At 39.2% G+C, this 144,179-nt stretch overlaps 5 protein-coding genes across 7 annotated transcripts; 2 read left to right on the top strand and 3 right to left on the bottom strand.

Moving 5' to 3' along the window:
* Positions 1 to 33,796: 33,796 nt before the first annotated feature.
* dlx6a (distal-less homeobox 6a) lies at positions 33,797 to 39,737 on the top strand. Its single transcript, XM_088327874.1, has 3 exons — positions 33,797 to 34,205; positions 34,465 to 34,658; positions 37,126 to 39,737. The coding sequence occupies exons 1-3, from the start codon at positions 33,863 to 33,865 to the stop codon at positions 37,363 to 37,365; spliced, it is 777 nt and encodes a 258-aa protein (XP_088184000.1). The 5' UTR covers positions 33,797 to 33,862; the 3' UTR covers positions 37,366 to 39,737.
* Positions 39,738 to 42,640: 2,903 nt separating this feature from the next.
* On the bottom strand, positions 42,641 to 44,343 carry dlx5a (distal-less homeobox 5a). Its single transcript, XM_088327872.1, has 3 exons — positions 43,816 to 44,343; positions 43,558 to 43,742; positions 42,641 to 43,135 (listed from the first exon to the last, which is right to left on the bottom strand). Exons 1-3 carry the CDS (start codon positions 44,168 to 44,170, stop codon positions 42,812 to 42,814), a joined length of 864 nt encoding a protein of 287 aa, XP_088183998.1. The 5' UTR covers positions 44,171 to 44,343; the 3' UTR covers positions 42,641 to 42,811.
* Positions 44,344 to 47,275: 2,932 nt separating this feature from the next.
* ago2 (argonaute RISC catalytic component 2) lies at positions 47,276 to 66,046 on the top strand. 2 transcript variants are annotated; one of them, XM_088329543.1, is made up of 20 exons: positions 47,276 to 47,478; positions 48,400 to 48,447; positions 50,246 to 50,426; positions 50,503 to 50,623; positions 50,685 to 50,866; positions 51,014 to 51,150; positions 51,229 to 51,363; positions 51,475 to 51,562; positions 51,740 to 51,887; positions 51,967 to 52,086; positions 52,164 to 52,286; positions 52,377 to 52,510; positions 52,596 to 52,780; positions 52,854 to 53,013; positions 53,104 to 53,194; positions 53,267 to 53,461; positions 54,485 to 54,619; positions 54,698 to 54,799; positions 55,598 to 55,797; positions 56,354 to 66,046. In XM_088329543.1, the coding sequence occupies exons 1-20, from the start codon at positions 47,460 to 47,462 to the stop codon at positions 56,460 to 56,462; spliced, it is 2,613 nt and encodes an 870-aa protein (XP_088185669.1). In that variant the 5' UTR covers positions 47,276 to 47,459; the 3' UTR covers positions 56,463 to 66,046. The 2 variants fall into 2 exon arrangements, with proteins under 2 accessions (XP_088185669.1, XP_088185668.1); XM_088329542.1 differs by having other exon boundaries at positions 52,164 to 52,304.
* A 1,102-nt stretch (positions 66,047 to 67,148) lies between these two features.
* On the bottom strand, positions 67,149 to 119,375 carry pals2b (protein associated with LIN7 2, MAGUK p55 family member b). Of its 2 annotated transcripts, XM_088329539.1 has the most exons (13): positions 119,223 to 119,375; positions 88,769 to 89,000; positions 82,707 to 82,810; positions 81,254 to 81,406; positions 78,295 to 78,447; positions 77,093 to 77,320; positions 74,773 to 74,904; positions 73,246 to 73,342; positions 71,861 to 71,929; positions 71,641 to 71,802; positions 70,571 to 70,773; positions 69,373 to 69,501; positions 67,149 to 67,864 (listed from the first exon to the last, which is right to left on the bottom strand). In XM_088329539.1, exons 2-13 carry the CDS (start codon positions 88,899 to 88,901, stop codon positions 67,688 to 67,690), a joined length of 1,740 nt encoding a protein of 579 aa, XP_088185665.1. In that variant the 5' UTR covers positions 88,902 to 89,000; positions 119,223 to 119,375; the 3' UTR covers positions 67,149 to 67,687. The 2 variants fall into 2 exon arrangements, with proteins under 2 accessions (XP_088185665.1, XP_088185666.1); XM_088329540.1 differs by lacking the exon at positions 74,773 to 74,904.
* Positions 119,376 to 124,189: 4,814 nt separating this feature from the next.
* On the bottom strand, positions 124,190 to 128,656 carry npy (neuropeptide Y). The gene is made up of 4 exons (XM_088327871.1): positions 128,543 to 128,656; positions 127,370 to 127,557; positions 124,481 to 124,570; positions 124,190 to 124,404 (listed from the first exon to the last, which is right to left on the bottom strand). The coding sequence occupies exons 2-4, from the start codon at positions 127,555 to 127,557 to the stop codon at positions 124,383 to 124,385; spliced, it is 300 nt and encodes a 99-aa protein (XP_088183997.1). The 5' UTR covers positions 128,543 to 128,656; the 3' UTR covers positions 124,190 to 124,382.
* Positions 128,657 to 144,179: the final 15,523 nt, after the last annotated feature.

The following is a 144,179-nucleotide window of genomic DNA, read 5'->3' as shown; positions in this document are numbered from 1 at the left end:
GCCGACCTGTTCCTGAACCCGTTTCTGCTTTTGCTCCTCCGTCCCGGCCATCGACCTGTTTCCTAGCTGTCTACGACTACCCTCGCTCGACACGGAAGTGCCACTTCCGCGTTCCTGCCATCAGCTACCCGTAACCGACGATCATCGGATCGTGGAAGCAAGCACTGCTCTCTTTCCCAATAAAAACTGAGTAAAACGAACGCTATTGGGTCCTGTCTCCGTTCCTGGCTTGTGACAGGCTGACAGGTATGCATCGAACTGGGTCACTTGACAGCTGGAATTGCAAAAAAATATGTTTCCATACACTTTGCCAAAAATTCATTCTTGGAAACCTCTCAAAACTACCTCATCAGAGATAAGAACATTGTTTTTTATAGTAACGCACCTTCTGTGTTGTGATTTATCGGTAGACCCAAAAACTGGAATCAGAAAATGTAGAAAGGTGCTCAAAAGTGTGATATTTAATAATCAAGTCATCAACAAAGTAACATACGGTCCTTAACAGCAATACAATTGTCAGAACCATAAACAAAAACTCACAAATCCGGATTTGTGAGTTTTTGTTTATGACACTGGAGAAGGGTGATGGTAATATCGACGGTGTAATATGAATGTGGAAAATTACCCCGCAACGGGTGCTGTCCAAAATGTCCTTATGACGGGTCAGGCTAATTAGGGACAGGTGTGGGGGGATTGAACACACCTGTCTCAGTCACAAACGGATTAGGCGCGGTGGACCCTGACACTCTGACTCATTTGAATGCCATGTGATTTTTACGGAAATTGAAAAGACAGGAAGTGCGACGTTGTTCCTTTTTTACAAGTATTTCTTGTTATTGCATGGCCTCAAAGTCAAATAAAACTAAGGACAACCATTTGTAATGATTAATAGAGCATTTTAGTTGAAGAAATGGCTGTGAGCCAGCAAAACAAACTAGTCCTCCGTTCCCATTGCCGTTACATGAAAGTGTGCAATTACAGGCACATGGCAGGGCAGTTGTGAATTGCTCCGGCCGGCTTTCAAGGAAAGTTAAAAAGTCCTCAAATTGGCTTTTTAACAGAAAGAAGGCCAGATCGTCGTTATATGGAGATAAACGGGCCTCGTCCGATGACAAATGGTCCTGTGGCGGGACAGGACGGTTCAGCCAGCTGTTTGGCCCCCACGGCCGGCGTGATGGATGGTGTTGATGTTCTAAATCGTCCGGCAAACAAAAAAAGTACAGGACTTGTAATAGTATGGCTGCAGATCGCCTATGAAGATAGTCGCAAGCGGGGAGAGAGGGGTGGACTGCAGGGGAAAAGGACAAGTTCCCATGCTTGGTTTGAGAAAACTGACGCTGGTTTAAAAGGACAAATATGTTACCATATAGTGGGGAATATGTGCACAATATTAACGAATGAGAGCGTTTAGAAATCTTAATATATATGTGGACAATATACTCAACATTTAAGCTCCATTATTTATACTATACTATGATTATTTGATAGATTTAGCACTGTTATGCTTCCGATACTAGCATTGCACGTTTTCTTAAGCTTAGCAATTTTTAAAAGACAAGATTCCTCAATTAGGAACAAACAAACAAAAAATCCCACATTAGTTTGGCAAGTGCTAAATGCTAACTTGATTATCAATCCCTGTGCAACTATGGCTAAGTTTACAACTCTGGAAGTGATTTGTAAACTCTGAAAACACGAATTCAAATTATTTCTGATTTGAGGAAAACATAAAAGCCAGCAAGCGATTAGATGAGAATGTGAATTTTAACATAAATGTAAAGATTTACATGAATGTTAACAACACCCCCAAACGTTTGCAAGATGACAACTGATAAGGGCCACGTTTTCTACTGAAGTAGAGAAGCTAACAAGTACATCTATGGTGTCAGATTCTTATCACCAAAAACATTAAGGCTTTCTGAGTATTCACATCAATTTTGGCATTCCAGTCACCTAGCTTGAGGAGAATGACATCTTTCTTTGGTGCTTTGTCCATGATGTCTTGAAGTCCTCGTTTTTTTTTCATCCCTGTGTTTTAAGGTTTGTGCATTAGTTCGAAAGACTGGGATGTTGAACAGCAAGGCACTGAGGCATGTTGTGAAGATCCTGCTTAAGATTGAGCAACATTGTAATTCAGAGCCCTCACTGTTTTTCTACACTAAGCTGCAACCCAGAAACAAATGCTTCTTGAACCTGCTAGCTACGACAACCTGGTCCTGGCAAACCTTCTTGGCAACCACAAGAACTCCAAAACGTGACCATGGCAACACCAGGATATTTTCCACCACAGTCAGGTCGACTGCATTTAGATCCTACAGCGTTTTAAGAGTGGAATGAAGACGGCAAGCAACCACACATATAAAGGAGTTGACGTGGAAAGGGATCATGACCTGGTCATAATGAACTTCCCCATTCGCCTTCAGAAGATCAAGAAGCCACGGAACCCACGGTTCACGTTTGACCTTGAACTTGGTGGTGAGGGTTTCAATATCGTTGTCCAAAGCGAGCAAAGGAGCAAACTTCCTGCCAATATAGGCCTGGAAGCTCTCGACCACTTCAGAAGAGGGGTATGGACCAGAAATCATGGCCAATATAATTTAAACCATAGACGCACTTGCCAAACCTAAGCCCATCTGGAGAGACAACAACATAGCAATGAAATCCAAGATTAGACTCATGCAAGTGCTTGTTACTTCCATCTTCCTTTACGCTTGCTAGACAGGGATACCCACGGCAAAGCTGAAAAGGAAAATCCAAGCCTTGGTGATGCCATGCTGCAGGAAACTTCTAGGCTTCAGCTACTATCCCATTTGACAAACCAACCCATCAGAGAGCACATTAAACCCTACCAAGAACTATAAGCAACTGTGCGCAGACGGAAACTTGAGTGGCATAGTCACATTACAAGATCGTCAGGACTGACCAAGATTGTTCTCCAGGGCACAGTCCAGGGGGGGCCCACAACATTAGGGATTTGACTGTGGCCAACTTAACCACGACCCAAACTTAGGCCAGTAACAAAAGATAGAGTTGTCCTCAATAGTGCCCCAGGCGGTAAAGGTATCCATGAACCATGATTTACCAGTATTATTTATTGTATGCAATTACTCACAAAAATCACAATTTGTTTTCGATACGTGGTGTGCAAAAGGATTCTAGAACTGTTCAATTGGAAAGAAGAACAGTTTTATTTGAAAAAAGACGGTGGACTTAGGATTTAATTCAAAGTTGTTCCATTCAGTTTGCAAATTTACGATGCATTCCATTTTTTGTGTTGATTTTAACTGTAAATGAATCATTATGTCGATGTGATGAATGTGCTTATCTCTTCAATAAAAGATCGTTCAATACAAATCTGGATATATCTGATTCAGTTCAATCCAAAGGTGATATCTTTTCAAATAAGATTTCAAACCAGAGTGTTGTTTTCAGTTTCATATCGCTAGTCGATCTGACTGTTGGTTTTGTTGTTGCTTTAGCGAATGTTGAATGCTATCCTGATTTTGAGTTGCAAATATGTCCTTTTTAGTTTCTTAACGTGTTGCGGTCCAGTATTACGTTCTAAAACTGCAAAAAGTGTCGCCATAAAGGCTTAGCTCATCTTAACATAGGGGCCATGCCCAAATACCAAAAAATAAGGCAATGCAATCACATATCCCCATGTTTTCTAGGGACTGAAGTAGGCAGTCGGTGTGGATGCGAATTCAAACTCTTGTGTTTCTAGATCTTGGAAAAATACACAACAAAGTGACAGAATGTCCATATTGTCCCCAAAAAGAATCAAGTTTACCTAGGGTAACCCTCAACAAACATATATCCAAGAATTTGTTTGGAAACTGCACCGAAATGGGTTAACTTGGATTCAGAGTGACTTAAACAATGTATTTAAAATCAATTTTGGTTTATTTGACAGAATTAAACAAAAAAGAAAAATGATTCAGACAATGTACAAAGTCCATCAAGGATCTTAATCAGTAAAGCAGAAAGTTCATTGCTGGATCATTGCTGCACGAAACGACTGGAGTCTCACGCTAATTACAACAGGAGCTCCTTCATCATACTTGCAATTTGTTTCTGCAAGCTTTTGATCCGGTCGTGATTGTGGACCAAGTTTTCCACACACGCAAAAGGGTAAAAAACTGCCAGTAGACGTTTTTGCTGGATGCTTTCCATCTTTTGGAAGACTTCTTTTGTCTTGAGATCACATTACACAGAAAATAATCAACTGATGTGAATTTTGCAGCAGTCCGTAGGAATAATGAGAAATAATTTTGTTTTTAGTCTAGTGAAGTAGATAAACATATTCATAGCTTTTTCCTTTTTTTCTACATTTTTACTACGTTTTGTGTATTGTTACCAATGCAAAATCTATTTTGGCTTGGTCATTCTTGAAGGGGGATTACCACTAATGAGGCACCTTCTCAAAGTTTCTCATTTCCCTCATGTTGAGGTTTTTGAGTTTTTTCTTGCCCGCCTGTCAGTTTCAGATCAGGGAATGGTTGTCGTTGTGGCCTGTGCAGTCCTTTGAGACATTTTGTGATTAGGGGCCAAATGTGACTAGACTTAACACTTGCCCTCTGGTAGGCGCTAGAGGTACCCTCAAAAGTCGGACAAACCAACTTCGAGATCGCTTTTTCATCGCAACCCTAAACGAATGCATAAAACATACCTTGCGACAATTTGTTTTTTATCTTCTCTTTATGTTGTTGCTAAATGTAGTGTGAAAAAAACAATGTTCCATGAAACCTCGAAGAAAATGGATACAAAATATATGATAAATGTGATTTCACTTATTTTCATTGCACTATTATAATAATCTAGGGCAGTCTCTAAGCACTATATTGCAATTATTTTTCTTGACTATTTTTTCTGACGTCTTTTATCTTATGTTCTTTTAAACGTCTTTATTACATGTTATATCATGGAGTGCCATGTCTAATCTCGTTGCATACAATGTTTCATAACATTGATATAAATAACAATGGAGAGAATTCTATTATATTCTACTCTGAATCAAAATGTAACCCTTTGTAAAGCGCTTGGCAACATCTGGTTCGTTCAGATTTCTCAAACTGTTTTCAAATGGTGCCCTTCGTCAAAATCTAAAAAAGAATGTGACTATTACGAACAAAAAAAAACAATCTGTTGCTTTTCATTATTTTCAATTGTCGCTAAAACTAGCTTAGTATTTTAAACGTCTGTTTACAATATAATGTTGTCAACAAAACATAAAAATGTGAATTTTGCCATTAAAATAGTTGCATTCATTTTGAATGTCAGTGCTCCGTGTGTTTAAAGCATCTGCTTGTAGCTGGCAAACCCATTGCTTTTCATATCATAGGTTATCACCATGCTAACTGTTTTTACATTTTGTGTTTAAATTTGCACCTATAATTCTCTTCTGTGTTATCGGAATTTAATATTTTTTAAAGTTAAAATAAATGACTGACATTAAATCAAGCTCCTGCTAATATAGCTAAAAAAGGTAGCAAAAATTGAAGGCCAGATAGCTAGTTCCAAGGCTTTTTCGATAGACGGACAGACAAAGAGACAAACGGATCTCTAAGTACATAAATAAACACGAATAAACACATTTATGTATAAATGCATACATAAATAAATATGTAGAGAAATGGATACATCAATGCAATTTGATTTACAGACAAAAGAATGTTTGAATGACTCAATATTTTTATGCTCCCCCAAAAAATTAAAAAAAATAAAATATATATATATATTTACATTTCAATTTATGTTAATTAATAAACATTTGAACAAAACAATAGATAATAGCTCAAAAATAAATACATACATTTGTACCTATTCTTAGAATCCTTTAAATAACACGCGTTAAACTAATGGGCCGGGGGCCAAACGTGGCCTGCGAGAGCCTAAAATGTCTGAGTGTCTAAAACTTAACAAAGAAAAATTACACTTCCTACAATGCCTGTTGACTACAATACCCTCAAAGTAAATCTAAGTGCCACGACATGCCGGTATTTACTGATACTTTAAGTTCATTAGTGGCCAAAAAAATAGGTATATATATATATATATATATATATATATATATATATATATATATACATACAGTTTGTTTACAAATACATTTGCTCACCTTTGACAGGCAAGAGCACAAATGACAGGCAAAGTAAAGCAATCGTTATAGCAATTCTTCACCCAACCCAAAAAGTACGTGCACACTGCACACATAAACCAGTACACTGTAGCCACAGAACATAATAGCGAGGTAACCACAGCCGTTTTTCAACTGAGCATGCATGTAAATCTCCTTTATCTCAAGCTGGCCCTATCTCCAGATTCTTCCCGCACTGCTGCCTCTCCTCCTCTCAGATCTTTCATCCTCGCCATGATTTCACAGACCTCCACTTACGCCATTGTGCTGTGAAACACCAAAATGGCCTCGTCGCCTTTTCTCCCTCTAATAAGCATCTCCGCCTTTGATAATTACACGTTCAGACCGCCGCGTGAGTCGCTCGGCGGCTCAGGACGCCATCGACTCTGCCTGCCGAGGTGAGCGGATGCGATTGCTGAATGACAATCTTTTTTTTTCTTTGGGAGGCTGTGCACAATTGGTAGCGGAAAAACCTTCATTAAAGTCCAAGTAAGTCCTCACTCATTCTCTTTATTCAAGGACATCAGCGACAAAGCACATGTGACAAATGAGTCATTTATTGGACCCTACCAAGAACTGTTGGCAACAGTGCTCTGACAAAAACTGCAGTGGTGTGGTCACGTCACAAAATCATGAGGACTGGCCAAGATCATTCTCCAGGGGACAGTTCAAGGGGGCAGAAAGAGATGAAGACGGAAAAAGAACTGGGACAACAATATCAAGGAATGGACTAGTGCCAACTTCACCACCACCCAAGCCTAGGCCAGGATCCAAGAGGGCTGACCAGACAAAGGGCAGCCTTGGCGGAGTCCAACTCCCACTGGAAATTGATCCGACTTACTGCCAGCAATATAGACCAAACTCTGGCACCAATATGGATCTTGACTGTCTGGTACTACATATTCTTGAAGCACAAGGCTCCCTGAGGAACACTGCTGTGGTTTCCCCTTATGGTGCAGGACTCAGACTTAAAACTGATAACTATCCATCCACCCATTATCTACCACTCATCCGAGGTTGGGTCACGGGGGCTGCAGTATTAGCAGGGAAGCCCAGACCTCCCTCTCTCGCGTCACCTCCTTCCGTGAGACATTCTGCACTGATCTTCTTGAGATGCCCGAGCCATCACAGCTGGTTTCTGGTTTCGTCCACCTGTAGGACCCTTCTCTCCAGTACCCCAAATAAAATTGACCAGGACGGCTGAGGAGCGTGATTGCCCATTGTGCACCGGTTACTGTGTTTATGCAAAGTAGAGGGTTTTTCTATCGCCAACTCTAAGGATACTTTGGACTCAGTAGTTTCTGAAAAGTGCCGAAGAGCCAAACCTTTTAATCCAGTGACAATTGCTTGCCTAAAGCAATGTAGAACAGCTCCGTGTCCAGGAACAGCTGTTTCTTATTTGTCGTATTTTCTTTTAAAAAAGGAACATTTACACTTACGTGCTCTTGAATGTTAAGCGAGAAAGTCTACAACATAAAACCAGGGTCTTTCAGAGCCAAGGTCTAATTGTTATTTTTTCCACAAACATCATCCAGTTCTGCAAAGGCCTTAAATCGTAATCATTGCCGTTTCTCTCGACCAGACATGACATCATGCATGGCAACAGGTAGCCTGGTTTGTTCCACGGCTATTTAATCATGGATATCTCCAACATTTCGGCCGTCCTCCTGAAGAAGGTTTATTTGCGGGGCGGTCCGATAACCCGCAAAGAAAAGATGGCATTCGATGGACTTGGAGTAACGTCAACAAGGATCACCGAGAAGCAAAACATGTAAAACACATGAGCGTCGTTCCCTTCCCAGTTGGATGTTGTGGTGTCAGCCAGTTATACCGCTAATCCCAAACAGATTGGCCACAGAAGCAAAAAAAAAAAAAAAAAAGAAACCCTCAGCCGGGCCGTCTCCTTGGCGCTTGCTCGGTGGAAGAGCCATTAATCGGGCGCACATGGCGATAAGTTATGGAACGCATTACGGGCCTTGCGGTAAAGGCGGTCCACGGCTTTCTGCCATGACTATACGCTACACCGCATGTAGGGACAAACTCACTGATGAAAAAAGCCCTTTGCTACCAGATCGGGGTCAGAGACTTCCAAAAATGGAATGCATCAGATAGTCAGAGGTGGCAAGGGTAGCCAAAAATGTTACTCAAGACAAAGTACTGGTACTTCAGAATAATTGCACTCGAGTAGAAGTAAATAGGAGTCATCCAAATAATGACTTGAGTAAAAGTACAAAAGTAATTGACTAAAAGAAATACTCAATTATATGTAGCAACATCAATTCAATCGGATCAATAAATTATCAAAGTAAATCCAATCAACAATTGCATTTATTTTCAAATATCTATCTATCTATCTATCTATCTATCTATCTATCTATCTATCTATCTATCTATCTATCTATCTATCTATCTATCTATCTATCTATCTATCTATCTATCTATCTATCTATCTATCTATCTATCTATCTATCTATCTATCTATCTATCTATCTATCTATCTATCTATCTATCTATCTATCTATCTATCTATCTATCTATCTATCTATCTATCTATCTATCTATCTATCTATCTATCTATCTATCTATCTATCTATCTATCTATGGAAGCCACACACAAGATACACCAGAATTATAAAGCTGGGGTAACTCACCAATTACGTGCCCTGGCCATCATCAAAGGAGTTGAATGTCAGCAAAAATAGCTTTGTTACATCCAGGACAATCCGTAGAATTCAACTGTGTAAAATATATACTCCAAAACGCACAATTATGTCGATAGTTTAAAAAAATCTGCCTAAAAGCATGTCTGCTTCGTTGAAAGTTCTTTCTTGTAATACGTTCGTTTCGCTCCAAAACACCCCTTTAAAAATAAAGAGACTCATCAGATGACTTTTGGAATATCCGTTAGTCTCTGGCCTTTCGAATGACACCTCAGCCAATAGCAGGCTTGTTTTCACAGTTTACAGCCCCACAATACCCTATATGGGCCGGTTGGATAAAAGGGAGATTGCTTCCTGTAGTTCTAAATATCTTCAGGTAATACTGACCGATTCAAACGACGATTGAGATATTGATTGGCGAATGAAATTCCAAACATAATTTTATGCCATTCTCCAGGGTTTCAAATCAGAGCCGAAAAGAACGTGCGCAACGCAATTCGTGATTCATTTTTACGCACCTTTATTTCTCGCAAGTGTGCACGATTTTTGATCTGACTTCTGGAAAGGGGAGTCAAACAATTACAACGGTTTCCCAATATGTCAAAAATTGGCCAAAGTAAAATACACATTTACAAAAATGTTATTGCTGAAAACCAAATGGCCAAATGTGATCAAATTTGACAAAGTACCAGGTAAGGCTTCAAGCTATTGTCGCACCTGTTTTCCAGCTACGCTCATATGCAAGCATTCAATTGCAACAACAAATTTTAATTGGGAATAAAAATCTTCTATTTCTGTGATGTCTCAATGTTAGTAGTACTTGCAGTGGGGACAAAACGTTGAGAGTGTCCAAACGGTTTAAGAACAGTTATTAATGTACATTGGGTATGTCTTGGATTGGAATGTGGCGCCAATTTGACAGGAAACTTAAAAATGACTGATATTGACGCATATGCTGCGGAGGGGGTAAACCAGTGTATGCTGTAGATGCAAATGAGCCCGCTGTACACAATTTTTAACATTCTTTAACAGATGCACGGTTTAAAGATACAAGGCACTCCAATGCTCCTTTCATGACGTGGCTCGCAGTTATTACTAGTTCCTAGGACATATGTCACTGAGCAGTGTAGGTATGCCTAATTGGGGTTAGCTCAAAGAGGCCATCAAATTGAGGTGATATTTATTAGCTAGCGTTTTTGCTGTCAACACATTAGCATGTAAAACAGTTTCAACGCTTCCAGTCGGGAATTGCGACCACGCAGCTCTTCAAGATAATTTGCCTTCCACCTACATTCTCACGGATGAGTCTTATTTGCTGAAAAGAAGTGATGACCCCCACGGTGGAAAAGCAAAATATTTGGGTATTTTCAGTCGGTGGGGATGTTAGAAAACTGACAAGGGCCATACATTTTGAAGTTTTATGAAACGGATTCTGTTTTTAGATATTGGACACCTGAGGAGGCTAGGATCCGGTTAAAATTGGGCCGAATGGGCTTTTCCACAAAACAGCGCTCATTCCGCTTTTCTTAAAGGGACAGTGTTTTATATTTGTCCACTAGATGTTGCTGTCATGTGTGGTGCAAGTTAGTCCAGGGGAGACTACAAACTACAGAGACTGAAAGTGAGCAAAAAGCAGCCTTTTTCTTCCCATTTTACCAAATCGTTTTCAAAGAAAGTCAGAAAGAAGCAAAAAGGTTCTCTTTTAAAAATAAATTAAAAACTAGGAAAGAAGAAATAAGGAAAAAGAGGCAAAACGGGAATAAGATAGAGAAGTAGGGGAAAAGAAAGCAAAAAAGGAAAATGGAGAAAAAGAAAGAAAAAAGGAAAGAAAGAAAAGAAAGGGATTTAAAAAAGAAAGAAAAAATTGCATCTCCTTTTACTTTTTTCTTTTTCCACGCTTTTTTTCTTGAATTTAACTTTTATGTCTTTTTTTTCTTCTTCTTTCTTTGTCCTTTTTTTCCTTCGTAATTGTTTTTATTTTTTATTTTATTTTCTTATTTCTCTTCTCATTTAATTAATTAAGTAATTAAGTAATTAGGTGCGTTTTGGTCAATGAGCTTAGGGGAGAACATGTTGGAATTTCTTATCAGCGGTGTGGGCTCTCTCCCGTCTACTTTGATTCAATTTGTCAAACGGTCACAGAGATAACATAATTTAAATGACACTTGTAAAACGGGGGCACCGGCGCAACCATGGTAACAGAGAGGGTTAAAAGTCCTTTCAAGATGAAATGTTTGGTTTTGGTGTTGTATTTTATCAATCAAATTTCCCCCAAAAATGTGACTTATACTCCAGTGCGAAATATATGTTTTTTTCCTTCTTAATGATGCGATTTTTAATCCGAAGCGATTTAGAATCTGAAAGATGAAAAAAATTTTATGCATTAATCTGATTTTTTTATGATATGTTTATATTATTTTCCTTTAGATTTGATGTATTATCATCCTTTTTACATTTGTACGGAATGAATTTAATTTGTAGGCAACATACAGCCTTTTTCCCAAAAGTCACCTGAAAGTCAGCCCCAGTTCATTTCCATCTAATAATGGAGATACCTAGAAATCATTCTTAAGAAACAACGCTCTGATTTGTGACAGGATAAATCCTGGGTTAAGTCAAAGCAAACGTCCCTTGAACACGGAACAAATAAACAGCGACAGTCTGTCCATTTATGACCTCGGAAAGACGGTTTCTACGGTGTTTGTGGCCCCTTCGCCGGCCCCGCTTAAAACGTCAGCCATCCCGCCATCTTTGTTGATTTTGGAGGTCTCTGACATTTAATATTCAGCATCCGACCTGAGTGACGGACGATTTTGCCAAACCTTCTTTCAGCCGAAGGTGCCAGGAACAGAAAATAGAGTGGAACATCCTAAATTCGACATAATCGCTAGCTTACCTTAAACGGATGTCACTCAAATGGCAAGGAAATGTTTTTCAGGTAACATTTACAGCTTCGCTACAGTTTAGAATGACTTGTACTACACAGTTAAATAACCAGCGTCAATGGAACACTGAAAGAGTACATTTTAACACTGCCGCATGCTGCACGGATTCTCCACAGAGAAAAAGAAACAGAACACATGAGAAGGAAATAACTCAAATAAGAAATCAGAGTGAGAGAAACCCGGCCCGGCCTGACATTTTATGCCCAAACCCAGCCTGATTTTCGGGTTTTGTGCCCAAGATCTTCCCACCAGGGCAGGTGTCTGGAACCAATAGCTCGCGAGCCATATTTGGCTATTTTCATGAGTACATATGGCTCGGGGATCAAAATTGAACTTGTGCAATCTATTCATTCATTGATGCATGCAGCGCCGATTGACGCACATGCAAGACCGAGACTATAACGATAGAATGGGGAATAGGACACAATTTTAACTACCATTTACAGTCAAGGCGTGACACCACCAGACAGGTTTATATAGCGCTTTTTAAGTCACTGAAGACCTCCCAAAGCGCTTTACAGTGTACTTCACACTTACCCATTCACACACACTCACACTAAGCTATCGGTATAGCTTAGTCAGCAAGGCACCTACCTGCTTATCGGAGGCATTAGGGGTTCATTGTCTTGCCCAAGGACACATCCACATTTAACCTGGAGGAGGCCAGAATCAAACCTGTGATCTCTTTGTCCAAGGACGAGTGCTCTACTTTCTGAGTTGCACTATCGCAAGCCGGCAATGTCTTCAGGACTGGGCAGAGGGCAGCCAATGATTGTTTGGGCTGGGGCCTTCAAAAGAAAAGCTATTCTTGACACAATTTTGATTGTGTTTTCATGTGCGTTTTTAGCCCAATATAGAACTTTTGTCCCTCTTGTCATTTTTGAGACCTCCTTGGAAAGCAGTCCATCCAAGCTTCCACAGTTGTCGGCCGGGATGGAAATAAAACTCGATTTATGTAATAGGTTGCGGTGGTGACGGAGGTGCCAACAGCGCAAGTATGATTCCGCAGAGATTACGTTTTAAGAGCTTTTTAATGCTCATTAATACTTCAGGCTCCTGTGAGTTGGACTTCTGTCTACTTCTCTGCATGGCTGACAAGAAACTGTGCCAACATTACCAGACTACAACCGATTTTTTTTTCCTTTTCCTTTTTTTACACAACCTAACAAATTAGAACGTTAAAGAAGACTCGTTGGGACAAGACAGGCCCCAAAAAAAAAATCAACGTTATTTTATTATTATATTGTGCTCATGCTTAAGACATCAAATCAAATGTATCTGTAAAGCACTTTAAATGCAAATAAATTGGCGTTTAAAGTACATGCAGTGTACAATAACATGATCAAATTCCCACCTTTATCTCCATATGGTTATAGTTTAGAACACGGGTGGGCAAACTACGGCCCGCAGGCCTCATGTCGGAACCAGAAGGGTGCGTTGCGTTACTCACAAGTTTTATTAGAAGAAAGGGTTGCACCTACGATCCGGGGATTGCTGGACACGGGAAACAGGTCGCTCTGAGCGCGGAAGTGAACATTCCGTGGCGAGCGATGGCGGTGTCGGGAACGGAAAAACGGGTCAGTAGCCAGGAAAGGAGAGTAGATGTGGTCGAGGACAAAAGAGGTCGAAAGCCGGGACGGGAGAGTAGACGTGGTCAGGATCAAAAACGAGTCGAAGCCGGGGGACAGGCAGGGGCAAAAAACAGGTGGGTGTCAGGGTCGAAAAAGGCTTGCCTAATTTTAACTTACGGACAGACAAAAGGAGACAGATAGGACTGGGTTTGAATAGGAACAGGGAGCCAATCAAAGTCCGAGGCAGCTGGCACCAAAGGAGCGGGCACAGGTGATTCCCATCGGTAATCATGACATTATATGGCTTTTCATATCTGGTCCGCCAAATAGAAACGTTAGAAATACCCTGATATGATAGATGAAATGGTTAAAAAAAGTGCTAATGACAAAAATTGTGACCTGAAATTTGGGTTTTTGGTATCAAAGGTGTCACGTCTGGCACGGTTTCCGGAGTACATAAACGCGTTCCTTCTAACTATGTTTTGCTGGAGCGTTTGTTAGACTTGTTAACTTCTGTGAAACGTCTGTGAAACGTCTGTGGAACTTATGTGAGACTTATGTGAGACTTCTGTTAAAACCTGTTAAAACCTGTTAAATGCCTAGTTCTGTGAATCTGCCCATATTTGATCCTGTTTTGGTTTTTTGTCTGATCCGTTTGTTTTTGTACATTCTTTTCTTTTGAGTAATCCACTCCTGCGACCACCGATTCCCGGATCGATTGTGCGCCCTACTCCTCTTCCCCCAATAAATTGTGAGTACGTCTACGCGAATGGGTCCTTTCCTGTTTCCTGCTCCGCTCCGTGACAAAAGGGAAGTAAATGAGCTTTAAAATGATACCATAGTCAAAGCTTAACAAATTATTATGAAGATGCTGCCATTTGAATGAGGGTCTTTTTCTCATCAAAAACCTGAGAAAATAAGGTTTAAAGTTTTCTTTGCTTTTTTTGTTGTGATGTCATTCAAATGTGTTCACTGTTGAAGAGATACTCTAATCTTAAAGTTAGATTTAAAAAAAAGAATTTGCACACGTATAAAAAAAAAAATTAGGCGAGACTCAAAGACATTTTAGCACATAACATTTTAAAAGTCAGAACCCGAAAAAACGGTGGACCCAAACGCGTAACGTTTTCACACCAAGCTTTATTTTTCTGGAAGCAGGGCAGCCATGCGCAGGAACACAAAAGCCAGAGATTCGGTGATAGCAGGACGGCACCGACGGGATCGACACCAGATACACGAGGAGGACAGGACTGATACCGAATACAGGATGCAAGAGCAAGACACCGGACAGGACGGGATCGATATCGGATACACGAGCAAGATACCAGACAGGACAGGACAGACAGGATTACTAAATACTGGACAGATGGGATCGATACACGAGCAGTATACCGGACAGACGGGATCGATGCTGGATACTGGATACACGAGCTAGATACTGGACAGGACGGGACAGACAGGATCGATACCGGATGTACGAGCAGGATACCGGACAGAGTCAAAATGCTTGCCTTGCAAGTGCGGAGGTTCGTTGACGGACTGACATGGAGTGACTGGAGTACTCAGTTTAAATAGGAGGAGAGCCAACCAGGCAATAAGCAGCAGCTGGCACCAAACGAGCGGGCACAGGTGAGGGCAATGGGCAATCGTGACACTAAAATCGGAACTATTGGATTTTAAGCGCTGTTTTTGTTACCTTCCCTATGAATGTGTATTAAGAAAATTGTGTTTTCGCATGTCACATCTTTAAAAAAAATTGTACAGTGTACTAATCTGTGAAGCCCTTAGAGACTTATTGTTATTAAGGGCTATACAAATAAAAATGACTTGACTTGACTTGACTTAAAAATAATGAAAAATATTTTATTTTCAGGATTCTTCAAGTTTTTTCTCAGTTATCAGCATGTAGCTCAAAAAAAGAATGTTGCGACACATTTTGGCAGAGCGGCTCCCAGTTTGTCTTGTCCCCAGTGTCCATTCGTGTGACTTATCTCTAAAAAGAAACGTGTTTTTCCTACGGCATTTATGCAAGCATGTCAAACATCGGATGATTTAATCGTCTATCACTTTTAACAACATCTTAAAATGTATTGCGTCCGAGTTTAAAAACGGAGCAAGTCCTACGACACGACTTTAAAATGAGAAGAAGACGTTTAAAGCAGCGAGTTCTGACACATAATTGAAAGGAAGGCTGAGAAACGGCAAAGGGAAACGCTCGTTTGTTTTGGCTGCCGAGCTCTGCCTCGTACTGTGCGACAGCCCTGTAGACTTTGATGATGTACTCTGCAAAAAAAGGAAAAATGGTTTTGTGTGATCCGCAACTAGACATGTTCCCCCCCTAGCCCACCCTGACTTAAATAAAATGTTTCAAAAGTCATGAAAGGGGGGCGGTATAGGGAGACATTTCTGACTGGGACTCATAAACCATGTTTTATTTCAATTGGCCTTGCTCCCATTATTTGTTCACTTGGGCTTTGACTCAGTCAGGGGGAACGGGTTCTAGTACGTATGCAGGGTTGGGGTGTAACGGAAAACGTGTAACGGCATTATGAAATTATCATACAAAAAAAAACCAAAATTGACCTATGGCTAAGCCCCGCCCCATATAATCAACGGGACAAAGATTGAAGATTGTGTGAAGAGCGCTATGGCAAGTGTCACAGTAGGAGTCATTGATGCGCACTCGTGCCAATAAAATTCACATATTATCTCAAACTCATCTAAAGGCCTCAACTATGCAATGAAGGGTTATAGTCATGATTTCATTGTTGAGAAAGTCCATGAAAAGCTTCTTGCAAAAATCTACAGGACACAATGACATTAACGTATTAAACAACCTAGAGCAAGGGTGACCAACCCGGTCCTCGAGAGCCGCATGTCCTGCATGTGTTTGGAGTTTCTCTGCTCCAATACAAATGATTCCAATCAACTGGAACATTATCAAGCTCTCACAAAGCCTGCTAACAAACTGAAAATTGGCATCACCTTTGTCGGAGCAGAGAAACCTCCCAAACATGCAGGACATGCCGGCTCTCGAAGACCGGGTTGGCCACCACAGACCTAGAGAATCAGCTGTGTTCATGAACTGCAGGCTAAGAAATATGATTTACCTTCAAATAATGAACCTAGCCTGACATGACTCGTAAAATGGGCTTTGTCATTGCTTCTAGCTTTTAATCATCTAAACCTAGCTTCAATCTCTGTGTTAGTCTAGCTAGATTTCTTTCACTCACGTATGATTACCAAAATACAAAAAAAGAGCACACAAATGGCCACTGAACTCCGAGTAAACAAAGTGACGTTATGGAGAGAGGCAGTCAAGGGCCAACGTTAGCTAATGTCAGCCAAACTTTAGATATGCTAACGTTATAAAAAACTTGTTACTTTCTCTAGCAAAGTGTAGTCATCCTCATTTACTATATCTATGGGGAGTTGATACTACGGACGACCACAAAGCTTTATCCAAAGCAGACACTCGTCTGGATTTAAACGTGGATTTGGAAAGGGTAAAAAATGAACACCATCGCCGAGCTTCTCAGGCTAGATTTGCATGTACCCCTTGCAGGAAAAAAAACACACACACAAAAACTGACAAACTGCAATGCAATTCTATGGACGAGAGAACTCGAAATGTCCGAGGCTATTAGTTTTACGACGCACGCGGCTCGTCAGATTTGAGGGCGGGGCTTAGTCATAGGTTAATTGTATTCCGTTACAGTTAAAGAAGAAAAAGACACAATCGGATAACAGTTACATTTAATCAAAACAAGGATTACTTTGCAGAATTACAATTTTATTTAAAACGTTATTTACATATTCTGCACATGATGCGGGAACAAACAAATTGTCTCTATTTCAATTTCAATTACTGACACTCGAGAGACAGAATAGTCTTTATTGTCAATGATATCAACTTTGTGGAGCATTGTATTCAACAATGTTAAACATGGCACTCCAGGGTATACAAGTAATAAAGACAAGTTCTAATAATAGTGCGGAGAAAAAGTATAGTGCATTGTTACAATAATGCAATGAAGATAAGTGCAATAACATTTAGCAGCAGCAAAACAACAAAATGAGTCACAAGGTGCAGCACGGCGGCGCAGTGGTTAGCGCTTGTGCGGCACAGTTCATGTCATGGGAACCTGTCGTGGGTTCAGATCCGGCTCCAGACTTCCTGTGCGGAGTTTGTATGTTCTCCCCGTGCTTGCGTGGGTTTCCTCCGGGCACTCCGGTTTCCTCCCACGTTCCAAAAACATGCATTTCAGGTGGATTGGCCGGTCCAAATTGTCCCTAGGTGTAAATGAGCGAATGAGTTGTCTGTCCCTGTGTGCCCTGCGATTGGCTGGCGACCAGTTCAGGGTGTCCCCTGCCCACTGCCCGGAGATGGCTGGGATGGGCTCCAGCCCCCCCGCGACCCTAATGAGGATAAGCGGTACGGCTAATGAGATGAGATGAGATGAGTCACAAGGTTTATATTTTCACAGTTTTGTGCAATAGTACATATTTTCACAGTTTCATGAGCAGAAACAATGAAGAAAACAAAACAAAAAATAAGTCGCAACATATGTTTTCACAGTTTTTTGCCCTTGTTTAGGGTGGTGATGGCCCTGGGAAAGAAGCTGTCTGAGAGACATGAGGCAGGTGCGTGGTAGTAACATCTATTTTTGTTGCACAGAGTGTATAGATGGCCAACTCATACTCTGTGTTGCAGGTAAAAACAATTCTCTTTTTTCTGTATTTTACTTCAACTTTGTGAGACTGTTTACATGTGGACGTATGAGTGCACTAGTGATGCGTTCAGCTTAGGAAATGTAGAGAGTGAACACTTTGTGTGTTTTAAACAATATTGGGTTGTTATTATGCTCTTAATGTGACCTAAAACGGAGCATATCTTGACTGCCATGTAAAAGAGAAAGATTTCCTTTGCCTTGATAATCAATACTTCGAGGTTGAAATGTAAGCCCTTTTTTGTAGGACTACAAGCAACAAACCTACCTTGGTTTCCTCCAATTCTTTTTCAATGTTAAATTGTTCATTCGTCCTGAACAAAATGTAGTGATTTTATCGATATTGTCTCTTATTGGCATATTTGCTGTTGGAGTAATCCAAACGTAGTTCGAAAGTAATCAGGTTACATGACTGCAATATTATGAGATTCAGATGACGTTACTGATGACATTTTAACATGTAACTGTATAGGATGACATATTTAAAGTAAGCCATCCATCCCTGGCTATATTCGTGGAGGCAAGAGAGATGGAGATGGTGATGGAAGGATGAGAGAAAGAGGGTGGGCTGAAGTGCATCCGTGCAGGTGTGAGGCGTTGCCATGGCGTTCCATCAGGCCACTTCATCAGCCGCCATGATGCAAAAGCAAAAGGGTCTCCACGCCGCTCAGCTCCCACCCGGGGACACAGCAGAAGACAGACCGAGTGTATAAGATGAATGACAGGCGCCTTTGCTGCTAACGCAATACAGATGCTGTACAAGTGCCGCACTTGTAAAAGCGATTTCATGAATATATATATTACAGAAAAGAATATACACTCCGTGTCTGATGTGGATCGTAGCATGGGAATGGATATCCACAAAGCCCGAGTGGAAAGTGGATGGATGGCTGGACGGATGGATGGACAATCAGCCATTTTTGTTGAACATAAACCTGAATGTCCTATCTTCCTGCAATGTAGCATAGAAAACAACTTATAAGGCAAGGAATCCCAAGACCAAAGTTGTAGAAAAACAAATTCCAAATAGCTAACAAAGCTGCATGACATGGACAATTGAAAGACGGTAAAACGGAATCCAAACCAAAGTGAGCACAGGAGCGCCTCCTAGATTCGCCTTAACCAGCTCCAGATTTCATTTTTGGCTTCTTTAAGGATCATCAACTTTTTCCGTGTTTGCGCTTCGAATTCCAAATGCGGGTGACATTTTGTCCGTGTGGCGCTCACGCTGCTTTAGCGTGATTACGCCTCGGGCTGCTCTTGGTTTTCATGAATATCACCTGAGATTGCCACAAAAGCGGCCGCCGCACAAAAGCATGCCTGTCCCCGTCGTGCGTATTCAAGAGCGAGCCGCTCGCCGCCATTCTTAGCAACTGTTGCTACACGTAACATTATTCAATTGCACCTTACAAACACGAATGATCTGTGACCCTCTCCTCATTCACAGTTTAGGGGACCACTCCTGTGGAGTGTCTTGGGCAACGACTGCCTGGCAGTGCCCATTCTTTTTCAAGCTGTTGATTTGGGTAGGGGTTAGCACTCCCACAGGATACAGATAGTACTGGTTAGCAGTAACAGGAGAAGCCTCTTGATTTGACTCAGATACAGCACCTTTATCATCTGGTCACCCTTGTTTTCTATGTAAATAGTCCTCTTGCTCTACAGAGATTGCCCAGATCTTAACTTTGACTGGCAGCAGGGTGAGTGTGACAATACTTTTACTAGATCCTAAATCACTGGGGGAAAACTTTTTTGTTATGAAATTTAGAGTAACCCTGTTTTGTTCATTTTTGTATCGTATAATACGGATTTCATCACTTTATGTTTTAATTTTTTCCTGAAAAAATGTTGTGGCAATGACGTTAAGTTTTTTGCTTTTCTGACATATTAACGGCTCAAAGGATCTTCGTCTGCTAAAGTACGTTGCGTTCTACCCTTTAGGTACACTCTTACCTTGTGTTTGACTCTATTCCTTCCTCTAGTACATTCAGGCCCCCATTTTTCAGTTTTATCTTAATACTGTAACACGTTATTTAAAACTCAGTAACACCGGGCCTAGCGAGCCTAGCGAGCTGTAACGTAACAAAACGGTTCCTGATAATATATTCACATTTACCCCGCGTCCTGGTCTCGTAATGGGAGGAAGCGCGACGAGCCTTGCCCAATTTACGCTTCATTTTATTAACAAAATGGAGGAAAGGGGGAGAAAAAATATCAGGCATCTTGGCATGGGCGGCGGAAGGTTAATCCAAAACCCGTAGTGCATCGCACCCAAATTCCCCCCGCCAGTGAGGACAGGATAGAGACTCTCAGCATCAGTGGGGCACCTCCGCCAGGCCCCCAGGAGATGCTGTCATTATGCGTGTTTGCAATCATGGCGACTGAATAGCTCGCCTGCAAGTGAGGAAGAGGACTGTTGTGGGGGGAGGGAACGAATGTTTCTGCTTCGTCTTTGCAGCTTTCTGAAACCAAAGCGCTATCATTGCAATGTTGTGTTTACCGCAGCGGGAGGCAAACACCAAGTCGGGCGCGGAAACGCCAGACACGCTGAAATGAACAAAATACACGTATTAGGACCTTCAGTATTCTGTGCACACAAACGATGCAGAAAAGAGAAGCTCATTTGAATAGAAATGAAAGCAGAGCAGGGGAGCGTGTGCCTTCTCTTTTTTGGAGGTGCAAAAAAAAATATATATCCTGCAGAAGGCCCGAGACAAGTCGTGGAAGTCAGGATGTCAGTGTTAATTTTCTTCCTGTTGCTAAGGAGATTCTCTCTTGCACAAATAGATTCCCTCCCCCCGTAAACGATGGGGTTTTTTTCTCTCCTCTGTGGCGCAATCAGACATCCAGGAGCGTCGCGTGGCCCCAGAGACCCCGACAACATCTGGGGGGCTGTATTGTGTTGATTTTCATAAGGGGGGGAGAGGGTATAGATTTCTCCCTAGCGGAGGTGGATAGTAACGAGTTACATTTACTTTGTTAAATTTACTTGTGTAAGTTTTGGGACATTTTGTACTTGTCGGAGTAAATTTAAATCACTATACAATGGTACCGCTACTTACAAGTGTCTCTACATACAAAAGTTTCAGGTTACAAAGTACCAGAACGGGAAAATATTGCCTCTAGTTACAAAGGCGTTTAAGGATACAAAGTCCAAAATGCAGTACAGTACGCATTTTCATCCGCCGCTCCCAGGGTTCTAACTGCGTGAATCCTGGCATGCTCTTCGTGTCCCCTTCCTGCTTTGTAAAAGGTCTACTGTATGGTACTGCTACGAAGAGCTATCATTCACATTGGACCAAACAGAAGACTTGCAAAAAAGTGGACAAGGAGAAAAGAAGAAGAAGATAATTTTTCTGGCCATCAAAACAACGCAAGGGATAATAGAAAGTTATGAAAACACTCCATTGTGTAGGAGGAGTTTAGAGACGATAAGGAGGAGGACAGAGCAATCTTTCCATCAGCCCAAATGTCCAGCCCAAATGTCTTTACATTTGGGTGAAATTAGATTAGGGTCTCCAAATGTGAAAAGGAATCACCCATAAAAATTGTTGACAGGTCAGGTTTATTGCTCATTCTGACTGTCAAAAGCCGGCAAAAGCAGACGTCATTGGATCAGTTTTTTTAAGGAAAACAACACTGCTGAGGACCTGTAAACAAAAAGGCCAGTTAACAGGGAAATTCATAGGGTAATTATTTCCTTTATTGTTTGTTTTATTACATGATGTCCCTTATATTTTATGTTTGTTGTGCGGTAATCTAATTTTGATATGTATTTGTTTCATGTTCTGATGCTCTTTTATGATTTATTAAATAAATACATACCTTTGCAGGGGTTGGAACGGATTAGTGCATTCACATTCAAAAGGTGTCTCTACTTACAAATGTTTCAGGTTGCAAATCTACTTCTAGAACGAATTCAATTTGTAAGTAGAGGTACCACTGTACTTTTTACTTTTACTTAAGTAAATTTGTGAAGAAGAAACAGTACTCATACTCCACTACATTAGACTTCATTGAACCTGTTACTTAAGTAAGTACGCATATTCCTGCCTGGCGGCGCCCATCCCTCTCCTGGCCAATTTTACGGTAGGGGTTTTCTCTCCCACATGAAACAGATAGTACTGGTTTCCATGGTTACCGGTAGCAGGAAAAGCCTCCGGATCTGACTCAGGTACAGCGCCTTCATCAATTGGTCTCCATAGTTTTTGGTGTTAAGCGTCATCCTGCTTACAGGGATGATCATTTTTGTATTTATTTTTTATTTAACATGAAGTTGATTCAAAAAATAATAATAAACACAAGAAAATGGGAACAATTGAAGATTCATCTTTTATTGAACAGAATGTGAATATGAGCAAACATGAATAAAGTAAATCTGTCAGGAAAGACATATATCCATGAATAAACATCTGTCTATTTTTAAGGACAGACAAAAAAAGAATACATTAAAACCAAATCAACATTTGTATCCTTGTAAACCAAGAACAGGCTCTTTATTAGCAGTAAAACAGTTGATAAAATCAATATTAGGTGCATTTAATGGGGTACATTCCGTGGTCACTCGGAAAGTCTATAACAAAAGAAACTAAGAATTCTCAACAGTTTTAAATCAAACTGTTATAAAAACTGATGCTTGTACTTCGAACTCCATGCATTGAATTTCAAATAAGTTGATTAGGTTCTTTTTATATAGCTAAAAATCCATCCAACCATCCATTATCTGCACCGCTTATCCTCAATAGGGTCGCGGTTGTGCTGGAGCCCATCCCAGCCATCTTCGGGCAGTGGGCAGGGGACACCCTGAACTGGTTGCCAGCCAGTCGCAAGGCGCACAGAGAAAGACAACTCACTCACTCATACACACCTAGGCACAATTGAACCGGCTAATTAACCTGACATGCATGTTTTTGGAATGTGGGAGGAAACTGGAGTGCACGGAGGAAACCCACGCAAGCACGGGGAGAACATGCACATCCACACAGGAGGTTCGATCTCATGACCTCAGAACTGTGTCGCACATGCGCTAACCACTACGCCGCCGTGCTGCCCTATATTCAATTCTATTCAATTCTATTCTAATAGTATTTTTGTATCATAGTTTTTGTAGTATTTTTTCCTATTAGAATGAAGACAAAATAATATATTGAACCCTGTTTTTTTAATTTGAGATTTCGTTTCGTAGTAACTTTGGAATATTTTGACTCACAAATGGAAAATGGGGACAAAAAACATTATTGCTAGTACTATATCTATCATTTTATACATTTATATATTTGTCTTCATTATATTTTGAGCATTTTTGTTTGGCGAACCGCAGTTTGCCCAGCCCTGATCTGGGTGCTTAGCACCCCACAAAGCTCTCAACCTGAAATGGCCCCTGCGCGGGAGCCTTCCTGGAGCGGCCTGACACAAAATGACCGAGATTTCAGCGCCGAATCCTTTTAGCAGGACGTTGACACATGAACCGGTCGGGGTGAGAAAAGGAAAGGAGAAAAAACAAGAGCAGGAATGAGGCAGGGGGCGAGGAGGGGCGAGTGGACAACCAATTTGGGAGTAATGCAACTAAAAAGTGACAAGTGTAATTTCATCCATCTGGCCCCATGTGTAAAAAGCGCCGGCCTGAACATTCCCCCGTTCTCCCCCTCCCTGATTGATCTGAAACACCTATTATTAGCCACCAGTCTAATAGCACCAGGATGGCTCTGTGCTCTCCCAGGGGCCAAATCTCCGGTCATCGGCCCCCACACAGCTGTGGAGCCAACCTGGGGGGGGGGCAGGGTGGTAGAAGAAGAGGGGGCTGGAGCTGCCACCAGGGGGATGGAGGGTGTACCTGTAGAAGAAAAGGGAGAGAAAGCATGAACTGATGGTGAAAAAAGAAAGTTACTTTTCATTAAAAGCGGTTCAGGGTGTCCCATGCCCACTGCCCGAAGATAGCTGGGATGGGCTCCAGAACCCCCACGACCCTACTGAGGATAAGCAGTGTAGATAATGGATGGATGTTAATCAATCATTCAAACACTAATAAATTGATTCCGAATATGCATGAGATACACTTAAAGTGAAAGTGTGTGTATATTTTAGTGCCTCCTTTTGGTCAGATAACTTTATTTGTTAAAAAAGCAACAACACTATTGATTCAAATGATAAGTACTAATAATTGAACTATTTATACATGTATTTTTTTTAATTACTCATAAGTTGGGAGATTTGTGTTTATCAAACACATTAAGAGTCTCATCCGATTTTACTGTAGGCCATTTTTTACCTTAAAAAAACATTTTTTTTCTTTTATCTTAGTTTTTTTTCTGCCCTCTTTTTTATCGGTCTTTTACTTCTTCATTTTGTTTCATTCTTTTTTGTCTACTTTTTTTTTTTACTCTAAATTTTTTCTTTCTTTTGCTTTTTGTCTACTTAATTCTCTTCTTTTTAAAAGTAATAATGTAATAAAATCTCTAGATTTTTTTCTTCTTTGTTGTTTGTACCACTCATTTTTGGTTGGACTAACCTACCCAGTACAGCAACATTTAGTTGTCAAATTTTATACACTGTCCCTTTAACTTTCATATTAAGGCTAGGGCCTCAAACTATCCTCCGGAGAGCCGCAATTGGCAATTCCTTCTGAAATATTTTAGCCAGTATAAAAACATTTATTGTAATATTAGGCAAAAAGACATGAACTATCATACCGATTTATAAAAAATACTAAATGTTGTTTCTTTTACACCGTGGAATGCCCATCTAAGTCGACCTTATGTTTGTCCGGCATCCCTTCTTGGCAATAATAGTTTATAAACCTGCAACTTAGAGGAAGAATAATTCACTGTTCTGGTAGACACTATACGTTGCTGCCATCAATAGATGGGGGGAAAAAAACTGTATTTGAAATTGTGTACCTGTATCAGTATCGGTTAGATACCAGCCACAATTTAAGGTATCGAAACTTATGCAGGTGGTTATTGATTTTTTTTTTCACAATATTTCTGGGTTACAGAAAATGTACTTTTGCATCAAATTCGTGCAAAATATTATATTACTATATTGCAGAAGGATTTTATGGGGATTTATTTTAAATAAAAGTCCTTTTTCAAGGATACAACTTTCTGTACCTGTTATACCTACATATGCCATTGGACTTAATGACTATTCAAGAGTTAAATATCAGTATCAGTGTTATATTATCTGAAAAGAGAGTAAATTGAATAATATAATAATGAATAAATTGTATGATTAAAATAATGCAAGAGATAACAGTAATAAGATAATGATATCAGTAATACAAACAATAGAATTATATGATGATAACGATGCTCACACAAAAAACACAAAAAGAGAGTTAATTAGATAGATAGATAGGTATATCCAAAACATTTAAACAATAATAATTACGATTATAATACTAAAAGCGATAAATAAATATTGAAATGCAAATAACCAAAACACCTGAGAAAACAACCAATCGGAGAGTCCCAATTATAACAATGACATGCTCAGGATGCAGTGTTGCAAAATATAACATGAAAAGTTGATTTAATTTCTTGGATGAAGGATCTGCGGCGTTGTGGGAAAGGCCACACATTTGTTGATACATGGTTTTTTCATCATTTTGTTTTAGTCAAAATAAGAGATATTACCCATGACATGTAACTGTGTCTATGCTCGAAATTAAATTCGAATTTTATTAGAAGAAAAACTTCATTAATTGGATCAAGTTAAATAAATTCAGGGGAATTTATAAGAAGCTACTGTATAATTCAACATGGTTAGAGCATTTGAACGCCTGCAGCTTAATAAAACACACGAAAACTACAAAAAAAAAATATTCCTCCAAAATTATTGCAATTTAATTCCCTTGGAGCACGGTCTTCCAAAAATAATCCAACCTTTAATTGAATCATAAAATTCACACCTTTTTAAATGACTAAACCGCGATCATAAATCCGAGGTGCAAGAGCTAACACTGGCCCTTTTCCGGGTGTTTTTGGGCCCTTGCAAAAGGGGTCGCCAGTGGACTGTTAAAGGGCTCTTCACTCACTCTGATTGATTGTGGCCCCGGGTCGGGGGCCTAATGCATTTTCAAGGGCAATGATGACAATAATTGGCTAATTTCACTTCACCCAAATGGAAAAAGTCCTATAAAAAATTCAGCCACTCAACACTGACGGATCCTAGGTAGTGCCTATCAATGCTTTGCAGGCCACATCATAATTATTATGACATTACAAGGCTGCAGCTAGCTTGCCTGTACACGAAATCATTTGATGGTTTTGAAGGAAGGCTTGCTCGGTAATGAAATCTAATAACCGGCGAGGAAATGTGAAACCTGATCCGAGGGCAGTTTGGCGTAGGAGGAGACGGCTAGCTTGTAAACAAAGGAGCGCGCTATCGTTTGACAACATTGGGCCATGAGAACAAGAGCGTTTCTGCAGGTGTGACTCGCTTTCTCTTCCATTCTTTTCCTCCTCAATGCACATTCTTTAAGTCCTCTCCGTGAACTTGGGAGTAAGGGGTGGGCGAATCGACCCAAATATCGATATTATCCATACTGAGTTGGTAGTTAGGATATGACACACCTTTTACGACCAGAAAGCCCCAACTGAGGCTTGAATCGGGCATAGGTGTGTCCATTCGCCACACATTTGAGCTCAATTATCCTGCACTCTTTAAAAAGGACATTTTGTTATATTTCATTTTGTCTACCTTCATGTCAGGTTAGTGTATTTCCAGTTTCTTTCTTTGTTTCCCGCGTTATTCCATTTCGTGTTTCTAGTTTGGATTTTGTCAGGTTAGTTTTTGTTTCTGATTTCTTGTTTGGACATTTTCATTGCTTGTTTATTTGCTCCTTTGCTCCGGATTTGTTAATAAATTCTGTCCTGGTTTTTCAGCAGACAGTATTTCCAGTTCCTGCCTATCCCACGTGGGTCCATCACCACCAAAACTCAACAATGGTACTTGGATCCGATCGATGGTATTGTCTTAAGAGCGATACTGTCTTCCCATTTTCACTCTCACTATGATACATCCGAGACGTTTGGTATTATCTTAGCTTCAGGCAAACATATCATTTTCTTTCGTTACTTACAGTTATTAATTGCCTCGTGAATTTGTATCACATCCCGCAATCGGGTTTGGTTTTTGCTCTCTCTCTGCCTCTCGCTTGGCATTATTTGGACACTCACTTCCTGGCTTTAATGTCCACCACTTACCTGGTGTCACTTGTTGTGATTACTCTCCAAGCGCACCTCTTTTTTTACTACTTAAACCCTTTGTTTCCTCGGGTCGGTGCTAGTCCGTAACCTATATTGTCACCTTTTAAACTCTTTTGTCACGGCATTGTTTTTCCCAGTGTACCCAACCCAGTATAGCCCACCGACTTAGGAGACTTTGAAGAGGTTTTCCCCTTTTTATTATACCTATATCGATCTGAAATTAAAAATGTTTTAATTTATTATTCGTGTTATTGTCAGTAGTGCCATTATGGCATGGTGCTCCCTCACATCTTTCAGATTTAATTTCCCCCTATGTTCCGGTCCGGAACCTTCGCTCTGAAAATGCTGGTCTACCAGTGATCCCTGAGCCAAGAAGAGATATGCAGGTTCAAGGCATTCTCCATTCGGGCCCCGGTGCTATGGAATGCTCTTCCCCCTGAGATTCGATCCGCAATCTCAGTGGAAATGTTTAAATCTAGGCTTAAAACACACTTCTATTCTATAGCATATGAATAACCTATATTTTGTGTTGACAATATCTGTGTATTGTTTACCCTCATGTAGGTTTTAGATCAGGGAATGGTGTCATAATAGTCTGTAGTTTGCAATAGTCTTTGATCTGTGCAGCCCTTTGAGACTCTTTGTGATTAAGGGCTATACAAATAAACATGACTTGACTTGACTCTACCTGTCCATAAGCCATTTCATCAAATTGGTTTTGAATAGCTCAGAATAAAGCAAACCAAAGTAAAGTAAATCATGTCCCTTTTTAGAGCACTACATTTGATCATATGCATTAATAAACTCAATAAAATACAACTAGCTTAGAATGTATTTTTTTATTCAACTTAAAAATCTTGATGGATCAAATAAACACATGATAATTTCATGGAGTTGTCTTTATTGTCATCAATTCCAACGTTGTGAAATATTGTATCCAAAGTAATCGGACATGGCACTCCAGGATGAGCATTTAATAAAGACTTCGAAGAGGGAAAAAAGAGATAGTGATCAGAGACTGGTCTTAGTTATAATAATAATGCAATAGTATTTAGCAACAACAAGAAAATCCCCCAAATAAGTCACAAGATGTATATTTTCAGTTTTGCACACTTCTTTAGGGTGGTGATGGACAAAAAATATAGCAAGTAAAGAAAAATAAAGCCAGCTATTTGAATGTTGGGGACACTGGGGACAAGAGCAGCACCAAATTAACATGATTTTCATTATAGTATTTTCTTTTAAAACATTTTATACATATCATCATTATATTTTTAACATTTTGGTGTTTGGTGAACGCGATGAAAAAGCCAGACGGGCTGCATGTAGCCTTCAGGCCGTAGTTTTCCCACCCCTTATCAATGCAATTATTTTTACAAGCGGACTCATTAGTTAATGTTTTGGCTATTAGTAATTTATTTAGTCATTTATTTACAATAAATGTTATTGCAATTATTTTAATTGCATTGTTGTTGCAATGCACCATCCCATATTATTTTTTACAAGCACTACGCTGTATTTTTTTTTAGTTTGATCAAAGACAAAAGGCTAAGTCTTTATTAAAAGTTTTACCCTGGAGTGCCATGTCTAATATTTGTGCATAGAATGTTTCACAAAGTTGATACCAATAACAATAAGGACTATACTATTCTATTGTAAAGAAAAAATCCTCAGAAAGATAATGAAGGTAATTATTAATACATGTTTATAACATTGCTATGATGATATTACACAAGTCCTCCTATAATTACAATCAATGCATGGTTTCCAAGGTATTCTATATCAACGTCCTCGTTTTTTTCCCTCTGGTACCCTGAAAAGCTGCTCTAATTATTCACGTCGGCTAATAAGTGCATGTGAAGTAGGCCTGGGCCTTCGTGGAGGCCAAGGATGTTATTTGCAAGTGTAATTAAAAAAACCCGCATGTAGTGAGGGGGTCGATAGAATAAAGAGTATTTCCATGAAAAATAATCTTTGTTTACGACCTTTTGTTTAGCGGAGTTGGACTCATTTTATTCATTTCAGACAAATTTTGCCGCTTTCCAACGGGAACATGGAAATGTTGCTTCTACCCTCTATTTGGGCGTCCTGGCAACAGAGCAATTTTCTATCATCAGGGATAAACTGCTTCGAACAGTACATCCTGAAATAATAAAATAATAAAAAGAAAGAAGAAGAAAGCGTGATTGCTGCCTTTCTTGTTTGTTATCTGGCCGAAAAATCTTCTCCTTCATTGCGACCACTGTGCTGCAGAATAAAAAAATATCCTGGATGACATCGAGAGTACCCTACCTCAAATTTCTCAATGCTCCTTTTTTAATCACCGTTTCTGTTATAATTATTGTTTTCGATTATTAACACAATAAAATAATGCCCACGAGGAGCTGCAGCTTGGAGGCTTTTGTTTTCCTTGCACACCTGCACCATGGAAATGCAGCAATCGGGATTTGATCATTTTTTAATTAAATTGTCTTTATTGTCATTGATATCAACGTTCTGAAACATTGTATGCGACGAGATTGGACGTGGCATTCCAGGGTAAACATGTATTAAATACTTTAAAAAGAAAAGAGGAGAGGACTGTCTGAATATATAGACAAACGAATAGGGCTTAGAGACTGACCTAAGTCTTAATACTGAGGTAATTTTCGTTAATGAGAAATAATTGTGCATCATAATAATAGTGCAATAAGATTTAGCAGCAACAAAAACAAATATGTCACAAGTTATATATTTTCACAATTTTGTAAAATAGTATATACCATTGTGTTTTGACAGCTTCCTTTAAAAAAAGCCGCTAGATATGTTTTTGCAGTTTTGTGCGCTCGTTTAGGCTAGTGATGGCCCATTCACCAATTTATGTCTGTCAGTTAAGAGGACGTCAAACGTTGGCATTTGTGTGTCATTTTCGTGCGTAAAAGGCAAGGCGCTCCAGTTGCACGATAAATTTTCGTCGGTGTGATTTGACAAAAACGGTAAACGCATCAGAAAAAATATCATATTATCATTTTAAAAAATATATATCATTAATGCACATAGAAAACATTTTAATGTGCAGGCTGGGCTTAAAAATGTGATTTTCAAAAGCTGTTCATCATGCAATTTATAAAACAGACCACTTATATAAACAATCATTGATTGAGCTATGGGTCAATTATTTTGCGGTGATTTCCCCCCTCCCCCAACATGTGCAGTTAACATTTTTGCTCACATTCTGTTTTTTTTTAATTACAAAAATATATGCGTGTTTAAATTTTTAATAAATAGATGTTATATAACATACAATGATATTAAATGTATTTAATTTGTGAAACTAAAATACTAATCAGGAATGTAAATTTTAAAAGCGAGGCCTGTATTGCTTATACTACAAATTATAAATCTAGAAAAACAAACACATTTATCCTTTAAAACATTACAACAATAACAACTTCTTCTGGAAGGACATTACAATTTTGATCTCCAGTGTTCAAGAGCATAATACGTCATTTCTATATTGTTTTTTAAGGTTTTATCATTTTGTACATGTTTAATTTGTTTTACTTGCACTGAAAGGAGAAGCACTCTGATTTCGTTAAATTTGTATAATCACAATAAAGGCCATTCATTTATTAATTTATAATAGAAATAAATGAGCATCTTACCTTCAGCTCTGATATTTCTCATGTATCCCTGCAAGCGCTAAATTCACGCGAACGTTCCCGCCTGCAGCGGTTCCCTCCTGCTCTGCAGCCGCTGCAAAAATGAGGATCCTGCACCCCGGTTGTTGCACTTTTAAATCGCACAAAATAAATAACAACCGCGGTTGACGATAATAGCAAGGTAGCAAGTTCTTGTTAGGCGGAAAAGTGAAACTAAATGCCGCTTTTGAGACGCTCGTTCGTGATAAGAGGATAATTGAGGCGACAACTGCCTTGTAATTAGGGTATAATTTATGCTATATCCACTTTTATTCCTACCCTCCCAAAATAAAAGCCGGTCCACCGTCATTACATGAATTGTTCTAAATTTTATGGCTGCAATTTGAGGAAAGTGTGCCTGCTAATCAAATAGGTCTTTGCGGTACCTTTGGCTGAATGTAATTACAGTATTTTTGCGGCCCTTTATAATGCAACACGCCGCAGGAGGATTTTTTTCTTAATGCTACAAAATTAAATGTGATTTTACTGGAATATTCCGTTTTGTATACCGAAGAAGGGTGCAAAAACGGGACTCGGGGTATTGTACCGTTTTCTAATTGGTTAAAAAGTAGGTCAAGTGGTGGGAAAAATGCAAATGCTCTACTCTTGAAAACATGAATCATGAAAAGAAATATTCAGTAGCGGCTCATCTATTTCTCTAAAAACCTTTTGGCCAAAAATAACCCAATTTGGGTCAAGTATAAGGACTGATCTAGAACTTGGGTTAGTTTCCCCCAACCACATGACTTAAAAATATGCCACTTTGTTTGAAATCATGCGTATCATGTAGCACTTCTTAGAAATTAATTCATTCAAAAATGTTATTGAATGTAATAAAAGGCAAAATACATTGTAAAACAAATGTTTTTTTTTTGTTAAATACTCGTAGGTCGAGAAATGTACACTTGTTTTACCTAACATTAGCCTCAGGGAGATGACATAATTAGCAGCCACCTTGCTGCTACAAGTACCCCAAAACCTCAAAAAGGCCAGACAAAAAATAGAGGTAAAATGGTGCATTTCAGTCAGCTTGAGTCTCCTTAGTTTGTATCCTTCCTTGCGATTTTTAGTACCTGTTTTTACTTGCACTACACAGTACAGTGACATCAAGTGGACGAATATTACGCAGTAGCCCTTTAAAAAAGTGAAGTAATTACCCGAGAGGCTGTTCCTTTTATGTCATCCCCATAAATGGTTGTTTTTGACAAAAGAACTGAGCAAATAAAGTATTTTTACCATTTGAAGGCTAGGTGTGTTGTCTGAGATGTCTGTTAAAAGTGAAATATTTTCTCTATTTAGTATGTGTTGCAATGTTAAACGGAGTTCAAAGAGCCTTCAGGGTTTATTTTCAACTGTGCCTATATGTTTTTGTCTTACTTTCAGCAGAGCTGGTCACGTCGGAACAAATTAGGTTCGAGGAATGGGTACCGGGGGGAGTGCTGAAGACTGACGTCCTGCTTGTCACCACAGGTTTTTTTTTTTAAATTTGTGTTTCTACATGCCAATGAAGCATGAAAATGGTGAAAGTAAGAAAATACTTGCTTCAAGTAGAGTCCAAATGCTAAGAAATAGAAAATAAAAAGAGTTTATTGGAGCATGTCTAAGAAATTCACATACTGTACTAGCACACGCATCATGAATGAGCTGAATGAGGCCTGCAATGATAAAACAAGCTAGGAGAGGGTGGCAGAGAGTAACAAAGTTACAAATTCCGCACATCTACTTTAATTTAACTCTCTCCAAATGGTTTGTTTGTTAAGAAACATAAAAAATTAGTCATCTTGTTCAGAACAACTCTAAAAATATAATCATTTTGCTTGAAAAAAGATTTTTTGCTATTATGCCACCAAAAATGCGAACAAGTGACTTTTCCCCCCTCAACTCATATTAACTTATGTGATTAACCCCCTCCAAAACCAGGTTACCTAAAATCCTTTTAATTTCTATTTTCTGTGTGTTTCAGTTCCAGTAAGAATTTATTTTCTTTCACCATTGCAGCTAATACTGAAAGTCGAGCCTGTCCTGTCATATTTCTGGCATACGTTTTTATTCGATTTAGGGCTGAAAATGTCCATTTACCAGAAGAAGGGGACACTCACATTTTTTTCTTCATGTTTTCCCTGTGACACTTCTGTTACTTCCCCTTAGCCAATCATAGTTTGTAAAACCGGTGATGTTTCCCAAGGCCTGCTAGCAGGCGGTGGCTCTCCACCTCGGAATCTTATTCGCTAAACCAACAACTTTATCGGACATTGACGTTATAGGCCTTCAGAACTGATTGTGAAGGCCTCTGGGCAGATGTCTGACCCTGAAAACAACAAATGGCTGCAATATAATTGGTAAATGCTTGAATATGAAAGCACCTATCTGGAAGCAACATAACCAGAGCAAAACCAATGGAAATGAGCTGATTTACCATGTTTTGATATTGATTGAATAACTATAATTGACATCACATGGTTCAGATGTTTGAGGTTTTTTTAATCTGTGAAAAAAATGCATGTACGGATAAATACTGTAAAAGAAAAAAAAAACAAGACATTGTTATTCTTTCTGTTCACCCGGTACAGGTTCGCGGCCCAGCGGTTGCCGACCACTGCGCATCCGTGCGTGATGACGTCACAGAACCGCCGACCAATAACGACGCTCTACCCTTCAAAGCCAAACCATTTTTACTTGTAGCTTCTGCACGAGCGAGGCTGCAATTTTAACGGGGAAAAAATCTTGAATTTCTCGCGCACCGAGTGGGAATTTTCACGGAACCAGCGTGGATTAAAGTCGCTCACGGAGGGTTTTGGGGGTGGGTGGGAAATCGGTATTGCTGGTGGGGGGTGGGGGGGGGGGGTTGTAAGAAGGAGAGAGAGAGAGAGAGGAAGGCGATTGTTGAGGGAGAGGGGGGTGAGAGCCTCTCAAGGCAAAAAGGAAAATTCGATGATGACCATGACGACGATGGCTGCCGGTCTTGAGGCGCAAGACTCATCCAAGTCCGCTTTCATGGAGTTTGGCCAGCAGCAGCAGCAGCAACAGCAGCAGCAGTCCCATTCGCAGCAAAATTCGCCTTCCATGGCGGGGGGGGCCCACTACCCGCTCCACTGTCTCCATTCCGGGACGCATCATCATCACCACCACCAACCCGAAAACAACGCCTCCTACCCGACCGCTAACACCTACAACCGCTCCCTTGCCTACCCTTATGTGAGCCACCCGCACCACAGCCCTTATTTGTCCAGTTACCACAACAACACGGGGGGGCAGACGAGATTAGACAGCACAGGTAAGACCACTTTTTCTTCAAAAACTCGCACCCCCTCCATGCGTGCGTCAAACCCGCCTAATAATTCGATCAAATTCTATCCTTCTGCACCCCCCACCTCCATAAAAATGTGATCATCCGCGAATAGCACTCAAGCAGCGTTGAAAGTTGTAATTACCATGTAATTGACGTGTCATTACTGATATCAGAAAAAACGACATCGAAACCCCCACCCTCCTTCCGCAAAATTGAATGATAATTGCTTCTCTTTTTGTTGCAGAGCAGCAGAAAACGACGGTGATCGAAAACGGGGAGATTCGTTTTAACGGCAAAGGGAAAAAGATCCGCAAGCCCAGGACCATTTATTCCAGTTTGCAGCTGCAGGCGCTCAACCATCGATTCCAGCAAACCCAATACCTCGCTTTACCCGAGAGGGCCGAACTAGCCGCCTCGTTAGGACTCACGCAAACGCAGGTAAACCGATGCATTATCACTTTATACATCACTCGACACTGTGTGATTACACAGTTATTACAGTGAAATGACACAATGCATGACCCTGTTAGGTAAATACTTTGTATTATTCATTTTTTGTATTGCATTAGCACAACTTTCGCCCCAAACAAGCGCACAAAAGTATGAAAACATGTCTTGCAACTTTTGGGATTTTTTTGTTGCTGATAAATGTCATTGCACTTCTTTTCATTGCACTATTATTATTATTTGGGCCGGTCCATAGGCACCTTTTAGTAAATATGTTTTGCCTAGTTATCCTGACACTCTTTTAGCTTGTCATGTCTGATCTTGTTGCTCAAGATGTTTAACTGATGCCAAAAGAGACGATTTTAATTCTATTTTGCATGTATTAAATTGCAATAACTTTATTCATGGTAGGTTGATACTGTGTTATTATACACTAAGTGCATTGTAATAACACAATTCTTACCCCCTTGTGTTAAAATCTGATTCCAGAACAATTCATGCCCCTAATCGATTTTACTTTGTTAAGAACAATTTTTACATTGTGATAACTCCGTTCAGGCCCTGTCTAAGTAAATGGTTTGTTATTATACATTTATTACATTGTAATAACACATTTTCTGCCTTTTCTAGGTTAATACTGTGTTATCCTAAACAAGCATGCAAAGCTGTGAAAATATATCTCGAGACTTATTTGGGATTTTTGTTGCTGCTAAATATTATTGCGCTACTTTTGTTACGGTGCTATATTCTTTCTTTGCACTGTTTTTCATAACTTAGTCCAGTCTCTAAGCACTGTGTCTTGATCCTTTTGCTTATTTATTCTTAATTTCTTTTATTTTCTCCTTAAAGTCTTTCTTACATGTTTACGCTGAAATGTCATGTCTAATGTCGTAGCATACAATGTTTGAACCTCCTTGATATCAATGACAATAAAGACCATTTTAATTGTAGTTCTATAAGATATATATTAAGTTACAATAACATAATTAATCCGACCTTAAGGTTGTTATTATACATATATGTCATTCAAACAAATAAATTTACGCATTTGACTGCGTTACTATACATTTTGCAATATCACAATTCCTATCCCAGTAGGAAAAAAATCTGGTGTTAGAACAATTCATGCCACTCATAGGTTAAAACTTTGTTATTACAAATGTGTTGCATTGTAATAAAATAATTTCCCCTTGTAAGTTTATACTTTGTTATCACACATGTATTAAATTGAAATGCAATAACTGATGCGCCCTTTAGTTTCCTACTTTGTTATTATACATCTATATAACATTGTAAAAAAAACATAATCGACACCTCTCTATGTTTTATTATACGTATATTACAGCGCAATACCACAATACCTACCCCCATAGGTTTAAATCTGGTTCCAGAACAAGCCATGCCCCTTTCAGGTTAATGCTATTTATTGTACATTTTTTACTTTCATAACATAATTTCCATCTCTTGTAGGTTAACACTTTGTTATTATACATATTTAAAATTGCAAGATATATTCAAGGATGGGACTTATCATATTGATCGTCCGAAATTTCAACACATACTTTTGGGTTATTCCCCTTCAACACTAAGGATGAAATAGCGCAAAAGTACTAGAAAATATGAATGTATCAAAACCTAAAGAATAATACTTTTGATTAAGGAGGAATGAATGAGAAACTCAATAGGGAAATAATGTGAACAAGTGGTGGTAGTTTGGTTAAGGGAATGTTCTAAATGGACTAGCAAATGATTGTTATACTGATGTAAGATATAAATGATAAAAGAATTGCGTTATAAAGTCTCTCAGGTCTCTTTCTAGCTTTGGGCTTTACCTGGCATCCCTTTTTTTTCTTTTGTTCATTTTGAAGTGTTGTTTGTTGCAAAATGTTTAAAAAATAAATGAGAAAATACAAATTCAATAACACAGTTTAATATTTTGTTCTAATACATTTATTACATTGTAGTAGCATAATTTCCACCTCTGTAGGTATTAACTGTGTTATGTGTTCGGGCACGTTACTTTAAAATGTAATTAGTTAGAGTTACTCACTACTTCTTCCGAAAAAAACTAATCATTAACTTAATTACTCAATGGTGAAAGTAACTGTTTCCATTCATTTAAAAAAGAAGTTGTTGTATTTCAAATAATTTGAAATGTTCTAAGCAGTATTTGAGTCAGTTGAATCGTGAAGAACAGACATTAGTTGAGTTCTAGGACGTTGTGAAATTTATTGCACCTCACCAGCAACAAATGTACCCTACACTTGAAGTGAAACAAATATGAACACTAAATAATGTAATAAAAACAATGCAAAGTGAGTTCAGTAAATGAAATGCAGAAAATAAAATAATGGTAAAAATGGTGGGGGTGGGGGTACAAGATAAAAAAACAATAACAAAAGGAAAAAAATGAATATTCCAATAACACATTGCGATAACACAATTCCTCCCCCCGTAGGTGAAAATCTGGTTCCAGAATAAGCGCTCCAAGTTCAAGAAGCTCTTGAAGCAAGGAGGCAACCCACACGAGAGCGAAACCATGCCGGGATCTCTGAGCCTGTCCCCGCGTTCCCCATCCATCCCTCCCATATGGGACGTTACATCTTCGTCCAAAGGAGTAAACATGGCTGCGAACAGCTACATGCCAGGCTATTCTCACTGGTATTCATCCCCACACCAGGACTCAATGCAGAGATAGACCCTCTGCGAAGGACGGATCATAAAAAGGAACTGACTTTTTTAAGCATACTGCTGTCATCCGTGCACCCAATTATTGCCAGTGACATTTGAGCCAACTTGTGCACAAGACCTGACATGTGGACTGACATGTACACTCCTTTTTTGGGTTGCAAACATGGTGTCTGTAAATAGAATCACACTTTTTAATGTTCTGTCAGATCGAGTAAACCGTGACTCAAAACATGCTTTGTGTGCTTTTAAAATGGTAGATGGGCTAGGATCCTCCCAAAGCGCTTTACAATACACTTCACACCATTTACACACTCTTACACATATAGCAGAGACAGCCATGCAAGGCTGTCCGGGGCATTAGGGGTTAAGTGTCTTGCCCAAGGACACTTCAAATTTTAACTCAGAGAAGCCAAGAATCGAACCTACCACCTGCTGGTCACAAGACGAGCGCTCTACCTCTTCGAAAAAAATATCGGAACAATTCTCGCGCGTATTGGGCCAACATTGCATGCATAGAATGAAAAAGGGGCGCCGCGCGGATACAAAAGACGAGGAAAGGAACTTACCCTCCCCACATAGCGCACCTCCGAAGCCCTTCATTGCTCGCAGGTCATTCCACCCTCAATTATTGCAAGTATTGACAAAATGTTTTCTCGCTTCTCTTCGTCCTAATGCAAGGCCGTTAAATGGCAAGCTCCGCGGGATCGATGCCGAACAAAGCAACCAGCTGCAGCGGCGTTCAATATGAAGGAGATATTTGGGACAATTTGCTGGGTTTTTATCCAAGTCAGCCTTTTTCTCCCCCCGCTTTCTCATAAATGCAGACATAATTAGGGTAATTTTTGATGTAGCCCGCTGATTACAGCGTTTTTACCGTCAAAGATAATTACCTGTAATTTTCTACCACTTTAATACTAAAAGGCATCTTTATTTTGCTTTGGAGGTAGCGCAGATGGAACAAAAGAAGGGGAATTATTCGCTTATTCATATACAAATTGCCAAGAAGAGACAAGGCTGGGGATATTATCTAAAATGACGATTGAAAAGCCTCCAAGCAGCTGTCAGAGATGTCCCACTGGCGCATATTCAGGATACCTGCATGGGGGAGGGGGTGGAACTACAACTCCCGGCTCCCCACCTGCCACTCATCCGGGTCCTTTGTAAACCCCCAGAGATGCAAATATTAAATTTTCAACCAAGTCCACCAATAGCAAAAACAACTTCGCAATTTCAAAATACAACAATGCAATAGCTCGATAAAGGTTACTTAAATGATTTATGTCTATTTTAATAATTCTATTGCATGCCAAATAGCCAGCAAGCTGTAGCTAAATAATATGACATAATAGCTAATATGGCTAAATGGGTAGCTAGAAAATAGCTAGAGAGCTAGCTCAAAGGATAATTTAATAGTTACGTATATAGCTCATCAGAAAGCTCAGCACTTAAAAAGTAGCTAAATAATCAATTTGAGCTAGTTAAATATGTTGCCTGCTAAATAACCAGCAAGCTGTATCTAAATACTATAACGCAATATATATTATCTAAAGAGCCTGCTGACAAAATTGCTGGAGATGGCTCTCGGGATAATTCAATACTTGCATAGATAACTCATTAAATAGCATTATAGCTAAAAAGTAGCTGAAATATGTTTCATACAACCAGATAAATATCTTCCTTGCTAAATAACAATCAAGCTATAGCTTTGAATAATATAACACTACAGCTAAGGTAGCTAAATAGCTAGCTCGCAAAATGGCTTGAGAGCTAGATCAATGGCTAATTTAATAGTCACAGGTAGATATATTAAATACATGGCAAAAAATAGCTTGAGAGCTAGCTCAAACCATGACTTAATAACTAAGTAGATGGTTCGTCAGATAGATCAATAGCTGAAAATAAACTTCATTTATTTTGAGCTGGATAAAAGATACAGAACATGGATGCATTAGCTTGCTAAAGGCTACATAAATGATTTATGTATAGCTGGATAATTATATTGCTAAATAGCCAGCAAGGCACACTCAAAAAAATGATTCTTAGCCCTGGTAGCATCAGGTTTTATTATGTAGTCAAGTGCAACTAAAATGTACTAAACCAAATATTATCTGATCATAATAGTTAAAAACTCTTTTAAATTCAATGAAAACATAAAATAACCTCTATGTGATTAATGAATTTGGCTCTATCTAAATAATATAACTTAAAAGCTAATAAAGCCTAATAGCTGGGTAGTAAAATAGACATAAAACAAGTTCAAAGAATAATTTTATAGTTAGCTACATAGCTTCCCAGATAGCTAAAAATGAGATGCAGATTTTAATTGAGCTGGATAAGATAAATATTTTGCTTGCTAATCAGCCAGCAAGCTATAGCTAAATAACGTAACACTATAAGCCTAATAGCTAGCAGGCAAAATAGCTAGAGAACTGGCTAACTCAATGGCTAATTCTATACTTAGGTAGATCGCTCATTAGATAGCTCAATAGATAAAAATAAACGATTTACGTGAGTTTTTTTTGCATTACAAATAGCTTGCAAGCTATAGCTAATAAGGCTACAAAAAGCTAGCTTGCAAAACAGCTTGACCCTAGATAAATTGCTAATTCAGTAGCTAGCTAGAAATGGAAGCTAAATGGAAGGTTCAATGCTAATTTGACCGCCAGACAGACAGACAGACAGACAGACAGACAGACAGACAGACAGACAGACAGACAGACAGACAGACAGACAGACAGACAGACATATTATCTAAACACTTCTCTTACTATAGAAAAATGATGAGTCCCTTTTTCAATGTATTTATCATTTTAATGGCTTGTGGCTCTATAAAATAAATAATTCCATATAAAGAAGATATTACTATTTTATATTCTTTAATAATGTATATAATTACGTAGGTATTTTGTTTATTTATATTGTTGTTTTTGCGGAAAAAAATTAGTGGATCAGATGTCCAATGATGGTATAGTTGTATTAGTGTTCCTTTATCTAATTGATCTAGAAATATCTCACAATTCAAACCTGACGATACCAATTACAATGACAAAATATGAAGAATAAAAAACCGAAACTTACCTTGCTCTCGGATTTCCCCCAGCTAAAAGGAAGTGGCCGGCGTGTACAGTCTATGCCTCCGTAAGAAAATCCAGGTGGGAAAATGTTTGCACACCGCGGTAAGCTCTTATATATTGCCTGCAAAATTAGCTGTTATTACTGTCACTGTTTAGTGATGGCAAGCTCGGGAGAGAGGAAAAGAGGAGGGTAAAAAATGGCCCTCTGCAATCAAGACCCTGCGCATCTTTGCAAATTATAGGTAATTGTCAATGTCCAGATTATGATCATGGAGGGCCTAATCCTGCATGAAGAACAATTAATGCAAAGTGTTGCAGGTGGTGCTGTGCAGTAAAACTAACTGGCTAAATATTCTATATTTTTACTTGATTTGACGAGGGACAACAGCAGGGTTTGCTGTAAATGGGGGTCTATTTAATGACCCCCACTATTTTGTGTCTGCATTGCTGTGTGGAAACGTGTGGACATTTTAGGCAGGGGAATATAGAGTATCTTAAATATAGTTTTATTTGTATTATTAATGCAAACTACTGAAATCTGAGATGCGATTGAAACATTGTACATTATTGTGTTTTATTTTAAAGTGGCTAAATCTTGCATGGGCAGGTGCACACGCACACAAAAACAGATTCATAAATAAATGCTTGAGGGTCGTGCGCATGCTCACGGAATTCTATTATCTCCATTTGAAATGCTTAAATATGCACTGCAAGGGACAAGGTTTTTATGCAATATATTAAAATTTAAAACGATATTAAAGTAACAGTGTTCATTTCATTGAAAAAAAATCAGGGAAACCTTGTGTAAGTGAAATTCAACAGCAAGTGCGTAAAAAAGAAATTATTTCTAAATTACTGCTTGGGGGTCGTGCGCACGCTCGTGGAATTCTATTATCTTGATTTCAAATGCTTGAATATGCACTATAAAGGACAAGTTTTTTTATCATCTGTTTTAAATCAAAATGATAAAAAAATGGGATGGAATTAAAATACTGTACAGTACTCTTTTAAATCTTAAAAATCGGGTGAACCTTGTGTGGGAAAAATTTCAGCAGCAAGTGCACACACGAAAAGATTCATAATTACCTGTTTGAGGGTCGTGTGCATGCTCATAAAGGTCTCTCATCTCCTTTTTAAATGTTTAAATATGCACTGAAAGGGACAAGGTTTGTTTAGCAGTTTCACCGGTGGCTAGGGATTTAATGACATAGCGGAGAGGGTTTTGATTTTTTTAATACAAAATACTAAAATTTGGGATGAGATTAAAATATTGTACCGTACTATTTTTTATGTTAATATTTAGGCCAATCTTGCATGAATAAAATGCAACAGCAGTGCTGAAAAAAAAGATTCTTAACATACTCATGAAATTCTATTAAAAATGATTAAATGTGCACTGAACGGGGCAGTGTTTGTTTAGTGGTTTCACTGTAGGCTAGGAATGACACGGCAGGGATGGTCTTGATTATGTTTTTTTAAGCAAAATATAAAAATTTGGTTTTATGTTAAACTATTCGACAGTATTTCTTTTATTGTAATCAGATATTGCGTGTTCAAAATATAGCAACAAGTGCAAAAACACACACATAAAGAAACTGATTCTTAAATACATGCTTGAGAGTCGTGTGCAAGCCCATTTAACTCTAATATCTCTATTTCAAATGCTTAAATATGCACTGCAAGGGACAAGGTTTGTTTAGTGGTTTCACGGCAATGACACAGTGGAGAGGGTTTTGATCCTCTACCCGGAAAGTGGGCTTGTGCGGCCGGCAACGAAGGAGCTCTGGAGCCGGCCTACCCTCCACAGGAATGCGGAATTGTCTGACATCTCTGCGGTCTTCCCCACCGCCACCCACGGGCTTCCTTCCCCATGTAATTGTAGGGGACAAAAAGCGAGCACGCACCAAAAAAAAATCGTAAAAGATACTGTTCAGAAATATGTAAATAAAATCCTCAATTGTATATTCAGTGACAGATTCGTCTTCATGTAGTTTAAGGCATTGCAAATCCATAAAAATTGAAATAAACGCCAAGGCCCGCCAAGTGAAACATAATCTGAATAATTCATCGCGACTGCGGTTGTGATTCACAAGCATGTCATTTCAAAAGAAAAAAAATGTCACCCCGAGGCAATAATATAATTTTTGATGTCTGACATTGCATTGAATTTCCAGTACAAATCCGAAAATAGAATCGGAGCTTGCAGAATCCATTGAAACGTTTAATAGCCTTCCAAAAATGCAATAAATTACATGCACACATTTACACATTTTACACGGTTCTTCTATGACTTTCAAATACATTGCATATTCCCCTGAAATGTCAACACAAGTCCCATAGAAGTGTTTTAAGAAAAAAATACAAATGAACATGTTTTTTTTAATATAACGTCCCCGCTCCGAGAGCCAAAGAGTGCGGTATTGAGTTGGGGGTCTGCAGATGGGTGGCCACTGAAGTCCCAATTGCAGACGTATACCAAGACCCCGAGCTTTCCAAAAAGTTCGAAGCCGACGTGTTGGTGAGATTTTGCGGCTGCAGGTTGCTGTGCGGCCTGGAGGGCCCGTGCGGGTCCCAAACAGCGGGGGATTGCGGGGAGTTGCACGCCATTTGGTCGCTAGAGCTCGGGCTGTGCTCTGGGGGCAGCTCGCCATTTTTCATGATCTTCTTCATTTTGGATCGCCGGTTCTGGAACCAGATTTTCACCTGAGAAGTACAAAAATATAAGAGGGTTTGAGTCTAAGGTTAAATTAAGCGTGCGTAAATTGCACACAGAGTTATGCTCGGATTTTCTTTCTGCAAAAACTAAGATATACGAAAAAACGAGATAATTTCAATCAAAGATGAACTAGAGCGTGCGTAATTTACGCACACTATTATACGCACGATTTTTAAATGAGCAAAACCTAATTTATACAAGAAAGAATAATATGGTTTGAATCAAAGATTACGCCAAACGTGTGCAAAATACACACACAATCACGCAAGATTTTTCTTTGTTCAATAACTAAGACTTACGGAAAAAATGAATCAAAGATGTTCTCAAGCTTTTACGAAATAGACACACAATTATGCACAATTCTTTCCTTGTGGAAAACCTAAGATTATTTTTGTTTAATAAATCTCACCTGTGTTTGGGTGAGACCCAAAGAAGCAGCCAGTTCGGCTCTTTCGGGCAAGGCCAGGTACTGTGTGTTCTGGAAGCGCCTTTGCAGGGCGGCCAACTGGAAACTGGAGTAGATAGTCCGAGGTTTTCGCACTTTCTTCGGTTTCCCGTTCACCATCCGCACTTCAGGTTCGATAATCTCTTTTTCTGTGAACAATATTTCACCGTTATTTTCTGCACTCATCTAGATCCTTCCTTATAATGCACAAAAAAATCTTACCTTGTGGACTCGGCTGAGCTCTACTGTATGCATTCGCGTATTGGTGGTAAGTTGGGGTCGTATACGCGCTGTAGTCAGTGTAGGATTTGGTCGGGAAATTTCCAGCGGACGCAGCATTAACGGTTGGGTACTGGTACTGGTAAGCGTTGAGCGGCTTTCCATACGAGGTGGAAGTGGGAGAACAGTAGCCGTGAGTGACTCCCGCAGCCGGACTGTAGTAGCCAGAATCCGTGGCTGTGGACTCGGGCAAAGTAGGAGATTCCTGGGAGGGGTGCTGCATGGCGGAAAGCTGGAAAGAAGTCTGGAAATCTGCAGGCTTCACACTCGGGATTCTCCGGTCGAATACTCCAGTCATTATTGAGGAGGAAACTATTTAAATATAATTCAATGGCAACCGCGAAAAAGTAAACAATAAAAAACGAGGTTTTAAGTCCAAATTGGCGTGGAAACTAAACTGGCATTGCAGGAATGGTCTCAGGTCGTCGGGCTCTGGTGAAGACTGCAGCCTGGCGCGCAGCAAAGACTTGGTTAAATCCTAAACGCACTCTTACGCACTGCAGGGAGGATCTGGTTCCATTGGATAGGACGCACACACACATTGGAAGCGTCCCTATTGGAGGGGAACCACCCGGGACGTGGCTGCACTCGTGTGGAAGCAATTCGAGTGTTGGATATGTCTGTGATAAATCAACAACTTGTTACCGAAATTATTGAGACTCAAAATGAAATACAATGTCGCGGCTTGCAACAAAAACGAAGAGGCAATCGTGCGCAAACAATTACAACGTCAACGCTAATTCATCTTACACTATTAAACTTCTGTCAAGCAAGCTCTATAATTGAGCAAAAAACAATGCGTATTACTTAAAATTAACAAAACGATTTAAACAATTCAGTAAGCGTTGCCTTAAATACAGCAAAACGCTTAGTCCCACCGACTGGGATTGTTTGGTAAACAACGCCGACTAGTGTTTAGATTACTTAATTGCATAAGGGTTTAAAATCGACAATCCGGATATACGTCGCCGGGGGGTATGCAAACGTAGAGCACTTATTTAAAAATGCCATAAAAACCTTCATAAATTTGAATCTAAATTAAGCAACTTTGATTTTATGTTGATATAAAATTATTGGACTTTGTTATTTTGAAGGTTGGGTTAACATTATCTGCGTTTACATGCACGTTACGGGCTGCTGAGACCCGGAAATGCTTTTCCTTTCATAGTAAAAGCGCACCATTCGAGCGTCGCGGTATTTTTTTTAAATTGTTTTAATTTAAATTTTTACATTGAACGGGGCATCATTGCGAACAAAATTGACACGAGACCGCCAATCAACAATATGATGTTAACAACTTTAAAGGGAACCGAAAGTGCTGTAGACGTATGGAGGGAAAAAGCAGAAAATAAATCAAAAATTATATTTATGACATGTTTAACTCAACTCAACGGGGACACTCTTCAGCATATTATATATAACTTGCACATTAGAAATGTGGATTATATTTAAGGATTCAATCAAAATAATAAAGTCGTTGACAACATGATGAAAAGTGGGTTTAAAACAATTCCATCCATAAAATGAGACTTACTGCTCTTTCATCGTTCTTGTATTGTATGATGAGTCCAAATATAATATGATCTTTGTATAAGGTGGTAGGACAAGTGGAGATGACTGCAGTTGCCACATTTTAATTTCAACACAATATTCAAATACGTTATCTAAAGATAAGATATTAAGTTATTATATTTAAGTGTATTGTTCAATAATTGGCCAATATAAATATATTTAAATATATTGTGTCGAACTTCATCATTTGAATCAGCAAAATAGTTTCTACTGCTGAGCAAACATAAATAAACTAATTGTGATTTAATGAATAAAAACAATAAGGGCAAGTTTAACGATATGATCTAGAAAAAAAATATTGACTAGTATATTGACAATATATATATATATCTCATCTCATCTCATCTCATCAGCCGTACCGCTTATCCTCATTAGGGTCGCGGGGGGGCTGGAGCCCATCCCAGCCATCTCCGGGCAGTGGGCAGGGGACACATATATATATATATATATATATATATATATATATATATATATATATATATATATATATATATATATATATATATATATATATATATATATATATATATATATATATATATATATATATATATATATATATATATATATATATATATATATATATATTCCACTGCAATGTTGTGTAAACATTGTAAATAAAATGTGATAACGATCTAAATTGGGATAAAGCTTTTAGACAGCATGTACTGTTTTACTTCACAATTAAATATTTGTATATAGTATATTTTTACAGTGTATTTTTACTTGTAAATGTAAAATTTGTCAGTGATGATAATAAGATTGATAATAAAAGTTTGTTTTAGCTTTTGATTTATAGGCCTCAAAGCCATATAATTCAAGCAAAATATCCCTCCAAAATTTTAGAAAACAATGTTGATTTTATCAGCTATAAAATTACAGATTTCAAACCTGACATTTGTAATCAAGGGTAGGCCGCATAGGTTCAAATTCAAGCACAAATTCAAAGCCAAATTCATATTGTCCCCAGCACCATTCAAAGAAATATCCTTTGTGAATTATGTATTTTACAGAGCCACAAATATATGTTCCATTTACATACGTGATTTTTAATCTGGTGTAAGCTTTTACTAACCTACTCTTCTCGTCGGCTCCAGAGCAGGGGAATGTATAATAATATTCTGAAAAATAGTCTGTGTAATATAGTGTAATAATCTGTGAAGCCCTTTGAGACTCTTCGTGATTTAGGGCTATACAAATAAAAATGACTTGACTTGACTAAGACATACGGTTTTTAGATCTTGAGAAAAATGCAAAAGTATATATATATATTTTGGGCAAATATCTCTCCATACAAGTGTTGGGTTCAAATTAAATGTAGCTTCGATTTTGAGTTGCAGGAATTTCTTCCCATTACAATTGACCACTGAGAAATTTGACCTGGCCCATAATAAATGTTTATCATAACCCTTGCACTCAGTATTTTTGCAGTGCCAAAATAAATTCTTTAACGTTTAAGTATTTGCAAAAGTATTCTAATAAACACAATATCCAGTTTGTTAACTTAAAGATAAGATATTAAATTACTATATTTGTAGTTGGAAAAACGAAAATATTTGTGTCGACCTGGTTCATTTAAATCACCGAATTAGTCCCCGAAACAGAGCAGAGCAAACCAAAAAAACTCGGATTTTGATTTGATGCCTGACTATAGTTAGAGTAAATATCACTATATGAATCGGAAAAAAATATCAAATAATAAAATAAAAAAAACGATTCAAGTGAGAAATAGTCAACAAGTTGCACCAAAGAAGCAGGTCAGCGAAACCGGAAATCCCTAGAAGGGTATCCTCCGTGTCTCACCTAGCTCTTTTCCGTGCTAGCTTCTCACTCGGCTAGGGTTTTCTGAGTTGGGGGGATGGGGCCGTGACGACGATGATTTACTATGAATCTTTAGTAAATTTCCCAACTTGCATTCCCCTATTTTATTCCCTAATGCTTTTTACCCACGTAGGACATTTTGGAATCCCAAACGGAGTTTTTTACGCCCTCAATAGAGTTTAAAAGTCAGCAAAATGTATCCCACTGCTGGAGGTAAGTGGAGCGCGCTAGCATTAGCAACGGCTAACTTACAACAACCGGGAAATAGCTTAGTCGAAACACATTTTTGTCTCTTTCCCTTCTATTGAACAACAAATGAAATTTAAAGCTGTTTTATTCTGTATTTTGTTTTTTTTAAATGGTAGCTCGGCTCTGTTGGTTGCTTCGAGCCTCGCGTGCAACAACAAGCTGTTGTAAGGCAAGTTAGCTTCGAGGCTATCTCGCTACTTAAGACTTGGAATATTCGTAATGCTTCTTCGGTAATAATTGCAAAATATATTTTTATGTTTTTTTCCCTCTTGTGGCTCGAGTTAGCGTTTGCCAGACGGATTTTGATTATTGTGAAACACAGTTACACTTGGAGGAATATTTAGCGCGTGGTCTAATCTCATCGCTGATCTTAGCTGAGGTAAAGATGTAAATACGCTTATGTAGCATGTGTCTTACTTAGTAGCGCATGCAATTGTGATAAATTTGGAATTCGCACTCTTGATCACTTGGAATAATCTGTATTTGTGTGCAACTGTATCTAATACTCATTTGCATTATTACCCATCACACACTGTAAGTCTGTTTCTTTTCAAACGTGGGGAACATGTTTCCTATTTAGACGCATAAGTATTTACATTGGCATTTTATTTGAGATTGCTCCACTTCTAAGTTATTATCTCCAGAAGAATGGGTGGTTCCTTCTCTTCTTCAGATTAACAGCTTGTTTTTTCCCCTTCTGGCTTCTTCCTGATAACAGCACAATCTTTTGGGTATATTTACGATTAGGGGTTATATTTATGTAACATCCAATGAATAAATACAACATTGGTAATTAAAAATAAACTGGATTTACAAAGACATGGATATTGAAATGTTTATGGAATTATTTTAAGTATGCATAATAATTCATTTTCTCTTGTTTAGCTACAGAAATGTTTGAGGGACCGCGTTCCTCCGGGTCAGCCAGCTCGGGTAAGATCAATTCAATGTACATATATGAAAAATGTCAAGATGTTTTTACCCTAAATAGATCAAACTAACAGCTGTTTTAATGATCTGGTGATTGATCAATATTATTACTAATACTGTGATCATAGTGTGTATCAGATTCTCTTCCCGACAATGCAGAGAATGCACAACAAAGTCAAAACTTAATCACTTAAGGACTTGTCTGTAACATTTCAGAAGAAATTGCAAAATATTGCCCTTTTCCAAAGTCAAAGCATTAAGGTTACTGATACATACTGCTCAGACACTTGGATTGAAGCATCTTTAATAAGTATAAATTACACCAGGCTTTCCTATATCATCTAACATGTGTATTTTATGTTTTGCTGGTTTTATGTTTTGTTCTTGTAAGAAACTGAAGACTAGCTTTATGCAAACCAGTCAGACCGCACATTTGCCATCATAACTTTCCAGCATTTACAATTGAAATATTAAAAGTTCAACTCAGTTCAGCCTGCTGGGCTTCACTCATGTTGTTATTTAAGTAAAGTATTTTTTTAATTTGACCTATTCAATTTCTATGGGTGTGTCATGTCAAAATAGATGGCCTTAATTTTTGTGCCAACCTTCTCAAAGGTGTTTGTACCACGTGAGTCATAAGTGTTTTTAAGACTGCTAAAGAAGTAACAGGAATGGGACTGAAAGAAGTCGGTGATTGCTTAGAGCAGGGGTCGGGAACCTTTTTGACTCAAAGAGCCATAAAAGCAAAATATATTAATTTTATTTTGGGAAAGAGCCACACCATATATTATGAGACAAATTTACTAAATTGCTAAACCCGCGCCCCAGACAAAAGCTTAGTCTTCAGCACATTTATTTTTGATGATTTGATTAAAATTATGAAAAGAGAATAATGCCAGAGCCCGTGTCCCAAAATCAACAAACATACCACTTTAAACTTGTGTCTTTCTTGCAATTACTCAAGATCGGTTAAACTCATTTTGACCCTTTTTTTCCACACATATTGGTTTCAAAACCAGATGTAAGCAGTTATTTTGTAAAAACGTCACAACATTCTGCAAACAGGGAGCCTGATGTGCTTATCTATGGCGCAGACGGCGTAGGGCGAGAGATGGGAGGGAGTGCTTGCACTTTTTGCATAGCTCCACCCATCCCTCCCACTCACCCAATCAAAAAACTTTAAATTCTCTTCCGGTGTTTTGGCGTATTTACAGTGTGTTCTGTGGATTCATCATAAGGTATCTGAACACTGAAGACAGATAATATAGTGAGGTTTTATATAACGGATTCTTTAGCTATGTACAGCCAGAACGAGTTTTTTTTTTTTTTTTTTTTTTCGTGCAACACCTTGACTGTAAATTGTAGTGAAAAACGTGCCCTATATATACTGCCAAGCACAACAATGTTGTCAGCTTTGGTTTGGCTTTGTGAGTCTTTGAACAGGATTAATTGCTTACGTTTTGGACGAGATGTAGAAAATTTGCATGCAATCAAATTTGTCTCCGAGCCACAGGTACTCATAGAAAGAGCCATATATGGCTCGCGAGCCATAGGTTCCCGACCCCTGGCTTAGAGGCTTAATTGACCACAATGATGGCAACATTTAAAAAAGTGTCAACAGGGTACTTTTTCTCGTGTCTGTCTTGTCAGGGTGACACTATGTGACTGAGACAAATAAAATGTGATCATAATTTAGGGTTATGAAATGTTTTTCCTTTTTTTGTCATTGTCTTTTTACAAAAAAGAGTGGAAAAAGTGAGCACCCCTTAATATTTAAATACAATATTGATTTTAATTCCAGATCCGCCATCATCCCCTGTGCCAGAATATGTTTTCAAGCCACCCTCAAGGCCAGATTTTGGCACCATGGGCAGGACAATCAAGCTTCAGGCTAACTTCTTCGAGATGGAAATCCCCAAACTGGAAGTGTACCATTATGACATTGACATCAAGCCAGAGAAGTGCCCCAGGAGGGTGAATCGGTGTGTTCAAGATTAGCTAAATGGAAATTATGTAAAGATAATGAAGTTATAATTAGTTTTTCTTCACCCATGTTAGTGAAATAGTGGAGCACATGGTCCAGCACTTTAAAACCCAGATCTTTGGGGATCGGAAGCCGGTGTATGACGGCAGGAAGAACTTGTACACAGCCATGCCGTTGCCCATCGGCAGAGACAAGGTATGTCGTTTTTGAAGATGTCCAGGACATACGAGAATCCATTCTTTGGGTTTGTCTGCAGGTGGAGCTTGAGGTTACTATTCCAGGGGAGGGCAAGGACCGCAGCTTTAAAGTATCCATCAAATGGGTGTCGTGCGTTAGTCTGCAAGCTTTGCATGAGGCACTGGCAGGGCGGCTACCCAGCGTCCCCTTTGAAACCATCCAGGCCTTGGATGTGGTCATGAGGCACTTGCCCTCTATGAGGTACGCCTTAACATGTAAAATACATCTTTTGATTGCTCTCTGTCCTTTGTACAGTGGGGGAGCGAATTGTGTGCTTGATTGCCTATCTCATACGACTGTTGGTATCTATTAATTACCTGACTTTCTGTGGTAAAATTATTTCTTTAGGTATACTCCCGTGGGTCGTTCTTTCTTCACCCCCTCAGAAGGCTGTTCTAACCCGCTAGGTGGGGGCAGAGAAGTGTGGTTTGGCTTCCACCAATCCGTCAGGCCTTCTCTTTGGAAAATGATGCTGAATATTGATGGTAAATTTCCAACGTTGTTGTCTTTTTTTTTCCCTGACAGCAAGATCTGAATCTTTTTTTTGTTGTTGTTGTTGACAGTTTCAGCCACAGCGTTTTATAAAGCCCAACCTGTCATCGAGTTCATGTGTGAGGTCTTGGATTTCAAAAGCATTGAAGAACAGCAGAAGCCCTTAACAGACTCTCAAAGAGTTAAATTTACCAAAGAAATTAAAGGTAACTAATCTAATTATAAGGGTCCAGTTATTTTTGCAAATTTTCCAGCTGATTTTTTTTTAGTATCTATTTTTTTAAATGACAAATGTTTTACATGACTTTTCCTTGCAGGCCTGAAAGTGGAGATCACACATTGTGGACAAATGAAAAGGAAATACAGAGTGTGCAATGTGACCAGGAGACCAGCAAGCCATCAAACGTACAAATAATCTTGGATTTATTTTTAATCCTCTTTGAAATTGCATGCTTGCTTGAGTATTTGTCAGAAACCCAAAATAATCCTTGAAAAAGCCACAACGATCCTAGTCATTCCTAGATTTCATTGCCCAAACCTTTGAGGAACCTACTCATCATATTTTATTTTCTCAACGCTTAGGTTCCCCCTGCAGCAGGAGAACGGCCAAACTATCGAGTGCACCGTGGCTCAATACTTTAAGGATAAGTACAAGCTCATGCTGCGATACCCTCATTTGCCCTGCCTACAAGTAGGGCAGGAACAAAAACACACATACCTGCCTCTAGAAGTAAGCAAGCACTAAAATAAAAGTCAAAGTCTCCACCTGCTTTTTTCCCATTCAAACGTGGCCGCTGCTGTCATTACAGGTGTGTAACATAGTTGCGGGACAGCGCTGCATCAAAAAACTGACTGACAATCAGACCTCCACGATGATCCGTGCCACCGCTAGATCGGCACCCGACCGCCAGGATGAAATCAGTAAACTGGTGAGATATTTAAATGAAACAAATGACGTTTTTGTTGGTTTCTGTTGCACAACCTTGAATGATATACTCTCGTCCAGATGAGAAGTGCCAACTTCAACACCGACCCGTACGTCCGCGAATTCGGAGTGATGGTGCGGGATGAAATGACGGAAGTGAACGGTCGTGTCCTCCAAGCACCCTCCATTCTGTATGGAGGCAGGGTATGTCCATCAGCAGTTGTAAGTACTGATATCGTTTAAGGTGGCGTGACAGGAATACCGTGACGACGACGCTCTTTTTGTGGCTTGTAGAACAAGGCCATAGCAACGCCCATACAGGGTGTGTGGGACATGAGGAACAAGCAGTTCCACACTGGGATCGAAATCAAAGTATGGGCTATTGCTTGCTTTGCGCCTCAGAGGCAGTGCACTGAACTCTTACTCAAGTGAGTCTCGTCTATAGGTGACGTCTTATTGCTAATGGCTTAAAAGAGCTTGTTAAGAATGAAGAAAAAAATCATCCCGTTCCAGAGCGTTCACAGATCAGCTCAGGAAGATCTCCCGGGATGCGGGTATGCCTATTCAGGGCCAGCCGTGCTTCTGTAAGTACGCCCAGGGTGCCGATAGTGTGGAGCCCATGTTCAGACACCTCAAGTACACGTACCAGGGTCTCCAGCTGGTGGTAGTCATCCTACCTGGGAAGACGCCCGTCTACGGTAAGTGATCCAGTCGTGCTATTTTTGGTTCTTACATTTTAGTGTTGTAATATTCACCGCAATCGCGTTGTAGCTGAGGTGAAGCGCGTTGGAGACACAGTCCTCGGCATGGCCACTCAGTGCGTGCAGGTGAAGAATGTCCAGAAAACGACCCCGCAGACCCTCTCCAATCTTTGTCTGAAAATTAATGTCAAGCTGGGTGGCGTCAACAACATCCTGCTTCCTCAGGGACGGTGAGTGGAATAGAGTTTTTGTCTGGAAAAAGTCTTCACTTTATTGAGCTTAACCTTACCAATGTATGACTGCTTGAATATGCTTTTCAGGCCGTTGGTGTTTCAGCAGCCTGTCATCTTTCTTGGTGCTGATGTAACTCATCCTCCTGCAGGAGATGGAAAGAAGCCCTCAATAGCAGCTGTATGACACATCTCATATTATGCATCAGATCCATAACAGGATTGTCAATTGACCATAAATGCATTTGAACAGGTTGTGGGTAGCATGGACGCTCACCCCAGCCGGTATTGCGCCACTGTTCGGGTACAGCAACACCGTCAAGACATCATCCAGGACCTGGCCACAATGGTGAGAGAGCTTCTCATCCAGTTCTACAAGTCCACACGCTTCAAGCCCACCAGGATCATCTACTACCGTGACGGCATCTCTGAGGGCCAATTTAACCAGGTAATGATGCACACATTTTGTTTATGGCTCTTTATTTTTTGGGGGCACAGCATAAAAAAAGACATCAACGACAAGCCAATGAAAGAAAAGAAGAAAAACATAAGATAAACATGTTACCAAATGTAGTAGGCTGAAGCTTTTAGGTCACTACCCATATTCCATTTTTCCCTTGCAGGGAATACACATTTAAAATCATAAGAAAACTTAGAAAACCAAGAAATGGCATTTCAAACCTACAATTCTACCGCTAGCGACCCCTATAGCATATAATACCCAAAGGAACTCCTAATATATTAATCCCTTTAGCATATTTAACTAAATTAGTATTGTGTATTTATAAATTTTTCAAATTGTTCGGGGTCATAATCTAATTCGTTCCATAAATGAATAGCTTTTTGGGTAGACATTCCAGGGTCGTGCGAAAATATTGGACTTTATAGTTATGGATTCCCCTTAGATAATAAGTGTCTTGTGCTAAATCTCCATTGAATGGTTCATTTTCAGAGTCACTCTCCGCGACCGTCAAAACGCTTCGGGCCACCTCACCTTACATTTGCGGAAGCTCAGCTGCTTTTTATGTACTTGTCACAGCTCGTTTTTCAGCTTCTTCATTTTCTAACCACCGATTCATTAAACCTCAGTTCTTTCGCGGCAGCTCGACTTTCGTGTTCCTCAGCTTAGATGATGCCGTCCAGTTTAAAATGTGCTTCATATGTGTGCCTCTTTGCCATTTCCCGCATCATAACTACTCAAACGTGTTCTGCAATCAAAACACGCCCTTTGGTTAGTATACACGCCCACAATTCAAACTCTAACGTCGAATCCCAAACTTCTGTCCTCGGTCGCGTCCGCTCACATTTTAAAAGAAATCGGAGACTTTTTAGTGTGCCTTAATCACAATCCAAATAGCTTTCTTCTGTAATCAAAGTGTTTTTATATTTCTTTAATATGCATTTCCACAGACATGAGTCCTTTGGAAAAATCGGGTTTTAAAAAATGGCTTTAAATTCTGCACATCCATAGGTTCTTCAGCATGAACTTCTGGCAATCAGAGAGGCCTGCATCAAACTGGAGAAGGACTACCAGCCCGGCATTACTTTTGTCGTGGTCCAGAAAAGGCACCACACCAGACTGTTTTGTACAGACAGGAATGAAAGGGTCAGTAATGGCATAAGCTTTTCAAAGTTTAAGGAATCTTGAATAATACACAACAAATGTGTTGTTGCTTTTGTTCAGGTTGGAAAAAGTGGCAACATTCCCGCAGGCACCACAGTGGACACCAAAATCACTCATCCATCTGAATTTGATTTCTACCTTTGCAGTCACGCTGGAATACAGGTAAGATCTGATTTAAGTAATCACATTTTCTTTTTACAACTAAAATGACCATGCTGTGACAAAACAGATTTGAGAGGAACAAAACTATACAATGGTTAAAATTTATGGCAAATTATTTCTACTTTTGGTTGCTGCTATTCTAAAGGAAATGTCAATAATACTATTTATGCCTTTATTTTTTTGCATGAATGGAATGTTGGGAACTTATATATTCTTTATAGTTCATTACCATATATTTTACTTTCCACATTTGTGGTTAACGTTTAATCTAAAATGTATTTTTGGTTAAGAAAATACAATCTCAACACAGGTTTAATTACTAATATTTGTTGTCAGTGCTTGTATACAACAGCTCATTTGATCTAATCTAAAAAAATCTTCTTCTTTTTTTCCTTATTAAATTAATTTTTTAAAATGCCCCAAAATGCAGATTTGTCACCTTGAAACAACAGAGACGATGGTTAAGTGACAGTATTTTATTATTAATAAGTTTAATACCAACTTGTTCTAAAGGCCATATCCTAAGCCCTTTAAAATAAATTAAATTCTCCGAGGTTACAAAAACAGATCCACCCTTAAGGGTGTGAAAAAAAAAGAACAAAAACATGATGGGTCAATAGTGACAAAGATATAAATAGTTCATAATAGTCAACAACTAACAGTGTGCAATAATGGTATAAATAAGGAACTGGCATCATATGTTTTCTCTTTTGCAGGTGTCCAATGTTAAAAACGGAATTAACTTATCAATTACATCAATTGTCCAAATTGCATCCTGTTGTTTTTGCAAACGTGCAGGGTACCAGCAGGCCGTCTCACTACCACGTGCTCTGGGACGACAATCACTTCTCTTCGGACGAGCTGCAAGTGCTCACCTACCAGTTGTGCCACACGTACGTGCGCTGTACCCGCTCTGTCTCCATCCCGGCGCCGGCCTATTATGCCCACTTGGTGGCGTTCCGCGCCCGCTACCACCTGGTAGACAAAGAGCACGACAGGTGAGGGAACCCATTACGTTTTCACAAGAGTGACATTTGTTGTTCCAGATGTATGTCTTGGGATAATCTTAGCCTGGTTGTTAGGCTGGCCTGGAGCAGGCTAGATTTAGAGAACAAATGACCGGAGTAACTGAACCAAATTTCACCTGCTTTCATGCAACCCACACAAGGCTGAATTCAGACAAACTGAGAAACATATCCAGCCTTAATCCCTTGTGCAAGATCCCCAAGGTGTATGTGTCCGTGTTGCTTACTGCAGAATACTGAAAAAGCTGCATATTTTGTTGGTGTTGTTGTCATTAACATAAGATGCCAAATGACATTTTCTTTGCAACCCCTTTGTACAGTGTATCGTAAAATATTTCCTCCCCACCTTCCTCACCTTTTTAACCCCTGTTCCATTTTTTTATGCCTGTGTCGAGACGCCTCTCTTTTGGAAAAGCGTGTCTGGCGACAAAGGAATTAATTGCCGACTATTTTTACGATTGATTTTTGTCGACAGCGTTGGCTAATCGTTGCAACCTAATGGTAACTGGCGGGTTTTGTCACTTTTTAGCGCTGAGGGCAGCCACACGTCCGGTCAGAGCAACGGGCGGGACCAGCAAGCCTTGGCCAAAGCTGTTCAAATCCACCAAGACACATTGCGCACAATGTACTTTGCCTGAGACTGCTACTCGCCATCCACAGTGAGGAAACGCACCACCCCCTTGCTGCTTTTATTCTCTGAAAAACACCTGGCAGGTACCCAAGCATCGACTTTCTCCGAGTTGAACTCTGTACATGGGTTTTAAAATCTATATATTTGTATATCTAGTGTGAAAGAGTATGAAAGGTAATGGAATGTGGTGCTTTAACGGATAAGGACAAGCGCCTCAGCTCTCTCTAATTTTGCAACTCCTGTTTGAGGGGGCACTTTCATCTGTATTAGGAACGCACATTATCTCACAGCCAATCACAGCAAAGTGCACTGTCAAGCACGGGTACTTTAATCATCGAGCACTATGAAAACGATGAAAGTGCCATTGAGAAGAACACCTTTAATCATGTTTTTTTTTTTTTTTTTTAACGATGCGATCCAAATTTTTGTTTTCAGTATTTGTCCCAGATGACTGTTCAACGCCAAATACGGGATAATAATTTTTGAATCTTGATATCAACTCTTAAAGCAACACTTAAAATATCCCAGGGCTCTTAATACTTCCATAGATACATCGTTTTCTGTTGGGGGTTTTGGGGGGATCTTTTTCTCAGAACCCCAACGGCCGTACTGTTATGTTTTGGGACCGGTGCCCAAATCTTTTTCAAAATGTACTCTGAGCTGTGTTTGTTAATTTAAATCAGTCTGAAGAGCAGAACCACATTTTCTGTTCCTTTTTATAGAATTTTTTAAAATTCAGACCAACTTTCTTATGAATTTGCATGTAGCCAACTACTATTTCAGAATTAGACGTGTTTTTTAATACGCTTTAACTAGTACTTTGTTTGGTTCTATAAATATACAGTATATATACGTATACAGTGTGAATGAGTGGGAGCTGCAGTGTCTTTGTCAGTGTAGGTTATCCGTGAGGTGTTTTAATACTGTGGCCTGAAAGCTGCAATGTTTTAGAGGTCAATTTCCTAAAAAAAAGAAGTCTGTATTGCACACGAGCATTGTTTTTATGCAAATGACTTTAAGTCTTTTTATGAAATTGAGCTATATTTTGAATGAATTAACAGTGAAGACTGCCGAAAAAGACGTTTGTGAAAATCAATTGTGGAAAACCAACTAAACCACTGAAGAGTGCTTCTCCCGGTGCTTGAGCCTGGTGGGAGACCATACTAAAGTAACACTATTTGTGTGTAGAGTCAAATGCAAATATTCTCCTTTGCCTTTCAAGACTGGGAAGTCTGATGTCGTTCTAATGACATTTTTCTATTGTCCACTTTATCAAGTTTAATCTCTCGAATGTTTGTCTCAAATGGAGTGGATGTCGTCTGAACTTCGAACTATGCATCCTTTTTAACCCAGAGATTTAGTCGCTCCTCAATCCGGAGTTTTTATAGATGTATATAGCGCTTTTAGTCGGTTTTTTTAGTCGCGTGGTCCTTTGATATTTAGCCCATTTTCCAAAGCCCGACAATTGAGCCTGCTCTCAGCCAAATAAGATTACAAACACAATTCCAAAAGCACAAATAGAAGAAGAAAAAAAACTTATGCGAGATTTCTTTCACTGTTACCACCTCACTGGACAGGCTCGCATTTTTTGTGTGCAGTCGGAGTTAAAGGAAAACAACTGAGACTTATCCTTTTTAATTTTTGTAATTCTTTTTTTGCCATTTTACTAGCAGAAATCCGACTGACTGTGTTTGCGTGGCATTCAGAAGACCATGTACTTGATCTTTCCTGTTGATGTCAATATTGTACTTACTGGTGCTGGTTTCAAAGCATGTACATGAGGATGCACTTTTTGGTTAGCATAGCATCGATGTAAGCTCCAGTAGGTGCGTGTTTTGTGCGAGAGAGTTTCGGCCATATTGCGACACTGGTGTAATTGTATGGAAATGGCTTTGTGTTCTACCTCTTGTTACCTGTTCAAGTGTAATGGTAACATCACACTTCCGGCCATTTCTGCATAATTGCCCCCGCTGACAATTAAAATGGCATTGAATTTTATATTTCTGTGGGTCGAGGTTTTGTACGCATGATTTTTTTTTTTTTTTTTTTTTTTTTTTTTTATGGGCTTTAGCATCGAGCTGCATGACCAAATTCTTGAAGTGTGCCACTACTCGCATGCAGATTTTCATTGTATTGATTATCTCTATGCACCAGTAACAGGAAAGGTTTTTTTTTTTTTTTAATATCTTTTTGGACACCTTGATCTGAGCTGGATCTAAGTGAGATTTCCAATACCAGATAAGCTCTCATTTGGCTGTACAACAAATATTTGAAAATCAGCAGATACTATTACATATTGGTTATTATTGGTTGGGAGTCATTTTATGATCAGGTAGGTGTGGATCAATATTTACGGATTTATATTATTTTATGACTGACACCAATAGGAACTTAAGTTCTGTTTGTTATTATTTTATTTACTTCAGAAGTTCAGAATTTGGGCTAGTTTTTAAGGTGATATCGTTGTCCCATGTTCACACTGCTTCTGAGCAGATTTGGCACATTTGAGGAAAATAAAACTGGATTCCGCTAGAGTCCATTGGACTAAACGTTGTCCGTGTAAACACACTACCAGCATTTAACTCATTAACTACAATTGACAGCTATAGACGTCAGTTATTTTTTATCCTAACTGTTCTTGGGTTGAATACATGTCGGTCTTGAAGCCCGTGTGTCCAATAATTGTAGTGGTCAATTCTGTTTTCGGACACCGTAGCAATTTTTTTATTCAAATATCAGTCTAACTAATGACTTTTTTTTTTTTTTTTTTTTTTTTTTTTAACATTATGGAATCCATAAAAATGATCACCGATCCTTGTAAACAACCATGAAGTAAGTTCATTTTCACTGTAAAAACTTGGGTGAAAAGTGGACCGATGTGCTACTTTGATCGATTGGATCAAATTTTCCGGCTTGTTTTGGATGATTGGATGAAACGACTTTGTCTTAAATTTTGTTCATAAATATAACAACCCCCCTTAAAAAATCTGTATTTGTATTTTTGGGTGGTAAATTACATACATAACCTTTCTGAAATTCATTTGTAGTTAATCATATTTTTGTTTCTTTATTTTGCAGAAATATTTTGGCCAAATACACTTACAAAAAATGTTTCAAGACAACAATGTTTACGTTTAGTTTATTTTTTCAAAGGAATTGAGGCAACTTTTATGTGCGGTTGGGTTTTTCAATTGAAAACATTTGCCCAAGTTGTTTTAAATCCCCCAAATTTTGCGATAGGTTTTTGGCTCAAAATCCCCAGGAAGTGGGGTCAAATAAACCAAAGTAGCGGATCGGTCCTCGGGCCAAACTTAGATTATTTTTGACCCAACAGTCTTTCGAGTGCTTTTAAACCTTAAATTCCAGGATGAGAAAAAAAAACTAAATCAAAAGTTGACCTCAAATCCACAATTGTATCGGCACCTTTCTTACTAAAAATGACCGGGTAGTTTTTGGTTGGTCGTGTGAATAGTCTTTTTTTTTTTTTCCCAAAAGGGTTTGTACTTGTTTTGTCTCTTGATTTTTGACTTGACCTACTACTATACCAGCACCTTAGAACGCTTTTCCTTTAAATATATCACGTCCAAACTTGTTTTGGATGAAAACCAGAATGGGTTTTGTAGCTTTTTTTCTTTTACAGCATTTAGGATGGCGTGTATTCAAAAAGGAAGCTTCCCAAGCTTCAGAAAAAAGGAAAAAAGGTAGCCTAAGGGCTTCACGCATCCCCCACCCCTTACATTTTTTTTGTAAATATCCAACCAACAAACCAAAAAGAATAAGTTAAGCTAGCTTCTAATATACTTTACTTGCAATGGGCCAAATCCATTAGTACGTCTTTATTTCTAAAGTCATTTCTTAGACGAGTATTTCACAAATAAAGTGCTAGCACCCAAAATACAGGGTTCGAACGTTTGCCTGAAAATGCTTAAATTTCAATGTTGTGCTTTCAAGGATTGAAAGCTACTTCCATTTTTGTGCTTCTAAATGCTTAAAATTATTGCCATGTTTCTCAACAAGTCTGCTTAAAAACGATGCCGGCACTGCTCTATGCTCCTTTGCTTTGCCATTGCATTTCTTTCCCGTGATTAACTGCAGCTTGTATTAGTTTGTACAGCATTGTTCTGAGAAGCGCCATCACCCCCTACGGGACAGTTGTTAACTACACCCAATCAGGACACAATAAAATGTTCATTAGTGCAAGATCCAAAAGTCATATGTTTTTGAAAAATGCGCAAGCAAGATTCAAAATCACATATGTAAATGGCTCTGCAAAAAAGAATGTTTCTTTCTCCTAATGGTATTGGAGAAATGTAAAAAAATAAAGACTTTGACATTCTTTAAAAAGTCCTTCAATTTGGCCTTGAAAATTGTGTAAGAAGATAAAAGATGTCTTTAGTCTTCAATGGCACACAATTATTGGCCATTGAATATCTTTTGAGAACTGAAAAAGAATTGCTGTTTTGGAAGGGATCACGTTTCATTGCATTTATGGCAAGATTTTTACTTAAAATATAAACAAAATGTCCATCGCCTGAATAAATGGGGCATAGCTTTACAATTTCTTTCAACAGACTTATCTACATCTTATTTTAAACTGATTTACGTTTTTAATTTAAACGCACATATTCACCTTAGCCGGGACACTGTTGGGTGTCCTTTAACTTGGCGGGGCTAGCATAAGCTTAGGAAACGTCGTTTCGCCGTGGCGGCTCTTTTGCCGTTAGCGTTCAAGCTAGCAAAGCGAGTTTCTACTTATATAGATTAGGTCGAGCATGTCAAACTCAGTTAGGCCCGTGGGTCAGATCCAGACCTTCTGCTCTACGGTGGGCTAAATCGGTTAAAAAAAACCTGAATATTCAGTGTTCGTATGTTTGCTTGAAATCTTGAAAAATGCTTGAATTTTAATGTATCTTCCATAGATACGGCGCACCGGATTATAAGGCGCTACAAAGGGAACGTCGACAAAACAGTCAAACAGATTACCCCCTTAACATTCCGAAAGCTTGCAAAGAAGCAAATATGTGTCGTAGACACGTGCGGATGCGGTGTCCGTACGTTGTCACTCAAATGCGTCATTTGAAATATCATTCGGAAGGTTAAAGTCTTGGAATTCAAGAAATGCCAACCATTCCTTACTTTCTATTTTCTTTTTCGCTCGCAACTTTACTGTGCATATGACAATAAACACTTGGAATTGAGTTTAATTCACTCAACTCATCACAGCAACATCAAGATCGTTCTAAAACAAGATACCGGGAAAATATAAAGCCGCAGAGCTCACCTAAGTTCTCACGTTCAATAATGATACGCAATCATGGTCTTCTTACAACCGTGAGTGAAGTAAATCCAGGAGAGTAGAATATTTACAAATACAGACTAATGAAACATGTTTCTTTATGGCGTACTTTAGCAAGCTTGCTACGCCATTGCTAAACTCGGCCGATTGCAGGGTTTGTTTTGGCCATCTAGCCAATCCGAGGCTCTGAATAACTTCAGCCAATAGTGACCGATTTAAATGATGATTGACACATGGGTGAGGAAATGAAACGCCGGTGTATGTATATGCCAGCATACACCGCGGACTACTCCACGCTCGGGGTAAAATCGAGTCGGCGGCTGTTGAGTAAGTTGCGAGACCTTGCGAATTTAATATTGAGCCATATATAAGGCGCACTGTGTTATAAGGCGCATGGTCAGCTTTTGAAAAAAATTAAGACTTTTAGGTGCGCCTTTATAGTGCGGAAAATACGGTAATCTCGATTTACTCAAGATCTAAAAATGTCTTATAAATGCACATTCAAAATTAAAAAAGGCATATGTAATTGCAGATATAGCTGTGGTTCTGCAAAATACATGATTCACACCAGATTTCCTCTTAAAAGTACTAGGGAAAAAATGGGACAATGCCCTTGAAAGTGCTTAAAAATTGTTTGAATTTGGCCTTTAAAAGGGTGCACGAACTCTGAATATTTAGCGCTGTTTTTCGGTGATATGCTTTAGCATTTGGCCCTTATTTGTAGCCTACCCAACAAATTATGTTCACAAATGATAAGGCATCTTTTCGAAGCGCAACACATCTGTTCAGATTTTCATGTTCGGCATTAAATCTGTTAACAATTTGTTTATTTTAACAGTTGAGTAAATGCCGCTTTACACCTGAACCAACTCGGCACACTAAACAAACTCGAGTGAGAGCTATGAATAGGAATATGCTCGCCTCAATTGTCATACTGCTTTGCTATAAATATATACAGTACAAAACACTGTAAGGGTTTTATAAGTAAGTGGGGAATAACATCAGATCAACCTACTTGAGCTGAGAAAATACTGCACAATATTGTCAAACATGAAACCAGACAGAAAGTCAGGTCTTTAACACCTAAAATGCCCTCTAGTGGCAGGAAGGATTATTTGGTTTGTGTTCATTTAAATAAAAATGAAATCATAACGTCGGATAGAAATGAGCTAGAGAATTGCCTTTTTTCGACAGACTCGTACTAGCGGGGTCCGGATCAAGCCCCGGGCCATATTGTTGACATGCTTGGATGAGGTTGTTCCGTTCATTAGCTTTCTCCTCCTTTTTTAGCTAGCGCTAAAGCGCTTCTACCATGATTTCCTCGCTCCAGGTAACGATGAATGTAATTAATAGCTCCTTTGTGGTCAGTTTGTATAGTGTTGTTCTCAATTCTCGTTTCGACTCTCACTGCCAATGACTGTAATAGACGTCAAAGATCTGGTGAATGAGGGTGTGTAGGGAATTTTCGTGTTTCATGTTTGCCTTGGTGGGATTGTTTAGCTCTTTTTTTTTTTTTTTTTTTTTTTTTAGCGTTAGTCCTTTTGATTGTTAGCCTGTACTTTTCCCTGACTTGTATTCATTCCCATGCCACATTTCTCTTTTTTCCCTAAAACACCACAGCTTTATTTCTGGTCCAATCAAAACTTCTCAATTTGTCTTTCGATTCAACGCCTTTCCATTGTCCTACATTTACATAAAAGAAATAAAAAGCCAGTCTGGTTATCTTACCAGCTTAGTGTGGGAAATAACCTACCTCAGAGCATAGGGAGCTGCTAAATAATATATCAGCCCTGATATACAATAACAATAAACGACGATAAAATCCCAAACCACGCCGGATTATGAAGCAAATGCATTGAAAATACTAAGGGACCAAATGTCGAAGTTTTATCAGAGTCCGTAGATTTACACATGTATAAGTGTCCAAGTCAAGTCATTTTTATTTGTATAGCCCTAAATCACGAGGAGTCTCAAAGGGCTTGTTATTTTCTGCAATACATAAATGTGTAGAGATTTAGAAAGACTTGGGGCTCACATTGTAACTGTAATTACATTTTAAATAATTTTTATGCTAATTAAAAGTTAGTTTGGCCTGCGCTGGAACTAAATACAAATATCGATATTTTTGTGTAAAAGGAAATTCCTGCTTACATATACAACCCGATTACTTCTGAAGTGCTTGTAGATGCTTGAAGTTGTTGCCCTATTCCTCAACACGTCTGCTTAAAATGACGCAGACGCTGCAATTGATGTGACTAGTAAATAGAATTTACACAAACGTGCTAAGAAATGTGGGCCTTTTATAGTTTCTAGATATATATTGAAAAAAAAAGGAATGCATATAATAAGTTTTTGTTGTTTTTCAAAAAGATGAATCTATATAAAAATGAATTTCAGGTTATTTGATTATTGTGATCAGTGGATTCGCTGTTGCACCTTCAGTAAAAATCTAGGATTTTTATTATAAATGACTAGCAATTGTGGTTTTGTTTTTTCTCGACATTACTATATTTTCCCTAAACATATTCGTGCGCTAGTCTTACCAAACCAACAAGCAATGAAAGATATTTGTTTTTTTTTCTTGATCTCTTTGTGCTGCTTTTGCCGAATTTTAACACACAAAATGGAATCTTTGCCGCCAATCCGATCGGAGGCGATTTGCTCGTATTGGTGAGAAAAAAACAAAGGTGGTGTGCAAATCTATGCAGTGACTAAATAGCTCTTCAATCTTTTTACAAGTTTTTCCAAACTTCTACTATTCATCTGTTGCCCAAATGAGCAAAAACGGACTCTTTTAAACTAGTTAACACTAGTCAGTGATGATAATAATCTATTTTTTCTTTTCTTTATTGTAAAACCACATTCCAAAAACTCCATTCTGCAATAAAAATCCTTTTAGGTTTTCTAACCGCATCCCACAACCCATCAATCTGCCAGAAATTCACCAAGGTCCCATCTTCCCCCCCTAGCTTGGTCCGCCATTTTTTTTTTTATTTTTTTTTTTTTTGCCGAGACATCCTGGCCCGTAGATGCTGCGTATAGAACCATCAGTATTTGTGTTTTTTGCACTTGGGGAGCAAACACGGACGTCGAGTCGGCCGCCGATTACCGAAAGATCTAACGAGGTATTTTATGCTGTCACGAGGAATAACGATAACAGAAATGTCGATGTTTATATATACGGTAAATAGCGATCTATACATCCATTCATGAAGTACCTCATAAACCTGATATATGCTGCATTGACGTATTTCTTTAGTGTACTTCATCATGTCTGATCAAATTGTAAGACTTTCTTTTGGGAGGTTTGAATTCGACCGGCTGTGCCAAATTGATCACGGGGATGGTCTTTTATAAGACAGAAACATACCGAAATACAGAGAGCCCTTGCTATTTTGCTTCAGTTATCGCTGGTTCGCTCCTTTGCAGGGGGAGGGGGTGCGTCCTGTACCACTAAAGAATGTTTCAGACAACAGAGATTCAAGCCTATGGAAAAAATTCAAACATCAAACAAATCAGAATACTTACTGGGTTTCCATTTGTCCTCTCTCTCCCTCTTTTTATCTCAACATCGGCCAATTTGAAATATGTACTGGGTTTTAATTAGTTTTCTCCCTCTCTCTGTCATTAGGACTTTGATGAACTTGCGCCAAATCAAAAACATTGATTTTAAATGCATGCTGGGTTCCAATTTGTTTTCTCTCTCCCTCTCTCACTGTTTCTCTCTCTGTAAGTCGTCTCCAATAAAGGCCGCCAAACAAAAAAAGGTGCGACACTAATCCCGGTTAACCGCAAAAACCTTTGTAGAAGCACAAAGTCTGACTGTGCTACAATTTAAACCGGAGCTTTCCACCCAGATGACAAAGCGGCATATCCTTCAACTCTGTTTTTATTTCTACGATAGCCATAAAAACCCACCAAACCCAATCCTCCCGTCGCAGTCACTTCAATTCAAACCTCCCTTCATTTTTGGTCTGTTTTTGGCGTTCGCCCTTTTTTTTAAATAAAAAAAAACATGCCAAAAGTGAATTTTCAGTTATTCCCATTCTGGTGTGGGAGGACTATTGCAGATTTCCTTTGATCCCTAAGCTCTTTTTTGGGAGGGTATTGTAAACATTTCCTCTTTGGTTTTGTGTATTTTTTGGGGGGAGGGGGTCCATATTTCTGCTTACACAACACAATATTTGCTGTAAAACCCTGTTAGGACTCAATGTGAATATGTATCACTTCATGTAGTTTCTCTTTGGCTTGACTGTAAGTTACGTTTATTAATTAAAAATGTTTGAAAAAAAAGACTTTTCCTTGTTTTCTCTTTGCTATTGATGATTTCATCACTAGAAGATGGTAAGTGTTTAGTCTGTCGTTTCTCTTATCCAGTAATCTTTCTTTCGCTCTCCCCCGTTCTTTTTTTGTTTCCTTTGTTTTTCACTGACTTGGTCAGTCTTTCTCGCTGTGTCTATTTATTTCTCTCTTGCTTTTGTTCTGTCTTTTCCTTTTTCGTCCGCTAGCTTTCAGTCTGTCTTCATCACCCGTGAGCAAAGCAAGTTTTCGTTTGGGATCTTAGTATGCATATCTGTACATCTGTATATTTGTGTGTCTGTCCACCCAAGAAAAGTGGGCAAGCCTTTAGATATGACCACCATCTTTCGCAGAGAATCAGGTAAGTTAGATGTGAAAAATGCTCAAAAAAGCTGACTCTAGACTTGCTGTTGTGTTGAATCTGCATTTTTTTCCCAGAACCACATTGAACGGCAACGCCATCGCTTACAGGTAGTTAGGTAGGTTACCTTATATTTTAAAAAATGCTAAAAAATAAGCTGACTTATCACTTTGGCTTGTGTTGACTCTACATTCTCCCCACCCAGAAAGACACATTACTTGCTCAGGCCAGAACACGTTTGGTAACAATTTTTTCAAGCAATCAGGTGGGTCATTCAAGACATGCAAAGGCCACCACCACACCCCTCAATCCGAACTCTCTTCCGTTCTGTCATTGAATTATTCTTGCTCTAGTTTTGTCTTTCATTTTTTGTTTTTACTCGTTTTGTCCTCTTTGGGCTGTTTTTCTGTATCGGCTTGACTCTTCCCATTCTGTCTCATGTTCTTTTTTAGTTGTTTTTACCCTTCCTCTCGTTTGTTCTCTTGCAGGTTTTTTTTAATCATTCTTTCACCATTGTCCTCTGTCTTTCTGACCCTCTCCCTTTGTCTCTCGATCTTTTTTGGTGCATCTCTTCATTCTCTCGTTTTGTCTTTGTCTATGCTCTCCACCTTTGCTTTTTCCTTCAGTCTTTCTGTAAGTTTTCACTTTCTATCCAGCTGTCTTCTCCATTGTTAAATTTTCACGCACTTGTGGCGTTTGCATTCTAGTCCATGAACCAAATGCGGCCGAAACGAGTGTCAACATAATCATCTTTATTCACCTTTGATTTTGCAGATAAAAATGTAGAAACGCATCTTTTGACATTGCGTGAGTTATGAAAGCACGTTCAATAGGCAGAAGGTTTTCTACGATGTGGCACCGGGATTTAGAAACACATGTAAATAGTAACTACTTTAAATAAATAAAACAGACACATAGAACCAAAAGTTAATCTGCAGTTTTGTAGTATGGAAATTGTGCGAGTTTCACATATTATGGACACGTTGGCTTGAGGACAGTGTGAAGGTCGTACTCCAGACACAGGCAGGCAAGAGAAATCATCGGCGGCTAAAAACTAAAATCACGTCGGAGGAAAAACGGCGCAAAAATGAACAGTTCTGGACCCGCTGAACAAAGAACACAATCTACAACAAATGAATCAATGCCTCTTATAATCCGTCGCATCGTATAGAAAGATCTTTGATAAAAAGTTTCAAAATAAATAAGCGCTCTTTCCCTTTGAGTCAAAGTAGAAAACGTCGCGTGCAGGAACGGAGGCCGGTTATTTGCGATGGGCTCAGTAGACCCAGTTAACAGGGACCCACTGGGGTTGGGTGCAGAGATTTTCCACGGCGGCGTGTAAGGTGTCGAAAGCTTTGTCCAGGTTGTCGTTGGTGATGCTCAAATCGAAGTAGTGGCCGTAAGCTCTTTGGATGCGGGCGCTCTCATCCACCGTCTTCCTCAGGTCCACGTCCTGTTGAAAGGAGCACTGGAAACTTACTCATTTTCTCTCACAAACTATTAGACAAAAGATCCCACCTCTCAAATGTTTTTTTTCATAAATATTTTTCACATATAAGACACACTGGACTTTAAGTTACATTGAATTAAAAGCACGGTAAGAGCTACTGTTTTTAGACATACTTAGTGTAACGCCTGATCAGTTAAATTGTCAGTGGCCGGAAACGAACACAGAAACGTGACACCGGGCTTTGCGATTATGGTCAACGATGTTTTCCGACTGATCAATTACTGCACAAATACGATGTGCTATAACAATTGTATAAGTACTGGAATCTGTTTTATTTGAAATTGACCAATATTATTTGCTGTTTATTTTTAAACTTTCTCGTGCCAATTTTTCCCCATTTGATTTCTGGCCAATTTAGGGTTTTTAGTTGCACCTTAATGTCTGTGATATTGTTTAAATTTGACTAGAAATCACAAAGTTCAGACTGACTAATAGAATAAAAATGACAATTTTTGACCATATCACACAGCCCTATTTGAAAGTTAATAGGTGGCAAAATGTCATACAACACTAACTTTTTTTGTCTCATGCATTTCAAAAAAAAAAAACTTATAATAACCTGATAATAGTAGTAATATTAGAAATAGGTTTGAATAGGATCATGTTAACACTAAAACACCTGCTTTGTGTAAGGGATTTGAGTGATTTACATACAAGTTATAGGCTAATTTTAAAAGGAGTTCTGACATTACCTAGGTTGTAATTATTAGAGCTAAGGTTAAAATAGGCTCTGGTAACCACTAGAACATCTACTTTGTGTGATGGCACTGAGTTATATATAAGTATAGATTTTAAATGTAAAAAAAAAAGTTTAGTGCCTTCTAATGGTAAAGAAAAACCCAACCTTGATTTGAATACCAGGCAAAAATACATAAACTATCCATACAAATGTTAATTGTTAAATATTCATTGATAGATTTTTTTACATCCATGGTTGAATCCCTACCTAACGGTCACTGGCATCTTGCTGCTACGCTGTGCTTTTTTTTGCCCTAGTTTTCGGTCGCATAAGACAATACAGTGCGCCTAGTGGTCAAATATTACTCATGAGCTTTCAAGACACCGCTTATGCTCAGGATTTCTTACACAGGTAACAGATGAAATTTTCTAGAAAGTCATAATTAGGCTTTTCTGCCTGGCTATTTTCAGAAACAGTCTGCAGGCTATTAAGCTGTTGAGAAGCTACCAAGCCACCATGTTGGTGATCCTTATAATTTGTCTTTTGAATTTCTGTTCTGTTCATATTCCTTTCGCATTGAGTTTACAAGGAAACAAAATCATACGGTTAAATGATTTGTGAATCATGGCTAGCATAGTATTAACAAGGTGTTTTAAGGACTACCTATCAAACTGGTAGCGCTAATCGCTAAGACAATAAGAGTCCCGGGACCAGTACTAAAGCGCATTCCTAGCCACATAACAGACCTTCACAACCTCTTAGTTTGGTTTACCGTGAGCTGTTTGGTAGTCAGCCCAGCATCCACGACAGCTTTGTGCATGCCCTTCAGCGTATCGAAGTCCGGCGCGGCGATGAAAACCACGTACGGCATGAACTCCGCCGTTTTCAGAACCTTTAGAGCCTGCGAGGAAAATCAGAACGTGAATCGTTTTTCAAAAGAAAGCGTAGGGCTGCAACTTACCGCTAGTTTAATAGTCGACCAATCATCAGCAACGATATTTGACGGATATCCCTATTGTCGTTTTAGCTGATTGGATAAGTGTGCGGAGGGCAGAGCTACTGAAGCGGGCAGCCCTCTCGACTCTTCGTCTACTGGAGCGAGAGTTAAGGCTGTCGCGAATATTTTTGACGTTGGTCTTTTTTTTCTCACCACCTGTGTTTGACCCCTCTTGACTGAAATGTCGACGTGCAGCGACCAACACGCGGAAGCGGCAGACACCGGTCTTGTGCCTAAGTGACTCCACTTTCCATAAACGCAAATTACGATTGTCCTATGCTTCTAGTAGAACGATGGTAGCCTATAATGAAATCATTAAGACATATTCCTGCGAACGTCACCAACACTAGAAACTGTTATTTGAAATTGACCAATATTATTTGCTTTTTACATTTAAACTCTCGTGCCAATTTTTAAGCTTTTACAGCAAATTAATTTCTGTTATCGGTCGATCTTTAGTACATATACCGAAGAATTAGCTATGAGACGGTTCTGAAGGGGAAGGATGAAATAAGCTTCAGACACGTTACGTAACATTGTTTTCAACTTCTCGTTTTGTTTTTCTCGTGTTCTAAATAAAGTTCTCATGTATTTTCAATGCAATATCATCAAAACTGTATTGGTCTGATCATGACTTGAATCTTACCAAGCAGAGTCACTCTTTTTTTTTTTTTCCTCAACAGTCCAGTGCACTTTTTTAAATGTTTGTGTGTCACTTAGCTACTGCCATGATGGGAAACATTTCCTTTGCAAGTATTGTCGTATTTTCATTGGCTGGCTGCAGGCTAAAATTTTGATACGTGGTGTTGACACGGCCATTTCTTTAAATACGCTATTGTGCACATGCGATTCTCAGCAAAGACAAATGACGTAAAGAGGCCACAACATTTATCTGGTGATAATGGCAAGCAATGTAATTCAGTCTACTTTTTTTTTACTAAGCATATTTGTTGACTAGTTGTGATTCATTTACCTGCGGGTTAACGTCGAGGATGCAAGTCCGTCCGGCGGCCACCACCTCGTGGATGGACTCCATCTTGGTTCCGTACAAGTTGCCGTCGTACTCGCCGTGCTCCAGGAAGCGTCCTGCCCTCACGTCTGCCTCCATTTCCGTCCTGGAGGTGAAGTGGTACGAGTTTCCGTCCAGTTCCTCGTCGCGGGGACGCCGGGACGTATCTTGCAAGTCACAAATGTTTCAATGTCAGTCTTGGGAGTAGAGGTGAGATCTTAAGCCTGACCCAACCCAAAATCCGTTGCTAGAAGCTTACCATAATTTGGGTCGTGATCGGCCTAAACTGTCAGTCAATATGTTCAGGTTTAGTAGGGGCTTTTTTTTTTTTATCCACCCGTTATTGTTCTTTGGTTGGGCTGGAATTCTTTCATCTAATTGGGAATGTTTGTAACTAACTACAAAATATAACTTAATACAGTTACGGCGACACCATCTTAAGGACAGAGTACGAGGGTGTGTAATTTCTCCCTATTGATATACTCCATACCATATATAGATAAACATTTAAGCTTTATTTACAACTATGAAATAAGAGGGTTTGTTTACATGCACATATTTGGTTGTGTGTAGAAAGAGGGAGTGGCCTATACAGGAACAAACATATCAATAGTAATACTGTAGACACATTATGGTAAGAGTACTAAATTCTTGTCTTCGTATTTGTAAAATTATGTTTTCAATACCTGAAGAAAAAAATGGAGAAAAAACTTCTTTGAGCAATTTAAAGCCAAAACACAAAATGGATATGAAACATCTTGGCTAGGTTTTCGTTTGCAAGATGTCAAGCTTGCACGAACCAAGAATAGTGAAGGTATCACCACTACCACAGGTTCAGTGGAGACATTTTCTTCAATTTATTTTATTATGTTGCGGTTTTAGGGGGTTGGCTTTAATTTAAGTATTTATGGTCATTTGTAAGTCGTTGGTGACTTTCAGAGTAACACTCGATGTCTAGGTGTAAATCATCTGGGGTGTAATGCATTTCCTTTTTAAATGAAGTAACTAGTAACCGTAAATTTGATTTGATTTACACGGTATAGTGGTTCCGAAGCGGGTCGGCTGAAGGACCATAAGACGGTTCTTGAGACTCCTCCGGCCGACGCCCTGAGCGCCAATCAGAACCAGCGTCTTTCTCTGGAAGGGAGGTACTTTGGCCACTTCTTCGTAGATCTGCAGTTCGTGCCTGTCGAATTCTGTTTCAAGAACTTAGGTTATTGATGAGGACTTCAACCTGGTCAGAGAGAACCACACCTGCATTCTTGGCCGTCAGGTACATCATCTTTTTCTTCTTCTTCCCGGCGATTGTGCCACACAAGATGCCTGGTGGAAACAAAACCCCGTTACAGTAATCCCTCGCTGTTTCACAGATTTTCGGCATGCATGAGATTCTGCAGTTTGAATGGCTAAATGGCCCTGAAGATGGTAGGTATTGGTAAAATGCTTGAGATATATTAATTCCCTGCGGTGTCCCGGTTTACTTTTGTGCATCATTTTCTACATTCTAAATGGTTTAACAGTTGCCCCGCCCGCCGATGAAATTGCAGTCGGAGTTGTAAACGTACATAAAACGGCTTTAATGTACATTAGATTTGCGCAAACGTCCTTCAATTTGACCTTTCTCTAAAAGCCATCATGTCAACAAATTGCTCTGAACACACAAAAGCAGCGGGGGATTCTGGCACACTGGTAAGATGTAGTTCAATGGCTGAAAATCCAGAGACCATCGGCTGCCATCCCTATCATTGTGGGTAAGCCTCCCTCAGGTCCCCTTTCTCTCATGGTTAGTCTGTGCCTTGCCAGAATTGCAATTTATTGTCTGAAAAGTGCTTTACAAATCAATTGGTATTTCATTTTCTTCCCTGCAATAAACATGGGTTCACTCTTCTTGAACCTGCTCGTGCAATGTTTGGCCACTAGAGAGCAGGCTGGACCAGTTTTGTTCCTAAGCGAGGCTCAAGGACTCTACCAGATAGCTTGCATCACGAATCCAACAGAAAAATAAACAGCTTGGAAATGGCGACATGAGATGCATTTGTTAAATCGCATGTAAAATATATATTTTTCATAAACTCATTTGGGCAGCCGGCCAAATACCTTCTTGTGATTAAGCGCACTACAAATAAACTTGACATGACAATAGGAGATGAGTCTGAAGGAATGCCTTATCGGCTTGACATTTTTGAAGTTTACTATAATAACAGAAGAATGAAATTGTCAAATATTGATCGCAGTACAATATTTGCAAAAATGATGGATACATTCATTTTTGGGGGATGCAATGGTGTGCATTTTGAACGTCAACCGGTAGAATTCAATACTGTTTTTGTTTTGATATCAAAGTAGTTGAATTGGGACATTTCTAATTTGTTAGATGCCAGCTAATTTATTGATGATTATTATTTTTTGAAAATTGCACTTTTATACAATAATCCGTATCTTTTTTCTTTAACACTACGAGCCGTTAAATAATGCATCCTGTCTTTTTGAAAAATGAAAGATTATCCTTACAATTATCAAGGGGGTGTGATGTAAAACAATTAACTGTTAACGTAGCTGGTATATTTTACCATTGTGATTACGATCCCTCAATCTGAAACGAGATTTTGTTCTAAAAATGTCCGGCCAAACGTACTAACCTGATCCATCAAAATCCCGAGGGACAAAAGCTTTCCTCTTCTCCTCCAAGAACTGACTGGGTATCAACCCCGTGGCACCGCCCACCACGTGGCAAGCCTATAAGAGAGCATCAGTCATTATCAAACTAGGGCTGCAACCAACGATACTCTATGAATCGGATTTAAAACAACACCTATTTTAAAATGTGCTTGAGTCGCCCTCTGTTGGATTAGAGTGGTACTATATGTGGGGTTTTTAAGGGTTATTGTTCTATCTTCGTTATTATTATCCATTATCGGTCAGTTCATAATACGCTACAAAGCCTAGGAGCCGGGACACTTACTCTCAGCCAAAAGGCCAAGCTATGCCTCAGCAGCCCAACTACAGTACGACGGGTCAATGAAATTCATCCATCCATCTGTCCATTATCTGTACTGCTTATCCTCAGTAGGGTCGCGGGGGGGCTGGAGCCCATACTAGCTATCTTTGGGCAGTGGGCAGGGGACACCCTGGACTGGTTGCCAGCCAGTCGCAGGGCACACAGAGACAGGCAAGTTACACGCTCATTCACACCCAGGGACAATATGGACCGGCCAATCAACCTGACATGCATGTTTTAAGGCACGCTTATTTATAGTTATTAATGTGCTGAGTGATGGATCAATCAAGTGACAACCAATTGATGAGGTTAATTTATTGCACACTTAACTCATTCGGTGCCAGAAGCATTGTTCCGAAGTGTCAAAATGTAAACATATGTTTTTTTGTTTTTTAACTATTCTGAAGGCTTTGGCAGTGCTTATGAGTGTGAAGCTTCTGGGAATGATTTAAGTATGATAAATTACCACTAGATGGTAGGAGTGGTTTTGTTCAGATCTTCGTCAACGCATTTGGTGCCTTGTTTTGTTTCCTGTGTTCACTGATGACACTATTGCAGTGGGATAAGAAAAGCTAGGATATAAATAAAGACAGTTTAACGATTCCAAGCTCTAATATTTCTTTTAAAAAAAAAAAGACAAAGTCCCTTTATCATTGTTGGGGGAGAGAGGGAAAATGTTTCCTGCGCGATCGCCATGACGACTTGAATCATGTTCATGTCACCGGAAACATTGGGCATGAAAAGGTCTTGCAAGTAAAGGGCCTTTGTGTTTATGGTAAGCATTGTTTAGATAACATAGGTATCACAAATATTTTCAAAAAAAGCATCAAAGTGAAAGTTCTGCTTGAAATGCATCCTTTTACATAAACAGGTTATTATTTCTAAATTTTCAATGAAATTGGCAATGTTCAACTGTTCTTTGCTTAAAAAAAAAACCTAGAATCATCATTTTCTAATGGAAGGCGAGTGTTGTCATATGCCTAAATAGCTACAGAGCTAAATTTCCTCCAAACCTTCCAAAATTAGTCAAAATGGCAAAAATTGTCTGACACTTGCACCTCCTATTTGAGAAAAACGTCTGGCACTGAATGACTTAATTTATCAATTGGTTGTTGCAGCCCTATATTCCCAATTTTCTTCCAAGAACTGGAATGGACGTAAATCTCACCTGCCACCAGTTTGGGTCCTCCCTGTTGACAATCTGAAGGATGTCCCCTCGCTGGAAAGCCATGCCAGCCTCCCGGCAGGGGATCAGGTTGTCGCTGGCCGGGTCGTAGTCGAAGTAGGGCCGCACGTGGACCTGCGAGGGGGGTCGTTACAGACCAAAGTATGCTTTTCCCGTCGATTTGCATGTCAGCTTTCTGCTCGACTAACTTGTTTACATACAAAATTAGCAACAACAAAAAAAATCATCTTTGACGTCTATAACAGTCTTTGGTACTGCATTTTTTTAGTAGGGTCTCAGCCCTCCGTTTGAGTCCCCCACTTTGATACCAACAATAACGGGACATTCATTATTCGACCGCTAGATGTCAGTGTATTCTGTCATGCCACCGAAAACTGGTGCTAAAAGTGAGAAAACACAGTGAGTGACCACAAAGCAACATTTTCTTCTATTTTATGCATAGCCTTTTACTTGGAATTTATTTTAAGGTACCCGTAGCAGCAAGTTGACTGTAAAGTATGTCTTCTCTTACTGGGTGATACTCATGTTTTGTAAAAAAAGTATTCTCAAACTAAGTACTTTTCAAAAATGAAACTCATATCAGAGGTTTCCAAGCTTTTTTTAAGCGTCAAAGTGCAAAGGTAACCCGCTTTGATAGACATTTCTAAAATAGCAACTTAGCTACATGAGTTGCTAAATAGCTAAAAAGGTAGCTTGATAGTTGGCTAGAAATGTGTAAAAGGTAAAAATCTAAAAGGAAGCTAAATAGCTAGCTAAAAAAGTAAAAAAAGACAATAGTAGATAGCTATCTCTTTTTAGCTAGCTAGAAAGGAGGCCAAACTTTAGCTTGACAAATGGCAGATAAGTGTTATATAGTATGCAAATGGGGGAAGATAGCTAGCTAAAAAAATGCAAATCTTTGTTTCATTTATTTTATAAAACCCATAAATTAGAATTTAGTTTGTTGTATTTCCTGTAAAATAAATTAATAAAAAGATGAATAAATAATATGTTTAATACAAATAAATTATCAATGTACTATAATGATGTATACTGTACTTAAATAAATTGTATTATCCATGAAGCTCATCAACTGAAAATTATGGATTTGAATTTGGTTTATTGATTTATTTCCATATTTTTAACGTTCTGCATTTATAGATCTTGTGTGATCTTGGCCCAATCTCACCTATACCCTAGCTCTGGTGGCCTTCCAATAAAATGAGCTTTTGATGATCCCGGTCGAAGTTGTTTTGCACACATTACTTAAGCAACATAGTGAGCAGCAAATCCCAAAAATAGAGCTGGTAGATATTCAATTACAGTCCACATGCTGACAGCTGACTTATCTAGAAGGTTTCCATTTGCGGGAGTCTATTCAGGTCAGCAATTGTCTCAAATATTACAAAAGCTAAACAAACAAGTTTTGACCCGTTATCCATCTCTTGAGGTTGTGAAACGCTGTAAACAAAGTTGATTGTAGCATAATCCCACGTTTATTGCGATTAATTGGGACCAAAACACCCTGCGATAGCAGAAAATCCACAGAGTGACCCCTCCCGTTTGATATGCACTCTGCCAGGCCCCGCTTGCAGCAACAGTTGACCGGGGATAATGGATCGCGACCGCACGGGCGCTATTCATTTTAGGCAGAAAGAACCACCACACATGACAAATTTACTGTCTGGGTTTGACCAGTAGGGGGCACATGACAATGCCATAATGACAAGCCATCAGAGCAGGCGGGTTGGCGTCACTTCACCCACATTAAAAAAAAAAAAACTACATTTATTTCGCGCTCTATAGAGCCAGACTGCCAAGAAACATGGCAATAGCAAGAAAAATGGAAAGGGCTGCAATTCCCATGACTAGTCTAGTAAACCTGTCCTCTTGGATGCAAAAGTAGCATCATTTTTATGCAATTAAAAAAGATATCTTCATTTAAAAGCTTGGTCTATCGGGATACACTGCCAGGAAACTCGACAATGAAAATGCGTCCGTTTTAAGCACTTCACTCAAAATTCAAGCATTTTCCTGATCTTGAAAACACAACATTAAAATTCAAGGATTTCAAGAACCTGTATGAACCCTGAAAATGGAATTTGTCTTACATCTAAGTGCGATCAGAGCTTTCTTAATTTCTTTGACTAGCCGAGCAGCAATTAAACACCAAGACCGATCACCAGCGAGCCGCCATTTGCCAGTTGTGAGAACATTTGACCTACATAGCAAGCAGCCTGTTATTAATAAAGCTCACATTTTTCCTTTGAAAGATTTCCCAGGCACGAACATGTGTCACTCAGGCCGTCGGGGAGCGGAGTACCTGCGGCGGTGCGGGGGCATCCCGGTAGCTGGGTAGAATCTTCAGGGTGATGCCGCCGCTGCAGTCCTTTAGCATTTCCTGCAGCTCGGTGGGATTGTTGCCCACGTCTTTGCCGTTGACTTCCTTGATGATATCTCCGACGTGCAGAAGTCCTTGCCGGTCGATCATGCCGCCGTGGAGAATTCGGGCAATGACCAGCTCGTCTTTCTCCACCCGGAAAGTGACGCCCTGAGAAAGAGGCGCAAAAGTTCAGCTGGATCGGAGGCTTTCCGGAAAGCCAAAACCACCGGTCGGGACGAGGCCCACAGAACAATACGTTTCCAGGACGTGACCAGACTCTCCAGCTGTATGATAAAGATTTGAAACCCCAAAGTGTTCATATGGAATCAAAAGATTCATAATCTATCTGTGTGTAAAGTTCATGCGAGCAATTATTTTGAACATGAAATTTTGCCCACTGTCAACAATTATTATAATCAACCAATTAGATTACTTTACTTTGAAAAGAATCAACAGGAACTCACCCGTCACAGGACCCTGCCTCCCGGGACTGTGACCTCATCACACTTTAAAAGCAGAGGCCTGCCTAATTTTAGACAAATAAAAAGCTAGATGACTAAAAGCTAGTAGCAATCACAGAACTCATTTTACAAGTCACGTCAAGTTAGGTTAGTTGAAGGTAAATCACATTTTTAGCCTGCAGTTCATGAACAATGCTGATCCTGTAGCTTTTTGTTTAAGATGGTGATGACATTGTGTCCTGAAGATTTTTGCCTGTGGTTGAAACTTCATCAACAATCTCAACAATGAAATCATGAATACAAGCCTTCAATGCATGGTTCAGTCTATTTTGACGACTGAGATGTGATCCTTGTCAGAGAGTAAAGGTGGCGGGGTTTAGCCATAGGCCAATTGCATTCATTGTCGTCGTTCCTTGAGGATTAAAGGAAACTCCGGGTTAAGACCTCAGCGCGTTGTTCTGTACTTAGCGCGTATGCATAAAGCTGCAGGTTTTCCCCCCGTCTCCTGCACACTTGAAAAATTTTGCGACCGAGCGCCAGGACGATACAACGTGCTTGATCCTCGACACAATTGGCGCCGTGCCATCCCCTTCACACCCGACCCCAAAAGCCAAATGGTGATGCAGGTGTGGCGCCAGGAAGCCAAGGGCTTAACACTCTCAAGGGACGTTCTGGGCTTACCAGGGGCTCCCCGGCCTTCTTGCGGATGCCGATCATGCGCACGGCGTCCGCCTGCATCAGAGCGTTGTTCACTGCGGCGTCATTGGTCATCTCAGCGGGGGGCGGGACTTCGTAGCATTTGGAGGCTACCATGTCGTGGGCCTCCAGGAGAGACTGTGCGCAAAAAGAAGAGGACCTAAAATGTAAAATTTGATGCAACGGACAAAAACGGAATAAAAAGAGCAGATCACTTTGCATCATTATCATTGTTAACCATAACCTAGGAACATTCTGGCAGGCTGCTAGTGTTAATTTAGTCCCGCCAATGTCTCATGAACTTGTATTGAAAAAAACACAATCATCATTTTAAATAAATATAAATGTGAAGTTAATCAGATTAACTTTGAGATTTCTTGAAACGAGATGGAACATCAGCCTGGAGTTCAATATGTAGGACAAAAACAAATAATGCATTATAAAAAGGATCCAAATTTGGATTCATTTTAATAATATTCATGGCTCTAAAGCAGAATTCATTGTCTTTAATGCTAGAAGAAGCCAAATCCTATATTTTTCCTTTTACATTTGTTACGTGCAAAAAAGCTACTGTAAAAGTTTATTATTATATTTCAAACTTGATTGATTGTTGCACTGAAAAGTAAATATTTTTTGTTGTGTCGTGCATTCTGTAGAGTTTCTGTTTTTTTTTTACTTTTGTACCGTTAGTATAATCAACTTAAACGTTAGAATTAAGTAAACGTTCACTGTAGATTGAAACTATTAAGGGTGTTATTATATAGTAACAAAGTACATTTTTAAAATGAATTCATAAATCATTAAAAATAAACAACTCTGAAGAGCCGCTTGGGAGGCGAAAAGGCTGGGTCTCTAAAAAGAGCCAGAACTCCCGCCACTAACAAGTTGTGCATACAATAACCTCCTTTAAACCTCTGAAGAAGAAACGGCATCCTTGTCATATCGGCAAGCACAAAAGCAGCGGGACTGATAATACTGTAATTTACCAAATCCCCGCTAAGAGTATTACACTTCATTGAGTAATTTGTTGTGTTTACTCGTTGATATCATACCCTGACCTAGTACAGCCCATGCATTACAACAACACAAGTTATTTCTGGCGTAGTTAAATGACAATTACTTTGTTTTGCGGGTGTATCTCGTTTGCTACATCATTGCCTTTCATAACTAGTAGATTTATGATTCAGTAGTTTACCAGCGCACACATTCATCCTAGATCTAGCTTCTTCCTCAAAAAATGTGCCTAATCAATGACAAAAATCACCCCTATAGTGAGTAGAATAAAACCATGACTTATTTTAAGTAACAAACAAATTCCATATTTAGTAGAGCTATAAAAAAGGCCATCACTTTCTACCGATGTGGTGAGAATATTTTTTTAATGTATTGTGCTGATGTTGTGTGCGACACTAAATAGTTAATATAATCTCTTAGCCCTTCAGCAGCTTTTTTTTTTAATAAATATTTTTACAATATTTGTTTTGGGTAGTATGATAAGAAAATTATATCTCTGGGGACTGTGTGTTTATTCGACAAGCCATCATTTTAATCTGCAAAACCAATCATTAAATTGTTTCAAACAGAAGTATGGATTATGTGCTAATCTAGTAGATTATTTTGTGTGTCGTCTCGTCCAATCCCAGCACTGAGACGTATTGGCTGCAAACTTTTACCCATCACTAACCCTAGGAACTCCTCTCCCCAGGTTAACAAAAATTGACGTTCATACAACTAACGTCTCTGCGTCCCTACTTTGGCTCACAAATTGATAATTGTGCCTCATAGGTAAATCATTTAGCTAATTTTAAGTAATTTTTCTTCTTTTTACTATTTTCCCCATCAAAATAGAAACTGCAGTTATAAGGACTTGCAAAACATTTTACAGAATTTGTTGTGAAAAAAAAAATCTGTAATAGATTGTTTTCCACAACAAAATTACTTCAAATAAGTATTTTCTCTAGTTTATTACTAAATTGTAATCATTTTTCTTTATACATTCACCATGTAAAAAAGTTCAAAAACTGGAGTTTGAAAAAAAAATTGGTTTACAAGGTAAATAATCATCTCTTTTGCTAAAAATGATATAACAAAAATCAAAAGATAATATTACAGTAATAAAATAAAATAATTATAATAGTAATGAATGTATTATATTTTGACAGTGATTCACCAAAAAAAAGGGGAATGATCATTTTTTGCTGATAAATATGACGAAATAGTTAATATCAAAATATTATACAATCAGAAAATGAAAATAGAAGTTATGTTTGTATTATGTTATCAGTGACTTGCAGTATTACATAATTTTGCCTATTTTAAGCACTACTTTTCCTTTTTAAATTGTCTAGTGGTCAGGATTCCGTGCTTTTATGCCCGTGACCCGGTTTCGATTCCCATTGTATATAATGTTTTGCAATTAGCGCAATACCGTAAAACATTGTGTATAACGAGCACCCAAATTTGAGTTATTTTTTAGGTTTGAAAAAAAAATGCGTGCTATACATGAATAGATATGTTAATTCAGAAAATGAGATATATCTGCTAATGAAACCAGAGTTTTTATTTTTGACATATGTAGTAAAAGGTTTAAAATATTGTAAAAATATATATTAGAATTATGTATGCAACGAGATCAGAGATGGCATTCCAGGGTAACACATGCAATAAAGACTTTGAAGAGAAATGAACGAATAGGCCAAAAAAATAACAGTTACAATATATTGCATAGAAAACTGTTAGAGTAATAATAATAATAATGCAATGAAAAGTAGTGCATCGTAACAAAAGTGCAATAAAAATAAGTGTTCATATAATATTTATATATAATTCTTAAAATGTTAAATGAGTTACTGAACAAAATGCATATACTCTGCCATACAAACCTTCCACTGCAGTTTTGCGTTAACATCAAAGTGTGCATGTTGTTCATCTAGTAAGAGCTTACCTTAAAGTGGGGCTCCTGCAGGATCTGGGAGAGCTCGGCGGCGCTGTGGTCTCGGACTTTGAGGCTGCTGATGTCGCCTAAGATCTCTGTCACCAGTTCCATGTTGTTGTCCTGCACAGCCTCCAGTTTGGCTTCCTCTGATTGCTCCTGAGCCTAAAAGTGAAACGCGAGGCGTCTTGTTTTGCTTTGGTCAAAGAATGTCGCCTGGGAGGAGCCTCAGGCCTCGCCTATCTTCATATCACAGCTCTTTTGCAGTTTCATTACAGTGGTACCCAATGCTGGAGTGACTCATCAGGAAGAACAGGAGATTTCCAAAAGGGCTGGCTCATGTCAGGGTCGAGTTTAGGCTGGCTGGATGATAACATCCATCTATCTAACCTTACTCGTGCAGTCATCATCTAGTCAGCTATTTGGCCACATTAAGGGCAACCCCAACATCTTAGCAGAGGTGGTGAGTTTTACCTTAAATGTAAAAAAAATGTTCCCTCCCATGTTGGAAGTTGGTTTGACAAAGCTCTATTATTCTTTTCTATAGCAGTAAAATGAACAAAGGACAGTAAATGTTATGAGTCAGGTACAATGGAGCGCAGGTGGAGCCAATGGCGCCACCAGGGGGTGGCCAGAGGTGGTAAACCCCCCACCCCCTTTATCCTCAACATATTTAAAGTCAACAACACAGAATCCCCCAAAAAGCATCTTGACCAATCATAAGGGAAAAAGGGGTCTCAGAGGGAAGCAGCTGTTGAGTGGTGGGGAGCTGATTCCCTTTTTTCACTTCCAAGAGACTTTTGGTTCACCAACGACACAAGTCAGGGCTCAAATTTTTCACGAACCCGCCCTCATTTGCCTTTTGTTGCGGGGCTTGTTAAATACTGTATTCATAATGGCTAACCATATGGCAGTCGCAATTTTGAATGGTGACATGATCCGAAAAGATGTGACGTAAACAATCGGAGCAGAAGTTCGCTTTATTGAAAGTAACGCACCGCTTTTGACTGTCAGTAACCGTAATGCTGTTGTAACAGCTGAAAAAAACCCATTAGATGACCCCGTCACTGAAAGAAGAACACCATTCTGTAACAGTGTTATTTGTAATGCCTTTATTCCCAACGATGATGCCCGATATGGTGCCTGCATGCGGAAACTGGGACGAGCTGATGTTGGCGGTCTGGCCCTCTAGTAATAGCCTTTCTCTCGTATGTTGAGCAAGATTTTTGTCCCAAATAAATCTTGTACTAGGAAATTCTCGTATCTAGAATTGCTCGTATAAAGTGCTACGACTGCATTTAGCTTTTATTGCCCATTTTGGAAGAATCGATTCTTGACATCTATAACCGTGATTGGCACTGAACGCGTCAAGCCTTACACACTTTCAAGCATGTTTTTTCCCACTCACTGTTGCATTATCCTCTACCTGTTCTATATGTGTGTGTTTGTGATACTTCAAACTTACAATCGGGCTTTCCATAATGCCTCGTAGGAAGAGCAGGTCGATGTCTTTGGCGCCCCCACAGGCGGGGAGCTCGCCCAGATTATCCAGGACTTCTTGCGGGCCTCCTGAAAACATTTTGATAAGAAATGGTGCGAGTTAACAAACTAGCCCCATATCTGAGGCCAGATGTATGTTGTGATGGTGACTTATGCAATTTGCACAACTATCTGCTAATGCTAGGGCCAAGGCTGCTAGGTAATATTTGCTAATTCAAGTATCACAGCCACTACCGCTTTTGCAAAGACCCCTAGCTGCTAATGCTAGTGTCAAAGCTGCTAATTGCTGATCCCAGTATGGCAACCGCTAGCCGCAAATACTAGCGTCAAGACCACTAGCTGCAAATGCTAGCATCAAGGCTCTTAGTTTATACATGCTAATGAATGTATCAGAGCTCCTAGTTCCTAACGTGATCATTAGATAGATAGATAGATACTTTATTCATCCCCGAAGGGAAATTCACTTTTCCAGCAGCATCCCTAAGCTGAGAACAATCGAAAATAACTGAGAACAATCGAAAATAACACGGGAGCTGCTGGAGTGGCTGCCATTCGTGACGGCGCCGGAGAAACGATTCAATTTGAATCATGTACAAACAAACAAACAATTGAATCATGTACAAGAAACGATTCAATCTGAATCATGTACAAACAAACAAACAATTGAATCATGTACAACAAACAAACAAAGCTGCAACTGACAGTATAAAAGCTGCTAGTTACTTGTCGCTAATCCTGGTACGGCAGCTTCTAACGCTAGCAGCAATACACGATCAGCTTTCACTAGCCTCAAGTTAGTTAGCTTTTAGCCACAATACAAAAGCTGGACACTAACATTATCAGTCAGTGTTCTTAGCACAAAAGGCTTATGTTTAACCATACACATTTGAATACATTTTGAATTCAAAGAAAAAGTTCATAATACGCTGATGTGATCATTTATTTGAACACGTGTGACGTGCTGGTGTCCGCCAGTTACAGTATGTCACAAAAGTGAGAACAGCCCTCCCATTTCAAGCAGATTTTTTTTTCGTAAAGTTTAATTGAACAACAGTGAAGAAACATTGCTTTGACACAATGAAAGGTAGTTTGTATACAGCTTATATAGCAGTGTCAATTGATTTTTCCCTAAAAAGACTCAAACTATAGCCATGAGGAGCTAAATGCCGGGTAGCAAAAGTGAGTACACCCTTAAGTAAAATATCCTGAAGAACAAAATTTTGTGTGGTCACCATGATTACCGTATTTTTCGCACTATAAGGCACACCTAAAAGTCTTATTTTTTTTCAAAAGCTGACCATGCGCCTTATAATACAGTGCGCCTTATATATGGCTCAATATTAAATTCACAAGGTCTCGCAACTTACGCAACAACCGCCGACTCGATTTTCCCCCGAACGTGGAGTAGTCCGCGGTGTATGCTGGGATTTATATACCGGCGTTTCATTGGCTAACCAATGTGTCAATCATCATTTGAATCGATCGCTATTGGCTAAAGTTATTCGGAGCCTCGGATTGGCTAGAGGGCATAAACAAACCCTGCAATTGGCCGAAAAAGATGTGTCAATCATCCGTTACATCGATCGCTATTGGCTGAAGTTATTCGAAGCCTCGGATACGCTAGAGGGCCAAAACAAACCCTGCAATTGGCCGAAAAAGATGACTGAATAGCAAGCTTGCTAAAGTACGCCATAAAGAAACATCTTTCATTAGTCTGTATCTGTAGATATTTTACTCTCCTGGATTTACTTCACTCACGGTTGTAAGAAGACCATGATTGCGTATCATTATTGAACGTGAGAACTTAGGTGAGTTATGCGGCTTTATATTTTCCCGGTATCTTGTTTTAGAACGATCTTGATGTTGCTGTGATGAGTTGAGTGAATTAAACTCAATTCCAAGTGTTTATTGTCATATGCACAGTAAAGTTGCGAGCGAAAAAGAAAATAGAAAGTAAGGAATGGTTGGCATTTCTTGAATTCCAAGACTTTAACCTTCCGAATGATATTTGAAACGACGCATTTAAGTGACATCGTACGGACACCGCATCCGCACGTGTCTACGACACGTATTTGCTTCTTTGCAAGCTTTGGGAATGTTAAGGGGGTAATCAGTTTGACTGAATCATCCGACTGTTTTGTCGACGTTCCCATTGTAGCGCCTTATAATCCGGTGCACCTTATGTATGGAAGATATAGGACCAAAAACTATTTTTTGGGGGTGCGCCCTATAACCCGGTGCGCCCTATAGTGCGGAAAATACGGTATGCAGAACCATTTAAATCCTACTGGCCGTGGATTGCACCAGAGCCTCACAAATTGCCACTGGAATTCTCTTCCACTCCTCCATGACAACGTATTCCAGATCTTGTGCTTCTCCACCTCCGCTTGGGGATGCCACAAGGATGTTCTATTGGGTTTAGATCTGTAGACATGCTTGGCCTGTCCATCCCATTTAGAAAAGCCTCGGTCATCTTAGAGTATGTGGGGTCAATGACAAGCTGGAAAATTGCTCTGCGACCCAGTTTCTGGAGCTCGGGGATCCTTCTCTGCTTCAGTTTTTCACAGTACATGCTTAAATTCTTGTTTCCCTTCATGAAATGCAACTCCCCAACTCCAGTGCACTCATGCAGCCCCAAACTATGACATCACCAACATCAAGCTTGACTTGGGGCCGCCACACATGCTTCACACAATCTGAACCAGAAAAAATAATCCTTGTCTCATTCGACAAGTGGATAGCTCTTTCCAGTAAGAATTGGCCTTTATTTACATATTGGTAAGTCTTTTTATATTGTGTCAAAGTGATGTTTCTTCATTGATGTTCTCTTAAACATGACATCCCTGCAGAAATGTGATGGCTGTATCCAAGCGTGTCAAATATCGATTCCGAAACAAACCATGATGCCGACAGATAAGAGCATCGATAGGCGTTCCTTGTTGCTAGCTGTCTGTTTAGCCCCATAATTCCCGTTTACAAATGAACAGATTAGTAAAATCATTTTCTATAGGCTGTTAGCCTCTAAACCTTTGATTGACACCACTTTTGGCCAAAAGAGAGCTTTTTTTTAGCAGTCCACAATCCGCATTAGCCGGTATTGCTAAATTGTAGAACGCCTTATTTTCCTCCAAATTACTTTAGCTAATTGTGACTGATTCAAATAATGATTGACACATTGGTTAGCCAATGAAATTCTGAATAAATCGATAGGAGGATGTTCCTATCGTATTCAAAGTAGACCCAGAAATAAGTGTGCGTAACGTCACTTGTGATTCATTTTAACGCACTATGTTCACAGTCATGATAGAGATGCAGAAATTAATTAAAACATTTACAACTCTTTCACAATGTGTAAAAATTGTCGTCTCCAAACGGCCACTTTTGAAAAATCTTTGACACACATTTACAAAAATGTGTAGAGTACAACGTTTAGTTTTTCAGATGGTGAATAAATCTGACAAGGTACCAGGTAGGGCTTCAAGTTAATGTCTCAGCTGTTTTCCAGCTAAGATGCCCATGCTAAACTCCTCTGCAGGCATTTGATTGCAAAAATAAATTCAAGCGAGAATAAAAACCTTCTATTCCTGCGTGTTCCAACAATGTAGGTAGTACTTGCAGTGGGTACAAAACGTTGTGTGTTGCCTTTCAAAAGAGACCAAAAGTGTCCATGTTCTCAAGCATTCAATTGACTTTGGGTACGTCTTGGATTGGGATTTGAGGAAAATTAGACAGGAACGTTAAGGGGTAAGAAATAGCAACCCCAAAGCCCATTTAAGCCTATTACGGATTCTTAGGGTCTAGAGGACTTGTGCATACGTTCCGAAACCGAGTGTGGGAGGTAAATCCTCAAGTACAAAAACCCGCGTGACGCGGATTCAAAACTAGACCGGGCACGAATTGTCAGACGGCAGTTATGAATCATCGTCCTTAATCACTTAACCAGTAACGAGTAAACTATTTCCCAGAAAAGCCAACTATGCCATTTCAATATACAGTACCTGCTGATTTATTTGATGTCTTTTTTTAGTTTGTCCATGAAGTAGACTTTATTTGTGTCGCAAAAAAAAATACAACATTTTAATCCAGCAGTCTCAAATTCGTGACTTAGGGGCCAATTGCGGCCCATGGGGTGATAGTGTGAGGCCCCAGCCTTCATATAAAAGTCTAAAGGGACAGTGCCCCCTGGTGGGAAGAATAGAATTAATTGAATGAACAAACACCGATTCAAAAAAAGAAGCAAAAATACATGAATTATGAAATAAACGTCCAGGTTTTAAAATACTCATGGGTAGAGAAATTTGCATTTATTTTATATACCATTAGCCTCACTTAAATGGAGCAGACATCCTTATTCATCCCTTGTCCTTTTTCCTAATATTTTTTCTTTTTTTCTTTTTCCCCTTTTTCTCTTTATTTCCTTTTTTCTTTTTTTGCAAAAGACTGCACATAAAAAAAGAAAAAAAATTGTGGTTTCTTCACAAGTCCCCACAATAAAGTTACATCTAGTGGTCAAATAATATACACTGTACCTTTAATGTAAGTGCAGTCCACGCAAATGATGGATTCATTTGTTAAGTATTGATTTAGTTTCACATTAATTTATAATGTTTTTTATTTTTAGATATTTTGTGAAGCATCTTTTAAAAGATATTTAATAACAGTGTTTTTTTTTCTTTCCATATTAGAATTAGAATAGTCTTTACTGTCATTGATATCAACATTGTGAAACATTCTATGCAATGAGATTAGACATGGCACTCCTAGGTAAATGGTGTCATAGAAAGATTTTGAAAAGAAATAAGATTAAAAAATGTCCGGATTATTAGGCGGAAAAAAAAAATTACAACATAATGCTCGGAAAAACTGTCCCAAGTTATAATGAAGAAGAAAAGTGCATTGTAATAATAGTGCAATGAAAATAAGAGCAATAATACTTACAGCAGCAATTAAAAAACAACAACGACGTAATAATATATAATGACATGACGTGTATATTATATGTTTCTGTTATCCAACAATAAATAAATGTCTACTTTGCTATTTTTTACTTTTTTGAAACGTGACCAAAAATAAGGTATGACTGTAGTGGATTGCCTGAGGCAAATGGAGTTATTTTCTGACCCCCTTTTTTCAGTGTTCTGCTTTCATGACGTCTATATAAACACTGATTTTATTTTGGAGCCGTGATAAACAAGTCATTTCAATGCAAGCCACTAACACTAGCTCACATGCAAACCATATTTCCCCGCTCTGTGAATTTGGTTACACAAACTTTGAAACACGAGTATTGGAAACTAAAATCCGCCCACTTGACAGCGTATACCCTCTATGACCTTTTAACCGCTCTGTCACAGAAATGTTTGCACGTCTCGTCCTGTCCGCCATCTTGAATCGTGATTGCGCCTAACCCAGAAGAAACACGTTTTTTTCCCTTTTTTCTTCTAAAGTCAAACGTGCAAAACCCAACTCGTTTGTGTTTTGGACTATTATTCCTCAGTGTTTGGCATTTTGACTGTTATGCACTGTTTGCATCACGTATGTCACATTCCCATGACTAGTCTGATGTTCCTGTCATTTTGGATGTGACAGTAGGGGGCAGTAACAATTCACATAACTCCATCATGAGAACTGACGCCACCATCGACGTCATTTTTACTCATTTTTAAAATATTTATTTAAAAGCGTGGTCCATTGATTGACACGGCCAGGAAACACAGTAATGGAAATCATTAAGAATTTCCAAGCTCTTCACCCACAATTCAAGCTTTTTCCTGACCTTGAAAACACAACATTAAAATTGAAGGATTTCAATGACCCGTACAAACCCTGTTTTTTTATGCACAGTCCTTTCCGGTTCAAAATTTATTAATGTCTTCTCTCCTTATTTTGAGAGTTTACTCATCTTTAAACTTGTTAAATATTTATAGAAATTCTCTGCTTGAAAAAAAAAAAAAAGACGAATAACAACAAAGATGTGGCACTCATTGTGACAATATCCACAGAAACAGTAAACTAAGCTTTCCTCACCTCCCGATGAAAGCGCCTCCTGATTGGCCTGAATGACCCCCACGGGTACATCGGCCCCGGGCGGGGCTTCTGTGGCCCCTGTCGCCCCTTCCTCTACCCGCGCCGTGTTGGCGTCCTCCATGGCCGTGACCATCGCCTGCCCCCTGCTTCCTCCGACGTCCTACTTTGATAAGTATGTCAAATTGGTGAACCCTGGACTGGACGTCTCTCTTCTGGTTCAACTGCTCAGCCTCTGGATAGACCAAAAAGAGATGAGAAAAAGAGAAAATCAATTCTTGGCCGCCATCGACAATTTTGTATGTTTTTTTAGGGCTTGTTGGCGAAGACAATCTTTGTTCAACTTTGAGACCAGATATAGTGTTTGGACAAAGAATAAAAAGGACATTTATTACAAAGCTACAAAATAAAATAAAACAGGGTGCATTTCGGGTCAATTGTTTAGGAGAGCGTTCTCATTCCAAAAGGCAAGGAGTGCATTTCCCCTCAAAAGGCATCAACTGCATGACCACAGTTTTAATAAGAGGGGTGTGAATTGGCAATATGCAACAAGTAAAAACGGGAAGGTATAGGAACTCAGATTACCAGGCAAAAATAACAAGTCCACGTACAAGAGATTAAAACTGCACACAGCTCAATCTTCAAAATTGTATGATAAGGCTAAAGCAGGGGTCGGGAACCTTTTTGACTCAAAGAGCCATAAAAGCAAAAAATATTAATTTTATTTTGGGAAAGAGCCACACCATATATTATGAGACAAATTTACTAAATTGCTAAACAGACAAAAAGCTAAGTCTTCAGCACATTTATTTTTGATGATTTGATAAAAATTATGAAAAGAGAATAATGCCAGAGCCCCTGTCCCAAATTCAACAAACATACCACTTTAAACTTGTCTCTTTCTTGCAATGACTCAAGATCGGTTAAACTCCTTTTGACCCTTTTTTTCATACATATTGGTTTCAAAACCAGATGCAAGCATTTATTTTGTAAAAACGTCACAACATTCTGAGAATAGGGAGCCTTATGTGCTTACCTTTGGCGAGAGATGGGAGGGAATGCTTGTACTTTTTGCATAGCTCCACCCATCCCTCCCACTCACCCAATCAAATGACTAAGTTCTCTTCCGGTGTTTTGGCGTATTTACAGTTCTGTGGATTCATCATAAAGTATCTGAACACTGAACACAGATTATATAGTAACTTTTAAATAAAGGATTCTTTAGCGTTGTACAGCCAAAACGAGATTTTTTTCCCCCTTTTTTTGTGTGACACCTTGACTGTAAATTGTAGTGAAAAACGTGCCCTATTTATACTGCGAAGTGTTACCCTCGTGTTTAGCTTTGGTTTGGCTTTACGTGTACTTGGATAGGATAGACAACTCCGGTTTTGAACAAGATGGAGAAATTTTGCATGCAATCAAATTGGTCTCTGAGCCACAGATACTCATAGAAAGAGCCATATATGGCTCGCGAGCCATAGGTTCCCGACCCCTGGGCTAAAGAATACATTCTGACGAATACAGAAAGTAAATATTTCATTAAAATATGTGGATAAATATAATGTGCATTCATAACTAAATTAAAAATGTAATTATCAAAGTAACGATTAAATAATAAAACCAATATGGCGATAGTGAAAACCTATTTAGTGACCAATTTTAATCATCTAAGAGGCTGCAACAATTAGTTGCACAAAAATCAATAATAGAAATAGTTGACCATAATTCCATTGTCGACAGACATGTTTTTCCCAACAGTGAGGCATCTCTCCATGAATATAATCACCGCTGAGATTCACTCATGTGCAATAGCGTCTCTGTCTTGAGCGGTATCATGAACATAAAGAAATGTCGGCAACAATATCAAGTACGTATGCGAAATATTCTAATGTTTTGGAACTTTTTTTGCCTGGATACAGCCAATAAAAAAATTTAAATAAAAAAGTACATGCAATGCAGACCTTGTGTAGCATGGCAGTATCTCGTTGACGCAGGAACATTTAAAAAGCTGTAGGACCGTTGAATAAAAGAGTGACTCGCCTCAGTAAGATTCATGTAACGTTTAAGCCAATAAAGTTTTGATGACATGCATTGTGAAATTTAAACGCATATACAATCGTTAAAAACAAAAAAACATCAGATGTTAGAACCATAAGATTTTAAAGTGCTGAGAAATGTAAGTTCTTTTGTTATAGACTTTGCAGTTGACCACTCCTTTCTTTTAATTTTGTCTTTCTTCGCGAAAAGCTATGCTAAGAAGTGATGGAAAATAATGTGTTTTTTTGGGTACATGCTAACAAGTCATGATAACAACTACATGCTAACAGGTAGATGCTAATTACATACCAGAGACCAACCCCAACTCTTACAATTGCCACGGGAATGATCTAATTTTATTTACCGTTTTACTGCTGCTAATGAGTCTCTTTTTGGTTTAAAGGGACAAAAAACATCATTATTGATTTTTATCTATTAGTTTCCTGCCCCTACCACCCTAGTGGTTAAGGGAATCAACCACTCAACCAACCAATATGTCTCTATTGATTAAGCACTGTGACCAATTGGTTTTAGATTTGTATTTTCATTTTTGCATGATTTAGCAGTATGTTCAATAAAAAGATGTATTTTTCACTGTTCCTATTTTTCTTGTGTTTAATATCATTTTTCACATAAGGTAATGCTAAATCTAAGAAAAAAATAATCATTATTTCACTATTCGGGAACTAGTCGCCTATTGAAATAGTTAGCTGCAACAATACTTTTTTTTTTTTCAACCTGAACCAGGTAAGTTGTAATTGAGTGCATGTGGAATTTGGGTTCCATTACACAAAAGAAAAATCGCCGTGCAATAAATTTTAGAGGTAGCTCAATTGCTGAGAAGTTTGGTATTTTCTATCAGTTTTCTTAAATGGGAGTTCTCGAGATGCTGGGATAAGCCACAGATGTGTTAAGTTTATATCTCGAACAATTATTACCCACAAGTCATTGCTCAGCTAGATCAATCAATCTAATTCAACTAGTATAATTTCCCTTGACCTACTTTTGAAGACAAGGCCAGCAGACCTTCCTTGTACTCCAAGAAGTGATTGACATTAAAAGATCAGCATCAGGTAAATATTCAGTACATTCAAACATTTCTCACTTACATAATCAGTGTTCTCGTTTGCCCGCGTCCCTGCGTCCTAGACGCATCATTTTTGCTGGGGACGCATTGTCTCAAATCAACGTGCGTCCCAGGGACGCAACTTTTTTGACACAAAATTGTCATTATTACCCGATTACTTATTTTTAACAAATATTTACCGCCCTTCGAACTTTTCGTCGGGCAGATCCGCCATTGTTGTTTTGGTCTTGCGGTTCGAGTTTTCGTCTGCACGCCGATCTCGGCGCTTCGAGATCACGTCATTGTTGTGGTGGGTGTCGTCGAGGGAAGGTGAAAATCAACACAAAATTGGTCATTTCTTCAGTGTCAGTAATAAGTCGAAACATAATGCAGAAAGTGATAACAACAGCAATAATTCCGGGACGAAAAAACGGCGGAGAAATTCATAACTGTCAACCTGTACGTTTTTGCCGTACAAAGTACGTTTATTATGCATTTTAAAATGTGTACGACGTACAAGAAAATCCGTACGGAAAAACGCAAATTTGTCAAATATGGGTCCATCCGGTATACACCGACTATCACGAAACGGCAAATCAATCAAGTCAAACCAGTTCGAGTTGTGTAGTGAAAGGAAGTCAGTTTTTTTTTTTTAGAGAACCGTCTTTTTTGGCTCAACTCATTAAAGAGAGCCGGCTCTCAAAAGGCCTTACTTGCTTTGATGATTGATATTACGAATTATGTTGTATAAAGAAGTTAAGAAAAAAAGGAAGTATAAAAGTAGAAAATGAAAAAAAAGACAGGTTTGTGGTTATCCCTTTTATCGGTATATTACCAACAATAATTTGATGCAGAAAATGAATTAATAAATTGAATAAGAAAATGTATTATTCGACTTAATTATATTTGCATGTATTTTTTCCTTCTACGGTGAACGTCCAAGCTACTTCATTTTTGAACCTTTTTTATAATAAACCTCATTCATGTCGAGCAACTCAGTATCTCACAACAAAATGTTAATTAACAATATATATGATATAACGAAACATGTACAACATATCATGTTAAACTACATAAATAAACACGTTTGAAGAAAATATGGTGTAAGATCATTTTATAAGGGAAAATACAACATTTTGTAAGGGCATGGAGCCGTGGAGGCTGACAGGTATGGAAATTCTTTGAAAGGCAAGGAAAACACATGTGTTCAAGCAAACGATTCGACAAAAGAAAATAAGCATAAGAATACTCCTAGCAAGAAAAGGACTTTTCTGCCAAAATGGACTAAATTTTATTCCTGGTTACGCTATGAGCAGGATGATAATGGATTGGACCTTGAGAAGGCATTACAACTGTGTCGGGACAGCAAACCACGAAGAATATATGAACTGAAAGATCTGAAGTGATAACTGCTTTGTATTACCAATTAACTGATGATTAAAACTGAATGAAAATATGGATTAATATAATTATTTCAGCAATATTATTTTGTATAATGTACAATATTGTTGTGAACTGAAAAATCTTGAAGTGATAACTGATTTGTATTACCAATAAACTGTGATGGTTAAAACTGAATGAATAAATAGATTTTTATTATATATTTGTCACCGATTTACAATTTCAACCTTGATAACACTAAATTTTGGGGACCCATAGATCTCTGTTGGGACCCATAGATTTTTGAGCATGCGAGTCCCCGGGATCCATCACTTTTCAGAGGTAAAATGAACACTGCATAATCTTCCTGATCACAGCTTGCACAAAATACATTTGTCACACCATGATACTGTTTGATCTTACATCTGCATGAATAGTCAAGGAACAGGCGAGACTTTCTAAATCAAGTCAAGTCATGTTTAAATCAACGTTCATCCATATTGCAGGCGGCCTTCCCATGAACAACATGGTTTCAACTACCGTAAATTCCGGACTATAGAGCGCACCTGATAATAAGCCGCACCCATCACATTTTAAGGGGAAAAACGATTTTGTCCATACACAAGCCGCACCCGTATATAAGCCGCATGCACCACATCAACAAACGTAACACAAACACAAAATTAATCCAAGCCAAACTTCAAGTCCCACGATTGAAACTACATTTTTGCTTTGAACAAATGTATTGACACTAATAGCAGCAAACACACAATGTGAGATTTGAACAACCCTTCTCGACAATCTTAACAGCAATCAAGCATATTCACAATTTCGTTATATAACATCTTTGTTAGTGTCAATAGATCCGTCCAGGCCAAAGTCGATTGTTTTTTGGTCTGAACAAATCCACCGACACCAACAGCAGCAAAACAAACACGACAATCTCAACAGCAAACAAGCATATTCACAATTTTGTTATATCTGACAAAATGACGTTTTAACATTTTTTCCTGACATTTTCAACATCAGTTAAACAATTTCAGAGTTATTATCTTTTAACAGTAGTTAACCAACGTGTAAAGGGCAATACTATTGTGCAAGGGCATAGCTCTGCCATCCCACCCTCCCAAGCAGCATCCTCCAGTCCTCTGTGTGGGTCCTAAATGTCCTTCACTGAAGCACACAGTATAAAAATCACGGCCCCCAAATGAACGTAAAATGATATAGGTACTGGTATAGGGTGCCCATTGATAGTAATCCAAGGAAAAAAAATTGTATATTTCCAAAGGTAAAGGTGGGAAAAATATATATCCATTATTGTCCGCCGTGTCCACAAAAACTCACCTTTACCGGTCCTGAATTCCCATCAGCCCGCGTTTGCTCTGCCCCTCTTTTTTAATTGGCCCGTTCAGAATAAGTGTCTCAAATAAATACAAACAAATAAATTACAAATAAATACAGTTGCAAATACATATTAGACATATTTACAAAGAAAGACAGTACACCGAGAGAGTTTTCAAAGCTTTAATAATAATAATAATAATAATGCAACTTTCATCCTAAACCGTGCCTTTGGCAGGTAGCCTTGCGCTACTAACAACACGCTCGCATACTAGCAAACGAGCCTGTAAAGAAAACACATACCGTGTTTGGAGGAATGAACATGACGGAATTGTGAATGTGCTTGGCTGTTAAGATGGTTGTTCAAACCTCACATTGTGTTTGCTGTTAAACGTCATATTGAAATATAAAATTGTGAATGTGCTTGATTGCTGTTGAGATTGTCAAGAGGGGTTGTTCAGACCTCGCAGTGTTTTCTGTTATTAGTGTCAATAAAGTTGTTCAAACCAAAAAATGGCGTGAAACAATCCTCTTCTTCCTACTTATAACAGACGCCATCTAACAGATGCCATCTAAATTAACTTTCTCAGTTTTGGAAAGAAACTTTGTCATGTTGATGACATCCCATCCTCCCTCATCCCAATTCACGCCAGCATTACGCTCACATGGAACACTATACGTGTAGAAGCTCTGTTTCCATCTATATCCGACTGCTCAATTGCTTTTAGCTTGAAAGCGTCGCCATGTGCTTTTCTAAATGCAATTTGTACGATGAGGGTATGTTTACGCTCAGAAGTTGCAGTCTTCTCGGCGCATACATTCCACCTGTCGAAATCTTACCTTATATACTCGAGCGCCGCTGGCTGCCTTAAAAAAAATTACATAAATTGGCTACATCACTGAATAAGCCGCAGGGTTGAAAATTTGGGGAAAAAAGTAGCGGCTTATAGTCCGGAATTTACGGTAGATCAAAAAAAGAAGTGTATCTAAAAGAAATATCATCATTTTGGAATAAAGCAAGAATTTCAATTCGAGATCCCCAAAATTGACTGACTAAACTTGAAAAATATTTTCAAGCATGGCGTTTGCAAAAAAGGAGCAAGGACGACAAACAGCAACACAAAAAGTCAAGGAAAATGAGTTCAAAGAAGAACTTGATGAATTGTTTGAGGTTGCTCATGCGAATGCTCTCAACATTATGACAATTCCAGAAGACAAAGAGTTTTGTTGGCCCATAGAGCAAAGGGAAGAAAGGGGAGTGTTTCTTCACAGTAAGGATCTACGTGAAGGCCTGAATCAAGGCACCTCTTGCTGCAGGTGCCCCTCGCACTGATTTGCAGCTTTTAAAGTCTTTGGTTGAATATTCAAACATAAATGCTGCAATATCTAAGGCTGCCCTTCAGAAATTTTCCAATCACCTGTGGTGTCTAACACCAGAAACGGTTACACTCGCTTTGTTTGACAATCAAGAGCAGGGGTCGGGAACCTTTTTGACTCAAAGAGCCATAAAAGCAAAAAATATTAATTTTATTTTGGGAAAGAGCCACACCATATATTATGAGACAAATTTACTAAATTGCTAAACCCGCGCCCCAGACAAAAGCTTAGTCTTCAGCACATTTATTTTTGATGATTTGATAAAAATTATGAAAAGAGAATAATGCCAGAGCCCCTGTCCCAAATTCAACAAACAGACCACTTTAAACTTGTCTCTTTCTTGCAATGACTCAAGATTGGTTAAACTCCTTTTGACCCTTTTTTATCATACATATTGGTTTCAAAACCAGATGCAAGCATTTATTTTGTAAAAACGTCACAACATTCTGAGAATAGGGAGCCTTATGTGCTTACCTTTGGCGAGAGATGGGAAGGAGTGCTTGTACTTTTTGCATAGCTCCACCCATCCCTCCCACTCACCCAATCAAATGACTAAGTTCTCTTCCGGTGTTTTGGCGTATTTACAGTTCTGTGGATTCATCATAAGGTATCTGAACACAGATTACATAGTGAACTTTTATATAAAGGATTCTTTAGCGTTGTACAGCTAAAACGAGTTTTTTTTCCCCCATATTTTTGTGTGACACCTTGACTGTAAATTGTAGTGAAAAACGTGCCATATATATACTGCGAAGTAATCAGTTATCAGTAAGTTTCGGTTTGGCTTTGCGTGTAACTTAATAGGATAGACAAATTCAAGTTTTGGACAAGATGGAGACATTTTGCATGCAATCAAATCTGTCTCTGAGCCACAGATACTCGTAGAAAGAGCCATATATGGCTCGCGAGCCATAGGTTCCCGACCCCTGATCAAGAGCATCAACGAAACTCCTGGTGGTTGCAAAGAAAAATAAGGACAACATAGATGAAATTTTTGAACAGGATTTTCAAAAGAGGATATTTGTAGATTTAGACAATGCTACTAGCAAAAGTCTAGAAGACTTTGTATCCTCTCAATCCAGCACTTTCTTAAAAATCATTAACCTTCCTGTTGGCTATCCTGATATTGAACCACAGGAATGTGAATCAAGTGATGATTTCAAACAAGCTTTGGAAACTGTTCAGGCAGTCAGTGTGGTCCATAATATTGCAGAACGAGGTGTGGCGCGGATTCAGGAATACTGTGGTCACATCACTAAAGATGAAACTGATCTGCAGCATCTGCTGCAAATTGCTGAAAAACACCGCAAAACTTTTCCTGACAGCTGTAAAGAGACTCTAATAAAGGACTTTTTTTAAAGGAGTTTTTCTTATTGTTTGTATTACGTACCTAAGCCATCATTATTTTGTGTGTGTAACCGGCTTAATGGGCGCTAATCCAAATTTATACAGTGATTGAGCGACCTGTAAATATCAACTTACATGACTGAAACTTCTGCTGTGTAGTTTTTGGTGGAAGTGGAACATTTTTGTGGGGTAAGATAAAAAAATACATGAAATAAGAAAATATTGGTCATATAAGCTCAACCCTAGCCATGACTCTAGCTAAAAATCTCTCATAGTGTCCAACCCCAAAACTGGATCATAGATTAGAGGTAACACTTTTTATTTATGCAAGTTAATGAGTGAATGTTACAATAAGAGTAATAAATAGTAGTAGCAGTAGTGTTAATAAGCGAGCAGGAATGGTGGGTTTGAATTCATACTTGAATACCTTTCTTGCACTGATGGACATGCTGCAGTAGCACATAGAAAATGTTATATTACACTAATTACAGAAATGTCACATATACAACTTTAAAAGAGCGTGGATTATTTTTGTGTGTGCAATGTTTACCTTTAATAGTGCACAAATGTTCTTACATTTCTTAAAGAGTTCATAATTGATCTTTTTTCGAATATTATTTATGTGGGCAGCACTGTGGTGCAGTGGTCACAGTTCTGAGGCAATGTTCTCCTCATGCTTGCGTGGGTTTGCATCAGACGTTCCGGTTTCCTCCCAGATTTCAAAAACATGCATGTCAGGTTAATTGGCGGGTTCAAATTGTCCCCATGAATGAGCGAGTTGTCTGTCTCTGTATACCCTGTGACTGGCTGGCAACCAGTTGAGAGTGTCCCCTGCCCACTGCCTGAAGATAGCTGGGATGGGCTCTAGCACCCTCGCGACCCTACTGCGGATAAGGAGTGAAGATAATGGATGGATATTATTTATTTAGAGGTACATAGTTTAGTGTGGACTATTTTAGTTTGCAATGTTTACTTTTCTATGGCGGATTTGGATAGATCCTGTATCACCTTTCTTGCACTGATGAATATGCTGCAGTAAATGAAATGATCTGCATTTATAGAGCGCTTTTCAAGTCAAGACTTCCAAAAGCGCTTTACATTGTGCCTTACATTTCCCAATGGCTGCTTATTGGGAGTATTAGGGGTTCAGGGTCTTACCCAAGGACACTTCAACATGTAACACGGAGGAGCCGGGATTCGAACTGCGATCTCTTGATCCCAAGACAAGCGCTCTACCTCCCGAGCCACTGCCGCCCCAGTAGCACATAGTCCATTTTATATTACACTGATTGCAGACATGTCATATTTATATCCTTTAAAGTATGTGGATTAGTTTTAGTGTGCAATGTTTACCTTTTTATAGTCTGCCCAAATTGTTGTTGTTTACTTTGTTTGGTGTGGGTTATTTTAAATGCATACATATTAGCTTTTATACTGTGCAAATATTCTTGATATTTTTAAAGAGTTCATCATTTCCTTTTTTCAAATTTTATTTATGTTAGAAGTTGACTTTGTTTGGTTATGAAGACATATCAAAATAAATCATTGGAATGTTATTTTGTGATGTGTTATTTGGAAAATTGTTTAGATGACTATTTTAATCTCGTGCAGTGGGTGTTTTCTCCCGGATTGGTTTCAATATGGTTGAGTGTTAACAAAAACAAAACTAGCATAGAAAATGTACTGGGAAAAAAAAAACAAAAAAAACAAAAAAACGAAAATCGCATTGAAATCTCAATTATTATTATTTTTATTTATTTTTTCAAAATCGTGCAGTCCTAATGAAAAGGACGAAGTTTTATTTTTAACCCCAAAAAGTTTCTGGCTATGACAAAAAAAAAAATAATAATTTTGTATCTGTAAAACTAACTTTAAAAGCTAGAAACGTAAAATGAATCAAAAATATTTAACATTGTTTTACTGAGGTAACAATTTGTACCTGCAAAAAAATTTACTTATAAAACAATAATTGTACTGTAAAGAATAGATTACTTTTGTTTTTTTATTTTTATATTATTATTGTCTTAACAAAATAATAAAATGGTTTCTCTGCAGGAAATGATTTATACTTAAAATAAATGTGTAGTCTGTCTATATAGCACATACACTTATTTCAATTTGTTAAATTATTGATGCACAAAAAAATATTGAGTTGTGTCTTAATTACTAAATTTTATGAGTCACAAATATACTTCTACTTCTGCTAAAAATATTTTGTTAGTGTACCAAAAATCTATATGTTAAATCCCCTTTCATTTGATAGAATTAGTGTGTATATGTAAAAATGAAAGTTGTAAAAGTTCTATGCTGTAAATATATTTATTTTTATGTGACAGTAAGGATATGAAAAATTTATAATAATCTCACTCAACTGGTTTGGCTAACTAAAATTGTTTATCTTGAGCAGAGTTCTTAACATGCCATACTTATCTTGCTGTATCCAACCAAGTAGTCAAGCTAGTTTCGAGGTAGGGGCCTACTGAGCTCAGTGTGTGACAGGTGAGGGCTAAAAAGGGGGTAAAAGAATCAGTGGATTCTACAAACACGTTTAATAGATAGAATAGAATATAGAAATAGAATAGAATTACATCAGTGACGTGCACAAAATGACTGCTCCCCCTGAGATCGCTGATTTGTGACATGTTCTTTTAGAAGGTGTTTACCATTAAATCTACACTTTGTCTATTATTCTTTATTTGTGGCCTCCCAAAAATTAGACTTGAGCTGATCTGCTAGGTTGCTGTGACTTGTCCTTGCTTTGGTGTATTATGATCTAAAAGCACTCGTGCACATGTTATCCAGTGTGAACCTGTTGAGATCATTGAGTCTTACGTAGTCACAAGCGGCCAGGTCACTCCCAGCGTGGGTAGGCGGCCAAGACAGTATAAGACTAGGCACAGTTTTAGATAACTTCTTCCATGTCATGATGAAAAAAGGCTCCACAGCTGTGTATACAAACTTTAAGGCATCCAGTAAACCAAAGGTCTCGTACTCACACCCCGGGGGCCAATTGCCGCCCCCAGGATGATACTTTGAGGCCCCCGCCTTTGAATGAAAGTTAAAGGGACATTGTGTATCATTTCCCCTCTAGACTTCGCTGTGTTGTCGTGCCATCAAAAACGAGCGCTGAAAGAACAACGCAAGGAGACAAAATACAGACACTCAAAGAGACCAAAACGCACCTCATTACTTTTGAAAAGAATAAGAAATTAAAAAGGAAAAAAATTATATAAACAAAAGAAAAAGGGACAAAAAAAGGAAATAGAAAATATTTTTGAAAAGACAAAAAGTAAACAAGATGATAAAGAAAAATCTAAGAAAAAAGTTTGCATTTTTGTTGTTGTCACGTTTTTTCACTTAATACCCTTCTTTTCTTTCATTCCTTTTTTCTTGCTTCTCAATTTCTTTTATGCTTTATTTTCCCTTACTTTTCTTTTTATTCCCGTTTTCATTTTTTGCCTCTTTTTCTTACTTCTTCCCTATTTTTTATACCTTTAAAAAAGGCTGGGTAAAAAATGTGAAGAAAGCGTTTTGCTCACTTTCATTCAGTTTGTAGTCTTTCTTAGACTAATTTTTGGTTGCACTGCACATGCTGCGACATATTGTGGACAAATATAAAACACTGTCCCTTTAAGAAGAACCAAAAGTTTTGATCAGCACCATTTTTGCAGAAAAGCCCCTTTGGCCCAACCTCATCCGGACCCTAGCTTCAGCAGCCCCCAACTCAATTGAGTTGGAAACCCCTGCAGTAAACGATTAAGAGACAATATGAAATCTCCTGATTATTTCCACTATAGCATGCATTGAAGATAAAAGAACAAGGCTGAGTGAAGAGGACCCTTTTATTCGTTTCTATCGAATAGGAGAAAACATCCGCTTCAGATGTAAAATTTGCTGTTCAAACAGCCTCGCTAGGTGCTTTCGAAACGGGGAAAGCCACAAATGTCAGTTCTTGTTCCTTATGTCCCGTATGGACGCAGCTGTGCACCCAGCAGGGCCACGGGCTTTAATCCGGCCCCTCCCCCAACCCCAGCCTTGGATTTTAATCCGGCCACAAAAGCACGCGATTACAAATCTCTCTCTGCCTCATTCGAACAGCGTTTCAACCGTTTCTCTTCCCCCTTCAAAGTGAGAAAATACAGCAGTCATCTCTTATTTTTTGTGGTTGTGTTCTTAAAAAGTCCCGCTATGGTCCAAACCCGCAAAGTAGAAACGTTTATCTTTTTTTTTAAATATCAGAGACAAATAATATACAGTAAACGAAAAGAGTCATTTTACAAATTGTAACCCCAGGTCATCGCTTTCATCTGAGGTTAGTGAGACTCAGCAAGGGTAGATTAAGAGAGTTGTTACATCGCCTAGCTGTAGCAGTAGGCCAGACCTACAGCCTTGCTATTGCTTTCTTTACCGATGCCGCCTCAGTCTCTTTCCGAACCCGATAACAATCCATGGAGCTCTTGGTTGTGATCAGCGTTCCTTTGCGCTTTTCTGACTTTTCTCAGCGTCCGATTTCATTGATGAATTTTTTTTCAGTGTAACAAGCGGCTAAGATATTACCTGCCGCTTTGCTTCGCAGTTCCTTTCAGTGGCCACATTGTTGTTTGACTGACAGCATAAACCAGCTTATCATAGTCGCGCACACAGACAGTCACGCCCACTCATCACACAAAGCCTACCCTAACCTGCGCCTGCCGTAGCATATACCAAGTACTCTCTGCTGCACAACACGACACACAATATGTTAATATCAATGACACTAAAAGACAATTCAATTCAAAATATGCAAAGTATCAAAACCGCAATACAGCGAGGAATTACTGCATTTAAACTTTGCCCCGTCAAAAATTGATGCAAGGTGGAGTGAGCCCGTGTACAGTTTGTACACGATATTCATGGCCAAGTTCAATCACTTTTTAAAGGACTTTCCAAGCCAATTTACCAATTTCTCAAGTACCATTAGAAAGAAATTGTGTGTATTTTGCAGGGTTACAAATACATCTGCGATTTACATATGCCATGTTTAATCTTGCGTGTGCATTTTTAAAGACATGATTTTTAGAACATGAATAAATCGCAAATATAGCAGTTTTTTGAGAAATATTTCTCCCCATAGATTTGTCAGATTAAATGATAGTAATGAGTAGCTTACATTTTCAATTGAAATAAGTTTTTCCCATTAGAATTTCGCACTGGGAAACGCTACCTTCCTTCATTTTTCGTGCGGCCCATAATAAGAAATTTCCATATTTGATAAGTAATCATTGAGTATTACACATTTCAAAGTGTAGCAAGCTCCTGTCCTCTGGGGTAGGACCCGTCAAAGGAAAATGCCGTACAAACTAATGAGACTGCCGTTAATCCCGAGCCGCTGGAGCAGGGGTGTCAAACTCATTTAACTCAGGGGCCACACTATAGAACAAACGTTCTCTCAAGGGCCAGACTAGTAGATTGTAGAACGAGAAAGAGAAGAAGAAAGAGAAAAAGAGAGAAAGAGAACATGAGAAACAAAAGAGATCAAAAGAGAAATAGTGAGAGGGGGGGAAGAAAGAGAAGGCCAGAAAAGAGAAGCAGAGATAGGGAGAAAGAAAGAAGGGGAAAGCAAGAGAGAGAGAAAGAAAAAAGGAAAAGAACAAAATAAGGTGGAAAGAGGAACAAAGAGAAAGAGTGACAGGTAGAGTGAAAGAGGGGGATAGAGAGTGAGAGAAAAAGGGAGGAAGAGAGAGAAAGAAAGAAATACAAGTAGTCAAGTCAAGTCAACTTTATTTGTATAGCCCTTAATCACAAAGAGTCTCAAAGGGCTGCACAGACTACAGATTTTTGCAAACCACACACTATTCTTACACCATCCCCCTTTGGCAACATCAAGTGGACGCATTTCAACCTGCAGCTTGTTTGTCTCTTGCGACACTCTCAGCGGTGTCTCGCAGGCCGGTTTCAATCCCTTAGCGGGCCTGATCCGGCCCTCGGGCCGCCTGTTTGACGCCCCTGCACTAGCCCAAAATGTAAGCACTTTTAAAGATTTCAAGCATGTATACGAACCCTGCAGTCAAATCCATAAAATTTAATTGCCCTCTGTTCTCACATCAACTGACTGCTTAGTCTCCTGGATGTCTCTTTCATTTCCTCGTCTCTCTGAATTGGTTGATTGCAGCTCGCGGGTTGATTGTTTTGCAAGTAGACAACATGGTCACTCATAAAAAAATAATAAAAACAAACTGTTTGTGCCCAACTAAGCAAATTCTACACACAGGACTGCGTTGGCATCTACAAAACGCGCCAAGAAGTGAGACTAAGGGTTGCAGAGGATCAGCATTTTCCATTTGAAGCCTTGGTTGACTGAGTCTATTCAACCCTATTTTTAACAATGAACCTAGTAATAACAGTGATAGCATGATCATTTATTCACCTTTTGATTGGTTTATTTGACAGGAAATACAAAATATTTTCATTCCAATTTATGGGTTTTATAAAGAGAAAAAAAAAATGCAGTTTTTTTAGCTAGCTATCTGGCTACCTTTTTAGCTATCCAAGTATCTTCCTACCTATTTAGAAAATCGTGCAACCCTACTGTAAATAAAATAGGTGTGAATTCTGAAGAGGAAGACTACATTAAATAGAATCGTTCTCTACGCTTTTGACTCAAAGCGGTTTTATAGTCAGAGTCCAGTCGATTCAACATCTTCCGCTGGCGGGCATAGCTATCACTTCACACTCTCTACTCTAGGGTTCATACACCTTTTTCAAGCACTTTCCACGCCAATCAAAGAAAAATAATCCAGCATGATAGAAAAAAACATGTTTTGTTGGCTTTGATGACTAAAAATCAAGTGGATATCTTGCTGCTAGCACACACTTTTTTGAGATGTTCCTATCGATGATCTTTTGTGTCAATAGGGGGCTATAAACTGACATGAATTCTGCCGTTCTGAATTAACAGTGCACGCACGGCCTGAATATGTCACACATGTTTTAAAAGAAGGAAAAGGCTCAACAGGTGTTGGGTAATAATTGAGTTCTTGATCTTTTGCTTTTAGTTGTACTTATTTTAATTAATGTTTTTTGCGTGTTTTTTCGAAAATAGGTGTCTAATCTGGTTAAAATAGAATCGTAAAATGTCTTTTTTGCATTTTATCATTTATTCATACACTGAAGAGTTAATATACTTCATTTATTATATTTTATTGTTTTGAATTTTCTGGGATTTTGTGTAATCTTTCAACTTTGAATCCGTTTAGTGTGTAAAAAGCTTAAATTGTTTCGTATTTTAGAATTTTTGGGGGCAATCTGTGAAGATCTTAATTTATATTACACGTGTTTTGAAGGGATACCCAGCAAAAGAATATGAAATTACTTGTTAAATAATTTGAGCCGTTTGGGAGCCAAAAGAACTCAGTGAGCCAATCCAAATGAGCTGCTTCTCGAAAAAGAAGAATAGTCTGATAAACCTGTCCTATTGGACACCTAAGACAGTAGGGGGCAGTACCGCTTCACATGACAACAAAAAAATGAGGACTGGAGGACATAAGCGTCATTTTACACACTTTAAAAGAAAAAAAATAATTTTAAAGAGTGGTCTATCGACTCAGAGTGCCAGGAAACACAGCAATGGAAATAATTCCAAGCATTTCCCCCAAAATTCAAGCATTTTCCTGACCCTTGGAAAACAACATAAAATTCAAGCATTTTCAAGGATTTCAAGATCCCATAAGAACCCTCTCAACTCGCACGGGCTGTCAAAGCGGCGCCCCCGCAAGCAGCACCCGTTCCAGCAGATCCGTGTTATTTCGCACTTTTTGTGATTTATTGTTTTAAGGGCCTGCTTCTATCTTCTGTGTTTTTCGTCCCGTTTGACAACTACACTTTGGATTGTTTTCTATCCTATCGTTATGGGTTTTAAAGCACAAAAATGCGTTTATTCGGGGAATCAACTCCTTGACCTAAAGAATTCTGGTGCCGGCATGATGAAGGGGCCCTATCGTGGATGGAGAGCTGGAGCTAGCTAAGCGGCTAGCAGCGTCATAAGTCTTCAGTACAGTCCGTAATCATGGTAAATGTGAACTCTCTACCAAATAAGACCGACGAACTGGCTGTGCTGGTGAAAAACATCAAAGCGCACAGGGAGTGCAGTTGGCAGTGTTTTACTGACACGTGGCTCACGTCAAGCCACCCAGACCGGAGCTGTACGGAGCTACCCGGCTTCAGCGCTGTTAGAGACACGAAAGCCTGCGGGAAGCGGAGAGGAGGTGAACTTGCTATCTATGTGAACAGGAGGTGGTGTAACCCTGGGCACAAAGATTTCCATCTGCTGCGGGGATGTCGAACTTTTGGACTAGTGTGTGACATCCACTGTGCTGTGGCTAACTACAACAAAGCACCCCGAGGCCATTCTGTTAATCTGTTAATAAACAACAAAGGAGACTGCTGGAAGTGTAAATTTCCCTACGGGAATGAATAAAGTATCTATCCATCTCGGTTTCTCAAAACTCTACCGTATTTTTCGCACTATAATGCACACCGAATTGTAAGGCGCACCAGGACTGTACCATTAACCTGAATCCAAACAATATTGCGATGTTGACGTTGTGCAATTGTGTAATCGCAAGACACTGCGTTTTTCAAGGGTTTCGAGTTTGTTATTTGAGAGATGGGCTCTTGAGGGATATGACCATGGTAGATAGATATTTGAGAGATGGAGGCTCTGGTCAACCAAAATTGTCACTTTTTGGGTTTTAACGGCGCTGGCCAAACGGAAGTCTGTTTTGGGTGGGAGTAACTGTAAAAAGCAGCCTTGCGCGCAACTGGCCACCGAGACAAAAGTGACAGCTAGCTTTTAGCGGTTTGTTACATTGAAAAGAAATTCATCAATTACATCGGACTCGGGGAAAGTTGGAAGAATACAAAGAATTGGTGATCACCAGCGTGTGCGCCATTGGTATTATTGTCTAGATAGCTTCCAGCCAGGCTCCAGGAAGCGAAAGCTTCCAGTTTTGTTTGATCCAAGTTAGCCCTGTTTGCAGTCGGATAGCCAGCTAGCCTGACAAACTCACTGCTTATTTTTCCTGACTGGGTTTGTGTTATTTGCCGTGTCAGTTTTTTCGTTGTAGTTTTCCAGTTAAACTGGCAGCTTACTACATGTTTTTGGTGGGACAGCTTTCCATCTTTTTCTGCCAATCTGTCCCGGTTAATACTTTTAAACAGCCTGCTAGCTTGCCAAGCTCATTGTTTCTTTTTGCCGGCTGGGTTCATGTTTGTTGCCATTTTTTAGGGGGTTGGCTCCCTGTTATCTTGGCTGCCTACTGCATGCTTTTGGTCGGCAAGCCTCCAGTCTTTTCCGCAGATCGGTCCCGGATAGCCATTTTAGCAGCCGGCTGTCCTTCCGTGTCCCAGCTGGTTTAATCCCCGTTAGCGCTGCTAGCCCTATATTGGCCACTCCCCATTTGTTGCAACATTGCTGCATCCACCTGCAACACAAAAACTACCAAGACTTGGCCTAATACACTCAAAACCTTTTCGACTAGTTAACATGTAAACCAATAAGGTGGCTTGCTACGGTGGTGACGTCAGAGTCAAAAATGAGACAGACTGTCTTCAAAACACATTATCGTGGAAAATAATTGGAATATACCAATGACATATACAGTAAGACCTCGGTTATCGCGGTTAATGGGGACCAAAACCACCCGCAAAAAGTGAAAATCTGCGAAGTAGCGACGCCCCTTCAAAAAAAAAAAAAAAATCTCATCTCATTATCTGCACCGCTTATCCTTATTAGGGTCGCGAGCGAGCCCCTAACCCGCGGCGCGGGTACTTTCGGGCGCGATACGCACGACACCGTGACAAGCCGGGCGCTCGGCGCGGAGGCCGGCCTGTCGGAAGCGCAGCAGAATGCGCGTTCACGCGAGGGGGGGAGGATTTTGTACGGGAGTCGAATTTGGGCACAACACTCGGGCAGCTCGGGCCGCGATGGCTCTACATGGCGCTACACGGCCCTCGATGGCTCCGGCCGACGGACGGGCGGCCGCGGGGAAAAGGGGTACGGGGGACCTGAGGTATTAGGGGGGTGGTGAAGCGGAAGCCGCACCAAAACCGCGCGCCGGGAAACGAGAACGGCGCGCCGTGTTAGGATCGTCGGCCGAGGGGGATTCCCGCATTACAGACCGCGAAGCTCTGAAGCCGCGAACGTCGAACCGCGAAGTCCCACTGTATATGGATACGATGCAAAAAGCATGTAGTAATTTCTCCCATTTTGTATGTTTTAGAATTCGTGTGTCCCCTTAAGAGATTAAATGATATCGGAGGAGTTATGTAAAGAGATATGGATGACATCTATTGCTGAGATCTTGCCATGTCTGGAACTTTAATCTGCTTTCGTCAAAAACAAGGACATGTTGTTGCAACAATCGCTAAGTAACATCACGATATTTATCATCATTCTCCCAAAAGTGGCGTCATTATAGAAAAGATCTGATTTCCTAGAAAATGTGACAGCGAGAACAAAATGCAATTGAGATTTAAAAGATTGCTTTTTTGAACCACTCACAAAAACTACCTTAGGCTCCGCCTATTCGACAGGCAAAGCCGATCTGCTGTTAGCCCAGTGAGTAGGACGAGAATACAATTTTGCTCAATGTTGTAAAGTTGTTGTTGTTTTTAAATATTATTTTTTTAGTAAAATAAACATCATTGTTGACACCTTGGCCATTTGAAGTATTAAATGTGTATTGCATAACACCTTCAATTTGTTTTACTAGTAAAACAAAAAGATTTTAAAGGGGCCAAATGACTCTAGCATTAGATTTTACATTATTTTGCTCGTTTGAAGGATTATTTTTCTCTTTTTATTTTATGTTTAAAATAAATCTAGTAAAATGAGAACAATAATACTTCAAATGAGCCTTTGAGTCAAGTGTATTTTTTTATTGGAAACACTTTAGTTATGTGTTCATTTTAAGTTTTATTTTTCTTATTTTACTACACGTTATAAAGGTTCTGTTAAAATTAAATAAAACCAATACTTATTTTTCATATTTAACTATGTTAAAACAGTTCTGATTATATAAGAAAAGAAAATAGTTAAAGGGAGCCAATGAGTCAGGTATTGTATTTTTATTTGAAATACTTACATTTAGTTGTGGTTGGAAAATAATTTAGCTCATGTTAAGTATTTATTTTCATCTTTTACTTTATGTTGAACTATTTTGATGATAAAATAAAACATAATACTTCAAATCGTCTAAATTTGAACATTTTATTTTCCCTTTCTTGTAAAAAATAAATAAAACTTGCCCCATAGCAGATATTTTTTCTCATTTAAAATGCGCGCACACACACACACACACACACACACACACACACACACACACACACATACATATATATAATCTCATCTCATCTCATTTGCTGCACCGCTTATCCTCAGTAGGGTCGCGGGGGTGCTGGAGCCCATGACAGCAATCATCGGGCATATATATATTAATTTATTTTGTGCTTGTGTAAAAAGAAAAACCTGAGATAATGAAAAACAGAGGCTTGGCAACTCGTCATCAAAAGCAGCGAAAATTGCTAATGAAATTGTCTGATACCATAGATAATTTTGCCTACTTTAATTAGTGTTGTTTTCTCATTTTAGTACAAAATGAAAATGTTTTAAAAAAACTCTAAAATGATTTGAAAACGGTGTTTTTTGGGAGTAAAATAAGGAAAAATTATCAGAGATCCTTATTCTAATAAATAATATATTTTAAATAAGAATAATAACAGTAATGAAATGACCAAGATTTTCTGACAATAGGGAGAGATTTATTTACCAAATTATTGATGTATTTAGGTAGCGGGTTACAAAAGGATTATTTTCTTTATTTTTTTTATCTTATTTGTATTGTTTTTGTCCCATATAAATACAATTGAGAAGCAGAACACAACACTATGGGAATTCCTCATGACAGTGAATCTTACTCTTTAATTAAACAACTTTTGAAGACTTTTCAAATGTTTCTTTTGCTATTTTTATACTCGTGCAGCTCGCAGATCCTGATGGGGGGTGCAGAGAGTTGTTAAAGCAGCTGTCACTCCTGCTTCCTTGCAGTGACGGAACAATCACAAAGAAGGTCAAAAAGATCTGCCGCTCCATATGTCCCTCCAGGGGGAGCTCGGTCAGGGACAAACATTTGTAAAGAGGACTATGGCTAAGCCCCGCCCTCAAATGTGATGAACCAATTGCAGTGCGCATAGCAAACCCAATAGACTCAGACATTCAGAGTTCCCTCGTCCGTAGTAACAAATGCAGTCATTTTTTTGTGTTTCTTCTTACATTTCAAACTTGGTCAAACAGTGTGCATGGGATATATGCAAGTTTGATACAAGGTATCTTGAGAAGCTGGGCAATGGTGGGCCATAACAATGTAATCAAACAATGAACCGGTCTGCGGTACAGAAAAGGTTACAGAGCACTTCTATTTATTATGACTTTTGACTCCTCCCATCAGATGAGCCATTTCCGCCTCCCCCTGCCTACACGCTATGTAGGTCATGCTACGAGTTAACGCAGTAAGAGGATTACTCTCTCGTTCCCCAAGATAGTCTACGTTTCAGAGAATGGCATGAAAATCATCGTAACGATGTGTTGATGGAAGGGCTGCACGATATCTAATCGGTATCGCGATGTGTGCGTAGTGCTGTTTTTTAGTTAAGGACTTAGAGTTCTAGTTTGGTAATTGAGTGACAGAGTGTTTAGCCAATAAGAATGGTCAAATTTCGGGGTTTGAGTGCACCAGCCAATCAAAAGCAGGTTTTCATGGTACTAGTCAATAAAGGCAAGGTAAAGTTTGCAAGACGTGTGTGTGCGACTAATTGACAGCTTACACCAGCCTGTCAAACAGCCTTTGCACAAATGGCCACCAAATCAAATGTCACAGCTCTTAGTTTTAGCGGCTTAGTAACTTGAAAAAGAATTCATCTATTCAGTCGAACTCTGAGGAAAGTCGTGATAGCGCAAAGAATGACTGATCACAACCGAGTGCTCCCTGGATTGTTACCAGGTTTGGAAATCGACTGAGGCGATGTGTAAGAAGAGAACGCTAACAGCTAGGCTAACAAATCTCAAACCACCACTGCTGAACGTGGCTAGTCACCGATGCCTGATCCATTACCCACGAAACGTACAACATGTAGCTAATACTTGTGGAAAACTGCTAAAATTGTGACTCTTAAATTTGAATCATCACAGACTTTGCAGACATTGTGACTACCAGATATCATGTAGCGAGCCAGCCACTCTCTGAATTGCTTTCTTACCCTGAAAGGAAAAGCTCTTAAATTTCATTGTACTTTTATATAGACAATAAAGATCAGTTTTTCCACTGAGATTCGGTTTTTTGTTTGTAGATCAATAGTTATATTGCCTTATACTGTTATAACGTCATCTCAAAGCAAGTTTGCATGTCACTCTATTCAAGTTCTCCCTAAAAACAAAAAAACACAGACAATGCAATTTTCTTTTAGAATAGAATTTACTTTTATTGTCATTCTTTGTTACCATGCACACAGAACGAAATGTCGCTACACCTGACCAGTGCAGTTAAATTGTAGTGAGCCGATGCAGCCACAGCCAAACAGGGCGCCGCCATTTTAGACCCAACTGCTGCGTTGGGAGTCATTAGGTGACCAAAACCCCCAATTCCAACCCTTAATACCGAGCGCCAAGCAGGGAGCCAATGAGTACCAATGTTGTAAGTCTTAGGTATGACTCGGCCGAGGCTTGAACCAGCGACCTCCCAGTCTCCCTACCATCTAGGCTACCGAGCTGGTAAATGAAAAATGGCATCGAAATTGCAATACAGGTCTGAAAAATCGCAAATATATTTTTTCCAAAATCGTGCAGCCCTGCTTGAGGGATTTGGTCGAAAAACATATTCATCGACAATGGCAACACAATAGCCGAGGAGGACTCCCCCCTGCCCCTCCCTCACTTTGGGAGAAAGGCATCGATCACAGCAAATATCACGCATCAGTGGGCTTCCTTTGACATAACAAAAAATGAACTCGTTTTCCTGTCGCACTATAAAGATACTTAGTTTCTTTTCGGGGTGTATGGATCGAATACCCAATTCAATGCATATTCCACATGCCGCAGTATTTGAGAAATCCGTCACAAAGTTGATTGATCTGGCTTTTTTGCTGAAGAGCCTTGACGTCATTGAAGAAACACTTTCAAAATGGCAGATCCTATAAACACAGTGCTTCAATTTTTATCTGTCACACCACCCCACCCCCCCGGAAGAAGAAATCCTCTCGCACCACCCTGGGATTCATCTTTTCAAGGAGTCACATAATATCGGTGCGGACAAAACAAAGACTGCTCAATATTGATGGTCAATGCAAAATCTATGCCATTTGGCACATTGGCACATTATCCCGTGTGATAATGTGGCGTAAAAATGAATCACAAATTACTTTGCACATGTTTAATTTCGACTCTGATTTGAATACAAATCCCTCAAATTTTATCCATTTATCTTGGGAATTAAATTGGCTAACCAATGTGTCAATCATTATTCGAATTGGTTACTTAAAGTAGTCGGACCTACAGGGGCCGATCCCCCATTCATCCAACAGGCTTGTATAGGCTAATGCGTGCTGTGGATTGTGAGAAAAAAAGCCTGCTATTGGCTTAAATTGGTGTCAATCAAAAGGTCAGAGGCTAACATCCATATTGGAAATCATTATATTAGTTTGTAACAACAAGGATCCTCAGTCGATGCAGAAATGCCTTTAGGCGGACTTTTTTTTTTTTTTATCTGTCGGTATTATGGTGTGTTTTGGAGTAAATATTTGACACGGTTGGATTCCCTGGATTCCTCTGGTGCAACAAAGCCATTTTGGCAGACATTCAACAAATTTGATGACGCCAAGGGGTTGTAATTAGTGACTTAAGCCGGCTTTATAGTTTTGGTGTATCTTGTTTCAGACTGATGGTAAGGTTTCTCTGATGAGTACATTTTGAAATGGTCATATCTTAATCCGTAAGAGTTGGAGCTTTCCAATGATGTGTGGCATGACTGATTTCAGTGACTAGTGACATTGACACATATTTGTTTATCAAAAGTCTGTTAAAAGGTTAAAAAATGTTCCCGAAGTAAAATTGCCCACAACCCCTTTGACGGAGCTTGACCTGCCCCACAATATGACAACCATTGCATTAACAGAACATGTGAGGCAGCTCCAAAACAGCATGCTATTGCATACTACTCATTTGTTGATCGGTCTCAGTTAGCTCCCCGTTGACGTCTCTCAGTGTCTCCTTTTTGCCGTACCATTACCACATTTGCCTGCGACACAAGGCCTACACATTCGCCACAAAAACTACCGAAGCTTGGCTTGAAACGCTCGTAACTGCTTCAACTCATTGAAACGCAAAACAAATCTGCGTCTGGCGTTACTCTAAAGATGTCACAGCTCAGGAATTCAAAGACGTCAAGATGCATGAACACTGAAAATAATCGGAATATTTCAATTAAATATATATGGATTTTATGCAAAAACCGTGTACCATTTCTTCACATATTGCATATTTTATAACTGGGGTCTCCAACCTTGTGCCTGCGGGTGCCCCCCCAAGAATAGTTAGAAGACAACAATAACAACAAGGTGCCTGTGGACCTGTTCTGGAAATAGTTCACCAGTGTTGGGTCATTGTGATTTTCTAGTTAAATTGTTTATTGAGTTTATATATTTTATTGGTTGACAGAGTCTATTTAACCGAATTTTTAACAATTAACCTGTTAATTACATAGAGGAAATCACCAGGCCTCGATAAACTCTCACCCCGCCTTCTCAAAGAGTGTGCTTCTCAACTTGCTCCCGTCTTTACTGGTATTTTTACTAGGTCTTTAAGTTTTGCTACTGTACCCTCGTGTTGGAAGCGTGCTACAATTGTGCTGGTCGCGAAGAAGAACAATGTCTCATGTCTGAACGATTATAGACCCATAGCACTCACATAATCTCTGATCATGAAAACTTTCTAGAAGATCGTATTGAAATTCACGAAGTCCTTTCTACCATTGAATCTAGATCCGTACCAATTTGCGTATCATGCTACTAGAAGTGTAGGTGATGCCATTTCAATTTGTATTCGGGGCGGCAGTAGCTCAGGAGGTAGAGCGATCGTTTTAGGATTAAGGGATCCCAGTTCGAATCCCGGCTTGTCCGTCTTACATGTCGAAGTGTCCTTGGGTAAGACATTGAACCCCCAATTACCCCCAATAAGCAGGTTAGCGCCTTACATGGCTGCACCGATCACGGCCGCTATTGGGAAATGTGAAGCACAATGTAAAGCGCTTTGGGAAGTCATTGACTTGAAAAGCGCTATATAAATGCAGATCATTTCATTTCATGAGATTCCAAGTCATCTTGAGCATAGGAATTCATACGTTAGGGTTTTATTCATAGATTTTAGTTCTGTTTTCAACACTATCATTCCTTCTAAACTGCATTTTAAAAGTCTTCATGACCTCAATTTTCCCGTTTTCACTATTAAATTGGATTTTAGATTTCCTTCTCAATAGACAACAGTCCGTTCGCACTGGTGAGAAAGATTCATGTTCTATTGTCCTCAACACTGGTACGCCTCAGGGCTGTCCATTGTTTCCAACTTTGTTTTCCCTATTCACACACAGGGTTAGGTAGGGTTAATTTAACTTGATTACTTTCAATTACTTTTGGATCACTACAATACCAAATATTCTTATAAAAGACAAAAGAAACTAAATGTGAATAAAATTACTAAATTTTGTGCAGGCTTGGGGAGTAACGGAATACATGGAACGGCAAAAATGATGTTGGCAATCTGTTCGGATTTATTTTCATTTTGTTTCTGTCGTATTTTATGTTAGTTTTGCCGGAGATCAAAGAGATCAAAGCCAGGGGAGAAAGCTTACCACGTGTTGTGAGTCATAATTTTATTCATATTTGATTTATTTTGTCTTTTATTAGCATATTTGGTATTGGAGTACACATGATTGTCAACCCAATTCTGACCATTCACTATTCGCTAAATATGCAGACGACACCACGGTTACTGGCTTTATTTCAAATGGAGACATAACTGAATACCGAGCAGAAATTGATTCACTTTCCACCTGGTGTCATGAGAGTAATCTGTTATTGAATGTAGGTAAAACTAAGGAGATGATAATAGATTTCCGTACTAAGCCTCCCCCGCATGTGCCACTGTCAATTAATGGTAGTGACGTGGAACTGGTCCATTCATTCAAGTTTCTGGGTACTTACTTGTCAGCTGACCTCACATGGACTGTCAATGCTACTGATGTTCTAAAGTCAGTCAGACAAAGGCTCTACTTCCTTCGTCAACTCAAATCATTCGGAGTCCGTCAATCCCTTCTAGTCAATTTTTATCGTGCTATCAGTGAATCCGTTTTATCTATGTCAATCACAGTCTGGTTTGGTCGCGTCAATCAGAAAGAATTGTCAAAGATGGAATCAGTAGTGAGGGCGGCAGAGGAAATAATAGGTACTGGCCTCCCGTCCCTGAAAAGTATCTACATCGATCGAAGTAGAAAACCGACACAAAAAAATTATAGACGATCCTAGTCACCCTGCTCGCAGGTACTTTGATTACCTGCCGTCAGGTCGCCGTCTTCGCTCCATTTCAAGCAAGACTTCACGTCTTAAAGAGAGTTTTTACCCTTTCGCTATCCGTATGTTCAACAGGAATTGATTTAGGTTATCGTGTATAGTATTATTATGCCAACGGCGTTCCTCCGACCTATTCTACTCTAGTTATTTACATATTCTTTCCTTTTAAACTATTCTATATAATTACCTTGTATTATACACTACAATATATTTTTTACTCTATTCTTTTGATTCTTTTAAATCTATTATTTTATCATTATTGAGTGTTCGCGTGTCAAATGATTTCTTGTATATATCATCTTTATGGTTTATACTGCACGAATAGAATAAATACAATACAAAAATACAATAGTAACAACATCGTAATAACATGATTGTTATTTCAAAAATTCAAATAAATAAATTCCAGTTCACGGGCTTCATGGACAAAAACAATCTAAGTAGATTACTTTTAAGTAATTAATCAAAAGAGTAAAATTTTACGTGTTTACCATTGTAGCTAGCCACCCTTTTTAGCTTTTTAGCAAACCGTGTAGCTAAGTTGCTATTTTAGAAAATTGTATCAAACTGGGTGCCCTTTGCACTTATTAGAAACAAAAAGTAGCTCTCAGTTTGAAAAGGTTGGAGAATCTGGGAAACAAATGGATTTTGCTTTTAAGATATGGTGTCTCAACCAAAATTCTGTCAAAGTGTGCTTTTTTTCCCTCTCCTTTTCATTTAAAATGAATCTCGGTCGGTTTCAAATTAGAAACCTTTATACTGTTTATTTATGGTCTTGATTCTCTTTACCGGAAACCAAAAAGTGCACATTGGTCTGAAAGCCTTGAGATGATTGTTCCACCCCACAAAACAATAAAGGTCGTCCTGGATCCTGATACTTGGCTTTCCTGCCTTGACACTTATACACCCTAATGCAATGGTTCTCAACTGGTGGGTGGGGAACCAAATGGGGGCCGTGAACCTGTTTTCAGTGGGTCGCAGGCCTTTGTCTTGGCAAAAAATACAATCCTTAACGCTAAATGGCGAAAATGCCCTCAAAATAAACGTCAACAGATACAAAACGGGATCCATTTTTACACGCAACTGTGCCCAATCATTGATTTCTGAAAAGGGAAGTCAAACAAGATGTTTAAAAATTGGCCAAAGAAAAATACACATTGGCAAAGGTTTAAGTGTAAACTGGTGGTCTCTAAATGGCCAATTTTGAAAACAGCTAAACCTACCATTGGAAATTTGTGTGAACTACAATATTTAGTTTTTCGAATTGTGATCAAATTTGATAAGGTACCAGGTAAGGCTTCATGCTAAGGTCTTGTTGGTTTTCCAGCTAAAATGCCAATGCCCCACTCATCTGCAGGCGTTTCATCGAAAAAACTAAATAAACAAAATTGAGATGTAAGGAAAAACCCATTTCTGTGCGTTCCATCTCTGAAGACTCAACATTGGTAGTACTTGCAGTGGGGACAAAACTTCGAGAGTGTTCCCTTTCAAAAGAGACCAAAAGTGTCCATATTCTCCAAAGGATTCACAAAGAGCATGCAATTGACTTTAGATACTTCTTGGATTGGGATTTAAGGCCAATTTTACAGGGAGGTTAAGGGCTTACTACATATTTAAATCTTTATCGATGGGTAGAAACACGCTTTATTCATATTTTGAAATTATTTTAGTATGAGGCTGTTTTAAAGCAGTTTTAGGGGGGCGCTTATATGCAATGTATGCTTATATGCGAGTATACAGGGTACTTGTAGTCGTTTGAGGTTGTGCTGCACAATCCTTTCATCAGATACATTTGAGAAGTGGAAATTTTTCTTGATTTAGATCGCCACTTGTCATTAGAGTGGAATGGTGGGTCCTCAAGTCAAGAGCAGTTGAGAACCATTGCCCTAATGCACAGTCTGCGCTCCTGCCTCCGCTCCGATCGGTTCAGCTTATTTGATTAAACGATGGTAAGATCCAAATGAGCCCGTTTGAGGGTCCGGGCCCCACCCGGGGAGGACCCCACACCAGGGGGTGGGGCCTATTGAAATGGACTTCCCTCGCCACGTGAAGCCAGCTAAACGGCTTAGAAAAAGACAAGCCAGACCACAACCGACCATTTCCTGAATGCTCGGATGATTTAGACTCAATGATGTTGGACTCCATTATTGGATGACTCTTTTGGAGAGGATGAAAGAAATAATGAAAAATCAATGATGAGTGATTGCTTTGTTTGCAAATTAGAGCTGTCTGCAGGCACAAGTGACTGTTTGGGGAATATTGTTTCTAGTTTATGCTCTGAAAAAAAAAAAAAAGATAATTTTGCCCATTTAAATATGATTATCATTTCACAATATCGATCAGTTATTTTACTGCATTTCTTTTCACTGTTTAGCTAGCCTTTTGTGTATTATTTGACCACTGGATGTTGCTGTATGGTGTAGTGCAGCCGAAAACAATTGCAAGGAAGAATGCAAACCACGGACACCCCAAGTGCTCACAATGCACCATTTTATCATTTTTGCCCAGCCTTTTTGAGCGGACATTATGTCAGTTCCCTTTAGGTTTGGCTAATGTTAAGTGAAATAAATGCCAAGATCTACGAATAATAGAAAAGGTTTGTGTGTCAGGGTTCGTATACCGCCTTCATGGTCAAGTTGAAGCACTTTTTAAGGACTTTCAAAGCCAAATTTCCAATTTCTCATGTACTTAAAAAAGAAGAAATCATGTGTGAATCATGTATTTTGCAGAGACAAAAATATATATGCCATTTACGTATGCAATTTTTAATCTTGTGTGTGCCTTTATCAAGACAGATTTTTTTAGATTTAGTGTTACTCGTGAATACATTTGGTTTTGAGACAAATCTCTCCCCATACAGGCGTTGGGTAAAAATGACAGTTATAGGTAGCTTACATTTTCAGTTGCAGGAAGTTTTTCCATTGTAATTTGACACTGGGAAACTACCTACATTTTTTGCATGGCCCATAATAAATGTTCATAATTGACACATAATACTTGCACTAATACACATTTCATAGTGCCCTGTTCAGGTGTAACATGCACCCGTCTTCTTGGATGGGGGGGGGGGGGTGATGACGCCTCAGAGGACAAGCCAATACAAACTAATGCCTGCTGCTGATCCAGAGAGAAACAAAACCAGCGCAGGTGTAATTTTTAGGCGGACTTTACGCAACATTAAAATTCATGCATTTTCAAGGATTTCAATGACATCATCAACATAAAATTTAGGTCATAACAGAGTGTCTGGTCAACATAATTAATAAGCTCTAAAATATAAGTGTGTTTTAAGCCTCGATTTAAACACTTCCACTGAGATGCAGAGCATTCCACAAAAGCAGGACCCGATGGTAGAATGTTCTCTAAACTTCTAGGTTCTTGGGACCACTGGTAGACCAGCATTCTTTGAGCGAAGGCAGTAGGAACATAGGGGAGAATTAAATCTAAATGGTTACAAATTATGCTATTTTTTACCACTAGGATGTGCTTAATAATACATTGTTTCTTTTTAGTCACATAATTGTAATTTAATTTTGTTGGAAAGTACAAAAGCCTTGCATGGTCCATAGTTGGCATTAACTCTTGTGCTTTTGAGCACTTGTCTTCGGCTACACCAATAACGAATGGGTGTGAAATATATTGTAAAGCGCTTTGGAGGGTCTTCAGTGACTTGAAAGCGCTCTATAAATGCAGACCATTTACATAAAGCTAAAAATAATCCCCGAATCAAAGGCAAATAAGCAATGAGGTCACCTAATGTCCGGTCCCTTCTCAAGGTTTCTTCATTTACCTCATGTTGAGGTTGAGTTTTTCCTTTTCCTCATGTAGGTTTTGGATCAGGGGATGGTGTAGTCTGCAGTTTGCAATAATTTGTTGTCTGTGCAGCCCTTTGAGACTCCTTGTGATAAAGGGCCATACAAATGAACATGACTTGACTTACTGTGTATAACTAAAGAGTTATATCATATTTCTTCTTGTAGACTGGGAATACTGCATTGTCAAAATGATGGAGCCTCTTGTTGAGTGTCACATATATTTTTTGAGTTTCCACGCAGAAGTCTTTGCGGTGGTCGTGCTTTCGATGACGACACGTTCCACGCAATGCAATCCACGCGACCTGTCCCGCCAACTGGAGCCCGCGTGCCGCATACTGACAGCAGCTGAACGCTACACTCACGCCACCACTCGAACTCTTGCCAAGCGGCACTTAAACTCGCATTCGAAAGGTGTGAGGAACGAAAATGAAATGTTTCTTACCTTATAATATGCGTTAAAATGCCCTAAATGTCCCAAATGGGCACAAAAAGTCTCCTTTTCGAGTCCCTTCGTCTTCGTCCCGCAAGCGACTGGCAAGAGAACACGGTGGCAATCACACATAGAGCCTTTCGTGTGACGTCACAGGAAGCACAGGCCAATAGGAATCGAGGCTCAATCTTTGCTCTGTGGCTGTATTTTTATTACTCAGCTGTGATTCATTCATTTAAATTGAAAAACTTTATTTCATCAACCTTTTTTTTTTCAAATAATATTGTATACAGAGATGTGACAAATTGTATTTGAGGAATAACCTTTTGATTAAAATTATTTCTAAATGGTACCTGTGTTCTTGGTGTGTCGGATGATTTTGAGACGACGCCTTCAGTTGCGTCACCAGTTTCACATAATTTAAATTTGTAGCTGTTAATCATAAAAGGAAGCATAAAAGAACAATTGGTTTACATCTATTATCTATCTTATCGTGTGTACGCCTGTCTACCTACCACAAGAGGGAACCATACACAAATGGCGCTTTACAAATCTATCTATCTATCAATCTAGCCAGCAAACTCTCATGTTTTTTTGCCAGCTATTTTTTTTTAGCTATAACAGCTATATTTTATAGTACAGTGGAACCTCGGTTTTCCAACGCCTCTCAGTTCGCACAAATCGGTGCTCGACCAAAAATTTCGAGAAATTCTTGCTTCGCTGTTGGGTCAATAAATCGGATTTCGAACGCCAGTAATTCGTGAGTGCGTACACTAGAGTGCGATGCTGAGCGGCGCACGGGTGGAGATGGCCCCCACCCCTCGTGACCAACTTTTATCACGTGCCCACTTGCCTCATTTTGCTTTCGCTTTTCCCCTCGTGACCAACTTTTATCAAACGAACGCTTGCTTTTTTGCTTTCGCTTTTGATATCGAGGGAGTGTTTTAGCCCCTAACTATGCCTCCGAAGAAGGTCTGTGCAAGCAGGACAAGTGAAAAACGAAAGGTTGTTCGTACAACTATAGAGTGCTTCGAGGTCCTAAGATTTACCCACAATGCATTGCTGGCGGCCGTTTTGGAAGTCCACAAAGCTTTTCACTTCATTGTTATTGGTCAGCGAACTAGTTAGATTCTACATTGTAATGCCGAATACGTGCGTTATTGTTGGCTGTTGTAGCCGAGGGGAAAAGGGTGGGAAGGGCTTCTTTAGACTTCCGAAGTGTGTTTACAATCAGGGGATTGAAGCTCAGGAGAAAAGTGAACGGCGAAGACGAATGTGGCTGGCAGCTATCAACCGGTCGAATTTGCCAAAGCTTGACTGTGTTTGTGTTTGTTCTGACCACTTTCTGACAGGTAAATTGAAGTATTTATGATGTAGAAATACATTTTTAAAAGGTTATGGGACATGTGTACTTCATGTACATCTGTCGACACCATTCAAGTATGGCTAGGTTAAATACTGTGTGCACAGACTCATCCCGAACCCAACCAGACACAAATCTGTCGTAGGCTTCCATACTTTTGTAATTTTGAAAATCCTTCAGTTCACAAAAGGGACTTGGGTGGAAAATAAGACAAGTTCGATGTAAGTCACACACGGCAACAAATCGGGATTATACTTCCAGTCCTTGTTTTTAATTTTGTAGGGATCCAATTTTCCAATAAAATGCAACTTCGCAGCGTACCGCTCGCGTGCTTGCTTGTCTAAACTCTCCACGTAGTTTTCCATAGTGTTGATGGACAAAATCTGTACACAAACGAAGCTAGTTGAGTAAATAAATCGACAAACTGAGTAAATATTTGCTCCTCTCGCTATCACCGCTTGTAATCGACAGACTTCCAAGATGGCGGCACGAAGCCGTGTTACTATTTTTAGCACAAAGCGTGGAGCCCTCTATTGCCTTTAAAAAAGAGATTATAGCCAAATATGAAGTAGGTGTGTGTGTGTCTTATCTTGCTAGGGAATATAGCATGCTTAAGTCTACTATCAGCACGATAGTAAAGAATAAGGAGGCTGTAAAATCGAGCGATGTGGCTAAGGGAGTGAGTGCTATTAGCAAACAACGGCCGCAAGTTTTGGAAGAGATTGAAAAACTTTTGATGATTTTCATAAATGAAAAACAGTTAGCGGGAGATAATGCTAGTGAAGAGATGATTTGTGCGAAAGCATTAGAAATCTACAGTAATTTGCTAAAGAAAGACCCGTCGCTTATTGTTGAAGGATTTGCTTTCAAGGCTAGCAGAGGGTGGCTCGAAAAGTTCAAGAGGAGGAGTGGCATCCACGACGTGGTTCGACATGGGGAGGCATCAAGTTCGGACAAGACTGCAGCAGAAAAATTCAAGATCGACTTTGCCATTTTTGTTGAACAAAAAAATTATCTTCCCCAGCAGATTTTCAACCGTGATAAAACTGGTCTTTTCTGGAAAAAAATGCCACAGAGGACATACATTACACGCGGGGAGAAGTCCATGCCAGGTCACAAGCCAATGAAAGATCGCTTCACGCTTTTTCTGTGTGGCAACGCAAGCGGGGATTGTAAAATCAAGCCTCTTCTAGTTTATCATTCAGAGAATCCGAGGGCATTTAAGGCCAACAATATAATGAAAAGCAAATTGCCTGTTATGTGGAGGACAAACTCCAAGGCTTGGCTAACGAGGCAATTTTGCACCGAGTGGGTGCATGAAGTTTTTGGTCCAGAAGTAAGAAAATATTTGGTGGAGAAGAATTTGCCACTACGCTGCCTTTTGTTAATGGATAATGCCCCTGCACATCCTCTATGTTTGGAGGATGACTTGATGGAGGAATTTGATTTTATCAAAATTAAGTTTCTGCCTCCAAATACCACCCCGTTACTTCAACCCATGGACCTGCAAGTTATTGCCAACTTCAAGAAGCTCTACACAAAGTATCTCGACCAAAGGTGCTTTCAAGTCACGAATGACACTGAACTGACCCTGCTCGATTTTTGGAGGAACCATTTCAACATCGTGCACTGCATCAACATCATCGATAAAGCATGGGACGCTGTGACCAATCGGACGATGAATTCTGCTTGCAAGAAGTTCTGGCCCGAGTGTGTCACCGAGCGAGAATGCAAGGGTTTCGTTGTTGCTGGGACCAGCACCAGTGCTCCTGTTGAGGAGGAACCCGACCTCGTTGATGACATTGTGTCTGTGGGCAAGAGCTTGGGCTTGGAGATTGACAAAGATGATGTGGAGGAACTCCCGAACGAACATCAAGCCGAGCTCACCACAGAAGAACTCCTCCACCTTCAGAATGAGCAGAAGAAAAAGTTGGAGGAAGCTATTGACATATGATGCCAGCATTGTTGATTCTGAAAGCTTTTGGCATTTTATACAGGCTAAGGACACAGGCTCGTGTCATGATTGCTGATTCCGGGCACCTGCGACTGTCCCGTTGGCGCCAACAGCCACGGGACCTGATTGGCTGTTGGACTCATTTTAAACTCCGTCTTCCGAAAGGAAGCTGACAGACCGTCTGTGAACCTATGTTCTCAGCCAGGCAAGCTTTTGTACTCTCTGACATTATCCTGCCCTGTTTTCCTGCCTGATACCTGTTGCCGACCTTTTTCTGGCCCCGTTTCTGCTTTTGCTCCTCCGTCCCGGCCATCGACCTGTTTTCTCGCTGTCAACAACTACCCTCGCTCGACACGGAAGTGCCACTTCCGCGTTCCTGCCATCTGCTACTGGTGACCAACGATCATCGGATCGTGGATGCAAGCACTGCTCTCTCTTTTAATAAAAACTGAGTAAAACGAGCGCTATTGGTTCCTGTCTCTGTTCCTGGCTTGTGACAGCAAGCTGAATTCTGATTGGATAAAACTCTGACCTATAACCCCTGGAAGGAGTGAAACCAAATGGATAAAATATATCATTAAAAAGTACAAATAATGCAGAATATTTGTAAACATGTACAGAGTGTACACGCTTTGGAAAAATCCATTTAAAAGGTAATTGACTTTTGTTACAAAGTTGATAACGCAGTCTGGTTATTGTTAGGCCAGTGCAAGAGGCCTTGCTGGCCCTGACAGCCCACCACTGTTAAATACTGAAATGATCGTACAGTGCTTTGAGAAATAATTAAGTATTAAGGTTTTATTGTGATTGTTTTCAGATCTTTCCACAATGCTCTATAGGATTGAGGTCTGGACTCTGACTTGGCTATTCTAATAACTTTTTATGGTTAGTTTTAGATTTTGCCTATGTTTAGGATTGTTGTCTTGTCGGAAGGTGAACCTGCACCCCATTTTTAGGTATTTTGCAGACTCCAAATATTTGCTGCCAGGATCGCCCTTTTTTTTGGCTTCATCCATCTTTACATCTAATCATCTTACCAGTCCGTGCTAGAGAAAAGCAAATTGAGAGCATGATGCTGCCACCACCATGTTTGACAGTGGGGGTGATGTTTTCTGCTCCAACACCAATTGTAACACTTTTCATTCAGCTCAAAAAATCAATTTTGGTCTCACCTAACCAGAACGCCTTATTCCATGTTTTATATGGGGCCTTTGTATTATATTTTTTCAGAAAGGGACTTCCTCTTTCCACTCTTCCATGAAGGGCAGATTTATGCAGAGTAAGACTAATAGTTGTCCTTTGGCCAGAATGTCTCACCTCAGCTGTGTGCGCCTGCAAGTCATCCAATGTGAGCATAAATCTCTTGGTTGCTTCTCTGATTAGTTCTCTCCAACATTCCAAAGTCATCGGGGTACTTATGGAGTCTGCTGGCTGAGCTGAGAGATTAGGGGCCAGTACTTTTGCAACACCTACATTTCTTTTTTTTCCCGTTGTACATATAATATAAAAACTTGAAATAATGTGGTCCCACTTCACGATTGTGTCCCACATGTTGATTCTTACAAATTACCTGAAATGTGGCAATATGACCGAATGTTCTCGAGGGGCCAGTACTTTTGCTAGGCACCGAACAAGTCAATGTAAATGATAAAACAGTTTTTTCAAACAATCACTGTTTAATTGCACAAATATACAATACGGTGGACATACCCTGTCTCATGGTTTACTCTGGACATTCACAATGTAGAATATGTACAATTGGCACAAACAGGAGAACAGTAGAAGGTGGGAACAGCAAGAGGAACATGTCTGCAGTCCGGGTCTAGATGCTGAAGAGGCATCGCCGATGACCTTCTCACCACAAGGTCGGGTCGTATCTAGGGAGGAAAACAGATGTCAAAAACACAAAGTAGGAATTAGTTTGATATGATTTTGATAAAGAGGGTTGCGCACCTTGATTGCGGAAGCGTGTCTGTGCTCTCCTTCAATAAGAGCTCCGAGACGAGCGAGTCCAATATCTCCGGGTTTGACCTCTTGCCGTACCTTCACACACAAAAACAAAGAATTCAGTGAGGATATTTAGGGGATTTTTGGTGCAAGGAAATTGGGATTCAATAAAACAAGATGAGAAAATGAAAAAAAAAATACATCAGGGACACAAAACCACAAAAATCTAGCGGGACAAGCTGTTAACATGACAATTTTCATGTTTTAACGTGATTTCTTACATGGTTTTATAATAAAAGTTGTTTTTTGACAGGATCATTTTCAATTTTCTACACGAAATGTTTCATATGTTACAGAATAATTATTTTGTTTTTTACACGAGGTTCATGTTTTTGACATGATTACTTTTAGAATATAATAAAATCAAATCATACACATTAATTATAGTACAGTTTTTTGGCGACAATTTTGCATAATTTTCAGATGAGGATGTTCAAGGTTTGTGTACGATTACGGTACAATTTCTTTATAACATCATTTTCAAAATATTCTAGGTTTCACGTTTTTAAAAGATTTGCCCACTTTTACTTAATTTGCATGTTTTTAAGTTTTGTGTATGATAACTCACATTTTAACGAGATCATTTTCAAAATATATTAGGTTTTGCAAGCTGGCTATTTTTACATGAGTTGAATGTTTTTAGATAATAATTTCATGTTGATGTTCAAGTTAATAATCCAAATTTTATAGTTTTTGTTTTTACACAATCTGCCCATTTTACATAAGTATCATGTTTTCACATGATAATTACATGAAAACGTTGAATTTTGTGGACGATAACTTACATTTTTATGTGTTTATTTTCAAAATTATATAGGTTTAGCATTTTCTCATAATTTGCCAGTTTTTACGCATGAACTTATTGTTTTACATCATAAATTTAATATTTTTACAATATAATTTTATATCCCTAATGGTGAGTTGAGTTCTTAAATGGTAAACATCAAAGTGAAGTTGTATTAATTTTATAGATTTTTTTATCTTATCCGTTTTGTCAAAATAAAAAAAAATAAAAAAATCATTGAATGAAAATGAGCAGACGAGTTATTCAATACGATTCACGAGCAACATAAAAAACAAATGCCACTTCTCTCACTACATGAAAAAATGAGCTTAAAATTGTGAAAATTATCCCGTGAAAATGGGAATGCATTCCAGTAAAAAAAGGGGAAACGATCATGTAAAACGTTAAACGTTATCAGTTAGACATTTTTTTTTTTTCGTTTTCATAGTGTTGCTCTGAATGAAGATAAAACGTGAAGCTGTCCATGCGTGAAATCGTGAAAATAGCTTGCAAAAACAGGCATTACGTATTAGTTGTTGTAGCAATTCTTTACTAACTCCACCCATGTAAGTAAAATAATGTGAGATGTAAAAATGTTTAACTCATATTGACAAAAGATTGTACGTCCTTTTCGTTTGAGGGCTGCTGACAATTTTTTTCTTCACCAAGCATTGTTTAAATCATTTTTTCATGCAAGTTTATTCCAGTTCGCTTGAAATGAAAGATAGAATAGGATAGAATAGAATAGGATAGAATTAGGATAAGATAGAATAGAATTAGGACAAGATAGTATTGATTAGTATAGAATGTAATAGGATAGAATAGGATATAATAAGATAGAATCACATTTAAATGTATTGAATGGAATAGGAAAAGATAGAATAGAATAGAACAGAATTTAATGAAATTAGATAAGATAAGATAAAATAGAATAGAATTTAATGAAATGAGATAAGATATATTGATTAGAATAGAAGAGAATAGAATAGACCATAAATAAATTGAAATGAATTAAATGGAATGAGATAGAATAGAATAGAAATGTATTGAATAGGATAAGACAGAAAACAATTGAAATTTATTGAATGGAATAGGATTAGATAGAATAGAATTGAATAGAATGGAATGAGATAAGATAGAATATAATATAGAATATATATATATATATATATACATATATATATATATATATATAACATATGTATTTGCATGCACTAAATCATGAGTAGATAATTGATATATAAAAGGAAGGGAAAATAATAGTAATATTCTAGAGACTGCTTTAGGGTGTTTTTCAGTAACTTGACGTGTGCCGCGCCTTTGTGAAATCGCTCACATATTCCACATGCTTTTGAATTTCTCATTTAGATTTGAAGAATACATTTTATGATTTTCAACATTAACACGTTTTAATGTCATTTGCTTTAATCATGTACTTTTTGTGGTATTTACATCTCAACAGATATCAATTTTTTAAAAACACCCCATATTCAAAAAATAAAATCTGATAGATATTTTAGTCCCTTTCCTCACATGGTTAGTCTGTGCCTAACCATATTTTCTGTTTTTATTCTATTCTATTTCAGCCTTGTGCGTGTGTGTGTGTTGGTGTATTTGCCGTTCCGGGTGGGGGAGATTTTATTTTCCAATTCTATTATTATCATTATTGTTGAAATATTAGTTTGTATTATTTTCTTATCATTCTTTTATCTTCTTATTCCCCTAATACCTCCGATAAGTTGGTAGGCGCCTGCAAGGCTGATGACGCTATTGGTGTGTGTGAATGGGTAAAGTGTGAAATGTGTTGTAAGCTGCTTTGGAGGTCCTCCATGACTGATAAAGTGCTATATAAATGCAGACCATTTACCATTTATTGTACACTGAATGTTTTTATCCAGCACTTAGAGTTGCAGCATGATACCAGAAAACTTCGATACAATTTTTTTTTAATTTAATCTACAAATATCGCTCCTAGTGCAATTTTCTAATCCAAATAATCCTGTATAATAATACAAATTTTACAAAAGCACCTCCCCAGTTTTCCTTCCTACCTCTGTCTTGTGATGAGGTTGATGTAGTGTCTGAGAGCCGAGTAGTACTTGGCCAGCTCCTCGGCGGGGGCGTCTTCACCCGGATTCTCCGGCTTTACCGGGTACCCGTTGGTCAGTGTGCCCAGGCACAGCAGCGCCCACAGAAGGAGCCCCAGGGTCACCACCCACCTCCTAAAGTTAGAATGCATCTAACCCAACGGGAAATCACACTTTAACAACGTTTTCTGGGTATTTGTCATGTTTAAAACATTATTAGACACTCAAAATAAGCAGAGAAAATGGATTTTGAATTTGCATTGAGAAAGGGCGAGGGGACTTTAGATAAGATAAGAGATATAAGAGAATTCCATTCCCCGTTTCTGCAAGAGGACACGAACCATCCCGTGCATTGTTTTAAAAATAAGACATCAATGGATTTCGAACTTGCAAATACAAACATGGTGAGGAGGCTTCAGATGAGAGAACTCTATTTCCCGTTCAAATTCATTAGTATTGAAACTTTACTAGACATTCAATATAAGGAGAGAAGACATCGATGGATTGAGTACTTGAAAGGAGAAACAGGGCGAAGAACCTTCAGATAAGAGAATTCCAATCCCATTCCATTTTATCAGTACCCTCAGATTATGTTAGGAATTGCCACCACTAACCATCGTTAGCAGATCAATGTGACCCTTCATCAAGTCTTAACTTCCAAAATGAAAAAAGTACCACTCAATATAGTGAATATAATATCAATAACAAACATTATATACATCTGTAAACATATATTCCCATTTTAATTTTATGGCCACTATAAATGAAGTCCTCAAAACAGGGACCTAGTATACTATTTTTCGTTAATTGTGAATGTTTCAAAACCAATTTGATGAAACTTTTGAAAATTTAAAAGTATATACAATGTGAAAATGTCTGCATGTATAATGGGATCCGTCTCCGAAATAGGCCCCCTGGCCAAGTTTTTCAACCCAATGCGGCCCCTGATGCCAAATAGCTACCCACCTCTGCCTTAACACAACACAAGGGTTAAAACATCAATAGACACTCAAAATAAGGAGAGAAGACATCAATGGAGTTTCAACTTGCAAGAACAAACAGGGTGTAGAGCTTTCAGATAAGATAATCGCATGCCTATTTCAGTCTTGGTTATCAGTCTTAGATGAAGATACTCACATTGTCCAAAGTGATCTCAGGGTGCGCTTGTGTGCAATGCTCTGGTCGCCTCAGATGTGAAGCGCATCGGGTGCACCAGGTTTTATACTGTGAGAAGAGAGCGTCAGAGCCTTGCTCAGCGTCACCGCCGATGCTGTCACTGCTCGTGTGTTTTTCTTCCCTGTCGCGAGTCATTAAACTAACCCAAAATAGTCAATAGTCAGGTTTCACTATGATCTTTGTCGTTTCAGAAGGCGCCTGATGCCCGGAAATAGTCAAGCTTGGATGGAGTTAGTCACCTAGTGTTAGTAGCATTACTACAATAGTACAATCAAGAGAATTCATTGACTCGTTTAGTAATGTAAATAGTCACTGTATTAGACCCTGTATCATACCTGATCCAAGGTGGGGTGTTCAATACCACACTTGCGTATCGAAACCATTACCGATACCAGCAACAGTTTCCGTTAAAGGTGCAAAACAATTAAAAATGAACCCACAACTTTATCGAACTCATCGTTTACTATCAAATGATTGTTTGCTTTTGTTTACATTCTTACTGCTACCATTTTACCCGCAACTGTGGACAAATATGAGCGTGCGCTGATAAATATGTTGCGAATAAGGGCTCGCACCGTAGTTTCCTTTAGAGGTCCAAACAATTTAGGATGAACCAGCTAATTGCTTACTATTCTTATAATTAATTGTTTCTGTCTACATCGTTAAAGCTTGATACTGCGACCAATATACCCGCAATTGTGAAGTTACACTGTGTGCTAATAATAATAATAATAATAATAGCTATAGTCAAGACTCAAAACGCAAATTCCTTTTAGAGTGCCCATACTTTACAATGGACCATTTACTTTGTTCAACTAATCTCCCACTATTTTTCTCTAAAACGCTTGGTCGATGATGGTGAGTTATTTGCAGGCTAAAACAATCCCATGGAGTTTCAATTGAACCCTAACCCTTTTCCACTAGTTTATCAGAATCAGAATCCCAAGGGAATTAGAGTTGCACTCCAGTTGGCAAAATATACAAATATCAAATAGAATAAATGTCAGGCGGGACGGAAGGAAAACTGAGATCACTTGCACTCGTTTCTTGGTTTTTATTGGAAGGAAGGAATGACAAGACGTGAATCTTCGATCCGTTGTTTGACGGATTGTCGAGACTTGACAGGCGGGTAAAGGCTTGGCGGGAATGGTCATGGACAGGCGTAGTCGTCGTGTTGTTGGTTGGGGCTGGAGAAGAAGGGCGTCGTTGTGTTCGAAAGAGAGATCAGGAGTCAGGCGGGCAGGGCAGGTCGTAGGCAAATTCGGAAATGGGTCGGGAACGGAGATCAGGTAGAAAAACAGGAGGCAGGCAAAGAGTCGGAGGTACGGGCTTTCTGAGCAGATGGCAACAGATCGCATAGTACAATCGGACAAAGTGTTACCGGAAGCCAACAGCCAGGACAGGTGGGGTGCGCCGATCAGCTGTCCTGGCTGTTGGCGCCAAATCCTGAACACAGGTGTTCCTGATCCGGGTGATTGTGACAATAAATGGAAAAATATAAAGTGTTTACCTCTAATATAAAGTATTCACATCTAAATAAAATCACCCCATGAAGATAGACGGGATAAAGAGACATACAAACGTCTCCTCCCGAAGGCGAAAATGGGGGAGTTTGACGACGGCTACGTAACATTTCAGTGCATCCACGGAGAGAGACGAGCAAACAGCGGTTTGCTTGCTATGTCAAAAATGATGGCAGCGGACAGCATGAAGCCAAATGAATGAAGCTGTCCTTTGAAGACAGCACAACCCAATCACGCTAAGACGCTTGGTGATGTTACCATCAATATCGACAAATCTTTATTTTTTCCCCATCAATTTTATGTGATCAGTTTTTAAAAAAGAGATCAATCTTGGGGGAGAGAGGATTTCTTCTTCCGAGGAATAGCGCGACAAAAAATAATTGAGCATCACTGTTTTAGCGAGACGTCATGGAAAATGACGTCAAAGCGCTTCTTGCGATAAACCTTCCCGATTGACGCGAGAATCGGAAACGGGCTCCTGAATATGCCTTTTGAAATCTCTTTTCAGAGTATTTTTTCCTTCCGTGGCTCCACCCAATCCAGGCAACGGGCACAAAAGGGGGCACACGTCAGCAGAGCCCTCCAAGCCGCGCCCCGAACGAGGCGCACCCAAATAGGCCTTCAATGTCGGCGCGTGCTTCATTTACTTCCCATTCATCTCCCCTATTTGTATGTGGGCCCCCCCCGCCGTATAATGGAGCGAATCAAGTCCTCCATTCGCTAAGTTGCAGCGAAGGGGAAGCTTTTGTGTCGCGCAGGATGCGGCGCCGAAGCTTTGAGAAATGATTCACGGAGTCGCAGCCTAAATCATTACCGTTTATCCATTTCACGATCCTCTTCAGGAAGTCAATGAGTTTGACGACAATTTTTTAGGATCTGAGTACCGTATTTTCAAGAGGATAGGCCGCACCGTGTGAAAGGGGGCAGTGTCCGTAGCTGCTTCTAGTTCCGAATTAAACACTACACAGGGCGCACCCGCTCCATAGGAAGCGGGTTCCTCTCTGCTTGAAATGTTTCACCTCGCGCATAACGGGTGCAAATGCTCCGTGTTTTACTGTCATATTACATGGTTGGTTCCCTTAAGTCAGGGGTAGGGAACCTTTGGCTCGGGAGCCATATATGGCTCTTTTCATGAGTACATACGGCTCCGAAATAAAATGTAACTATTGCACATCTCTTTCTGGCGTTCCAAAGTCAAATGATTTCATCCCGATTTTGGTCCATATAAAGCCTAAGCAACTTAATGCAGAAGTTCGATAAGAAACCATTTAAATTGATAAATAAAAACGCTGGCAAACGACTTTGATTGGGTGAGCAGTACAGGTGGGCGGATCCCTGCACACAGCGCAAGGCACTTCCTTCTCTCTCTCTCACTCGGTGCAATCTACACCGAAAGGGAATATGACGATATGCTTATCGTTTGCAGTAATTTGTGACATTTTTACAAAAGAACTTTGCATGCACATTGTTTTGAAACCGTTATTAAGGACAAATTTCATGGAAAAAAATTGCCTCAACACTCTTAACTGAAGGTGGAAGACAAATTGTAAAAGGTATATTTACATTGATTTGGGACACAGGATTTGGCATTATTATCATTTCATACATTTGATTAAATCATCAAATGACACACAGTGAAATAAAATGTGCTGAAGAATTAGCTTTTGTCTAGAGAGTGTGTTTGGCAGTTTTTTCAATTTTGTCTGAAAGTATATGATGTGGCTCTCTCAATTTCTTTTTCAAACATTTTTTGTTTTTATGGCTCTTTGGGTCGAAAAGATTCCTGACCCCTGCCTTAAGTAGACAGGTGGTAGGGGCGCCATTTACTGTGGTGTGTCTTAGGCAAGTACAGCCCAATGGTGCCCATCCCTCTCCAGGCCAACCTCTCTTTCCACCTGGTCTCGAACCTGGGATTTTTCACGTGTTAGGCGAATGCGCTAACCACATTCCCCCTCAAATCAGACACGAATGCGTTTTAGTGACATTTGCGCGATGGAGGACATTTTATGCAGGGGAGGTGGTTGGATTATTTTTCGGCACAACACAAATTAGCATACAGGTGTGTGCATTTAAAATACAACGGGAGTAAAATTGAGTTTGGTTGTGGTTTACATACTTGTCAACCTGTACGGTTTTGCCGTACAAAGTACGTTTTTTATGCATTTTAAGACGAGTATTACGTACAAGGAAATCTGTACGGAAAAACGCAAATTTGTCAAACGCATGCGTCTGCCGCCTGGGGATTTCCCATCATGCATCATTCAGAAAAAAAAGATATAGCGTACGATTATTTTGTATTTTGTACGGGAAAATACGACAGTTTGTACGTGCATGGAGCCGTGGAGGTTGCCAGGTATGGGTATATTTAGGTATTGATGACAAATAAACAGATAAAAACTTGACGGAGTTAGCTTTTCAGCCTCCTCCACTTGCGAGCCTTTGATTCATTCGTCTTCAATTCTCTCCCTGCTGCTTGGTTTCTATGTTCTTCCGCTCAGTGTAGAAATCGATCCACCACGGCGGACGAAAACAGGGAAAGCATTCAATGCAGGAAAAGTAAAGTTTTGGATTTAATTCATATTTACAGGGACAACTGTGTTCCGCCTTCGGTAGCACAATAACTTTTAAATTTCTAGATATGCTACGGAATTAGCATCCATGAGCTCTTCCGCTAACAATGCATTGCATGTGACATAACACGTCCTCTTCCGCGCAAGTAGGATATAATGCCAATCAAACAAGAGATGCATTGAAGTCTTTTAGTTGGAAATGTGAACAATCTCATAAAAAGATGGTATTTCATCCCAAAAACATTATTGGTCTTGACTCAGCCAAGCCTCGAACCTGTGACCTCCCATCTTAGGGGGTGGGCCCAACCCGGGGTGGGCCCAACCCTAAGGACCGAGATAAGCAATTTGAAGAAAATCTGAGATTTTGGGCGGCATTGGTTCAGGAGGTAGGGCGCTCATCTTGGGTTCAAGAGGTCACAGGTCCGATTCCCGGCTCCCCCGTGTTATGTGTCGAAGTTTGGCAGGATGTTGCATGGCTGACACTGCTATCTGTTAGTTAGTGTGTAAAAAGGGATAAGTCTAAAGCTTTTTGGGAGGTCATCATTGACTTGAAAAGTGCGATATAAATGCAGAGTATTTATGTATATATTTTATGTGGGCCTTAAGCTCGTTAAAGTGTCAATGCGCTTATTGTATAGTACACGTATGAGATGTGGTGCGTTAAAATGTCAAATGGTGTTTTCTAGAATATTGTTGTAACTTGGAAGCCCAGTCATCTTTTACTTTGGTCAATTCCAGTAGTGGGCCGTGCATTTCACTGCTAGGCCCTTAGTAGTGCTACGCCTGTTAGGGTCCGACACACCTCCTGACCTGAGGGCCCAAACCAAGGTTTGAACTGGGCACAGGTGTGTCCAATAACCACACGCTTGTGCCCAACTATCTCACAGATCAGACAGACAAGGACCACAATTGCGTCATGTCAAGAAAGTTTTTTTAGGGATGGGGGAAACGGGAGAGAGGGTCTTGGAGTGAAGTGAAATCTTGAAGTGGAGATTTGGGGATACCTTTAAGGAAGATGGTTTGAAATATGGAACGAAGAGGAAACTGAGCAACAAGGTTGGTGAGTGCAGACAAACAGGTTCCGAGTGTAGCTTTTCAGATGATCTGACAAATATAGGCTGTAAGGCACGGCTTTAAATACAGTGCTTGATTGGCAGGAAATTCAGAACAGCTGGTGGAAACGAAAACAGACAGGTGGAACAGATCAGGGTGCAGTAAAAGAGCAGGGAGGTGATTCCAGCTTCTTGTTTGGACATTTTGTTAGTTGCAATGTGCTCACTTTATTTGTTTGGTACTTTGGTCCTGATTTTGTAAATAAATACCGTCCTTGTTTATGAGCTCCACTTGCCTCTAGTTTCCACCTCCCCCACATGGGTCCATCCAGAGCAAAAACTTAACAATGTCAGAATCAATCCAACCCGCCATAACTATTTTATGACTATAAAACATTTACTGCAGCTACAGCTGCAACACATACAAAGAAAATCGATAATAACCTTGTGAAATTGCAATATTATTTAGGAATTTAGCCACACTTTACTCACACAAATCCTTTTTATTTTTGCACAAAATCCATCCTCCTTTCTTCACCTACTAGTGGATGGGTGGTCATAGAAATCTTTGTTTCTCTCGGCAATGAGAGAAAGAACCAGCACTTTCAACATGTTCCCAAAATGAAAGTTTCCGCATGACAAATAAGTGAAACAGTCTATGTCTTTCTAAGATATCCTTATTTTTCATCACCTTTTCGATGTTGAGCTCTGTTTCCCTGTGCACTTGCTCGCTGAGCTATTACTCCACACTGGTTTTGCCAAACATTTAGGAGAGCGCCTTTGCTCGAAAGTGTTTTGCAGCGTTTTGGTGTCTCCTTGCTACCTTGGTAGAGCTAATCGAATTTACAAATTCAGTGTTGTTCTGAACACCATTTTATGTGTGGCAAAGAAGAAGCACTCCCAGCAATGCAATATGCAGTGTTCCTCTGAGCCTGTGAGCTAGGGCTACCGCTCGTACTTTGTGGGCTGAAAGTGGCGGACAAAACCTTTATCTGGTTGTGACAGGCTTGCTAGCTTTGGTGATGCCCGACCTTTTCTCATAAAGTTTAGCCTTTCTTAAAAAGCCCATCTTAAAATGTCTTTGACAGTAAATCTGCAGCCAAATCCATTCTACTCTAATCCTCCTTCAGCCATTGTGGGTTGACAAAACACGACAATATTTGCTTGTGCACCTTGCTCCATACACAGTTTGCCAGCTCTGGCTTGAGAAATCTAATACTAGCCAATAGCCACTCATTCTTTCTTGTTGTCTTCAAGTTTAACGGCGGTTGCACCATCATGTGTGCATTACCGTTTCCTAGCCAATCATAGTTTGTGAAAATGCTAATGTTTCCCTACGCCAACTAGAAAAGTAAATTGTGTCCCCAACTTGAAATAATCTCTTGCCAGATAAGTACACTCATTAATAAGGATTGTTTTTGCAGTTTTTCAAACTTGTTTTTCTATACCAGGGGTCTGCAACCTATGACACGCGTGCCAGCAGTGGCATGCGAGGGGTTAACCTGTGGCACATGAGCGCACAGCAAAATAATACTGATTATATTTTAAAAATGCGCATTTGTACCTGAAATTTTGACATTTTCAGTTGCGCGCCGTGTTATTTAGAGGCTTTACTGAACTTTAATGAACGAATCATGACGGCTCCTTGAGCAAAAACATCTCCTTCTTTCCAGCCAGCGTGGACAGACGAATGAGGCTTTGTGCCAAAAATGACCGTACTGTTTTGTGTATTATGCCTCGAGGGCGTTGTATCTCGCACAGCAAGTGTTAAACGGCATTACGAGACGAAACATTAATATGAATTCAAAGATGAATCTGACATGGCGGAGACATTAAAACGCGCAGTGTCCAGGTACGGCTAACAAACACAGACCCTGAAAACATTTGTCACTGCTAAAAACACCACCACTGAAGCTAGCTATCACATTGCTCACTGCATAGCAAAGCACAGAAAACCATTTACTGTACTGATGGCGAATATTTTAAAGAAGCCTGTGTGTACGTGTATGCGTGTGTGAGTGCACGTGCCTTCTGCTTTGCTGCTGTTATTTCAAGTTTTGATATTTTTTGCAACAAGAAAACCTTGGTGAATGGTCCATAGCACTTGTTTTTTGATTGTAGTTCATTGTTAATGAAGAACGGTTGATTCTGGTCAATTCTTGTGGCAGAAAGTTGAAGTCATGGATGGCTAGAGGCCTTTCCACTTGTTATCCACATAGTTGATTGATGAACAAGAAAAGTGGAAGATAAATTGGTCAGTTATACCAGTGTTTTTCAACCAGTGTTCCGGGGCACACTAGAATGCCGTGAGACCTTGTCTAGTGTTCCGCTGGAATTTGCCCAATTTTATCTTTCAAAAAAATCAGGCCATTATTCAGTATTTTTGCAATATTCAGACGAGGAACTGTAATAGTCATCCTTATCAGTAGGTGGCAGAAGATTTTCATATACTTTTTATGTACTAATGATCTGCTCTTGAGGTAGCACAGTACATTTAATAACTTAATTTGTATAATAAAGCGGTTAAAGATTGCACTGTAAAGAATAAAAACATAAAGCACATCATTCTTTTTTATTTTAAGTATTATTTTCTTCTTTTTTGTACTAATTATCTGCTTATGAGGTAGTACAGTGAAATATATGACATAACTCCATTTTCAAACATTTTCGACGGACCGTGTGCCTCGGAACGTTTTTATAGATAAAAGTGTACCTTGGTTCAAAAAGGGTTGAAAAACACTGAGTCATACAATTAAAATGTATATCCATGTTGTTTATTTGGACTAGTGTAAAATGACAGCTCTGTTGGATATTAAAAAAATGTGGTGCGAGTCATTAATCTTAGTGTGGCACACTGATTTACAAGCACATTTTGAAAGTGGCACTCCACACTAAAAAGGTTGCTGACCAATGTTCTATACACTAAAACAATCCAGGCAAAATCATCTGCCATTAATAATAATAATAATAATAATTTCCTTGTATTGTCATTCTGTGTAACAATGTACACAGAACGAAATGTCGATTGCACCTGACCCGTTGTAGCGAGCCGATGCAGCCGCAGCCAACAGAGGGCGCCGCCGACCACTTTTTAAGTCTTAGGAATGACTCGGCCGGGGCGCGAACTACCGACCTCCCAGTCTCAAAGCGGGCGCCTTACCATCTAGGCTACTGAGCGATTCTATTGCCATTTCTAATGTTCAATTTTTTTCTTCTAGGTTGAAAAAAATGAGTCAATCGTGCTTTACAACAATAGAAATAAAATAAATGAATACAAAATAAACAAATAGATCTTTATTTATTTTTATTTGGGGGGGGCGAGTAAAATAAAAAAGAGCCACCTTTTTTACAGTGGTAGGTATAAAAACTAATTGTTAAAAGTACATAATTATTTTATTTTATGTATTATTTTTCCAACTTTACTTGAAAAAAAACAGTAAAGATTATAGATCTGTAAAACAATCCATTATCGAGTGAGCGTTTTTCGATACTTTCAATTGATTTATCTTGTAAAATAAGAAATAATTTGACCAACATTGTAGTAAATTATCAATTCAGGCGCTGGTGTTGAGCCTTTTAAACCCTATTATTCAATTGAAGTCATAAACACATTTGATGGACATCAAAACAGAAGGTTGAGCCATCATAATTTCGCTCAGGCGTGACGTGCCAGGATCTTCATCGAATGACACCCGAAGAATAACAGAGGTGCGATAGGAAAAGTTCATCGGCATCGGAATAATGTCGCTTTGACTGACGGAGACCAAAAGATAAACAGACGCAAATGATTACCCAAGATACGAATGTTTTCTGTCATTTTCCAAATGGGACATTTCAATTTTCTGTCATGTCTTGGAACCTCATTGTCAGTTTTGCTTACTTTTTAAGTAAATGCCAATGAGATTTCTGTTGATGTTCGATGCACCTTAATCAGTTAAATGGTGTAAACTTAATACAGTAATAATAGTGTCAGAATATTATTTGTCTCATAATCTCAACTCATTATCTCTCATTAGCTGCACCGCTTATCCTAAGTAGGGTCGCAGGGTGCTGGAGCCTATCCCAGCAATCATCGGGCAGTGGGCAGGGAACACCCTGAACTGGTTGCCAGCCAATCGCAGGGCACACGGAGACAGACAACTCACTCGCTCAGTCACACCTAGGGACAATTTGGATCGGCCAATTCACCTGAAATGCATGTCTTTGGAATTTGGGAGGAAACCCACGCAAGCACGGGGAGAACACACAAACTCCGCACTGTAAGGCCGGGAGCTGGATTTGAACCCACGCAGGAGGTTCCCACGACCTCAGAACTGTGCCGCACACGCGCTAACCACTGCCCCGCCGTGCTGGTCATTTTGAATTAAAGTACAATTATATAAGAATTATAAAAAGCTGCGAAACAATTTGACCTTTATTCACTAAAGTTCAATTCCAACATGTTTTAATTCATCTCCATTCAATCTTAAAAATTAAAACATTTTCATATAGTGAGGAATTAAGGCTTTTTTCCTCCTTTGGGTGTTTGTTTACCTCCAGGTTGTGAGACATGTAAAAACAAGCGCCTAAGCTGATTTGAGCAATTTCCTTAAAGTTTTTTTATGACAGAATATTCTGGACAAAAATGAGCTAAAGGACAAGTACATGTAGGACAAGTGCTCCATCAAATGGCTGCCAGTTAGTTCTCAACTGGGAGGGCACACCATGACAAAACACACACCTTAGAGGTGATGGAAAAGTGTCACGTTTGCGGAGGCAGACCCAAACGCATGGAACCGAAATGGAGGCAGGTGTGCTTAACAGTGGATGGTATTCACAAAAAAGAACAGGAACAAACTAAAACCAACTAGGTCTTAATAGGACTTTCAAACTATCCAAACCGAAAACTAAAACCAAACCAGACATAAGGAGAGCAGCCAGACATGGCCCGACGCTGAGTGCTGCTCCAGCAGTCAATATAAAAATCTCAGGTGTTTCCAGTTCCCGATCCAGTTGGAACCCTCCTGGGGGAAGATGGGGTACCAAAACCCTACAAAAAGTGACCCAAAAGCTTCATTTTTATTCTCATTTTTTTAGATAGATAGATAGATAGATAGATAGATACTTTATTCATCCCCTAAGGGAAATTCACAACCCAAATTTACCCAGACTTTCACAAGGTTTTTGGCTTTTGGGGGTACCATTAGCAGCAAGATGGTGAACAATCTTGTCAGCTCCCGCTAGGTGAGCCTCATGTTGTGTAAAATAAATGGAAAAATCTTGGCATACAATTATTTGAAATAATACATGTTTATATGATGATTCATGTATTTTTGCTCATTATTAAAATATATATTGTTAATTCAAATGATTTTTTTTTACTGTTATAGGGAACTGGATCAGTGTTTCTCCACCGGACCCAAAAGTGGGTTGCTGACTTGTGTTTCTGTTTTCTGAGTCCCAAGAAAGTTAGTCAAAATGGGAAGGGAAAGTGGAAAAAGGGATAACAACGATCGAGTGGAAAAAAGAAACGATTGCGAAATACGAAAATGGTGAACGAGTGTCTGCCATTGAAGTACTGTCGGAAGGTACAGTAAATGGTTTAAAAATTGTTTACGTTTTTTTACCTGTATTACTATCTACATCATTAAATGATTAGCATTATTTAGGTATGTGTTTTATTCATATTTGGGGGATGAATTTCTTTTTTTATGTGGCTATTTAAAAGTATTTATGAGGGGTCGCTAATATGCGATGTAGGCTTATAAGCAAGTATAAACAATACTTGAAGTTTTTTGGCTTCGCTGGTCATTTTTTGTATTGAAAAAAGATCAGGGGATGGTGTAATAGTTGTGTGTGAAGCCTTTTGAGACTTCTTGTGATTAGGGGGGGTCACAAATAAACAGAACTTGACTTGACGTGAATATATTCGACTATCCTCTTTCTAGACTACACAATCTGTTCATTGGACAAATTGGAGAAGTGGTCATTTTTTATTGATTTTGGTCACTGCTTGTTATTGGATGGGAGAGGATGTATTTATGTTCGACCAGTTGAGAACCGCTGCTCTTCAAACACAATGTCCCTTTAAGTCGACTTGAATCATTTGAGCGATTTATTATTTCTATATTGATGTTTTGTGAGTCTTTCCGCTCTACGCTTGCTAACCAGCAACTGTCTGTCAGCAGTTGTGTCCCTTTGTGTTTCCTGTAAACGTCTTTGGGTTAATGAAGTCTTTTCTTTGCACGGTAATTGGCAATTTAATCATCCGGGCCTCATCTCCCGATTTCTTTTTTCAGGGCCGTCAGTTGAGCTAGGTGTGGTTTCCCTGGAGATCAGACGGACCAAGCTCAAATGCGTTTGTGTCTTAAATAGGGTTGCTATGCACAAGCAATTATTTGTGCCACGGTGATTAAATGGGATGACTGAATTATTTTGGGGGTTCGACTGCAACTCAATAGGCCGAGGGTCATAAAAGGTCATTTGATTTTCATCTTCAATAAAGTATGTGTCGTGTGTTGATGTTAATGGTAGCGAATATAGTAAATACACCGATAATTTTTGCTTGGAAATGTCATGATTGAATAAGTGAACCCCTCCACCCTTGTGTTAGTGTACAATTGCCATAAAACTAAAAATGCTTTGTACTTTTAGTAATTAACTACTATGCAACCTTTAACAATAAATTGAAAAAAATCCATTACAACAAATTAATGAAAAATCTAACAAGCTTAAGCCAAAAAGGGAGAAATGTAACGAAAATACAAATTTCAACAAGACTAAAAAACCTTGCACAATAATTGGACAACAAAGTCATTCGTAAAAACAAAGTTTTAATTGTCTTTCATTGGCTCTGTTGCCATACTGGCAACAGATTCATAGGTTTTCATTAGGAACAGTAACATGTTTACATTTTGTTTGTTGATATTGTTCATATGTTTATGTAAATGTGTGGTGTTGCCACAGTAGCAGGCCACTTCAACACAAATAATAACTTGGTATTGTCCTTTTATGGTTTTAAAAAAAAGTCCACACCGCACTACACTTACTGCTGTGGGTGTGATTAAACTTACAGAATGACCAAGAAAAGTTTTATGCGAAACTTGACAGTCTATTCTTCTTCTAGGAAATGAAGGCTATTCCGAGTCAGAAATTGCCAAGAAACTGAAAATCTCCTACAACGGTGTGTACTACTCCCTTCGGAGAACAGCACAGGCTGTAGAAAGAGAACTGGGGAGATGACAAGTACATAAGAGTCTCTAGTCTCAGGTCCTCAACTAGAAGCTTGGTTCAATAGTACCTGTAAAACACCAGTGTCAACATCGACGGTGAAGAGGTGACTCTGAGATGCTGAGTGGCATAGGGAAAGCCTTATATGAGACAGGCCAAAAAAAGAAAGATTTATTTGGGCAAAAGAATACAGACATTGGAGGAGTCATTTAATCAATCAAGGTGTGACTTTTTAATAGAAAAGCCTGGTTGACCCTCCAAACTTTTGAGCAGTAGTGTATGTACTTAGCACGACTGCTTTTCAACCTGCCCCCCCTCGTTAGAAAGCCAATAAGCCTTATTGGCCCGCGTGTGAAATGTTTTCTAGCGCTCCGACGGCCGTTTTAGATCTACAGCGAATGTGTCAGCTTTCACATGGGATCCTTTCCACTCGATTCCCCCAGTTGAGACCCAGGTGCGACCGTGACGCAACTCACGCCAAGCAGAATTCCTTCCCTCTATGCCACCTGTTCACCTTCACCACTCGGGTGACTCCATGGATGCTGATCCAGGTTGACTGCAACATTATCACAGCGGGGGAGGGGGAGGAACTCCGTTTGGGCTCATTACTTCTGTCTTTTTCTTGCTTTTAATGAAAATGGGCCACCGATCGAGCGGCTCGCTCTTCATTTAGCGCTGATTAAGTCGGCAGTCGTTCTGATCTGCCGTGAGGAATGGGATTAATCGATTGCATGCAGTACTTCTAAAGCAGGATTCAAAATTGAACACAGCTCAGGCGCTGTTGTTATTTTTGGTGACTTGCTAGATTTACAGGGATCGGAAAACCTATGGCTCGCACGCCAAATATGGCTCTTTTCATGAGTACAGATCACATACTCATTATATAGCTTCATGCTGAGACAGCTGTCAGACATGCAAAGCAGAGACAATTCTGATTTTCAAGGAGTTTGTTCCGGTATATATGGGACACAATTTTAACGACTGTGTACAGTCAAGGTGTGGCCCCAGTAGACCCTGTTTTGGTTGTAGACCACTGAATAATCCTTTCTATGGGAGCTCATTAAACAATTTAGGTTCACTGTCAAGACATTTCATGATAACTTTAGCTCTAGCTCTAGCAAAGCACCGAGAGCAATTTGATTGGGTGTGAAGTAGGAATGGAAAGAGCAATAGACAGGACAGGACGCGCGTACTCTTTCTCCTTTGCCCAGCGCCGTCTGCACTGAAGGTAAATACGACAATATGTTCATCGTTTGCAGTATTTTGTGAAATTTTTACATAAGAACTTTGCTCTCATCTTGTTTTCAAACCATTATTTAGGACAAAAATGGCTAAATGATCCCAACACTCTTAAGTAACTGCGGGATTAAGTCAAATTTTAAGTGGTATATTTATATTGCTTTTATGCCTCTTTGGGTCAGAAAAAAATCCCTGGGCTTCAACATCTGTCTTAAACTCCTGTGGATGACCGTTAATAGAAGATAGTCCATTGTTCAGTAGCTTGGCAATCTTCCAGTGATTAGCCAAGTAACTGTAATATTGATTCATACCAGTAGATAGCACCAGATTACTACGTACATTTTTTTTTTTATATCCTAACAAGCAGAACAACATGAGGTTGTGGGCCATGGTTTGTTGAAACGTGTGCATAAGAAACAATTGCATCATTCAAGGTTTTAGTTTCAATTGGCAATTGGATTGGGTTGCTTAGAGTGTTCAGTGGTCAGTAGCTGCAGTACCAAATTTAGAGACCTAAGGAAAGCAAATGTTCATGGATTTTGTTGGTATTTATTGGGGGTGCCTTGACATGAAACATAACTAAAGACACTCGTGGAAAGCTAAAGTACAACTGTGTAAATTTTCGCAAAAATTTGATTCAGCCGTTATAGAGCCGTTAAATCGCACACAAACATTGGGATTTATAGAGTAGTTTAGATTTAGATGATCTGCTTTTGTGGTAGGTAGTAAAGTGAAATATATTTAAAATGTAATTTGTTTTAGAAAGTTGTTAAAAAACGTACTGCAAAAATAATAGATTGAATAGAGTCCATTTTTGTTGATTTTAATAATTATTTTCTTATTTTCCAAAATAAATAATAAATTCAAAAACATATAAATATTTTGAACTATGGAAATAACCACAACACTATTTTTTCATTACTGAACTTGAGTTTATTTAGGTAATTTGCACTGAAAATGCTACTTGGGTTTTTCACGTAAATGCTATTATGTTTAACGCTTGTTTATGGTTTAGCGTAGTTTTATGGCAGGATGCAGAAAGTTTGCCACGGAGCTCCAACAAGTGACTCATTTGTTTACTGGATCTTACTTTCTTAAATTGCTCAGAATGATTCCAGGTATCACTGTCATCATCATCCACAAACCTTAAAGAGACTCCACCACAAATTGTAGAGATTTCAGACAAAGAAATGCTCAGGTCTTTAAAATTGTTGCAATATATTTTTATCTAAGACTGTCGTCGTGTAGCATCATCACAGTAAATTAGGGTGTTATTTGTTAAAGATGACAGTATTATTAAGCATTATCGGGCGCAGCGACGGAATTATTTCATCAACACATTCCGTTTTGGAGTTAATGAGAGTCTTTGTTAAAAGCCATCCTTCCTTGGAAACGATTTGTCTGAATGACCTATTAAAGCAAGCGTAATATGCTGGTTTAACGCTCAAGTGGATTGATTCCAACTCATCAAAGCCATTCACGACACCATTTCTTTCTATAGGATGGCGCGTTTTGGAGGAAATGTCTCCTCTCGGCCTTAATGGAGGCTCACTGTGACGCCAGAGATTTTGTTAAACTTCTGTGTTTGAAATAGTGTTTGATTACATTTTGACTTCTCGTTTTCTCATGTTTGAAATTAAAAAAAATTAATTCATGTTATCATTCATTGGTGTCCCCCTCACACCCCTCCTGGACATCTACAACTCCCTCAGGTGATCCCACGCACCCAGCTTACAGACTCTTCAACCTACACTGTATCAGAGCCAGAACCAGCAGGCTCAAGGACAGCTTCGTCATCAGGCTGTCAGGACTCACAACTCTCCCCCTACCCTGCCCACTCCTACCCCTGTGCCTTCTGCCAAATCAATTTGTGGGGCAAGATGGGGTGAAAGGGGGCTGTGGTCGGTGGGAGGCCAGGGGGGTTTGCTGGCCCCGTGCGGGTCGCTGGGCTGGGGGTGGCTAATCGTCTTGGTGGCGTTGCTCCAGGCCCTGGGACAGGCTCTTC

The sequence above is a fragment of the Urocampus carinirostris genome, chromosome 2 (assembly GCF_059441175.1).
Source record: "Urocampus carinirostris isolate Australia breed hairy pipefish chromosome 2, RoL_Ucar_1.0, whole genome shotgun sequence".
NCBI lineage: Eukaryota > Metazoa > Chordata > Actinopteri > Syngnathiformes > Syngnathidae > Urocampus > Urocampus carinirostris.
This window is presented reverse-complemented; position numbering and strand designations above follow the sequence as displayed.

Coding starts and splice junctions, on each gene's coding strand:
- ago2 (XM_088329542.1), top strand. Junction 50,867..51,013: donor AGGCACTTGCCCTCTATGAG/GTACGCCTTAAC, acceptor TTATTTCTTTAG/GTATACTCCCGTGGGTCGTT. Junction 51,151..51,228: donor AATGATGCTGAATATTGATG/GTAAATTTCCAA, acceptor TGTTGTTGACAG/TTTCAGCCACAGCGTTTTAT.
- dlx5a (XM_088327872.1), bottom strand. CDS start 44,170: ATGACTGGAGTATTCGACCGGAGAATCCCGAGTGTGAAGCCTGCAGAT. Junction 43,743..43,815: donor AGCTCAGCCGAGTCCACAAG/GTAAGATTTTTT, acceptor TATTGTTCACAG/AAAAAGAGATTATCGAACCT. Junction 43,136..43,557: donor TGGGTCTCACCCAAACACAG/GTGAGATTTATT, acceptor TGTACTTCTCAG/GTGAAAATCTGGTTCCAGAA.
- pals2b (XM_088329539.1), bottom strand. CDS start 88,901: ATGGTCACGGCCATGGAGGACGCCAACACGGCGCGGGTAGAGGAAGGG. Junction 82,811..88,768: donor GGAGGCGCTTTCATCGGGAG/GTGAGGAAAGCT, acceptor AAATGTTTTCAG/GAGGCCCGCAAGAAGTCCTG. Junction 73,343..74,772: donor AGGACCCAAACTGGTGGCAG/GTGAGATTTACG, acceptor GCTCTCTTATAG/GCTTGCCACGTGGTGGGCGG.
- dlx6a (XM_088327874.1), top strand. CDS start 33,863: ATGATGACCATGACGACGATGGCTGCCGGTCTTGAGGCGCAAGACTCA. Junction 34,206..34,464: donor GACGAGATTAGACAGCACAG/GTAAGACCACTT, acceptor TTTTTGTTGCAG/AGCAGCAGAAAACGACGGTG. Junction 34,659..37,125: donor TAGGACTCACGCAAACGCAG/GTAAACCGATGC, acceptor CTCCCCCCGTAG/GTGAAAATCTGGTTCCAGAA.
- npy (XM_088327871.1), bottom strand. CDS start 127,557: ATGCATTCTAACTTTAGGAGGTGGGTGGTGACCCTGGGGCTCCTTCTG. Junction 124,571..127,369: donor AACCTCATCACAAGACAGAG/GTAGGAAGGAAA, acceptor TTGTGTGTGAAG/GTACGGCAAGAGGTCAAACC. Junction 124,405..124,480: donor GACACGCTTCCGCAATCAAG/GTGCGCAACCCT, acceptor TTTCCTCCCTAG/ATACGACCCGACCTTGTGGT.